Genomic DNA, 121,896 nt, shown 5'->3' with positions numbered 1-121,896 from the left:
CAGCCTGATAAAACAATAGGGTCTATAAAGGCAATGTATCTGAAAAAGGTTAGGATTTGAAAGGTAATTAATTAGCAACTATCATTAGAAGTTCTTTTTGTTTCTCTGCCCCACCTCCTACACGTCCCAAAGCAGGGGCTTGAAAAGAGCAGGTCTGGAAGGTGAAAGTGGCTGCTCAGGAGCTGGGATGCCTTGTCATGCAGGGTCTATCTACGGAGAAAGGAGTAACACATTTAAACATCATCGTCAAGCTGCATGCAATGTGGAGGAAGCAACAACAAAAAAGTGTGCCTCTAATCAGTTATACCTATCCCTACCCCAACACACAGGCTGAGAATGCATAATCCTGTCCATTTATGTCAAAACACCAAACAGGACATGAATCCCTGGGAACCAGTCCAAGTCAGAGCATTCAATTCAGGTTGAAAAAGCAAAGCCTCTATTCCCAGATCTGTCCCTTATTTGGGGCAGATTACTACTGTCACTGTCAATCAAAGGGATAAAGATATTAACATTCTCTGTGAGGTACTATGTGATCAGTTCATTGGAAGCATTTGTTTATATATCCTATATAAATATATGTATTTATAGATGTGTCATTTCTAACCACATTTAAAAAGAAAACCAGCATGGCATAAAACCAAATTTTGTTTCAGTTAAATGGCTGCTGTACAGGTAGTTTCCTTCTGACATTCTCAAAGCAAACATTCTCACATGCACACCATGAATGTGTATGGCAGAGTGCCACGGGAGGCCTCAATGGAATACTTCATTAAAAAACAAACAAACAGAAAACCGAAAGCACATTCCAAACTGAGCAAGCAACACTTCATGCAAATCATTTAAACTAAGGGGAGCCACAGAGTTTGCAACTTGACTGAAGGATTAAGACTGCATTTGACCAAGAACTTGGTGTACTACACAGTGAGTACCAACAAATTACAGGCTTGTGGGCTTCAGTGGAACGTGGGTGGGCATCTGCATTTCTGGTCATTTGAACAACCTGAATCTAGAGCAAGAAGACTTTAGGCTTCTTAGAAAAAACACTAAAATGTACAGGATTTTAAATAAATATCCTTCTCATGGAGTCATGTCACTAAATCACGTATCACTAAGATGCAGGATTCCCTCAGTTTCAAGAACAGGTCACACTTTTCTAACAAGTCCAGTGACTTCAGAGTGTATCAGATTCCTTAAGTGTGTCCACAGGGCCAACTGCTTCTTGGCAGAGCAAAACAACCCTGAGGAAAACAACTAAGCCCAGTTCTGCAGCAGCTTCACTGCTTCCAGCTGTACCTGAGCTCCTGCCTTTAAAGACAACCTGGCTGCAATTGGGTATCACATTCCCTGTGACTGACAGCATGGACTGGGTTTTCTTTCTTTCAGCTTGCTTCAGTGGGCCTTACAACAAGGCTAACAAGGATGCTCCTCTCTTTCCAGATGGTGGTATCTACTAAAAAAGCAGCTCATCTTCCACCTCATGTTCCCTGGAATAGAGTATCCATTCCACTCATGCTAGCAAAAACATTTGAGGAAGACTCAGTATTTAACAAAAAGTACCTTGGAATCATGAGTTACAGCAATTAATCTCACTTACTACAAGGCAGTGAGCAGCACAAATGTCTAGCAGGATTTCTGTTACTGAACAACTGCAAAACCATATAAGAATTACTGCCAGTTTTTGTTTTAAACACCTGACAGTGTATGATTCATTCCTGAACACTAACTACATTAAAAAAACATTCAAATAACAAACTCTCTCATTGAACTGAAATTGAACTTAAAGTGCTCTCACTGTATAAGGAAAAAGAGGTTTTAAAAAAGTGCAAGCTTGCAGAATATGAAGAGGATTTTGTGTCAGGAACTGACAGACATGCCTGATCAGAACCAGTATCCAACTGTATCAACTTTTTAATAATCATATAACAACAACAAATAGTACTTTGATCTAATTCTGAATACAGACAGAGAAATTTGAAAGCCTTTAGGAAAGAAATAAGATACTTTTTACTATGTTAAACTAAATCAACTATATGGTTTTTTTAAAAATGTGAATTAAATTGTCATGAGCTACGATGTAAATAATTTTCTGGAAGTGTTCCCATGTATCCCATTAAATGGAAAACCTGAAGCCAATTATGGGAGCTTTGACTGAAGCAAGAGAACTTAGGCATATGAAGCTCAAAAAGTAACACCTGTGAAGATTTAACTTTAAAATGCTCTGTGACCAGTCTACCAGGTTTCATAATTTTAAACATTTTTCAAAGTTAAAAAGTTAAAAATTGTTCAGCCTCTTTGTTTTATAGTCTCTAACACTCCTGATTTAGGCTGGCCAGAAGCTGCATGCCTACTTCACACAAGATAGCAAAAAAAAAAAAAAAAAAAAAGAACACTCAACACTGTTCTAAATCCTTCAGGACCAAGTACACACACTCTACATGAGTGCTGCTAAGGCTGAGAGGAGAAGCCACTCCATGGAATTTCACAGGCCCTGGAGTGAGGTGGGAGAGAAACAAGCTCCCATCACAATCAATGGAATCACAATCAACCCCACCTCCAGAGCATGGCTGCCAGGACTTCATTCAAATGCCTTTTCCTGAACACATGCTTGTTTTCCTCTAATATGGATGAATCCTTTTCTAAAAGTAACATTTTCTCCATTTGTGACATTCAAATTAAGCATACTTACAAATATTATCAGCTTTGCATGGGGTCACAAACAATGGGTGTGCTATGATCAAAATGCATGTATTTTATACTGTTATTTTCCACTGTGCTGCTAAATAAGATACCCAAGCATGTACTAAAATTTAGAAATTTTCTGTAGTAGTTCCTGCAGCATATCCATCGTCTTGCACAAATAGGCAAAAAACCCCGCAAAGCGTTCCACCCCACAAGATCTTGTAAAATGACTTTTCAAAGCCACTACAAAATGAAGTGTTCCCCTAGCCCCAATTCTACTAACACCTTATTTTAGTCAACACACACTGCAACACTGCACTACTTTTCACACAAACCCCACAAGCTAGAGCTATGAATGACCATACAGCTGCCTGCTCTGCAAGCTTGAACCCCTCCATGTTTCACCAATGCCTAACATGGAAGTAGCTGGGTTTTACAGCTACCAACCAAACTTCACCAGAAAGCAACTGAGGCAGACAACCATCAAGGACTACTCTGAGGCATCTAATAAAATCCCTGACAGATTTTTAAGTAGTTAAAGGGCAAAGAACAAAAACACCCATCCCAAATTTAAAAAAGGCATAGAACAGACCCCAAGAAATGGCCATGGTGCCTGACTCCACCCCAGTAAAACAACAGACACTGACAAAGCAATTGGTGCACAAATTTATCAGACTGTCTGTCCTTCACCCAAAAAAGAAAATATTTACATCTATATATAAAAACACACACATACATTAAAGCTAGAAGAGCACTCTGATTTTAGGAAAATTTGCCTATTCATCTGTTAAGAAAACCACCAACACACATACAAATAAATCAACACTACAGTATTTATTAATAATTCTTTGCTCATTCCTGAAAAGGAAGAAATTGAAAAAGAAAATAAATTATAAAAAAATAACTGTTTAGTCTACTTCTTTGATAAAACCTCAAGAATCTAGGATCTGCTCAAAGTTAAGGCAACAGCCACAAGCTACATCTTATCACTGAAATGTCTCCTAACCAGCAAAATCATCTAAGGAGTAACAGAAATTGGTCTTCTGCACAAGTCTCATCTGTATGATGAACTAAGTGTAGACATTTAATCCCTTGGCTAAGAATCTTCTGAATGTTCTTGTTACAGAAGTACCAGTTCAGCTTAATCCACTTACTGGATTTGGAGTGGAACACACTTGTACCCCAAGTACAGATGGAAATGTCACTGTACCCCTAGATGGAAATGATTCTCAATTCTGAAACAGCAATCCAAGGTCCAGGCACCTGGGCTTAGACTTCAGCTTGCTTCTTTGTCTAAATGTACAATTCTTTGGCTATTTGAAGATGCCTGGTCTTCCTGGTCTGAAGAATTCCAAGTCCAAGGAAACAAATCTCTTGCATTCACCAAAAGCCAAAAACCTGCCAATCCTCTGCCTAAACCCTCCAAGGTCAATCTGACATACAGACTACATCAAGAATATTACCGCGCCTGAGTGGGTGCGGCTGGTGATAGAGAGACGGTGAATCTTGTATCTTGATCAGAAGGCTGGATTTATTAAGATATTATATATAATACATTATGACTATACTAATAGAATATAGAGAGAGGTTTGCAGAGCTGCTAGCTAAGCTAAGAATAGATAGAAAAGAATCTATAACAAAGTTGTCTTCAAGACTCAGTCCCCTAGCTTGTACTGGTGATTGGCCCTTAATTATAAACATAGAAAATGAGCCAATCAAGGTGAATCCTATTGCATTCCACAGCAGCTGATAACAATTGTTTACCTTCCCTTCTGAGGCCTCTGCCTTCCAGAAGACACAGAAATCTGAAAGAAAGGATTTCTGTGGAAAAATGTCTGCGACACAAGAACACACAGAACTGGAGGTTCTTTATAAAACTCGAGCAATTCCCTGAGGATTGTTCACAGGAGAGCATCCAGGACAGGAAACAACATCCTGTGTGAGCCTGGCAGCACACTTACCCAGCAAACAGGAGGCTCAGATTGCACAGCCTCCTGCTGGAACAGAAAGAAATAAAAGACAGAAGGAGAAAACAAAACACAGATTGCCTCTTTTGCTGACCATCCGTGGGCTTAAAGGAAGGGGGAGAATGTCCAGAGTTCAGATGAAGCTCAGATGATTTCTGGAATTTGATTTATTGGGTAGCAAGAACTGTAGGCAGCAGCTCAGTAAAGTACACTTAGAGCAGACAGGAATCAGGAGAAACTCCACCTCTCTATCTACCCCCTCACGCTCCAGTCTTCCCTAACCAGGACTTCACATCCATAAATTCTCTTTATTTCCCTACCCTCAAAATCAGGGTGAACCCCCAGTGCACTCCCCTCCATTTCTGTAAGGTGATTAACAGAAACTGCATGTGGGTCGCACCTGAACAGCAGGGCAAGCACCTATGAAAAGAGACAGTAACGGGGTGTGAATGGCTGCTGGCATGAGCACTTCACCCAGTGCTTCCTATAAGCACTTCCACACAGAAAATAACTTCTATTCCAACATACCACCCACAAGCAGTTTCTTTGGTAACTGCCAAAATCTCTTCAGTTTACTTGCAGGGAGTCAACAGTCAAATGTTTTGAAAAAACTGTTGATCATTAGTGTGTGAAGTGCTGGGCACATTTTCAAGAAGCATTGCTATAAAAGCAGGGAATCATCAGATCTCTTCCAGTTATCTTCTGTTCTTTGGAAGCCAGGTAAAGTTGCCTTTACATAAATTCAGAAGTTTGGACAACTGATCCAGATGCATTTCACTAAACCTCTGAATCAGGCACAGACAGGAGTTTCAAAAACTGTCTCCTCACATACTCAATAAGATACAGAACACTCAACACAGCAGTTTAGATTAGGAACCCAATTTTTCTCAGTAAGGCTCCTAGACTGTAACCACTCCAGTAAAGCACCAGGTCAAACTCAGAGAGTCATAAAAATTCAATACAAAAATTAGGTTAGGAATAAGTATACTTTAAACTTAGGGCCTGCCTTATTCCAGGTAGAATTTCTGTTTCAGGCTATCCTTGCAGAGCTGCTGCCATCTGCAAATTATCACTTCCCTTCCAGCAATACTTTGGACCAACTAAGTCTGCATGTCTTCTGAACAAAGTGAAGTTGTTTAACAAAAGCTATTCATGTCAAGATTTCTAGTGTCTGGAAAAGCAGTGAAAAAGGCTACCACATCAATAAAAGGGCTCATTTGGGTAAATAAAGAATATAATGCTGAACACTATTTCTGAGGAGCAACTTCTCAGGTGCAGGATGACTGCCACACTAGGGAGTTACTCTAAAAATAGCAGGCCCTAGAGATCTATTATTTCTCTCCACTTTTAAATGTGAATTTAAATGGAAACTTTAGATGGGGATCACTGAATGGAATTCTAGCAACATTTCAGCTTTTTATTTGAATGTTGGGAAGCCCCCAAATGTGCATAAGTACTAGTCAACAGTTACATTTTTCCCTTAGTTTTTTTAGTAAAAAAAAATCAAGCATCTCCAGTTATTTAGTTTTGACACTGTAATAGCTACAAACTATACATAATAATGGCTGTGAAGTAGATTTCTTTAAAGTCTTTTAGGGCTTCTCTTAATGCTTCTTCAGTTTTATCAGCTTCACTAGAACAAGAAGCATTATTTATGATTACTCTAAGGCAAACAAACCTGTAATTATTGTGTGAGACCAAAACTAGAAATTAACTTTACTGTTCTCTATAAATGAGCCTTCTATGATACAAATTGCTTTTCACAATTTTGAGTTCCAGTGCAGCTAATAAGAAGCAGCAGCTTACATATGCAACTCAAAGTTCTTGCTCTTTAGGCAGCACTTTTCTTGAATCTTCCTATTTCTTATAAATCAGTTACTACTACGAGTCTAAGGGCAGACAGAATGTCATGAAATGTCCAGTCAAATAAATCACTTTTTTGCTACTAAAGAGAGCAAAATTTTCGTGTTTCCCCTCAACACAAACCAGGTGGTCCTGAGTGCTGCAGCACCACAACAGCAAAGCCCCTGAAATAATGCACTTTTATCACCTCTGCATTGCCCACCGGGAACCCCCCAGAGGGAAGCCCCAGACAAGTAAACTCTGATTAGCTCATCCCTGATGTAGCTTGGCAACCAGAAGAACATAAAATTTGCTCTCTATTATTGATGAGGAGCTATTACCAAGATTATCCACATCTCCATTCCCTCTATATGTGCACCTGACTGACATATCACTATCAAGTCAGGAGATTTCAATTGCACTTCTTTCAATTAAATTAATTGGTATTGAATGAGGATTTGACAAGACACAGTTTAAAAAGTTACTGTTGTAACACACAAATAGGTGGGACAAAATGCACGTGTATGTGCACACACTACTGAGAGAGATTTCTGCAGAACAGAGAGGTTCAGCAGACACAAAAAAACAGCATTAAATTGAAATTTATGCCATGCTGTTATGTCATCCCTGATCTCTAAACTAAGTTCTATTTTGATGTCCTCTGTAAGAATGGCTGATAGCTGTAAACCACTTCTCATTTTCTTCTTTCACCTTTCATTTGTATTTCTTTCACATCATTTCAGGGTGTTCATTATACTCCACAATCTTACTATAATTATTTAACAGATCAGTATAGAGCTAAAAGGCACTAAAAAGGCTTTCAGACATTCTATTCTAGCTTTTAGGCAGGATTATCTTCTTTGCTCTTGTATTTATCTCTGTATTTTTAACTGGACCCCAGTGTTTTTTCAGGACTTTTAGTTGCTACTGACACATTTTACCCCCAAGTGAGTTACTGCTCCAGCCTTCCTGGTGTAGCTGTCTGCACTTGCACCAAACCTGACTTTCACTGCAGCACACCTCCTTTCTAAACAAGCTTTGAAGAACAGCCTCAGAAGAGGCATGAACCACATACAGTGCTAAATTTTAAGCCTCCATGCCCTGCATTACTCCTGATTTCTCACCTTATCCCTCTATTATTGAAGTAGGCAATTATTGTAAACGGGGCTGTCTTTGTGCATGCATCAGACAGAACTCCAAGCTCCTAGAGGAAGCTGAATAGCTCATTTCTACTTGGTGCCAGCAGTAAAGCCTAAGCATTTGTAAAGTGAAAAGAAGTAGCATCTGACTGACTTGCATGCACTAGTTTTCAAAGAATCATTTACTGGGAGCCATTTGAAGTCAAGCAATAAAACATGCCTTTTTTCTAAGCCTTGAAGCACAATGATGTCAAAACTGACAGTCTCCCATCTACCTCAACTACCTATCTACCACTTTTTGAAGTCTTCAATTAATTAGATTTTTTAAAGCAAAACGGCAACTTTATTTAATCTATTTTCTAGTGCATTTGAAAATAACAAAACATACAGAAAGACTGGAAGAAAATCCCTCCCTGCTTACACTGTGGCTGTAAGGTTCTGTGGCTGACCACACTTCTCACCTAGTGGAATTTTAGCACTGCAGAGTCCAAACATTTGACTGTTTCAGGATACATTGCTTTTCAGATCTGGTGAATGCTTTATGCCTCCCACTTCCTTCTTCAGGACATTAAGTAAAGTTCTAGAGCTATCCAAAATCTTCATGTAAGCAGCTTCAGTTTCAGCAAGTATTTTATCAAGCTCATTCCGTGAAGCCACTTTTTGGGCCAGGTTTTCACATACACACTCCAGCTGTTCACCGAGGACTTGGATTTCATGCTGGAGCTTATTCTTTTCCTCTTCTGCTTGCTGGATTTGTTTGTTCAGTTCTTCTTTCTGCATACATAAATCTTCAATGCATTTCACTAGTTCATTATTGTAACCCTGAAGAACAGCTCCCTGCTGAGTCATCCTGCACTCACTCCCTCAAGTCCCTTTTCAGCAACGGCCTCCTGCACTCAAATGAAAGGAAAACAAACAAACAAAGAAACAGAAAAACAATTTGTAAGATGTTGCAATGAATAATGCTTCATTAGCATATACGGAGCCACGGGACAAGGTGCTCTATTTAAGGTTAACATGCCCATTCCCAGATGTGCCACATCTCTTCCCTTTTCAGGAGGGGAACAGGAGAAAACTTGGCAAATGCTCTTAAACCTTTACTGAAAGCTGCTGGTCCCTATGACACTGTCATGGCAAGAGTATCAAAGTATTTATGATATTTATTTATAATACCTTTATACAATCCTGACTATAGGATGCTTTGTACCACAAACTTCGAGGGCCTGGTCAGAAATAAGCAAAAATTACAGAATCACGGAATGGTGAGGGTTGGAAGGGCCTTCTGGAGACCATCCAGTCCAACTCCCTGGCAAGACAGGGTCACCTGGAGCATCCAAGTGGGTTTTGAACGTCTCCGCAGAGGGAGACTCCACGCCTTTCCTGGGCAGCCTAATTCAACACGAGAAGTCCTTTCTCACTGCGAGGTGAAACTTCTAGCGTTTTAGTTTATGGCCCTCGCTCCTCGTCCTTTCACCGGGCACCACCCCGAAGCAGCAGGCACTGACAACGCCAGGGAATCTCCCCGACACGGCGAGCACCCGGAGCTTCCAAACACTGGGTGACGCGGATCGGGGTGCCGGGCCCACGGGCGGGTGCCGGGCCCACGGGCGGGTGCCGCCACCCACACCCACACCCGCACGGACACAGCGGGGCCGAGGCCCGACCCGCGCGGCCGCCGTCGCAGGGACATTTTAACACCCTCCTCGCCGCGGAGCGCGGTCCCGCGGAACACGCGCCGCGCACAAAATGGCTCCTGTCTGCACATCGAGAGCCCGGGCGGAAGGGGAGGAGGGGGTAGGTAAGAGGAGATCGTCCCATTCCTAGCTCCCCCCCGCAATTCCCCCCGTTGCCCCCACCTGCCTGGCAGGATCGCGATTCCTCCCCACCGAGGGAGCGGCTCTGCCAGCGAGGCCGCGCTGCCCTCGGCTAATCGGCCCCGTGCGCCCGCCAACGATCGCGCCGGCCCGTGAGGGGTCACGGAAATACCCGAGCGCTTCCGAACGTGGCGCCGCCCTGACGGCCGCGCGGAAACGTCTCTCCGGAAAAACGCGATGTTTTCCGAAGACAGGTAGCGCTCGCAAGAGTGGGCCGAGGCGGGAGGGGCAGGGAGGGCCGAGCGTTACGGAAGGAGCCGATGTTTTCCGAAGGGAGGGACTGAAGGGCGTCGTGCTCGGCGGAGGCAGCCGATGTTTGCCGAAGGGAGGGACTGAGGGGCGTCGGGCTCGGCGGACGCAGCCGATGTTTACCGAAGGCAGAGTCGCCCGAGAGCAAAGGGGACAGAGGGGACGGAGCGCGTCGGAAAGAGCCGGAAAGAGCCGACGTTGACCGAGCGCGGCGTCGCCCGAGTTCCCCGGATGTAGTTGGAGCGGCGGCGGCGGGCGCGGCGGGGGGAGGCGGTGGCCGAGTCGGTGCTCCCGGTGTGTCTCAGCGCGCGCGGGGCCGAGCTGCCAGCGTCTCCCCTCTCGAGGCGATGGGCCCGTGAGCGCCGCTCCAGCCGAGCTGCCCGAGCCGCCCCCTTCCCCCGCCCCTGCCCCCGGAGCGCTGCCGCCCCCGCCTCCCCCCTCGGCGCCTGTGGCCCGGCCGCGGCCGTGCCCTCCTGGTCCCCTCACCCTCACACACACAGGCCGGGCATTGATGGTAATGTATGCGAGGAAACAGCAGAGACTCAGTGATGGGTAAATTCACCCCCCGGCCCCGCGGGGCCGCCCCCCCCACCCCCTCCGCCATGTTCGGCCCGGCCGCGGGGCCGGTAACGGGCGCTCGCTAACGCCTCTCTGTCTTTCTCTCGCTTTCTCCTCAGCTGTCACGACCGCAGGGGGGACTCGCAGCCCTACCAGGTACCGCCGGGCCGGGAGGAGGAGCAGGGGAGGCGGGGGGGTGCTACTTCAGCAGAGGCTCCGGCGGCCACTGCAGGCCGCGGTGCCGCGGCCGGCCCGGTCCGGCCCCTGGCGGCGCTCTGGGCCCGGGGCCGCGGGGCGGAGAGGCGGCGGCGGCCCTGGCGCGGGGAACGGGGCCCCGGTGCTCGGCGGAGGCCTGCGGAGCCGGGGCGAACAGGAGCGGCCTAGTGCGACCCGTGCGGGCCTCGGGCCTGGGAGTCGGGGAGGGTGCGAAGGGCGGGAGGGGGAGCCGGGGTCTGCTGCGGTGGAGTGGAGATCCAGGAGAGGTGAATGTTTTTCTTCTAAAAACAAAAGGAGTCTTACTCTTCCACCCCCCTCCCCCCCAGCCCCCTCCCCCAACCCCTCCCCAAAGCCCTTTCTTCTCCCCAAAACTACTGCTGGGGGCTGTAATCTGAGCAGGGCACGGGTTTAGACCCTGACCAACTTGGGGTTGCAAGTGAGGCTTCATTTCTGCAGTTGCCAGCTGCTGGGCATGTTCAGAAACCATCAAATCCTTGACTTACCGACAATAGCCTCAATTCCTGTAAGGTGCACACTGCGCTTTGCTGTGTGTAATGAAGAAACCCAATTGTCGAGTTTTCAGTCTGTGGAAAGACATATGTTGTGATATTGATCTCTGTAGGCCCTGAATTGAACTGTTTTAATGCATTTCTGTGTATTTCAATCACTGGAGTGCAGTACGGCAGTCCAAGGCAGCTGTCAGTGACAGTTCACATAAATGTAAACATTTGCCACTCAGGAGTTCACAGAACCAAGCAGGTTAGAATGAGGCAGAGCATGTAATTTTTGGTAAAGACTTTAGAATGAGTTATTACATGTTTTGGCCCTCTAGAATTATTTTTTTTAATTACACGTGTTACAGGGGTGTTAGTACTGAAGAAAACATCACAGAAATTCAAGGTAATGGTGAAACTGAGTGGTCTTGACTAGAGTATAGAGGGCATATTCAAAGTCTACACTGATTCAGTGTAACTGTAGGTTTGTTTTCCTAATAACAAGTGGAGACTAGTTCTTCTCCCAAAAGTGTGGAAGAACTGGCCCATTTACTGCTGAAAGTGTGTAGTCCATCAGTGAAAAGATAGAGAAACTAGGTTCTCCTTAACAAAAAGTGTTGCATTGGATGTAACAGTGGGAGAAATTATTTTAAGTTCTAATTACAGAACTTGTTGCTTTAATGTAGGTAATTAAAATTAAGGAGACTAATGCTGATTTTTTTTTTAATAGGAAATGAAAATTAATTAAGCTTTAAAAGTACTTTTGGAAGAGAAGAAAAAAACCCAAAATTTCATATCTAATGTCAGTGCCTGTTTTGTTGTGATGTGTTTCAGGCTCTTAAGTACTCATCCAAGAGTCACCCCAGTGGTGGTGATCACCGTCATGACAAGATGCGCGACACCACAGACCCCTCACCACCAAACAAAATGCTGCGGCGCTCGGACAGCCCTGAAAACAAATACGGTGACAGCACAGGGCACAGTAAAGCAAAAAGTGTGCATACTCACAGAGTTAGAGAGAGGGATGGTGGTAAGTTATCTTAACAAACTTTTACTTAAGCAATCACTGATTTCTCATTAAAATTAGCCAGTATCACTCAGGTGATGTCTTATACTAAATGTGCTTTGTACTCAGCAAGGGTGACTGCAGTGAACCCAAAATGGGAATTTATTTGGCAGCAATCATTGAGGCATTGTAACACCTCTTAATTTCCTGATTTTACAGATATGGTAGTTTTCCTTACAGCCCCAAAGATTAAATAAACCTTTTTTTTTATTATTTAACTAGTATGTCTCATTTATTTAGACATACTGCAACGTTTGATAACATTAAATAGTTTTCTGAATTTTTCATTAGCGATAAATGTTTGCCGTTTTGCATTCTTTTTAATAACTTTGTGTATTATGGTGCTGTACTGTGTAGGTACATGCTCCATAGACTAAATCCCATAGAAATGAAAAAAATCTTCTTTGTATTTAGCTACTATGTATAACTCTTGTTAGATGATCAAGGGTAGCACATACTAGAGCCTTTCTTGACAGGAGCTTGAAGAATTGTGTTCACAGTCAAGTCAGCCTCCTGTGTTTTTGCAGGTTTATAAACAGTAGTAATATCCCCAGTATTTTAACTGATCTTATTTTGTATCCCTGCTTCCTAGGAAAAGACTAGGATTTTCCAGGTAATAAACAGTGTTAGGTAACAAACAGCCAAAGTTTAGAAAATTGCAGTTGCTGTCCGAAATTGGAAAAATTCTTTTGTTTTGTTGATTGGTCTTTGTGTCAAGGTACAAGGTGAAGTATTCAAGTACAGAATTTGGAGCTTCTTTGTTCTGTATAAAGCTAACAAATTCTGATGTACATACACATTTATTGCTGCACTACTTTTACTTGATATAATAGTAAAAACTTGATATTACAGTAAAATAAAGGAAATAGCTTTCAAGTACCTTTTTAGGACATACTAGTTTAACACTACAAATGTGTTCATAGGTACCCAATTATTCTTATAAATCCTATTTGTTTTTCCTTCTTTGACTTAATGCTGAGGCTCTGTAGACCACTGTTAATGTCATGGAAGTGTGTAGATGCATTATAAGAGCATGCCTCTTTTGTTAATACACTGATTTTCATTGTACCTGATAATAATTGAAAGTGTAGTAATCTCAGAATTAAATCCATGTGCAATGCCCATATGCTGCTATTCTGTGCTACTTTACAGGATACAGAGGTGTCCTCTTTTATTTTCTGTTCACCTGTCCAAAAATTAGTCCCACATTCTCTTGCAATTCTACTTAGTTTTGCTACAGTCAGTATTTTTTTCTGCTTGAACAGAGCTGCATTTAGTGGAATCATGCATATATGAAAACATCTGGAGGATGAGGCTCTATATGGGGAGTGCTTCTGCTTATTTGTGTGTTGGAAGTGTGGCAAGATAGGAGAGATATTCTGAAGTCCAGATGGATTTAATACCTGGGGCATGGTCTGAAGCATGTATGCATGCAGTCAGGATGAAGGAAAGATGAATTGTTTGTAGTTTTGTGAATGAAAGGAAAACCATCCCCCTGTACCTTCTCCTAGTTGTTAAGACAGTGGAAAGTTTCATTTATTCTGATCTGAAAGCAAGTGTTTTCACATCATGTGTTAACAGACTGGAAGAAGGAAGTAGTCTTCAACAGTCTAAGGGAAATTACTAATTTTAAAAGTTTAACATTTGTACTGTTTAATGTAAATAAGTGATTTTTTTTGTGTGTGTCTTTAGTAAGGTTAGTTTGGCCACAGTTTCACCTCTGTAAAATGTAGTCAAAACAACCAAAATTATGTTAAATCCTGTGTACTGTATGTAGTAAACCAAAGCTGAGCAGATGTGGGCAGAAGGGTATTAATTTTTCTTTGATATACTGAATATTTCTGTCAGTATAAATTGAAGGTAGGTGTTAAAATATAGGTGAAATGCTGTAGTGTAATGAGCATTTGCATATTACTAATAGGCAAAAAACATAATAAAATATTTTACCATTTTCTGTATTGAATTACTCTGAAGGGTTGCTATTGCTGTAGTATTCCCTTAGTTTTCCAATTAGAGACATACAGTGGAAAAAAGAAAAACATTACAAAAGTGCTAACGTTTTTCATCTAAGCCTTTACAGGACTGAGAACTACTAATTTGCTATGATACTACTGTAAATGCCTGTCTTGTTCTCTTTTTGCATTCTTCATGGAGGAAGGAAGAAGCTGAGTGGTTTTTATTTTTTGTAATTGCTGTGCATTATTTTAAAATTGGTGCTGCTCAGTGTGAAACTAATACAGGTGTTACTGCCTTCCTGTGATCTAGCTGAACTTAGCAAATCTCATTGAAACATCTCTAGAATTTATTTTCCTAAACTGAATTAAAGTCCCATACAAACAATATCTTCTTCTCTCACACCTTAGGAAACAAAATACGACATAAATTTAGAATATTACTATTGAACATAAAGCCAATTTAACTTGATCTCTCCCTCTCAACTCAGTGTTTGGAAAGAACTCCTATACATCTCTTAGTAATTTTAGCTCTGAAGAGAAACAGGAAGATTCAGTGGTGTAGCACACTGATTCAGTCATGACTGGTTCATGTTTTTGTGGTAAATGCAGAATGTCATTTAAATGTCATTTCAAGATTTAAGTGTATGCATTTAAAATATAAGCAGGAATTGACTGAAAATTAATTACTCAAAAATGGTAGAACCACCTGCTATTAATATCTTTAGCATGTGTATAAAGGTATTTTTTGTAACAGCTTATTTTTGTAATATTCATGGCAGAATCTTCTGTAGAATTGTAATCCACGGGGAGAAATTCAATTAAGGTTTTACAACGTGTTATGGGTAAGCCCTCCATACTGATCCAGTGCAAACAAAGCATTTTCAGAACTGCTTACTGCATGGTTTCTGTGGAAAGGGACTGTGTACAGAGACACTCGTTCTCTGGAGAGAGACCTCCAAGTTTACCTTGGACTCAACACCGTGGTGTAATTGCAAGTTTTTGTCACATTCCTGGTTTCCTAAGAGCACTTGTACATGCAGCATATCAAAAAAGTGCCTTAACTTTGGTCTTGCTTTCAGGTCCCTGTGCATGGGGGCATTGTCTCTGTATGCAAGTGTTCAAAACATAATGAACAGCTTCCCTCCCTCAGTGCATCTCTTATTTATAGGTCAGCTGCTATAGGCAAGTGTGGGGTTTGAAGAGATTAGGGGGTCTTATGAGACCAGCTCAAGTGTGAAGTTTCTTAACAGTAACAAATAGGGACTTAGAGCCAGCATTGTTTATGGGGAATAGAACTATGAAGGGCCTTGTACATGTGGAAAAATGTTTCCATTAAAGAAAAAGGGAAATACAAAGATTTGAGGACTCTGATGCTTGAGGATGGAAGGCTGTTGTAGGTCTTTTAAAATGCATGAATGATGAGATACTGGTGTCCAGGAAAGAAAATAAAGAGGCCAGATAAGTAGGGTAACTTTGGGAATAATGAGAGGGAGATACATAACTATAAATAGATACAATTTAAAAGTAAAAATGCTGGATGCAACCCTTGTTATAAAAAGGGCAGAGGGTGTTTCTGCTTAACTGTATGGAGCAGAATGACCCACAGTAAGATACTCAGTAGAACTCTATACAAACAAGGTTTGTTCACTTGAGCCACCTGTACTCAGTTGTTTTTACTGTGAAGAAAATACTGCATGTTTCACTACATTTGCATTTAAGAGACTCTGAAACTTTGCTTCATACCATGGTCTTACTGAATTGCTTAAAATGACAACTGAAGAGTGTAAATGTACGTAGCATAAAATCTGCTGAATTGTGTGCTGTTGTGCAGTGCAGGCTCTTTTAATGAAATTTGACTGTAGCTTGTGGAATTTAAATTCCAAAGTATAATTGAAGCATTGTGACTGTTTCTTTTGCACGTGAGTTGTTTTTTTTTTTAATTGGCAATTAAGATCATTTGTCAGTGAGCGCTGTTACTGACTAATACAGTTCTAAGATTAAAAATCTTACTGCTATTAGAGGCTGAATGAAATATTTTAAACAATGAGTTCCTATTTTTATCAAAGTGGTGGTGGGAGCTTCTGTCATTCTTTGTTGACTTGCTTTGTTTCCACTGGTTGCTGAAGGAGTTCAGAGTCCTCATAGCAAGGGGATAGCAAACAGCCCTGAACTGAGAGCTGTGTTAGGTTCCTGTGTTGGCAGCCCTGGCAGCAAATGGGAACTGCTGATTAAATTAGTGTGAGCATTGGCCAGGGAAACAAACAATGAATGGGGTGTTAGGGCAGCCACAAGAGAATGGAAGATGCTCGGGCCATGGGCTTTGTAGAGAGGAAATTGCAGGGTGGATGGAAAGAGGCAAGTCTGAGAGTGATGGAACACAGTGAAGGGTTCAGGGGGAAGCTGGAGTGGATTCCATCTATGTAGTTACTATTAACTGCTGTTACTCATTACTATGAAAACCATTTTTTCATGATAAGTGTATGGTCAAAGCTGGGATGAGAAAAGTCTGATCACAAAGGAGAGTGAGTTCTTCATGAAACTGCTTTGAATATCCCCTAATATCCAAGTGTAGATTTAGTGATTCACTTCACTGTTCCTTGAATGTTGGCTTTAAAGGAGGAATGGGTTGGCTGGTTTGTTTTTTAAGAAAAATAGAATTGCTTCGAGGACCATTCACCTTTTAGAAGTTTTTCTTTGGGTTAAAAAAAATAAATTGGAAGAGTAAGTTTCTCTTTTCTGATATTTATAAAAGCTTTCTTTTAATTTTTATTAGTTCTACTGCCTTCAGAATGGGTTTTAATTTTAAATTTGCTTTCAAATTTAGAACTTTTAGATAGAAAGTAGCTTTCCATTTACTCAGTGGATTTGATAATACTTCTGAGGTGAGTTTTTGTGGGATCAGATGTATAAACAACAGATGTGTTACTCTGTTGTGAGGATCTCTAGTAGAAAAGAAATTGAAAAATATGTGCTCATAGAATCACAGTCAAAGATCTGACTTGTGTTTATACTTTTTAAATCTAGAGGCTTAGAATGTTAATATTGAAAATTGCTTTTGAAAAGTACCTGCAAAGCTTGCTTTTAACTAGCATAGAATGGAAGATGAACCCCCCTAATTTTATATTATTGATGTTAGGTAAGAATTGTGATATTAATATGATGGTATTAAATGCTAAGTCTTTATTCATGTGGGTGGATGGAATCCTCTGTTTCTCTTAATGAAGTTCAAGTATCTGGTGTAGGTTGCTAGAGTAAAGATGTATTAGTGTGAGACTTGATCTGAAATGGAGGCTCCATCAAATGTTAATAAGCAGAGCTATTTGTTTGTTACCTGTTGATGCAGCTGCTTCCCAACCTCTTGCTATTAGGACTTTGGGAATTTTCACTTACTGTTTTTACTTTCTTTTATATGTGAGAGTATAGAATTCAGATGTGTAAATAGCTCCTCTGAAGGTTTCCATTTATCATTGTTCTGTTTAAGCAAATATATCTCTTAGTTTTTAGAATTCATTGGACTGTAAATGTATTATGTTTAAGTCAGTCTGCCTGCTAGACCTGGCAAGCTTTTGTACATAAGCAGATTTTATGTTTTGGAAAAGAGAAGATAACTGACAATATACAGGATTTGGTGAATTTGGGTGGTTTTGGTATGTGAGCTAGTCAGAAGGGAATGATTTTTACTTAGCATCATGCTTTAATATATGCTTCTTCCCTCTGACCTTATAGAAATGGAATGTACAGTTTGCTAAACTACTACTTTTGGGTTGCTTTTCTGAAGATGAAAAGAAGTCATGAAAACTTTTCATTTCTGATGAGCTGCCTGCTACTTACTAGGCCATAGTAAAGATACCAGTTTGTAAATTGTGTAGCATTTTGCTCTGCATTCCCCAATGGCCCCTGATTAGAATTGTTCCTTAACCATGTTTTGGGACATGGCTGCTTTCTAAGAGAAACACTGTTTATTGACAGCTTAAATTTGTTTTCCTGGCCATTTCTACCTATTCAGTGTGAAGTGTCCAGTAAGGCAAGTATCACTGAAGCTGTGCAGAACTTGGAAGAGAGTGCTCTGCCTCTGCTTTGGCTGAGAGGGGAGGTGATGCTGTAATAACTTCTCTGTGAATAATAGTGATTTAATGGCACCCAACTTAGAGTGGTAACTGCATTTGTTTACAAAGTCAGGCTTTTATGCAATTTCATGGGTATTTTCAGGGAAAACCCTCTTGCTATACAGAGAGATCATTCCCTGTGTAGCTCTTCAGTAAGGATTCTCTCCCTTTTTCTCCCTATTTTCAAGCTTGTGAAGCAAGCTGCGTGTTCTAAGGCACAAATTGTACTGCCTGCTACCTGGAAGTGACTGATGGAATACTGCTCAAGGATAATGACAGAGTGGGTCAGATTGGAAGGGGCCACAGGGGTCCAAACTCCCTGCTCAAGCAGGGTCATCCTAGAACACATGGCACAGGATTGTGTCCAGGTGGTTCTTGAATCTCTCCTGGGAGGGAGACTCCACAACCACCCTGGGCAACCATCTCCAGTGCTTGGTCACTCAGGCAGTAAAGAAGTTCTTCCTCATATTCAGGTGGAACTTCCTGCACCACAGTTTGTGCCCATTGCTTCTTGACCTGTTGTTTGACACTGCTGAGAAGAGCTGGGATCCATCCTCTGACACCCTCTATTCAGATACTTGTAGGCAGTGATGAGGGTCCCCCTTGGTGTGTCCAGTTGAAAAGTCTGTTCTTCAGGTCACTGAAAAGGGAGATAATTTTTGAGCAGATGACTGACTCTTTTTACCAGGTTGAAATTAATGAAAAATAAGGCCTAGAGACCTGTGATTAGGCTCTGTAGTACTTTGGAATAATCACCTGTTCCTTAATGTGGCTGTTGTTACAAAGGAGAGATGCAAAGGAACAGTCTGTCAGAGTTTCTGTTGCCATGTTAAAACATAACTTGTTTTGTTTCTACAGCTGAGGTATGATAAAAAAATTATAATACCCTCCTTTTGTCATCACTCAAAAAAAAGATGTAAAACAGCTTTGAAGTGCTTCATGGCAAGGAAAAGGCAGCCAGAAATATGAACAGTGTGCTAAATGAGCTAAAATCCTTGTCTTTGAGGGGCAGCAGGAATCTTCAAAACTTCTTTTTTTGGTATAAACTTTTATCATTACTTTTCTGATACCTGTCAATATGATTTCTGTGACCTGCTACGTGTATTTACTAATGTCAGGCTTTCTGAAAATACTTTTACGAAGCAGATTTGTATTTCACAGAGTAGTTCCTCTGCAGTGGTTTCCCAGATTTCTTAAATATTGTGCTTTTTTATGTTTTCCTCATTGTTTTTCTAGGTTTGTTTCTGAGTTTGCTGGAGCAGCAGAGTTAGCAAATGTCTATCAGTTAGCAAATGTCTATCAGTAGCAAAAACAGAGAAAAGGAAATTATGTTCTGTCCTGCTCATCTCATTTTTATGTTTCAAATATACCTATTCACTCCCAAATGTGGAAAAACCCACAAAGAATGTTTTTTTATTAAGATATATAATAAGTAATTCACATTTGTGTATAAATGCCACAATACAAGTTAGGTAATGTGCTCTACCTATTTTTTTTTCTGCTGTGTTTATTTCACATAATTATGTTCTTCTGGATGGTGTGTTCGTGCCAGCTGTGCCCCTTGAATAACATAGGGAGGAGTTTAGAGCTCATCTAGTTAAGTTGTTTGAGTATATTCCTCAGACACCTGCTGCTGACAGATTAACACAGACTTCATTTTAAAAACGGTTCATTTGAAAGAATGCTGTTTCTGCTTACTTTAATACAAGAAATAATATGATCCTCTTCAAATTTAAGTAGTATAAAGTTCACCTCATACTGCCTAGACATTGTCAATAATAATGATTGCAGTTTTTGTCTAGTCCTTTTGAGAGTGTTTACTTAACTAGAGAAATAAAATTAGACACTTAGGCAATCAAATAATTGTAAAATAGATTTTGAGTTTGTAAACATAACTACAGCTTTTGTGAAGAGGATTTTTTATAGTAAGGTAGTTCCAGGAAAGACCAGTTGAATTTGATGTATTTAAGAATTACTTAATGGGAAGAGGGATGAATTGTCTTGTCACCTATTGTGCTGTAGATGCTTGAAAGCCCTGTTGCACAATACCTTTATTAAGCTGAGCTAAGCTTTGTTAAGCTGAGCTGGGCCAGCCTAAAATAAAGCTGTGAATCTGTTTTTTTTAAAACCACACCACTATATATATTAATTCTTAGGTCAATCCTTGCTTGCCATCTTTGCTTCCTCCCAGAGCTGTGGGCCAGCATTCCTTTATTAGTGAAGAATTTCTGTGTGACAGAAAGTAATAAAGTAATTTGACTTGCCTTTTTTTTTTATTTTAGTATTACCAGCATCTCTCAAAAACAATTCCCAGCTGAAAATTAAATAGGCATGAAATTAAAATTATACTTGTTGCATATCTGTACTCTAATAAATACACATGGCATAGTATGTCCAAAACAGCAAATGTATTTTTTCTAAACCTAATAATGTCTCAAGTTATATAAAAGTGTAGTGACCAATTGCTGCTTTTAATACTAAATGTTTTCAAGTTAGGTTTCTCATTTGTGGTGAAGAAATAACATGACCAGGAAAAAAGGAATAATCTTTCTGAAAACAGAAGTATTCCACAATTCTTTATAGTCAGATCAGTCAATATCTAAATTTTAGGTGAAATAAGGCTTTCTCTGTTTTACTGACACATGGACATAGCTATAGTCTTAGAAGAAAAGAAAGTTCTCTTCAAATAGCAAATATTAGTAGCACTCAAGGAATTGAAGTATTGAAGGGGATGTTGGTTCTTCTATTGTGTTTGATGTATCTTAAGAATTTGAGATAATCTGACCTACAGTTACTATTTTTAAGACGCATTTAAGAAGGTCAATATATGGTGCCTTTTTTTCCTTGCCTTATTTTAATGTGGTTAGACATTGTTTCTGCCACAGCTTTCTGATTAAGGATATAATTGTGCTATGTGTGACAATCCTTTTTGCAGGATTGCAGTAATGTTTTTTAACAGAGACTCCCTTTTTTTAGTACTTCTACAACACCCTGTACTTATTGAATTGCTGTCAATAGTGTATGCTCAGTTGAGATGGAGGAAACTTGAGATGGGATGAAGTTCACAAGTATTTGTCATTGTGTGTCACTACCTATGTGTGTAAAAACTTCTGGTTTCACCTTCCTTATTCTAAGCCTAGTAATGGAAACATTCAGTGCAGGTTCATTTGTAAGTAATATTGCCTTCACAGGGTCTTCTGTTTAAACTTTCTTGTCCTCAAGGCACTATCCTCAAAACATCAAAAGAAATTTGACAGTTGCTAAATGACCTGGCCTTGTTTTTAGTTAACCTTATTTTTGCTCAGGGGATTTTGTTAGGGAGATTAAGTTGTCATATCTTAGTTAACTGTTTGGAGCTTCTGAGTGGGTGTGTTAATTTGGTGCTGGAGACACAGAGAAAAAGGGGAAATAGTCTCAGAGCTGTGTTTGGGCAACTGCTTTTTTTTTTCCTTTATAAGCAGAAATTGTTTTGCATGACCCCTGATTTTAATCAGACTACAGTTCATGATGACTAGGTTATGGTGTGTCAGTCTTTCACAGTCTTACTCTGCTGGTGTAGTCTAAAAATACTGAAATATACAGTTTTTGTGAAGTGTCTGCATTTGAGAAATTCCCATCTGAGTTGTGTTGATAAATATCAGCGGTTCTTCCAATGTTTTGTGTTCTTTAGGAAGCTCCTTGAATGAAAAGTAAAATTTATAATGCTTGCCCCCCTCCCCCTCCTGCAATGTTAAAGGAATTGTTATTCACTTCAGTATCCCTTGGGCCTAATTTTCATGAAGCATTTGAGTATGTGCCTGTTGCCCCAGATGACTAATGTATTTTTTTTTTAATGTCTTGTCTAGTTTTTCTTGGCTTTTGAGGGGAAAAAACTTCTAAATTTGGAACTATCTACTGACAATTAATGTGAATCAAGAATACAGTCTCAGTCTTCTGCTTAATTTTAGTTGATGAGTTTTGTGGACATGTTGCTGGAGGTTGGAGAGTGTGTTGTGGTGCTGTTAGACTTCCATCACTGAGCTTGACTCTCAGTGCTGTGTTACAGTGTGCTCATGGCAGGCTCATTTGGGTTTTGTGGTGTTGCTGAGCAGCTCTTTGAAGGGGGAAGTTCAATCTGTTGTCCATTTACTGAGCTGATCCATATGGAGTTCAGATAACATGGTTATTAGTTTGTGGTAAGGATCCTAGCTGTCAGTTTAACACATCTGGTTTTGCATATAATAATTAAAAGTCTCTGTATGAACTGTTAGTTGAGGTTGGAAGAAGCTCTGTAGGGCAGTCTCTGACACTGTATTAGAGATGGAAATGTTTTGGGAGCCACAGTCCAGAGCAAAGCAGAGTTTGGCTTTATTCTAACCTGCCTCCTTTCTTTTTAGAGCAATGTCCCACTCCTTGTACAAATACAGTCATGTTAATTAGTGTTGCAGTTCAAACTTCAAACTGGCATTAGTGATATTGAACAAGGATTTTGTTTTTTTATTAAACATGCTGAAATCTTCTGGTGTCATGAGCCAGAGAGTTGGGAATATGACTGTTGCTGAAATTCATGGTACTCACTCACATTTTCCATGGGTGAAGCTGCTTAAGCTGCTTTTTTCAAGTCGATTCATCTCAAATGAAGTGAGTGTCTTAGTAGATCAGTAGTGTTGAGGATGCTGCTAGCATTTTTTATTTTATTAGGTGACCTGAATCTAAAGTTCCCTATAGGGAGGAAATCACAAATGTTAATCTGAAGAACTTGTCTACCCATAGTTTTTAATTCCACATAAATCCACTTTGCACATTATAATTTTAGTAACATTTAAGTCTTATCAGAAATGTTTAGAAGCTGGTTGGAATTTGCCTTAATTATTGAGAAACAGGCAAATTCTTTCAAGTGATACTGTTTACCCCACTTAAAAGTAAAGAATAAACATCTTTATGGGTGATGGTAAAATTATTTATCCAGTCTTTGTTTATTGTTATTTCAGTAGTTGAGATATGAAGGAAACTGTCGTATACTGATTTTCTTTGAAGAAGAAAATCAGTAGGAATTATGTCTGGAGTGTGCTGAAAATCCATTTTTCATCCCTTAGGCTTTTTTCAGCTCTATAATTTGTGACGTTTGAGTATTGGATCATACAGAAACTCACTGCATTCAGTGGACCTTGTTAATGAACCTGATAATTTTCAAAGTTGTGTCTTAAGTTGAAAAGTGATTTCTCATTGCTGCTGGGAGGTGGACTGAGGGGAGAAGGAAAACAGCCCCAAAATTATCAAAATTATTTAAATATTAAGCTGTAGCTGTAACAAGGAAAGGAGCAAATTATAGGATGGTTGTATAAAAAGAAGTTTATCTGCTCTCTCAGTGAGGAGAGCCCAAGCTGTTTTACTCATTTAGGCTGAAGTACAACCCTAGGAAAGCAGTTAGCTGCTAGAGTAGTAAATCCCTGAATTGTTATTTGAAAACAAAGTTTGAGTTTAGTTTAAGGTATTTTATTAACTTTTGCTTTACTTTTTGGTGGGCAGGCATAACTTGGTGTTCTTTCTAGAGCAGTTTGGTCTGTTTGCCCTAAAATTAAAGCTTCAATTTCTGAAATAAATTGAGTATAGCTAATTAAAATAGAAAAGTAAGCAGCAAATAGCAAAATAAAATTTACTGTACATAATGCAATGTGTAAGATTTAACTTTCTTTTTCATTTTCTAATTACTAATTACTAATTACTAATAATCAGTAATTACTAATTACTAATAATCAGTAATGCCTTTGCATTTGCTGAGTGTTGCATTAGTAAAATGGCTCCTTGACTTTCATTAGTTTACTGCTCCTCACTTTTCCTTCTCAAGGTGTCACTTTCTTACTACCATTTTAAAAAAAAAAATTCCATTATGAATAAAACTATATGTTTACAGTATCACTTTCATCCACATTTGGTCATTTGTGCCACTCCATGTATGTGTGACTCCTGGTCTGTTTATAGCAATGATTTTGGCTGATGTCTGTGAAATTCTGTGTGAGTGGTAACTTGGGGAAAAAGGAACTTCTTTACGTTGGAATGCTTGCCCTGTGAGTTGGATATTGTAAAACAGCACAGACTTTGCTGTGCTGGATTGGTACTGTGGCAGGACAGAGGGGTAGGGAATGAAATGAGGCTTTGTAAGTTTTTTTGCTCAATAGAGCTACTTCTTGACTGGTATACAACATTTATTTGTGGGGGGGCATAATGACTATGTAGTTGGGCAGTACCATGATCAGGCTAGATTTTCTTTCTTTGGCAAAGCATTGCTCATTCAACTTAGTAGGTTATGAATTTCTGGAAAATGTTACTGCACAGTTGGTGTATTCTCTGAGGCCACTTCTCTGCTAGGAAAATTGCAAGTTTTTATGCTTTTGGTTGCGTGTGGAAGGCAGCCATGTTTATTTCAATACACTAGGCCACATAAAAATGCAGTGAAGAAAAATTGTTTTGTCTTATTACTTTTACATTTGGCAAATCAAAATGACCATGATAGGCTGTTCTGTTAGTGCTGGCATGTTGGGTACTGTGTTCCTATTGTGTTGTTTTATTTCCTCCCATATGCAGTACTTTGGAAAGTGTTCTGCACAAAGATTTGCATTGAAGTAACAAAGCCAGTTAAAATACACTTTAGACATTTTAGTTTAGACTTATCCTAGATAAATTTCTATAATTTTTACCTTTGAAGAAGTCTATTTAATTAGTTATCCCCATATAATATCACCACCATAAACTAATCTTACTGTCAAGTTTTCTCTGTTAACAACTAATTGGTATCTGTCACTTGGTAGTATTTGTTCTTTTGAGGAGGTTCAGATTCTGATAGTATCTAGTTTAATGAATTTGATTGCATGTTAACTGAAAGGTGGAACATGGAGTCATAGAAAGTATGCATGGAGTTGTCACAAAGGTAATGACCTTCCTTGACCTTCCTTTTCTGCTGCCTAGTGTTTCTTTCCACATGCCCAGTATGTGGGCACAGAAACAGTGACTCTCCTAAAACCCTTCCTGACTCCCAGTTCCCTCTAGAGGGGCTGGAGGAGCAGACCAGCACTGAGTTCTAGCTGGTGAGCACTTGTAAACTTCCTTTACTTTATATCTACACTGGCACTTTTCAGTATGGACAAAATGAGAGTTAGGATATTAACAAGGTATTTTTGTGGCTATAAAGAAAACATAAATGCTCTGTCAGCAGTGAACTGTGTAAAGTTAACTGTCGTGTGGTACTACAGTATGTATACTGCAATTCTAATATCTCTCTGTTCCCATGTGTGCATTTCAGTAGAAGACTTTATGATTCTGATACTGTGTGATGTTATGAACCAAAAAAGAGTTCATTAGGCTGAGATACTTGGATGCCAGAGGATGGTGGGTAATGCACAGTCATGTATTAGATAATTCTAAACAAATGGCAAGAAAATTCATTTTAGGTGCTTTCAGGTGGATGTTGTAATTGCCAGTGTAGGTATACAGGGTTTGGAGAGGAAGGAGTTTTGGTTGGGTCTTGAAGATGGCAGGGGAGAAGGGAGGGGAAACCAGGTGCTGCTTTATTAGAGAAGTCTGATCTTTAGTTAACTCAAATTTTGAACTTCTTATACTTTCGGAATTGAAGTGGTGTTAATGGAGATGCTAATTAACTGTGATAATTGCTAAGGACAGTTGACTATATTGGAAAATGGAGTATTCTTATTTCAGCCTATTAAATCTGTTTTTGAAGTCCAGGATAGTTTTGAACTTTTGTTGCCGTTCAAAGTGTCTTGGATTCAGCAGTTGGGATATGGAAACAACTTACAAAAACATTAAAATGAGTCCCAGTCTAACAGAATCTCAAATCTGCAGTAGGCATTAAGTCAATTTTGAATTGGTTCCCAGACCTTTGCTCTTTGTGGTTTCTGGTGATTTTCATGCATTAGTAAGGAAGATGTGATTTTTGTTGGAAAGGTTAGGAGATAGCTGTGATATTTTAACCTTGACTCTGACTTGCCCTATGACTTGTTAATCACTAGGGAAGACTTGCTCACACAGTTGCACCACTACAGTTTTATATAACTGTAGGGCTGATGCCCTTGTTGGCCATCTTCCAGTTAGGAGTAGCTCTTTCCAGATTCAACTGCTTTCAAAATAATGATTAAACTGAGGAGACTCACTGTAATTGTGCAGTAAACATTTCCATGGGGAGTTCTGAAACCCAACTGGAGTATTTATAACACGATATGAATTTCCTTATGGTGCATCAAAGATATAGATCAGCAATTCCTAAATCTGAAAATACGCTAATAAGGAGTGCAAAACCAAGTCTTCATTCCTCTTTCCTGAGGAAAGTGTAGCCAGTAATGAAGGTCTAACTGTAAGAGGAGAAGGTGAGAAGTTGCCATGAGGAGCTGTCTCAAGGGACAGTAGTGTGCTCTCTCCCTTATCAGGCCTGTTTCTGGAGTCTGGACTAGTCTTGGCAATCTTGTTCTCATGATCAGCTTTGCCAGGCATGCAGCTGGGAGATGCAGAGCTGGTGGCAAGTCACAGCCACCTTGCAATTGCTTGGGGTTAGGCTTTGCAAATTATCATTCAAGTGAGGGGAACCTCCCTGTTTTTAGAGGTAGACCTCTGCTTGTGGGTTGCTTTCTGGCCTTTTAAACATCCTCAACAACTTTCCCAGACAACTTGAGCTGGCATTGCTTGGCTGGATTGTGAGATTCCTCGGTGAGAGCTGTGCATGGATTTGACCACATACTAAAACCTTGCTGTCTCAGTATAAAAAGGTAATTTGGTAATATGGTTGTCATGTGTACATACAGTGTTTAAGCCCTTGACTTGTTTGAAGTGCCTAAAATTCTTGTTCCCCAGAGTATCATCTGCTTTGGTCTTGTAAGCTTTTCAACAGCAAACAGCAGTTCAGCAGTCCTTTTGTATGCTCATTCCTGAAGTTTGAGTACACATCCAAACATAAAGTGTTATTATGTGTAAAACAGAATGGAGGTCTGGGTGGTGAGCCCACACCTGTAATTACCCTGCACCATCAGCATGCATTTGTGGCCAGCTCTGTAAAGGCCCATGTCACTTGTCCTGGTGACATGAGGCAGTTGCTGTTGCAGCCACGATGAGTTTTTGTGCAGCTGAGGCCAGCTGAGGCAGGACAGGGTTCCTGATGGATGGAGCATGTGGGTGGACACTCTGGGGGAACTGCAGCTCAGAGAGGCCCAGGGGCCCCTCCTGGAGGAGCTGCTGCCTGGTAGTGTTTGCCTATCGGGGCCAGCTGCAGGTGGGTGTGACTTGCTGCAGCTGCTCTGATACTCCTGCAGAGCCCTTGGTGTTCAGTTCTGGGGCTGGGCACTGCCTGAAATGGGGGCATGCTGCTGAGCTGATACACCATGTGGGGTTTGGAAGTCTGCACAGTGAATTTGAGGGATTTGTTGGTGGGCTGGATAGAATTGGCTTCACAATATTTTATTGATATAATAGGTATGTTGTTGGCTCTTTCTCATGTTTGGGAGATGCCTGTTAGATTTAGGTGTAAACACACCTGGCGGTGTATTTAGGCCACTACAGTGTTTTAAAACCACCATGTATGTGTTGAGCATGCTGAACAAAATGTAGTGATAATGCAACTGTGGTACAAGATTCTTTATTAATTAATTTACAGGTAAATTAAATTGCATTGGTGCTTTCTGATGTTCTGAAGGGAGTGTTCAAACAAAGCCATCTGGTAAATTTTCATCTCATTTTTTTCCTTGAAAAAGGGAGATGATTTTACCTCTTAGCAGAAATTAATTAAAATATGTCTGTGTTGAACAACCAACAAAAGCACATGAAAAAAATTTAATGATTTTTACCTCAGTAGAATGATGTAGTAAATAAATACTAAAAGAATGGTTAATACGAAAATATTAAACAGCTATTTCATTACATGATCAGTGTCTAAAAAAATAGAAGTGTTGGTGTAACTGGAGCACAGCCTCGTAATTATGATATACTGCTTGTATCTTGGAGGGGAATCAAATGCATCAGTACATGGGGTGTTGTTGTTAGGCATGTGCATCACAAGTGTGTCATGGTTGTAAGTATTGCTTTGACAAGCCTAACTTTCCCCCATGCTCAGTCATTCTGCCTGGCTCTGAACATACAAGATACTTCTGGTGCAGGATTATGATCTAGCTTTTGAAAAGCTGTATTTGAGTATGAGACTTACTCTGTTATCCTTACTTTTTTCCCCTTATATCTTTACAGAGAATAACGTACAGCTTTAGACAACATAATGTAGGGAAAGGTTTTGAGGTAGTGCTGGTTCAGGTTGCAGTAACTCGTGTTTGTGCAAATTGACCTTTAACCTTTGTAGGGTACTAAATAGTTTGGTGGTGGTGTACCTCTTTTTGCTTTTGTGATGGACTGTCTTTCTAACCTGCAGGGTTAAAGGTGGGGAGAAAGAAGTTTAAAATAGCAATTTTGTCACTGCTTGTGTAGTTAGAAGGCTAGGAAGACAGAATTTGCATTATAATGGCTCTCATTTTGCACCATACTGTGTCATTTAGTCGTGTTCAGTCTCTGTAGCTCTCGGAAGACTTGGAAACAATTATTTTTTTATGACTCCATTCACTCCTACCTATCAGTCCTTTACTGTTCTTTACTGTAATTGCCCATAAGATAAAGTCTTTGCCATTTTCAAATCACTTTGACTTCTTATTTACTCTGAATACTAGATTGCTGTGCAACTTGTGAGGCTGGTGGTACTTCATGTAGTACCTCTGGGTATTGAGAAACTTCTCAGTAGTGAAAATAAAAGCTGGGAGAGTGTTATATTTGCAATATCTTGTTTTTTCCCTGAAATGTGTAAGAAAATTACTTAGTTTGGTGTGGTTTATGTGAACATTTGGAACTCTTAGAAAATCCCATCAAGAATAATGGAAGAGTTTTTTCTTGCTTAGAAATCTTAGAGAAATGGGAGGCCTTAAGAGCAGGAAATTTAAAAGAAGGTTGCAGTGTGGAATGAGTATTCTTGTTTAAGAATACTTGTTTATTCTTGTTCAGGTGACTTGAGCTTAGGCACAAATACAGATCTAAAAGATATTGAGAATTATCTCCTTTCTCGTTTCAGCTGTTGAAGTGTTTTCACATTGAGGAAAATCAAGTTGCTTTGAGGAGTAGTTGGTAGGGAGGCCAGAAGTAGGTGGCCATTTGGGAGGTGCTGCTTTTGGTGTTCTAGATGTCAGTACCTTTATTGCAGAGACAGGTGCTGGAAAATGTAGTCTGCTCAGTATGCATAAACAGAAAGAGTAACCTAGAACTAATAACAGGTAGTCTCAAATGAAAACAACAGCTTTAAGAAAACAGCATTGCTTCAGTAAACTTAAACCTGATTTTATGCATCTAACCATGTAGGCTGTTGATAAGCCTATTTAAATTTTCTGATCTAATGTTGAGGAGAAAATGTCTGTTAATTTCTGAATTGGTATGTTAGGACTCTTAAAAGCATCAAAATTATAAAGGCTGTTTGTTTGCTAGTAATGAAATCAAGTTTGAGAGTTAGACCAGTGAAGGGACCTACTGCATTACTCTAATTATAAAATCCAAGTGAGTTTTATGCTATGTGGAAAAGAAATGTGCATGTGATCTGTTGAAATACTTCTGCATCTGAACTATGGTTCACCTGGCTGTGATCCAGGTTTGGGACAACTTTCCTTCTCCCTTTCCCACTTCTTTGCCCTTCCACCTCCTCAGAATGCAGATGGTTGATTACTGTGAAATCAGACATGGTGAATAGTCTTTCTCTTTTCTTTCAGGGACCAGTTACTCTCCACAAGAAAATTCACACAACCACAGTGCTCTTCATAGTTCAAATTCCCATTCTTCTAATCCCAGCAATAATCCAAGCAAAACTTCTGATGCAGTGAGTATTTGTGATTGATTTTTATCAGTGTGTTGCCCTGTTCATACACACCATATTTTCATAATTTTGTCTAAGACAGGCAACATATACATGTACTTGAGTTTTCCAACATCAGTCTTTATTTTATAAACACTCTGTAAACTCAACCTGCAGTTATGTGTTTTAAAACTATTCTAATTGGTAATCATTAGAGCTTTGATTTGCCTGCTATTCATTTTAAAATATTAGATTGTTTAAATGACATAGAAACAGAAGTATTTTCCATGAACTTTGTGGTAAACTTAGAGTAGACAGTGTGATTTAACTTATTTGAAATGCATTACATATTGTGAATTTTAGTCACTTCAGTATCAAAATTTTAGTAGTTACAGTGATGGTATTAAAAAATTGCCCAAAACCAAAATTGCTAAATTTGTGATCGGTGGAAAAATGTTGGAAAGATAATAATTCTGAGGATGTTGTAAGGTGAAGGAAACTAATGTTATCAGTATTGACCTTACTGTATCCCACTAAAAGTACTACTAGATTTTGTTAAGGGGTGTGATGGGAATAAACCAGAGGAAACTCTTGGAGAATGCAGCAGGAGCATATTGGTCTTGTGTTCAAGCTGTTATTTAGGGGTGGTGGAAAGCAGTGATAAGGGTACATAAAAGGTGCCATGTATTTTTTAAAGCAGTGAAAGCTATTAAATTTGTATATGAAAATTCTCAAGTAGTCTTTTGTCCAACCCTGTTTTGTTTTAAAGGCTTATGACTCTGCGGATGACTGGTCTGAGCACATCAGCTCTTCAGGCAAAAAGTACTACTACAACTGCCGGACAGAAGTTTCACAGTGGGAGAAACCAAAAGAGTGGCTGGAAAGGTATATGTTTGTATTTGTTTTAATTGTATAAAGAACAAATACTCTTAAGCACATTTCAGAGCACTTGAGTTTATCTAATAGATTACTGCCATAAAAGATTGGGCTCTAAGTCTGCTGTGTTCCTACCCTTACCATGACCTCTGGCACCTCTTTTATCCCTTGACAATCCAGAGCCTGAGAGGGAAGCATGGTTGGTTTGTGTGGAGATGATTTGTTGGGGGAGTTTTGTTGTTTGGTTGGTTGGTTTTTGTTTTGTTCTGGGCTTTATTTGTTTGTTTTCGTTGGATTTTTGTTTTAGTTTTCTGGGTGAGTGTTGTTTTTAATGTTTTGTTTCAGGGTGGGTTTTTTGGGTGGTTTTTTATTTTGGACAAGATTAATGAGCTGAACTGGTACATTGTGGGCTTCAACAAGCACACATGTAAGGAGGCAGTGGCTGGAGTTTGCTAACCCCACCTGTAGCAGCAAGCTCTTACCAGTTTAATTCATCTCATGTAATTTATGGAAACTGTTTTATTATTAGATAATGTATGTTTTTACCTAACTTTTGTTTTCTTTTCTTCAGAGAGCAGAGACAAAAAGAAGCAAGCAAAATGTCAGTTAACAGTTTTCCAAAAGATAGGGATTACAGAAGAGAGGTGATGCAGGCGACAGCTGCCAGTGGGTTTGCCAGTGGAAGTATGTGGTTTTTTTACAGCAATATATTCTTGCCTTGTTTGCATGACTGTTTTCTTTTCAAACTTCAAAAACAATGAAAAATCCCTTTCCTTAGCTCTTTCTCTTGCCTTTTCATATATAAAAGCCAAATGGGTAGCACAGTTAACTCTCCCAAATGTGGTTTATTTAAATAACTTCATTAGTGCAACATATGCTTAATGCTTTTCATGGTTCTCCTCTTTTTTGTGGCTTTTACTGTCGAGTTTAATTATCTTCATGGGTAGTTACTTAAACAAGTTGCATCATCTGTAATTTAGTTGGACTGTTGTGATCATTGAGACCTGCTAATGTCATATTCTGACCTTAAAAATAAAGATTTCACATCTAAAAATAATAACCTATTTCAATGGATTTTGATATCAGGGTTTTCAGAGGTTTGTGTGTGTTATTGAGAGCATATTTTTGCCTCACCAATACTCTTGGCAAAATCTTCCCTGGACTGTAAATTTCTGTAACTTGCAGATTTTTATTCTGATAGCTAGCTTTAATCTCTGTCAGTTTTCTTCTGGTAGATAGTTGTACTGTGAGATCCTGTCTGTATCCTGATGTAGTTTGGATAAATTTGTAGTGTAGTTCTCAGGGTAGTTTAAAAGCAGAAGCCAAAGCATTATTCTTCACCCACGCTCTTGGGATTTGACAAGGTGATGTGTGAAGGGGTATTTTTCTGTGTACACTGAAACTTACTGTGCGTGCTAAAATATACTGGATGCTGCAAAAAGATAGCAGTCATGCATAATGCAGTGAGTATTTGTTTTGTGACAGGTGAAAATGTAAGAATCTATAAAAGAATTACTCTCTGTTTACTTGGTATGTTCCCTGAGTAGCATATTTCAGTCTATGATCATGTGACCAGTGCAGATGAGTCATTCATTTAATATATATAAATGCCTTGAATTAACTGTAAGTAAGCTTGTTGTAGTACTCAAGTGACATGAAGAGGAATTCTTTGAAGGCTAGAATGTGAAACTAATAAATGATACTTGATGTTCAGGGATTTTAATGAACAAAAGAAAAATGGCATAAATTACCTCTTCACACTAAATACAAGATGGAAATAATAGATCTTGATTTAGATCTTTTTAGAAGACTTCAAAAGTTAACTTGACTGTAACACTCGTTATAAAGCAGCCTTTCATCAAAATACAGTGCTTAACTGGAGCTCTAAATCAAGCAAAGGTCAGAGAAAATGCATTTTATCAGTGAGTAGAATTAGATCAGCATCAAAAAAGGCAAAATTTACTTGAAGCTTTTTTTAATCATAAGTTCAATCAGCTCTAGTTGTTGGTGTGCAGCTGTATTAATCAGTTACTGCAATCTTAGACTCGTTTCTAATTTAATCTCTTTTTTTTTTGTTGTTTTTGTTTTATTGCAATGTTACTTGGGGAATCCTGAAAAAAGTGGAAGACAAGCATTCCAGTGACACCAGCAGTATGCTCCCACAGAATATTTTATCTCAAACGAGCAGGCACAATGACAGAGACTACAGACTGCCAAGAGCAGAGACTCACAGTAGTTCTACTCCAGTACAGCATCCCATCAAAACAGTGGTTCATCCAACTGCTACCCCAAGCACTGTTCCTCCTAGTCCATTTTCTCTACAATCTGATCACCAGCCAAAGAAATCCTTTGATGCTAATGGAGCATCTACTTTATCAAAACTGTCTACATCCGCATCTTCCATCCCTGCACAGAAAACAGAGAGAAAAGGTATGTCTAATGGAATTCCCTCTAGTATTGAAATGATGCATTGCATTACATTGCTTCTTCAAAGTATGTTAGTACGAGAATTTAATGATTTTTTCCTTTTTGATCGTGTGTGCTTTTAGAACCTGATTACTGTTTTGATGTGTTTACTTTCCCCCAAACCCAACTTGCTGTGTCTTATACAACTTCAAATTTACACTGTGCTATTTACTATTTATGGCCTTATTCTGCAAATTAACATTTCAAATGAATTTTTGTAGAACATATTTTAATTCTTGTTTTCTCTCTTGTTGTTTTGGATCTTTGCCATTTATTTGAGTTGTCATGTAGTTACACAATTTGAAAGTCATTTTGGACCATTATGTTTTATGAACTGCTGTTATTGTTTGGAATGCCTGTGTCAAACCTTTCAATCAGCACAAGCACAGTTCTTACAGAAAGCAAGAGTTTTCTACATTTTTATAGGAGCTAATCTGTTTTGATCTGTATCTTGAGAAATAATTCTAAATCTCACAGTATGTGTTTCTGTTACCTGATAATACCTGGTAGATCCAGTTACAGTCGAGTGAAGATCAGGGCTCCACTGTGCATTGTTTATGACCTCTCAGATCTCTGTCTTTTAGTTAGATTTACTTCATTATTTGGGATGAAGAGCTCAAGAAGATTGTGAGAATGAGATGTGTGTCATTAATGATAGTGGGTTACTTTGGTGTAGTAGAGTTTTCAGAGTGCTACTGTGTAAGAAAATTCTATTTTGAGGGCTTTGGGAGGGAGAAAATGATTTTTGGTAATCATGTTGTGTTTTAATTTAAAATATTGTGTGCTTAATGTGTAATTGAATTCTCTTTTTTAAAGATGGCTTGTTGCCCTGTCCATACTTGCAAGTTGGCCTAGTTAAATAGTTTTAAAAAGAAGGCCAAAACAGACTCTGGTCTGACACTAGTCTTGTGCTCTGTGTTTGCTTTTGACTCTTCCACTTTTGTCTATTGAAGAGTTCCAACTTCTACACAGACTTAAGAACAGGTGGCCACACAAAATATTCGAACAATAGCATACACTGACAAATACTGTAGGGTAATTGTGCATGTAAAGAAATTTTTTAATGTTTTTTCTTGACACTTCGTGCATTTTCACATAACCTGTGTCATTAATACTGACAGTAAACTACAGAGGAACAGGTGATTTTCAGCAAGCCTTTTCCTGTTCAGCACAGTGAGGGACAGAGTAAGGTGTACTAGTTCAAGCATGGTTCTTGTACTGAGTGCAGTTACCTGCTTCAGTTAAGCCTCCATTTTCTGACTGCAGTTTGATGCACTTGTGCACGTCACAGTGAGAACATCCGTGTCAGGTGTTCTTTCCTTTAGTGTATCTACTTCATTTCCATTTCTATATTTAAAATACACTTAAACTCCCTCTTATTATTACTCAGTTCTGGCATGTTCTTGATTCCCATTTGGTGAGTGATCAGATTTCATACTGGGTATTCTTTTGCTGCTTTACTGCACATCTTCATTAATTGAAGAGATGACTCTTACAGAAATTGAAGGAACTTCCCATCCTGACAACTGCTATAGATGTTGGCAGAGAGTTCAAATATTTCTTACATACAACATTAATTTGAGGACATACAGCTGGGAATACTATTGAAAACAATCCCACAGGACAGTCTTGTAAATCTAGATGTTAGAATCCATGGATGGTTCCATATTAAATAATTTACTGAATTTCTGTATTCTTAGATAGGTATTTTTTAAATTTTATATGGGTTAAATGAATAGATTCTCTGTAATAATCATGCCTCGTTGATCTGTTTCATGGCTTGATTGTGAGCAAATACTGTACTGAGTTTCAGAAAAGGGTTAATTACAGAAAGTTAGTAAATAATTGAAGAATTAGAGTAGGTAAATGCTGGGCTTGAAATTCTTACTGTAGAAAATGTGAGTTTTCACTCATTGCTTTACCTCTTGTACAAAAACAGAAGACTTCAGTGTGGGTGTTGTCATGATAAAAGCTCATCAAACAGTACATTCAGTTGACTTTCCTTTTTCTGGTGAATGTTGGACTGTCTTTTTAAGAAATTAAACCAGTAAATTTTCCATATCATTTTACATATCTAAATTTTAAAAAGGGAAGCAGCAGTGCTTTGGATGATTTACTGTTACTCATTCTCTCAGGTGTGACTGAACCTGTAGTACTGGAAGTATGCAGTTTATAAAATATTTTTTGTAGCTGTTATACAAATTGAAAGTACAGTAATTATCCTGAGACACTTGGTTCAAACAATCTTCTAAAAGTCTTTGCAGAACTGAAAAATAGTTTGAGAGGTTTATGTTTACAGTAGTAAAGCAAATAGCATTTGATCTTCTTTTTCTGTTCACTGACTATGCCATCCCTCTCTCTTTCTAAAAAGTGGTAAAACTATTTTTTTGCCTAAAAAAATAGGTTGGTCCAAATGACTGAATAATATGTACAGTAGTCCTTCCTTAAATGAATTCTTGCTTGTGAATGTGTTGCTGGCTGCCTTATGCCAGCATATATGTACCACTATTTTAATAGTTCTGATTTCAATGTGTATTTTTTTAAGCAGTAATAGTTTTGAACAGAAGAACAACAGAAAAACACAAAACCCAACGACAATGCTTTTTTCAGCTCAATCTCTTTTGCTGCAGGGGTATGTTGTAGTCCCACAAGGAGATTGAATAAAATCCCTGGCTGAACTATAGCTCAGCTGTTAGCAGTAGTCCTCTGCCCTCAATGGCTGGCAGTAGTGGAGAGTTCCTGGGGAACTATTTGACCTCTACCCTTTGGTTTGAATGTTCCAGTCAGAATCTGCTGCTTCTGTTTGTGCTCACTGTGAGTGCTTTATGCAGGTAAAGTGTGGGGTTGCTTTTCCTACTTTTTGGCTGCTTTATCTGTAGGGCACATCACATTTTCCTATTTCTAATTCAGAATGAAATGTTGTATTGTCCATATCTTAACAGTGTGTCTTTCTGTAGGATGCTGCTTCTCACACCTTTCCTCCAAGTCCCATCAAGGCAGCACTTCTGTTTCTGGTGCAGCAGTCCTCTAAAACTTTTATGAGAGCACAGCAAGCTGACCAGTGCAATGCTGGGTGGGCTGTGACTCCAGTGCTTCTTTTCCTTTTCTCACCCTTGTGGTTTTCTTGTAACACTTGCTAGCTTTAGTGGTCAGTTATTAACATTGCTTCTGGTATTGTTGCATCTTCTTTGGCTGAGTTTTGCAGTTCCAAGTGTATTACTCAATTCCTATGTCGGTTAGAAAAAGTTACATGTGAGAATATAAGTTTCTTCCAATACTTTCTACTTGTTTGATGAACATTGCTGTTAAATTTATTTTGATAGCAGAGATAAAATACAGAAAAAAAAACAGTTTTAAGACTGGAGTAATCCAAATGTGAGAAATAGGGATTTTTTTTTTTGTATTTTAGGTAATTTGAGTATTTTTGAGACTCTATTTGCTATTGTTACTATAGTTTCATTTGGCCAAATGTGTTTACAGAATGCATTGCTTTTAAATATTTATGTATTTTGCCTGTGGCTTACAGTCCTTAGTAGATCAGAACTGAACTGTAAAACAGATAAATGTGATGTCAGTGCTCAGAGAGCTTAGTTGGTGGTCTGTACACTCCAGGTGCTTCAGCACAGAAAATGTGTTATGATTCTTAAACATGAGCAGAAAATGAGGCAGTTCTGTTAGCTGTTCTGGGTAGTAGTTTTTAATCAGTAAAGCAGAGATGAGGTTTAGAGGGCGACAGGATACAAATTTCTGAGAATTTTGTGCTGTAGTTTTTCTCCTACTGAGAGCGCACTGTGAGAGCACTAGTTCCTAATAGTTGCTAGCAGTGCAAAGATAACAGCTCAAGCTCACAAGAGAGTGAGGTAATGTTTCCAAAGGACTTTGGATGCATTTGTTTTGTTTTAAATGGGATAAAAATTACATCAGTAGTAAGAGCTATAGGAACACTCAAAGGGTCATTTTAATAATTTAGGAATCATCCAGTCAGCAGTAGTTGGTAATTTCCATGTCATTAAAAGTAAGTCTTTGTTGCTATAAATCAGAGTAAGAACAAGCTAATATATAGCATTAATTTAAAGCTAGTCATGCAGGGAGTGCAAGCATGTTAGCTGTCAGAAAGAGGGCTGTAAAGTCAACTCCTTTCTTCACAAAAACGTCATTTCCCAGTTTTGTTCTTTTTTCCCCATCCACTTCACTGTCACGCTCATGTGCCTGATGAGCTCTGCACACCCTGGTCAGGAGGGAGAGTGAGCAAGTTCCAGGTGCTCACAGGGCTCCACAGACACAGCAGAGGTGTGGGACTGGCAGTGTCAAACCTCTGCACTCAAGCAGAGTAGCTGAACAGTCAGAAGGCTTCAGTTTCCACCCCCTTGCATTCAAGTCTTGTAGGCTCAGGGTTGCCTTTCACCATGTCAGTCCTGGCAGATCAGCTGTTTGCTTAGGTGCAAAAATTCTTGTCATGATGGGCAGAGATTGGTGATGGCAAGATTCTGTAGTGTGTTTATGTACTGACTCAAACTGAGAAGTTAAGGGTGCTTAGAAAAAAAACTGAGGATCATTTTGGCACAACTGCTGAAAATGATCTGTTTTGTGTTTTTTTTTCTGAAAGGATTGTTAGGCCATTATTTAATAACAATTTAATAACCATTTATTTGGCCATTATTTAATAACCCATTATGGGTTGTTAAAAAATTCCCACTGCTTGGAAGAATCACACCAGAATGTTCCCATTGTGTCTTGACTTGGTGTTTCTACTTCAGCAAAAACTTTGGCAAACCTCTTCACAAAACTTAAAACAGAATCTTGTGTCATACAGGTTCTTGTCATGTGAAATTCTGACTGATGACTTGGATTTTTTTTTTTGTCCAAAAGATGTGATTGTGGGTCACACTCGTAGCAGAGAGGGTTATGAATAGAAAGCTCTTCCCTAATCATTGTGGTTTTCAAAAATAATTTTTATTATAAAAAGGTTTTTTGCTGCTCCATTTTAATGTTGAATGAATTAATAGTTCTTCCCATTAAGGTAATGTCTATATCTAATGGTGTTTCTTTTTGCCATTCACTTACTTTGTTTTCCTCTGTGGGTTTATTTTGGTCATTTTTTTTTCCACGTGAATGAAGTTGATGGTCCAGAAAGTTGTTTAGTTCTATAATACAGGTCTGTGTGTAGGCTGCATCTAATAAACTGACTTGCAGAATTGTCAGAAAGCAAACTGTGTTTTCACGTTATTGCTACAAAGGGAATGGATTTTTAAAGTTTTTTTAAAAGTTCCAGATGTTGAGACTTTATTGTGCATAGCTTATAATGGAAAAATTGGTGCAAAGTCATGTTTTTAAAATCACAAAATCTTATTTTAAAAATTATCTAATTTTCTTTTTTTTTTCTTTAGTTATCCAGAGGAAGAGATAAAACAAATTTTATTTAATGAAGTTCTTACAACTTGAAGAGATTGCATATGCTGTATTCTAGTTTTAGTTTTAGGTTTTGTTTTTTATTATTTAAAAAACTTTCCTTGGAACTTGCATGATAAAAGATGAAGTTTTAGATGAGGTTAGAGTCATTTGCACAGCATTTGTTTTGAAATTGATGTTGACAGTGAAGAGGCTGCAGCCTTGCCCTGTTCCACTTCTTCAGCCATAGTCTGTGCTGTAAAGCCTGCAAAAGTCTCAAATTGTTATAAAGAATTTTTTTATAAGATGTGAATTAATTTTGCATTTTGTGTTGGTAGAATTCCAGTTGTCATTTCAAAATTAGTTTGATGCTTAATGATTCAGGTTAGGTTTATGAATGAGTGCCATGTAATACAAATTCTTATTTTGCAATACTAGTGTAGATTGCTTGTCAAGGACTTTGAATTGATGTTGACACAGGTGTATCAGAATTGTAAAACTACAGGATCTGAATTTGTGGAGATGTTTAACTTTTCTCAGCACACTGTGTTCATCTTGACTGTGTTTCGTGATGTTTGAGGGCTTCAAGTGCACTTAAGAACCACAGGATTGTATTATTAACAGGCATTTTTAAAAACTCTAATAAACTAAAAAATAGTGTTTAAATGTTGGAAAGTAAACTTAATTCTCTGGCAAAATAAACAATGAAACAGTCTGTCAGAAAAAGGGAATTAGGGAGGAAAAGAAAGGGAGTTAGGAGTTTCTGCTTCTATTTGTGGAAAAAGCAGGAGAAATGTATACACCCCAGTGAGTGATATCTGAGGGTTTTTGTCAGACAAATATTTAATCTTGAGGAGTTTTGGCTAGGTAAATTAACTTCAAAAGGCAAAACTTGTAGGCTCTGTACAGCATCATAAATTAAACCAGGTTTTAAACTTTGTAGTTACATTACTCCAAAATGGATGTGGAAATATTTAGAGGCTTTGTTTTGTTGGCAGTGTTCTAGGATTTAGTATCCTGTCTGAGCTGTGAAGTAAGATAGATGGGTTTAAATTAAGCTTAAGAAAGTACAACTAATTTGTAGTCTGTATTTTTAACATGTGAGTTTCCATCACAGAGAGGTTTCTCTTTGTGAAGAAGCTGTAAAGATCACGGGTTGAGATGAGAACAATTTACTGGAAACAGCAATGAAATAAGAAATGAACAGTTAAAGCAGCAATATTATTAGAAGGGTGTACAAGAGAGGTGAAAAATTCACCTGTGAACAAAAGCTCACCACGGGGGAGCTGCAGTATGGGAGCTGCTGCCACCTTCTCCCACTGGAGAAAGGCTCCCTTCCCCAGCCCTGGCAGTGAAGTGAGGTGGTACAAAATAACTGCCCTTCCTGGCTGCTGCAGAAATGAACCCTGTGCTGGCCAGATCCAGGACATTATCCACCCCTTATTCTACACCACCTACATCATGCCCAGATCCTGCACCTTCCATCTGGTGTTCTCCTGGCTAATTGCAAGATGTATCAGAATCTCCTGATTGGTATATCTGAAGCAGTCCCTACTCACTGTCCACAGTAGTTAATAGCATACAGTGACAGTGTCATTCAGCAGCCAGTGTTTTAAAATTCAGCATTACAGACTGTTCTCACAATAGAATCAAATCCCCTTGAGGTACTCATATAGTATTTCCTTATCCCTCTGCATTACCCACCAAGTGCACCCAGGCTCTTGAGCAAAAACTTGGATGGGTTTGCCTACCCTGTGTATGGGTTTTGCCTTTGCTTGAGGAAGGACTAATCCAAACTGTCTTTCCTACCACATTTTTCATGTGCACCACAGGGACTTAATCCCTTTCTGTGGTACATGAAAGTTTTGTTTGGACAGGGCTTTCTTGCTTAGTGGAGCCTCCAGTGTTAATTAACTAGGTGGCTTTGGCTAGATTTATCTCCCAGTGGTTTGAAGGCCCTACCACTTACTGCTTTCAGTGTGGTTTTTAACAGTCTGTTGTACAGATCAGTTTTCCCAGAGGCTGATGTCTGATAGTGAGTATTATGTACCCACTCAGTACTGTGGCCCAGGTGTCTCTGAGGCTGTATTCAAAATGAGTCCCATTGGCTGCTTCAGTTCTTTCAGGGTACCATGCTGCTACAGGACTTGCTTTTCAAGGCCTGAGGTGGTGTTCCAGGCAGTGGCTGAGGCACAGGGTATGTCTCCAGCCATCCAGTGATTGTTCCTGTCATTGTAAGCATGTAGAGCTTGCTGTGGTGGATTTGTGGAAGTGTGATATAATCAATCTGCCAGGCTTCCCTGTGCCTCTCACCATCGTACAGCAGGGGCTTCACCCCCTTGGTCTGCTTGATTGCAGTGCTTGGTTTGCAGTTGTGGGTAACCTGTGAGATACTGTCCATGGTTAAACCCAGACCTCAGTTGTGAGCCTGTCAGTGTGTTGCATCTCTTTCCTGATGATGTGAGGTGCCATGAGCCCACTGAACAGAAATAAATAATTCACCCTTACGTTGCCAGTCCAGATGCACCTGAGACACTTTAAGCTTGGCATCTTGGTCCACCCCTCTGTTGTTGGGGTGTTCCTTAGTAGCCCAACTCTCAGGTACAGAGAGCATCTGCATGACAGACTTTCACAGTCAATTCCCTACCCAAGCAATTATGTCTTGCCACTGTACAGCAGCCCAGATGGTTTTCCCTCTCCAGTGCCAACTCGTCTTTTTCCATCAGTCCAGCCACCTTCACAGAGCATTTGCAACTGTCTGTGACTCATTGTATAGGTAGAGTGTTGGCCATGTTGTCTCATTCAGTGATTCCTAAAGCCAGCTGGATGGCTTTCAGCTGTACAACCTGACTTGATCCACCTTGTCCCTCAATAGCTTCTGTGGCTTGCCTCATAGGAGTCCAGCAGCTTTCCATTTTCAGTGTGTCCCTACAATACAACAGGAGCCATCAGTGAAGAGACTATCACTTTTCATTTGGTAGTAGCTGATTATATGGTAAGGTCTCCTCAGCACATGTCACCTTCTCCTCCTCCTCTGATGATGATGATAGTTTAAATTTTCATCTTTGGGCCAGTTAGTGATGACTTCCAAGATCCAAGGGCGATTGAGGTTTCCTGTTTGAGTTTGCAGCGTAACCAGCATGACCCAATTGCTCCACATGGCATCAGTGGCATCAGGTGTGGAAGGGATTTCTCCCTCGCACATCCAGCCCAGCAGTGGCAGTCAGGATGTCAGGAGTAGCTGTACTTAGGTGCCAATCACTTCTGAAGCAGCTTGAAGCCCCTCATAAGTTGCCAGTATCTTTTTTTCAGTTGGGATGTAGCAGGCCTCAAATCTTTTGTACCTCAATTCCAGAACTCCAGGGGTTATCCTTGTGTCTCCCCAGGTGCTTTTACCAGACACTCCAGGAAGGACCATTCTCCCTGATTGCAGTGTAGAGCATGTTTCACATCTTCTGTCTTGATTGGCCCAAGGAAATTCCAGAATTCTCAAAAGCTGGTTTAATAGGCCTGAAAGTGACAAAGGGCATAAAAATCTGGGGAAAATTACCTGCCCCCGTTCCCCCACAGACTAGGTAAATTTAATGGACTCCCAGAGGTAGGCCCCAAAGGAAGGGTAAAAGAGCATTACTGAGCACACATCCCCAATGACCCTCATTGCCCACCACATGCCATAAACTGGTCTCCCACAGTGCAGCAACACAGCAATCCTGATCCCTCTCTCTCCCTGCTATGAAGAGGTACCGTGGTGGGCACACAGGGTGTATACAGGAATTTATACAGGGTTGTGTGCCACAGCCATGTGAACAGACCAAACAACATTGTGGCTGTTGACTCCCTGCCCAGTACAACAAATGCTTAAATCAAATTTGTTTCAAACCACTCTGGTCAGATCTGATTATCTCAACCCTTTGGGTGCCAAATGAAGCTCTCGAGGTTTATGAGTGGTGTTGCCCATGCACTATTCATTCACTGCTTCCTCCCTCTCTCCTGTGACAGGCTAGAGAGAATTGGAGGCGCAAAAGGAAAAGATTGCAGCTTGAGATAGGAAAAATTTACTGGAATCAGCAATAAGAAATGGACACTAACAGCAACAATATTAATAAAAGGGTGTACAACAGAAACAATTCACACTACACTGACTGGAAAAACTCCCTTACCCCTGCCCCTGGTAGTGAAGAGAGGTGATATAGAATAACCCATCTCCTCTGGCTACTCCAAAAATTAACCTTGTCCTGGCCAGAACTAGCACAGTTACTTAATACAGACAAGAAATACTTGAATTTCTACAGATATTTTTACAGATTTGTTTTGGTTTTGTTTGGTTTTTTTTGGTTTTTTTTTTTTAGAAACAGGTTTATAGCTTAAATTTCATTAATTATAAATTAATTTATGTAATGCAGTGATGCTCTGAACAGTCATTTTATTCTGCATCCTCTGTGATGTTAAGTAGCAATTCTGATGTGACGTACATGTAGGTAATCATAATCATAGAGGTGTATTCTTTTATAACATTTAGTGATTTGATTTTGAGTTGCTAAACATCTCAGAATATCGGAATGTTAGCATTAGGTGTTACCCTTGCTTTGTGTCTTTTCTCTACTTTTGATAGGGTGATTGTACAAAAATACCTTTCACAGTTACATTTTAACTTCTACTTAAAATACTTGAAGTTATACAGCTATGTGAAATAATGTCTCCATATTGTCTGAAAGAAATAAGTTGACTCTATTGTGTTGATGCAATTCAGTGTGCATTTTTAGAGCATAAAAACTCAAACTAAAGTAGTTTTACAGACCTCAGTGGTTTTGAGTGACATGTTTTGAGTTCTGTTATTCAAGAAATAAGTGAATACCCAGGACTGGGTGGGTATAAGGTTTATTTTAACTGCATTGTTAGCTTGAGTTTGCCTTTGCTTCAGTGTATTTTCTGTTCAGAACTGCATGGGTGAAAAGCACTTCCAGCTGTTTGGTATGGTGGTGTGGTTTGAGGATCAGGTATTTGCTTACATGAATAAATAATACAGTAGTGAGCTGATTCTTTACTTAAAATAATATTTAACTCTGAAGACAAGCCTAAATGCATTAAATATGTTTTAAAATTAGTGCTGGCAGTTGCAGTATTTTTTCATTTTGAAATGAAGGTGTTTTAATGGTTGTTTTTCTGGTAAGGTTTTCAAAACTGTAGGTAGCAGGCTTGTACATGTAAGTACTAATGAGCTCCATTGTGCTTATTTCTCTTGCTTTTGTGTGCCAGTGTATCTTGATCTTATTTGGACTGTGACAAATCGAAGTTCAATTTCAAGTTCACATGTTTTTGTTTAGTATAATAAGATTCTTGTTTGTTGGATATGTCTTGACCTGAAGTTGTCTTAATGTTTACTTTGAACGCTGTAACATAGGATGCAATACTTTATAACAAAAACTTTTACTAATGACTTAGTGTTTTATGGTAACTAATACCTCATCAGCTGTCCTAGTTCACATGTTACTGAAAACCCTACAGAAACTTTATTCTTTTTTTCCCATCTTCAATCTTTGTAACCTCTTTGTCCCTTTGTAAGTTGTTCTTACCAAAGCTCCTGGCCAAATGACCGTGTCCCTTCACAGATATATTGCTACCAACCCTGAGGAGATTGTAACTAGATAGGGGCACATCTTTTTCAGAAGTTTGCCTGAAACTCCAAAATATGTCTGTGTCCTGGCTGTTGCATCCTTGCAGGCTTTCAAATTCTTCAGCAGTTTTTTTTTCTGGTTCAGATTTCTCTGCTGCTTGTCTGGAAAAAGTTTTCTGGAGTATTTGTGACCTTTATAAGCTATTTATACTATAACAGCATAGAAGCAGAAATCCTCTTCCCAGTGAGATTAGAAAACTTAGTGAAAAGATTTGCACATTGTTACTTCTGTAATTTTTTGTTTGTTTTTTTAGGGTTCTCCTCCAAATTAGTCTTGGAAGTTGGAGTTAAGGTTATTGGAATACAAAAGCTGTTAGAAATTCTGTGACATTTTATTCTTCTGTAGTAAAACAAACCAGACCATGTCACTTCTTTACTAATAAAGTCAGCATCATCTTACTTTGACCGTTTCTCCAAATAAAAAAACCAAGCACATCCCTAAAGTAAAAGAACTTCCCAGCCAGTTTTTCCCTACTTTTGGGAAAAACTTCTAGAATTTTGCCCGAAATGTAGAATATCCAGGTTGACCTTCTCTGCCCGTTTTGAGGTGGGTTTAAAATCTGGATCTTCATTACTGTGGGCAAACATCCTGCATGACATCTTGGATCCATTGCTTTATGCTCTGCATCCAACTTCTTTGGTGCTATAGATGCATTAGTCTTGACTGATTGTATGGGCAGGGGTCTCTGAGGGTTTAATGAGGATGAGAGAAGGAGGAGCTCAGATTGAAATATGGTGGTCCAGGTTTCTTAAAGGAAGGATATTTGAAGTGACTGATGGTACACCTATAGTAAGTTGAAATACTTCCATTGCAGAGATTTCTCACCGTATTGGAATGGAGGAGCAACTTTCTGTTAAGTAGAAGTCATATTTAAAATTAATTAACTCATATTAATCAGAACAAATTGCCAAATAGTATCTTTGTATTTAAGTAGTATTTGTTTCTCTGGAGAATAAGTGGTAATATTTCCTAAAATCGTATTAATGAAATAAAGGATATCGGTCTTTAAGCTTCAGAAGAAGCTGACAAGTTAAAAATTAATTATGGGCAGACACATTTTAGATATTTTTCCACTCTGCTGTGGGGATGTTAACAGCACTGTTTTACATTTCTTGTACAGCTCATTGTCCTTTCTAAATCCTCAGCAATGTAGCTGGATTTTGTACAATAGACTTGTATTTGTGGCTTCTTGCACTGGTCTCTTCATAAATGAATCATGGCTTATACCCTCCTGTCAAATTTGACACAGTAGCCTATATGCAAAATCCATGGGCTATAAGGTTTTTCTTCATAGTATATTTTCCAAAGAAAGATAGAGATCATAAGAGAAAGTATAGAATATGAGTGTAGGTGATCAGTAAGGAATTTTTGGCCCACATTTGACATAAAAGTTAAGGAAGATAATGTCCCATTTTTAATACTGGCTGCTTTTCATCCAGTATCTTGAAGTGGAAAAGTTGAATTTGTGTGCTCATAATAAATATTAGGTTCAATAGTGTAAACTGCATTAGAAATCAGCTGTCTTCAATTTTTGTTCTATTAATGTTGTGAGTTTTTTTCTTAAAATGGTAGTTAGGCATTTGATCTTCTGAATTTGAGTGTTGTACTAGTGAGTTGTCAGGTTGTATTGGGGAAAATGAAAAATACTGTCTGTCTTCTGTTCAGAGTCTGCATCTGTGGACAAGTCTGTATCCCATTCTTGCACAACTCCTTCTACATCTTCTGCTTCTGGACTGAATCCAACTTCTGCGCCTGCTTCATCTGCTCCTACAGTTCCTGTTTCACCTATCCCACAATCACCAATTCCTCCATTACTTCAGGACCCAAATCTCCTTCGACAGCTGCTGCCTGCTCTGCAAGCCACCTTGCAGCTTAATAATTCTAGCGTAGATATATCCAAAATCAATGAAGGTAAGGATTCTTCAACGTTCATGTAATCTCTCATTTACATACATTAGTGTATTATTGCATACCAGGCTGTAGTAAATGAAAGCCTTATTTTTATTGAGAAGTGAATAAATTAATCCCTAGGTAAAGTGGAGTTTTTTGTGGGTTTTTTTTTTGTGTTAAACCTTCTCAACATTTAAGGTTTTCAAATTAATGAATGTTGATGTACATGAGCAGTGTAATTGAAACTGGTGACTTAATCACTATATCAGCATTTGTCTGTTGCGCAAAATTTCGTTAGAGCTCTTTGTTCTTTTGTTTCGTGCACTGTTCTTTGTTTTCTGTAGTTTGTGCTGCTGTTCTGTTAATGTGTGTTGCAAACAGTGAAACTTCTAGGGGTTCTTAAATCTTGTTGCCTAACAACGTTTTTCTTTAGCATAACAAAGAAAGCTGCTCTGAATACAGGTAGCGTATCAGTAACTTTGCTAGCCAGTGAAATGTTGTACATTTAATCAGTGTGTCCCTTAGATTTTTGTTACATTGGCTTAGGTTGTTAGTAGTCAGTTTATCACTTAGTTATAGTGCCTTTTGCTGCAAGAGCAGGTAGAGAGTTGATGCATTTTGAATGCAGTTTTATCTAATGTGTCTGCATGTGACAAGTTACTGATAAAGTGGTGTAGGATTTTTTGTTTGCTTCTTGTGCAAGGATCACTGATTTAAATAGGAAGTAAAACATTTACATGAAGTGCTGAGAGTTAATTGTCTCTAACTTTCTGAAAGTGCAAATCAAGTAAGGGAAAATGCTTACAAAGTATTCTATACCTTGCAATTATTCATCAGAAAAAGTGGTCAGTTGCTTCCTTTTAATCAGCAAATATTCTGTCTTCATTCAGTAAGTGAGTAGGTCACTGTTTTCTTTTTCCTGTGCAGGGAAAGTCTTTGAAACTGTAATCTGCTAGGTTGGACTAAAAAAAGAAGTGTTATGGCTGTGTTGAAAAATGAAAGGTCCACTCAACTCCAGTTGTATTTTATTAAAAAGCTGCCCAGTGAAATTTCTAGTAATTTTCTCTTGCTATATGAGCAGCAGCTGTGTATGTCTTGGAACAAGAGTGTTCAGAATTGTTCTGATGGCATGAGGGCTGTGTCCACATGGGCAGAGTGATTTCACCTTGCACAGCAGGGCTGCCTTTACTGTGCACACGATTCAGTTACTCTGTGCTTTGCTGGTGAGTCAGTTTTTGCAGGAGTGTGCTGGAAGGTATGTCCAGGAAGTCTCCCACAGAGCCTGTAGACCTTTTTGGAAAGGTTAGTTCAGAAGCTCAGAGTTCAGGGTCTTTGTCATCTCATACTGCAAGATGCTCTTCCTGTATTGTGCTGTTTTAAAATGGTTTAAAGTGATTATTTTTTTTATTGGTGGGGGGGTGACATGGGACAGCTAAACCCAGAAGAGATAAGGGCTTTTTATTAGTAAGAAGAAACATGGATTTTTAACCTGGAAGACATTTGTCTGCCTCTTGAACATTAAGTCTGGCCCTTATCTCTTTCAGTGAGTTGAAGTGATTCTGCTTTTTTGCTTTTTTAAAAAATTATTGTAGTATAAAAAAATCTTCACACACGTTCTGCTTACTACAGCAGCAAATTGAACAAATTTTCTCTTGCTGTTTACAAGAATTATTACTAATCTGTACGGTCAACTGGAAGATTAGACTTTATTTTTTTAAAGAATTTTTGTTAAATGTATGTCTTAAAACTGCTAAAGAAAGGACTTGGTAGACATTCCAAGTCAACTTGAAATCAAGTAACTGAAGAACAGCTGAGGTGCATCTTTGGTCATGGTAGATATGGGAAATAAATCTGGAAGAAAACGTACCTTAAATGTAATTAGCCAGTTTCAACAGTTTAAAGTGGTGTTCTAGAATTGTCAGTAAAACAGAATGTTTGTTTTCAGTTCTAACAGCAGCTGTGACACAAGCCTCTCTGCAGTCTATACTCCATAAAATTCTTACTGCTGGACCATCTGCTTTCAATATCACCTCCCTAATTTCTCAAGCTGCACAACTGTCTACGCAAGGTATTCGGAGTTTTTTTTTTTTCACTTATGTAAATTTGTTACACGACGTTTTCAAAAGGCTGATACAGTTGTGGAATCTGTCTCATGTCATATCTTCGGCCACACGATGTGGAGAATGTGAAATGACTTCTTTTTCCAAAGATAGGATAAAAAATTGTTATTGAAGGCCAGGAACCTGACACACTACTAGTAAACAAGCCTTTCTGTCTCACCTTTTGGGATTTTCTTTGTATGTTAAGAAATTCTACATGAGTAATGTGAAACTTCTGGAATTAGGTGTAAGTTAACAGTATAAAACACAACTCTTCCTTACTTCAACACTCATCTTGTAGTACTGTGCAACTGTGACTCTTGGGGGAGGCTTTAAATTCTTAAAAGAAAGTTGCCTCTCTCTGGTGGGGGCTTTTTTTTTCATCTTCTAGGCAAGATACTCTTTCAGATATTTCCAATATGTTCTGGCTTGTAACTTAATAAAGAACTTTAAAACTTAAGTTTAGAAACTTAAACCAAAACAATAAATGCAGTCATCTTACTGAGTAGGTAAGCAGTGCTAATGGTAATTTTTAACCATGAGTGGGGAGCTGTTGGTATATGCCTAGAATGGATTAATAGGTTTCTGTATAAAGTGTTATGCTTTCTTTTGGTTAAATCAAATTGAGCACTCTAAAATAGGAGTTGCATATTACTTAGTCACTTTATCTGTAAAAAACATTTCCTAATAGCTTCTTCTCTTTCCCCTCCCCTGAAATTTTAGAAGTGGGGAGTTTGGGGGAAATACAATTCCTTAGCTAGGATTGTTGTTGAGTGTTAGATTGTTCTAGTTGTTCACAGTGAGCATGTTTGTATATCATCTAATATAGCATACTCCAGAGTACCCAGAGAAAATCTAATTTGCATTTATGATAGGATATGGTTTTATTAAAAGCGTTTTTCTTGTCTTTACAGCTCAGCCATCCAATCAGTCTCCAATGTCTTTAACATCTGATGCCTCATCACCGAGATCATACGTGTCTCCAAGGATAAGCACGCCGCAGACTAACACTGTTCCACTGAAACCTTTGATGACTACGCCACCAGTATCATCCCAGCAGAAGGTGAGCTCCTTTTGCCTTATGCCATATTGCAGTAAGAAATCATTATACGTAATATTAAATATCGTTCCTATAGATCCATGTGCTCACAGTTGTGTGGAGGATAATAAAATATGTATGTTATCTTTCCCAATAGAAACAAACAACTGGAAGCAACTACTTGACTGTATTTTAGCAGTTCAGCTCCAGCATGAAATCTAGTTTACTTTTCTTGAGGAAATTCTTAATGCTGGCCTCAGATGCTGTCTGGAGATTTTACCAAGGCATTGGTATTCTAGCATATTTAAATAGCAACAAAAGCATGCCTCAGTGGCAACAACTGATACAATTATTTAGACTTACCCAATAAAAGATGTTTAGAATGGGAGAGAACTTCTTGGGGAAATTAACTTGAAGTAGTCTCGGATTTTGTGTAGAAATGTTCCAGGTGTTTACAGATCAATAACATAATGTCCCTTTCCCTTCCTGCCCCCTCACCTCTCTTCATTCAGAATTCCTTCATTGGATCAGTGACTGGGAAATGTAAATTGAAGCTAACATACAAGTTCCTGATGTTCTTCCTGAGAAACCCCCACCTTCCTAAAATCTGTCTTCTCTATCAACACTTCTGCTTAGCTGAGGTGTCTTTTTCTCAGTTTTCTGCTCACAAGTGAACCTCTAATGTCTTGGATGCCTTTGAGGAATACTTTTCAGGAGAACACATTGCATTCCTCATTATATTCAAAATACCTTATTTTCTCTCATCATATTTTTTTCATGGGTACAAAGAAAATCAAGTGATTCTCCCAGTTTCTTTTGATTGACAGTGATACAATGAATTGCAATGCTTCATGTGTGTACCAGTACTGATTGTTACTTTTCCTCTTAGACATTTAAGAGCTTGAATTTACATTAAGACCCCCCCACTGCATATTTAAATGAATCAAGTTATGTCTTGAGTTTATTTTACCATCTGTGGTTTGCTTCATAGAAGTCATAGTTTCTGAAGTAGAGAATTTCTGGAGGTTCAGGAGACCACTAGTTAGTAATCTACACTAATGTGAAGTCAGCAAATGCCAGAGAGGCTGGACAATTTGGCTTTTTTGTCTTTATGGATCACTAGAAGCCATTTTTTCTTTGCTCTCTCCCTTTTCTCTCAATATTGTTAGCTTAACTTTGGGAAGTAGAGGATAAATTTTGAAGCTCAGCCTATCTTGTACGTATTTCAAAATTGGTATGCAAAGCATTGGGCGAGATGAAATATATCTTGGACTTTGTTTGCTGTAAATTAGACATTACTAGATTCCCAAACTTCTCATCCTGATGTAGTTGAGAAATTCATAGAAAAGACTTTATCTTACTGCTGGTATCTTAATACCTTGCTCTGAATGTGTACTACAATGGAAAAGCAAGAAAGTACTGATGACTATTTTTGTAGTCACCTGTGAGTTTAGAACTTAGAGAATACGCTTTAGGTTTTCTTTCCATTTTTGATAGAGATGTTTTTAATATGCTTGTGATGTAGTTATGTTCTTGACACTGTGTAATGTATTTTCAAGTAGGGAACTCTTAAATTTATACATGAAGATTTTATTTGGGTGATGAACAACTCTTCTGAGGTTGAAAATGAGCTCAGTGCTCAGATGGAATTTACAGTCAAAGATAATACAAGCTTGCAATATTTTGACAAGTCACGTGGGTCTAAATTTGCTTCTGTTACGTCTGTTAATAACTCCTTCTTAGTAAAAAAAAAATCTTTCTGCACAGCTGGGGAACTAGAATTTTTTTTTTAAATAACACCTTCTGAAGATAATAAAAATTGTGTCAGCAAAAGGCCTTGTAACAAAAAACCCTACAGGTGTTGAAACTGTAATTTCCTTATTTTTTTCTGTTTGCTCTTTACTGTGCAGGAATTCTAATGAAGTTTTGAACTTTGCAGGTTGCTACTCCAGGTGTTAAACAAGGACCAGCTTCCCAGGCAGCACCTCAGCAGCCAGTAATAGCTGACAAGCAGGCGGGTCACGAACCTGCCTCTCCACGAAGTCTTCAGCGTTCGAGGTACATTGAAATGCTTCTCTGTTCTGTCATTAGATTTTATCTGCATTCAGTGTGTGTTGTGTATGTTGCAGTTAGTGGACTCTCTTTGGCCAGTTTATTGAACTGCTGCTACTGAGATGATGCATATTTAATGTGGTAGATTCACCATTTTTGGGATAGTCATTAGACCATTCTCACAGAAGCAAAATGGAACTCATGGTTGTGTACTGGCACTCTGGTGTCAGTTTTATAAGTGATTCCTTGGATTGTGATTTCAGAGTTTGAAGTTTCTGTCTCTGTACAGTTAGAGAATCTGTGATGCTTAGTGTTAGATGTTTATAGTGTCTTGCTGTAGTGTAATTTGATCCTGAAATTAGCATGATTTTTTGGTTTGTCAGGTGATTTTGCTGCTCTAATGAAAAACATTAAAATTAAGTAAGTTTCACAAATACCTTTCTTTGGCCAGACTTTTTTGTCAACATTGCAATTTATTAAGATGTTGCATGATATCAACATTTAACCATTGATTTACAAGGTGGATTTAGAATCTGTCTCTTTGAAATTTTTCTTGTGGGAAGATGGAGTCTTCATAGTGTCAGATGATCTGCATTTGGTCATATTGGTGTCAGGGGCTGTAACCAAAGATGTATCATGGGTCAGGTCAGATATGTGATGGAGTCATGGTAGGAAGAAGTTGACATTTTAGAGGTTCTGTAAATCTGCAGTTCATTGTAGCTGGATTTTTAGAGTGATTGAATAAGGTGTGGGGTGTGTAGCAGTGTTAAAACAACAAGCAAAAAACCAAAACCCAACACTCTGGCATTGTCAGCATACCTGAAGCTACATATGGTGGTGGTGGTGTTTTCCAGATCATAAAATAGTGAGATCCTTTTATCTGCCCTTCTGGGACTAATAGCAAAGGGGACTTCTGTTTGGTGGTGGGTTGGTGTTTTTTTGAGGTGTTTGTTTGTTTTGTTGCTGTTGTTGGTTTTGGGTTTTTGGGGTTTTTTTTTTTTTGCTTTTGTTTGTTTTTGGGGGTTTTTTTGGTGGTTTTGGCTGTTTTTGTGGGGAGAAGAGATGTGTATTTGAGGTTTTTTGGGGAACTGGGTTATCTGTTGTGTGCTTGGCAGTCCTGTCCCAGAAGATGGCTTTATTGGCTTTATTGGAGACCCTGGAGTTTGAGCAGTTTGAGGGTACAGACACAAGCAAGTCAGAAGTTTTGAGATTTTAATGTAGGCTATTTTACAGACAATTGATTCTAAGCTTTGTTGGATTACAAGTCTATAACTCTTTATCTCTTTTAGGAGAATAAAGGCAAAGTGTCCAGCTCCAGTCCCTAGTAATTATGAATGGTGCTATTTAAATCTTTCTGAATTACAGTACCAAAGATAAAGTTACACTTTGCAGCAAGCTGAATTTTTTTTATGAGGAGTGGTGAGGTTTTGGGAGGATAGCTCTCAGTCACAGACCCTTTTATTCTTTGCTTGTCACCCTCTCTGCACAGGAAATCTTAAGAAAGATGGTCTTATTCTTGAAACCACCATGCCTTAGAGTCTCTGCCCACACTGGTGGGCATTTGGCTTGCTAGTCCATGCCTCACCCTTCCTTTGGGTTACATGGCTTTGTACTCCAGCATGACCTTTACCTGCAGTGAGTTTAGGGATCTGCTGTCCCTCTGCAAACCCTTGCTCCATTTGGCATCAGCGTTTTGCTGGAGGAAGCTGAGTTTGCCCCAGCCCTGCTGAAGCAGGGGCATTGTGCAGGCAGCACACTCCATGGCTGAGGGCAGGAGGCAGTGTGCAGCCAGGGTGAAGGTACTGAGACAGTGTTAATATTGTTCAGTGTCCTGTGTCTCTGAAATTAATACATGTTTGTGACTCTGCTGTATTGTGCATCGTGAGTTCATGTGATTTCAGTTTGCTTTGGAAGTGTCTCGTTTGCAGCACGTGGGAGATTAAGGAATAGGTGACTTGGAAAAACCTGTGTGACTGGTATTTTCTTCTGTTGAGTGCAGTGCAGTTGAACGAAAGTGGAGCAGTTCAGATACTGATTTACTTACCTGCAAAGGATTTGCTGTGTCCAGGCAGTATGTCTAAACTGACATGGAACAGATGATTCCTTTGTAAGTGAAAGTACTTGGTTGGATTGGGAATTGCTCTTGGGAGCAATTTTTACTTTTATAGGAGTGAACAACAATTTAGCAAACTGAACTGCGGACAGATGGTCCAAAATCTTTTTACTCTGTGAATTAAGGTTGCATTTTTCTCCAGCTTAAATGCTGAATAATTGAGCAGAAGTTCATCACAGCTGCATTTCCTTGGCTCATTAAAAGTTTTAAGTTAATGGAGATAAAATTATTTTTGACTTGTTGGGGTGGAAACACAGTGTGAGAAAACCTGAGTAGCTAATGTTAACTTTCAAGAAGCAAACATTTCAGCCATTTAAGTTGGGAACTTAACACAATGCAGACATACAGTGAATCTGTGTGTTAGAGATTATTCCAAAGACACACAATCAATTATGGCTGCTTTAAATTATTGCTTCCATAACTGATAGTTTCATCAGGTTGGTAGTTTCTCTCTGTTTTCAGAAAGGATTGAGAAAAATTTTCCTTTACCTTGGGAAGTGCTGTGAAGGGAGGTATTTCATTGCATTTTTTTGTAGGTAGTAAAATTTTGACGTTTGTAGTAACATATTTCAGAACCATCATGTTTTAATACCCTTGATACAGATATTTTTGCCTCTCTGGAGGCATTCTGTTACTTGTGGCATAGTCAGTCTTTAACTCAGCTAAGGCAAGTATTTCCCTTCAGTGAAGCATTTAAAAATGCTGTGTAGTTTGGAACAGTCATTGCTGCATTCATAGCTCCCCCTGCTGCTAACACAGCAGTGCCTGGGATATTTTGTGACAGTATGTTTTTGTCATAATTAAGGTACAGCTGCATTTTTGAGAAGCCCACAGATTTTATTTATTTATTTTATTGAAATATTTCTGGTGTGTTCGAGTGAGTTTTATTAATGAAGTAGGAGTGGGAGAAACAGGCTGATAAATTAAGAGGAGGCGAGTCATAGAGGGAAATTTAATTCTAGTAGAACTAAGGAGTAAATAAGGTTATGCCTGAATTCTGCTTAATTACTAAAAATAGCCTGACTCTGCACCATTACTATGCTGATGCTAAATGAATACATTGAAACTTAGAATAATTTACTTTTGAATGGAATTCTAGCTAATGTCTACTTTGGTCCCAACTTAGAGTAGGGCTGGCAAGTTTGAATTGCTAAGGGCATTAGTTAGGTGACTTTTTTTTTTAATATCTCAGAATATCTTCTTCTGATGTTTGACTGACCTTATGGTGATTCTTTTTTTCTCATGTCTAATTAGAATTTCCCTTGTTGCAGCTTGTCTCTGCCTCTTGTGCTGTCACTGTGCATCTCTGGAAAGAGTCTGTTCTCCCCAAAAGTAGTAAAAATCTGCAAAAAGATCCCTCAATCCCCTTTCCCTCAATCTTCTGTTTTCCAGACTGAATAAACTTTAAGCTTCTTCTGATACAGCATGTGCTTCAGCCCCTTGTCTTCTGCACATTCCTTTGCTATAGCAGTTTAATTCTTGTCATATTTTAGGCTTCCCACTGCATAGTGCTCCAGATACTGTGGATCTCAAAAGCTCTGAAAAGAGGGGAGGAATTGCCTTTTTTACAGAAGTGCTTTATCCCTCTTGTCTGCTTGGTGACTCTCTGGCTTTGTTCCAGCAGGTCCAGTCAGACATCCAATTTTTTGGCTGTAATTCTTAATGCTGTAGTTCTTTGCAGGTGTGAGTTGATTAGGGTAAATGTCTGGGCATTGGACTAGAGAGATAGTTGCCTTATGTAAGGATGCTTTCAGTCTTCAAAGGGACCAACAGGTTAGGTGATGAATCACAAGTCCTTTAAAATTTAGTTCTCCCTTATAATATTTTCTTCTTGCCTGCAAGTTATATGAAGTTTTAAGAAGTAGACTGAAATTATGGCCTGTGTTGAAAAGCTTCTGCCAGTGGGAGAGTTGCACTTACACAATTAGTGCTACTATTTCTCAGTACGTGTAGTGCCAAAGAACATTTGACTGAGGTACCATCACTGTTATGCTATGTTCCAGTGAAGCAGTCAGGTTTGGTGGCTGCAAGCACACTGCTCCTGTGATACTTCTGTTATCCTGAGTGCATTCAGTAAAGATGTGCAGTGTCACAAAACCATGTAGATTGTGTTTTGACGTGAGTAGTAAACTCCTCAAATCCCATATGGATGTATTTTCAGATCAGGACATCAGACATTGTTCTTAATGATTATTCTGGCAAACCTCTTTTGAATAAATGTGTTTGCCTTCCATCTGATACATCATTACTGAAAATCTTAGGTTGGCAGCTGTTGGAAGGAAGAACATAAATATATGTATGTTTTCTATCCAGCACCATTTAGGCACGGCTTACATATCTTGAATAGCTCTCAGAGTTAAAAACCAGACAAACACAAAACCCTACCAAAAAACAGAATCTTGTGTTACATTGTAGCACTCAGTTCCAATTAAATTTAGAGGTTTGTAGAAAGGTGCCCCGGGTTTGGTCTACCAGGAGTATTTACTTGTGATTTGAACGCTTTATGTATTTTTGTGTCTGGAGGCAATGAATTTTCAGTGTTCATTTCTCTATAGGTTCACATATGTTTTTAAATGCTCACTTGCTTTTTTTTATTCTTTCTTCTAGTAGTCAAAGAAGTCCATCACCAGGTCCAAATCATACCTCTAGCAGTAGTGCATCCAACTCAACACCTGCACCACAGAATCCATCTGTACGACCCACGTGTTCATTAACACCTACGCTAGCAGCACACTTCAATGAGAACCTTATAAAGCATGTTCAGGGCTGGCCTGCAGATCATGCAGAAAAGCAGGTGAGTGCTCCTTTGCTTTGGTACCTGGGAGAGGGCATCATATGTAGCTTCAAATTTGGGTTGCTTTTTCTAGAAATTAAAAGTATTAAAATCCTTGTTCTTGTCCTCAGCCAGAAGAGAGGAAAGAGAGATTAGGCCAGACCTGCAGGTTTTATGTTTGCCTTTCAGTGGTTGGGTATTTTCAGTCTCACTTGAAGTGTCAGTGCTTTTGATGTTCCCTCAGATGAATAGCTGTCCTCATAACTGTTTTCTTACTGCTAAAGTTCTGTTGAAATTTACAGAGAACATAGAGTTCAACATATTTTTTCATAATTATATTTTGGTTATGTGGAAAACATTATAAATTAGGTACAGAGTTAAACTATTTGAGAATACTGCACGATTTTAGTTACTGGCGTGTTAGTTATACGCAGTGTAGAAGAAACTCTACCTTGTTTGTGAATTGACGAGTACTCAGACTGAATTTGGGCTATTTTTACATAATGGGAAATCCAGTCAAACTGCCGTCCATGTATTATAGCTAATTGCATGAAACCTGTTCTGTTGTAGTAATACAAGGAAACTGGATGCATGTCAGCTGCTTGGAATGTATTACTCAAAGGAACCATACTGGTTATTGAATCTAGTTAAGTTATGTCCACAGGCAGCCATATCTGATGCACTCTGTTTGGGGTAATAATCTTACCTAGCCCAGTTTACTTTGGTCTTTTAGAGAAGTGATGCATGCTGGCACAATTCTACACTGGAGGCTTTTGGGTAGTAACTTGCAAGATGACTCTCACAAGCACAGCCTAAACAGAACCTGTCAGGATTCCTGCTTCTTTTCACTGATTTGTTAAAGTCTGTTTTAAGAAATTACCTACCTGTACTTAGTCAAACACTGAGGCATTGCTGTGGGGTGTCTTGAAGGAAATGGTGTAGCACAGGCACTTACCTATGGCCTTGGTCCGTAGTTTTGAAAGTATTATTTTCACGGTGTACTGAATTCATAAGTATCTTAATATAGAAAGCAGATTTGTGCAGTGCATAGGTTTTGGGGTCTTTTTCCCTTGTTGTTAATAAAGAGATCAGAAAACTCAGCTAATGCTAGGCAGTCATGTACTCAGTTGGGTCCTTCTCCCTTTTTGCTGCATGCTGCATTGTCCTGTCTGCTATTTCTGATGACTTCACATGGTGGTGTTGTTTATAGACCAGTTTTGAATAGTAGCACTTGAGGCACTTGAGTGAGATATTTGATACAAAAGTGAATGAAAGTATCAGTGCAGTACATAGTGAAGAAGATAAGGTAGATCAAAGTGGAGAGAGTAAAAATCCAGTGCCTTGGTTTCTTCAGATAGCTGCCAGATATATAGTGTAATTTGAACTTAAGGCAGAAGAACACATGCCAGAATAAACTGAAAAATAAATAAGTAAATAAATTAGAAGAGTCAGGACAGGTATGTGCTAAAGCAGTTGAACTTGAAGAAATGTGCTGTGCAGTAGTTAATAGCTAAAACATTCTTGAATTATAGCAATTACCTCACAGAACTCATAAAAAGCACTTAACATGGGAAACTGAAAAACAATTCAGTAACTGGAGTTGTGCAGAGAAGACATGGGCAGTTATATCCTACTGGACACCAGGGTACTCCTGGATGTTAATAAACTCCAGAAATGAAAACTTTTAATGTAGGGAATTAGAACACAAAATGCTGCTTTGAGCTGGAAAAATGCCAAAAGTTTGATGAAGACCTGTGCTAAATAACATTATTTTTGGGAAGGAAAATTAAATGTACAAGTACCTGAGCAGATGTGGATGAATCCCAGTAGGCAGCTAAGCACCACACAGCCACTTGCTCACTCTGCCCCAGTTGGATAGGGGAAACAATTAGGCAAAAGTGGGAAAACTTGGGAGTTGAGGTAAAAGCAGGTCAAAGAGTAAAAGAGGGTGGGGGAAAGCGTTGCAGAAGCAGTCACTAGCAGGCAGCCAGTGCACTGCCAGTCCCCGAGCCATGGCAGCCCTAGAACACTGTCCCCCAGTTTTACTGCTGAGCATGGCACATGTGTGGTGTGGAATATCCCTGAGGTCAGTTCGGGGCAGCTGTCCCAGTTTTGTTCCCTCCCTGCCTGTTTTCCACCCACAATGTATTTGCTGTGTGGAGAGCAGGTCAGAGAGGGAAAGGGAGAAACCCTTGATGCTGTGTAGGGTCTGCTTAGAAATAGCTAAAACTTTATTATGTTGTCAGCACTGGCTTGATCACAGCTTCAGACCACGTAGCACCATTCTCTTCTCTATGAAGAGAATTAATTCCATCCCAGCCAGACCCAGTGTAGCAGAGGATAACGTTGCTAAACAGCAGTGCTGCAGGGAAGGCTGTATTTTGAAACAATTTCTCCATGTGCCCCTTGAAAGAAGTCCTGTTCCCTATTGCAGTGTAATACACAGGGCCTCAGATAATTATACTGGTCTCCTTGGTGCTGTTGAGGAGTTCTCTGCAGGCATATCCAGTACAGTGATGACACTTCAAGAAATGCACAAATTGGGAATTGGATAGGTTGTGCTTTTTAAATTTACACTTCTGCTTATCTCCAGCTGACTCAGTGGGAATATTAAAGTAATGGAGTTGATCTGTTAGAAGACACCTGAAGAGGGTTGCAAAGTTTTTTTCTGTTAGGTAGAAGGTAGCTGGGAAGATATGGCATTCAGTTATTTTTGTCACTACGGCTTAATTAGATGGGAAATTTAAGTCTGCCATTGGAATAATGGTTGGAGACTTTGAACTGCTTGAAAAGGTTATTTTAGAAACTCCAGGCCCTGTCACATACTGTCTTTCAAGATAGCTGGGTAAACATTTCAGGTCAAGAAGGTCTAAACTAGCCCTGCCTTAGCATAAGTGTAGGTTAGACAGTTTCTGGGCAGCAATGTTGTTTATTTGTGATTCAGAATGGGCTTTTGTAGACAACTTAATGTGCTTCTGATTTAATACTGCCTTTTGAAATTAGAGTGCTTTGCTGTTTCAAGAGACACTGATCCAGCAATTCTCTGGGTATTGCCAGTTGTTTCAAATGCATGATTCAAAATCCTAACATTTGTTTAACTCCTACAGGCATCAAGATTACGTGAGGAAGCCCATAACATGGGAAGTGTGCATATGTCAGAAATTTGTACTGAATTAAAGAATTTAAGGTCTTTAGTTCGAGTATGTGAAATTCAAGCAACTTTGCGTGAGCAAAGGTAAGTGTGTGCTCTGTGCTTGTTTCAGTTTTTAGGGTGTTATTAGAACTGCATTCTTGCATTATTTTGCATGAGTTCTGTTTACTGATGATTGTAAGTACACCAGTACTTGCCATGTTTGCAAGCTGTCTTCCCTGTGTACATTCTGCCTGTTTCTGTCCACTAAGCAGAACCAGATATGCAATTTCTGTATCTACATTAACTGAGATGGAAAAGAAATCTCCTTGCAGAAACCTTAGTGCATTACAAAGAACTGATGAACTCACAGTATTTCAGCATGCTTCTAGAGTATCAGCCCATACATAATGCATAGATTGCATAGGGACACGTCTGCACAGTTTATCCTGATCTGAAACACTACAGTTTATGAGAGATTCAATAGGTCTAAAGCCAGAGCAAGTTTGAACAGGTGTAATTTACATTACAAGTGGAGGAGAAATTAATGTTTGCTTATAGCAAAGTAGATGTGCTCTAAGTCAATGATAGCAGGTGTCTTGTGTATCACTTTAGTGAATCACAGCCAGGCTTTTGAATACTTTTGTGCAAGATTGGAAACTGTAATCATAAAATACATGCTCAAAATATTCACCAGTGGTCCTGATTTTGTATCTGCTTTCATACTCAGTTTCCTCTTTCAATGGTATTATCCCAACTATTAAATCACACTATAATTTGAATACAGTGCTTCTGACTTACTGTTTGAAGCCACCTTAATTGTGTTGCATGCTGCTAAAGTAGCTGCATTTATTCTAGAAGCTCTTGCATTTTGGCAGATAGTGAAACAATCCGTTAGAATCAGGCTATAATATATTTGTAAACCTTTCCTGATAAATAACTGAAAACACCCCTTTTTTCTGAAGCTTTATTTCATAACTTCACTACATGAATTATAACTTCTATATAACATTTAATGAATGGCTTGGTTTCTTACAGTTTTAATTTCCTAAGGTGTCATTTGTCTCTGCACATCTGATCTTAAATAACATGTCAAATGTTATTGTTCAGCTCATTAAATAGCACCTTCTTTCTTGTACACTTTGTATCCTTAAACTATCAATGGTTAATTATTATTATGACTTTGAGCCTGTAGTAACATGTATCTTTTATTTTTGCTGCAATCCCAAAGATGTGGAATACAAGGCATAAGTAACCAAGTTGATGGGGAAGGTTTTGGCAAAGGATGGGATTATCAAAATCAGTACATTTAAATGATGGTACTCTTTGTGTACTTCTGCACACAAGAGTGCTACTTAAATGTCTTCCAAGAAGGAACTTCATCTCTAGATAAAGCACATACATTGTTTGCATCATAACTGACAGCATGTAAAAAGGCACTTTTCATTGACTGATATATTTTACATGCCCATGCCTTGAAGCTAAATGTTATCTTTTCAGTTTCTCTATATATTAGTATATTATTTTCCACCTACTTTTCAGTAGAAAAATCATTTTATGAAGTCGGCACATATTTGTAAAGTGTTCCACAAAAGTGCTGAAGTGTTCCTTTTTCTGCATTTATTAAAGTTGCTTCAGCCTTCATAGAATATTTATATAAAACCTAAATTCTCCCTGAGTATTTTATTTCACTGACATGTTTGCATTACACTTCAGCATCATGAAAAGTGGTTCAAATTGTTCATTAAAAATTCCTGTGAACCAGATGTTTGTTAGTCATGGTAATTGATTATGTCACTTCAGAAGAAGAGAAAAAAAGGTATAAGAAGTTGTGAGCAATATAATTTATTTTTAAGCAAGGTGTAGTTATAACTTTTTATCTTAGATGCCCTTTAATAATGCTTCAAATGTTTTTGAAATTGGAGCTTACCATAAGTAGAGACTGCCATTAGCCACAGAGCCAAATACTTTCAAAAAAGCAAGTAAGAAGACTTGCTTTTTTTTTAATAAAAGGAGCACTTGAGCCTGTTTTGCAATCTGGAAAACTGCATGACAAAGGTATAATGCTGTTGTCCAGATTATTCAGTTACCTGGCTTATTTGCCAGTGTCCTGCTTTTTCTGGGAGCTACATTCAAGTGGAGAGCAGACCTAAACACAAATGTGTATCAGTCACAATAGAAATGCAGCAACTTAGTTTTTGAACTAAAGTGTCAAACACACCAAGCCTTTGTGCATCTGCACATGGCTGTAGTTTATTGAACAGATTGGGAATTAACTTGATATATGAATTTTTTAATGGGGCTAAGGAAGTTGGTATCTCTCACTGAAATTGTAGAAGTGCTTGTGTATACGCCTATTTAATACATCTGTATAGTGGAAATGTTTATACTAATTTATTTCTTTTTCTCTTGCAGGATACTATTTTTGAGGCAACAAATTAAAGAACTTGAAAAGCTAAAGAATCAGAATTCCTTCATGGTGTGAAAAATTGTAAACAATTGCACATGGTTTTGAGTACAGGAACTATTAACTGATGCCCAGTCTTAACACTTTTGAGCTGCATTTGAGTAGACTTTGGACCGTTGAGCTGGGCAGAAAAAAAAAGTTGACATGGGGAAGGGGACAGGAGGGAGTCAAATTCAGGGGAAAGATACAAGAATGATTTGTAAAACCCTTGAAATGTAGATTTCTTGTAGATGTATTCTTCACGTTGTAAATATATTTTGTAGAGTGAAGCCATGGGAAGCCATGTGTATCAGAGCTTAGACATCCAAAACTAATCAATGCTGAGGTGGCTAAATACCTAGCCTCTTACATGTAAACCTGTCTGCAAAATTAGCTTTCTTTTTTTTTTTTTTTTTCCTTTCTTTTTTTTTTTTTTCTTTTTTTTCTTTTTTTTTTTTTTTAGTTAATTTATCATTCAGAAATTTTTCATTTCCTAAAATTCAATGCAAGCGCCAGGCGATTTGTGTCTAAGGCTGCAACAGTTTGGGCAATGTACAAAATACCACGAAACAACTGTTTCCACACTTGCACCGAGTCGAGAGCAGTGCTTCTCCATTTCTGTTTTACAGAGAAATGTTTTTCATCTTCTGTGTTCCATTTCCCCGTGAAATCCTAAATCTGATTTTATCAGCTTTTTAATGCTTCTAATTTTCTCTTTTCTTAAGGCACTGTTGCTATGGCACTTTTTCTATAATCTTTTCATTCCTGTGTACAGTAGCTTAAAATTGCAGTGATTGAGCATAACCCACTTGTTTGTATAAATTATTGAAACGTATTTCCATTTGCACCCTGTAAGAATGGACTTAGAGTACTGCTGGGCATGTGTGCTGAAAGTACATTACTTGCTCAAATATAAGGAAATAGCCCAATGAACATGTTAACATGGTTGTGGGAGGGGAAAGAGGAAAAAAAAAGCTAGTCAGATGTGAATTGTATCTGTTGTAATAAACATGTTAAAGCAAAGAAACACTGGTTTTCATTTCCTTTGGTCAACACATTGAAATTTGGTCTTTTTGGGGATTCTTTATTAGAACTGTTCTTGTTGAACATTTTTGTACTTAAATAATTCCTCAAGGGAGGTTTTGTTTAAAACTTGTAAACAGGAAAATATGTATAAAATATTTAAGGAAATATAAAATTCAACAAGGATGATTTAAGACACCTCCCCAACAGTTGTCATATGTTAACTCCTGGTTTACCTGTCTTGATATTATGACATTTCATTTCGAAGGATGTTTGTGTTGTAGCTAACTGTTTAAGTCTGGTGCTGACTGCTGTTCTTAACCATCACAAAACGCTGAATTTGTGTAATTGGAGCAACTCACCGTTTGAAAATGGTGGAAAAGCTCAGCTTTGTATATTGTTTCCTAAAGTATATTAAAAATAAAAAAGAAACTATTGCTACTACAAAATAAACGTGACTTTTTCTTTGCTTAAAAACAACAGAAATCGTGATGGCAGTACTAGTTTATTATTTGTAGAGGTGTATATGTCACAGCAGTCTGTTCTGTAGGAAAGATATAGGAGATGGATTAAAAAAAGAAAGAAAAAGAAAGAATTTAATGATACAGATGTTGACATGTGAACATGTGATATTTTGTGGTTTGTTCCTAAAAAATAATCTCAGCACCGGAAATGGTACTCGATTTTTGTGTCGAGTGGGCTTGGACTGATTTTTAAAATCAGGTTTTCATCAGTGGAAGCTGAATGCTCTGATTTATCAAAACATGCAAATGGAGCAAGTTGAAGTACCTAACTAACAGCAACAATGGGAAGTTGGGACAGATGAACTTGTAATTTTTCCTCACTTTGTAACCCAGTATGTTCTGTTGTGTTTAAACATGCAAATGTTTGATTTTTCTCAGAAGATGGGAGTAATCTTGAATGAATTGGAACATACATTGTTTCTGTGTTTTTAGAGACCCAAGGCTGAGTGACAGAATTCTTCCTGAGACTTTCGTATTTGCCTTGCATCCTGTTTTTGGAAGTTGCTTAAGTGTAGGGCAATAGCATGTGAATTGCATGGAAGTGTGCAAGGGATCTCTCATCAGTGGCTGTCCTTAGTTTAGGTATTTTGCTGTTTGGTTACTTGCTGAGACAGAGGTCGTTCCTGTCTTAATAGATATGCTGGGTCTATTTTCCATGAGCTTATTTTGTTTCCTTTTGCTTGTTATATTGCCCTCTGTAGCTTCCTGTATCAATAAGCCTCAGAAGTTAATTTTAGTTTTAGAAAATTACTTTGGATAATTTTTTTTAAACCTCTTGTTTTGAATTAATTTTCTTATGTTTAACTACTGCCTGTTGATCTTGCAGTTTTGCAGAAGAGTGTCCTTTCCAGCCTAAAAAAATGCTAGTCTATCACCTGAAAACTTCCATAAAGTGTGAATGGTCACAGATAATTTGGGAGTCACAAGGATTAATGTGCCACTTTAACCCCCTCAAACCACCTGCATAAATAAGTACCCATCACACAGAGACATGCTCTTTCGTCAGGGGATGCCCTCCCTAACTCTGCACTAAAGGTGGCATCTGGTGACATGTCCACACCTGGTTGGGTTCTGTATTTGCTCCCCATGCAATAGCTTTCCTCCCCATTCCCCCCACCCTTCCAACACCTGGAGCATTGTTAGCTGAGGAGGGACAGCCTGCCAGACTTTGTCTAGTGTTAGACAAGTTAGGGAAGAGGATTGCAGGCACTGCTTTGAAGTCAGCATTAATCAAAGAGATTAGGTTAAGGTCCTTCAAAACGGCTTCAGTAAGATGCAAATACAATCCTGGCCTGTGTGATCCGGAGATCCTCTTTGGCTTCTGTAGTGTACCAAAGCCAGCATTCTGTAAACTCCTTGGGGAAAAACCACGGATTGTTCTCCTCCTTAACAAAGCTTGTATCTGAAGCTGGACAAAAATGGGCAGGTGTGCTGAGACCTATTACTAGATTACTAGATTAGCAGCTTTTCATTAATTATCCACCCTGAAGCTGATGCTATCCCTCATGTTGGTTAATTAAAGGGGCTTTATTGAATTGCTCTGCACCTGTAAGTCCAATCAAGTGAAATTCCCCTGGATCAAACCTTGTATTATTCCTAGGCAGGTGTTCAGAAGGTGTTGATTGGAGCTGTGGGGATGTGTTTTCTGTATTAATTACTTCATAGAGCTGGTTAAGGAGAAGTGATGACAAACTGGGGAAAGAACTGTTGTTGTCTATGTTGCTCTTGATTTTCTTGTTATGTATTTGCTAAGCACGTATTTAGTAGAATAGAAAAACAGCCTTCAGAATGACTGAGGAGATTGAGCTGGTGCAGTCATACTGCAAGGAGTGCCATTGGGCTAGTGCTTTATCAGATGTTGTGGCATGCTCAAGGACTACAGCAGGAGCAGCTTAATATGATTATAAAATGACATGACTGATCCAAGGAATTCCTTTTTTTACTTTATTGTTAAGGCACTCTAATTCTTCTGCAGGTGAATGTATTCTTTTCAGTGACCCTGATCTGAAGGTGCTGTGGTCACCTGCTCAATTTGCATCAACTTTCCCTGCCTACACTGATCTTCTGTGGCAATGCAGTTTTGTTTTCAGACACGTTTCATTAATTGCATCTCTTTTGGCAGGAGCATCTTTTGGTGGATACTGGTTGTATTTACTGTTGTACTGGCTGTCTTTACTGTTGCAATTGAAAATATATTCAGAAAGAGTTGTATAATTGAGGCCAGGAAGAATTTTTAACATAGCCATTCTTTTCTGGAGCAACCTCATTGCAGGACTATCCCCAAAGATACATGAGAAAGTACTGGGTAGTTGTGCCATGCCTCCTAAGTCAGTGGGTCAAAGAAGGCCATGTCTTACTGTCACCCTTTCATTCCAGTGTCACCTTGCCTGTGGTGACAACCTGAGGACTTAGCAGAGTCCTTTGTGGCTGTGAGTTTGGCTGCCATGGCCAGTACCATATATTCTGCTGCAAGAAGGAGTGATGTGCCCTGAGCATCACTGCCATGGTGCCTCAGGGACTCGAGAGGCCACTGGGTGTAAGGGGCAAGAACTTCACCTCTGTATCAGCACACAGCTGTTCTGTAGATAGTTAAATATCAAGTCCATTCTTGGAATTAGCTGGATGTTTCTGTGAATATGTCATCCTTACTGCTGATCCTGGAATAATTTCTCCTCACCAAATCAATCTCATTTATGGTTACAGGATTATAAAGAGGCAAATCTGGATGGTTTAAAAATAATGCCTTGACTTCTGGAAGTTTCTAGCAGAGGAATGTACTGAGCTAGAGTGCCATCACATTGACATCAGCAGTACTCTTCTGCCCATCTGCCATTGCTGATTAATGATATGTGGAGGTTTCTTTTGTTTTGGTTTTCTTGTTTGTTTTATTTTGTTTCTTAGGAATTGGAGCTTTTGATGTGGAAGGAATCTGTTTTGTTGCCTAGCAAAAGGAGAAAAAATCCCTTTTTTTGACAGTTGTTTTCCTGTAGTCAGTCAAGCAAAAGCTTTTACTTGCAACTGAGATCCATATAGATGTTGACTGCTGCAAAAAAATACTTTCAGCATGGTTAGTTTTGGATTCCAGTTACACATCACTCTTCTTAGATATCTGCTAAGTTTATCTTCCGTCTCTGGTCTACAACAGGTGCTTGAAAATATTCAGTCTTTCATAGCTGTAGGCATCAGCTTTATCCTCCTAACCTCCATGCATGCCTGTGGTGCTGCTGCTGTGCTAACCCATCTGGAACTGTTTCCTAGATGTTCCTTGATACAGATTTCTGTATTTTCCAACTATGGCTTCTTTGTTTGGGGAGCCTGTCTGAGGGAAAGGACTGATGTAGACTCTCTAGCACTCAGGGCTCCAGGTAGCTGAGAATCTGAAAGTCACAAAGCACTTTTCTCCTCCCTAATAAAGGCACTAACTCACCTGAACTAGGACTTTCTGGAGAATGAACTCCCATGGGAAGTAGGAACATTCTAGGAGGTCTTGTTGCAGTCTCCTGGACAGTCCTGCCTGGAGCTGATGGGCCATGTGCAGCTGTACTACACAGCTCCACTTAGCAGAGTGAGCTCGGCAGGTTTGCAAGCACAGCTTGAACAACCTGATCTTTCCAGCAGTTACTCAGTATGTGTGACAGTATTTTGTCATTCTCTGTTAGTCACACGTGCCAGAGAGCTTTTGCAAAGGGATGTTACCTACTCCTGCATGCAGTGTTATGCTCAAAGACTAATCCCTGTGCTCCAGTTTGGAATCTCAGAATCTGGGCTGTGTAAAATTGTGTTAATACAGTGATGCTCAGAATGTTAATTTAGGCTCATCTTCCTTTTCACTGTATATTACAAGAAAATCACTCATGGAGAATACCGTCACAGTCCTCTGTATCAGCAGCTACAATTTAAGTGCAAGTCACAAATTGATTCTCTTCATTCTCCCAAATCTAAAGTTGGCCCATGGAGGTCAGTTAGTGTGTTGCCTCTGAGTTCTAAACAGACTGGACAGTTCTATTGCCTGGCCAGGCAGATTTGCTGACAAGGTCTTACATTACTTCTCTGGGTAAAAATCTGTGGTTGGATCTTTTTTCAGTGTAATTGGGATGCTGTCAGAATTTGATTGGAGTTCCTGTTCTGCTGGATGCATCCTCGTTAGTAGCAGAAAATTTACCCTGGGAAGGGTTATTTGGTAAAATGACCAAGGCCCATGGCAGATGGTGCTACAGAAGGTGAATGTGTTGTCAGCAAGTCTGGACTATGTGATGGTGCCAAGGAGCTCTGATGTCCCTCTGCATCCTCAGAGTAAAGGCTTTTCCTTTCTTCCACATTTTGGAAGGTTTATTAAACTTGTTCCTGTTTGAGATTCAATTTCACAGTAAGTCTTCTATCTTTTTTTAAGTGGAAAAGCTATTAAACCACTGACAGCATGTCCCTGTCTTCACTTGCTAAATAAAACTGCCTTTCTGCTTGCAATAACATTGCCAGTGGAATCATGGATAACTGAACCTCCCCATACTGCTCTGGTTTTAGGGTAAAAACTCCCAGAGTTCACTTTTACCTAGGGTGGTATCTGAATTTCATTTAATTTAAAGAAGAGGATTAATTTGTTGTGTATGTTATTCTCATATCCCCTGGCACCTCCTCACCTGAACACTTAGAGATGGGGGTGTGGGTGTGTGTAGAGTGGAATACATGTATCATATTGATAAGAAAAGATCTTTCAGGACTCTGGTTTGCCTCACAGGTTGTTTCACTGATAGTATTGCTCATTGAGGGTGAGACTTCACTCAGTTTATCTGACACCCAGCTCTCTGCAGAAAGAACAGACTTCCCTGCTCCTGCTGAGGCCTTTTTGCCAGCCCTGAAGTGTTCCAGGGAGTAAAGCCCCAGCAGAAACCTGCCTGATAAATATGTCACTGACTTCAGAGGCTGACAGGCTTCACACCAAGGAGCCAAGCAAGGGCAGGGCTGACACCTGACATTGAAGGGCAGGTCAGAGTAACACCTGGGCTAGCTGTGAGCTCAAATGGCAAATGCTCCTAAAACTCTGAGCTGCATAGGCAGAGAGCAAGGACTTGAGATGTGGAGACTGCTCCAAGTTAAGCCTGTTTTTCTGGGGTTTGGATGCATGTATGCTTTCATCTGAAAATTTCATCTCTGAATTTGTACCTGCTGTGCATCTGAACAAAATTCCCACAATCGAACTGCTCTATTAACATGAGCTTTCAGGTAAACATAAAGTCTAAATATCAAACATGTTCTTAATATATTTTAAACAAAGCACCCATCCCAAAATAAACTCTGCATCTTTGATAGGTGTGATATGTAAAGGAAGCAGTGTCTCCAAGGAAATCCTATTTCTCTTCAACTACTACTCCTTGTTAAACTAACACTGAACTACTATTCTTGCCCTGGATTGTCTCATCAGATACCAAACCTCTCTCAAGAGAGAAAAAATCTGCTTGGCTGTGCTCATCTGCCATCTGATGAGTTTGGAGCATTTCCTGAACTCCTTGGTTGTGGTGTGAGGATCTTGCAGAGTCCCCAGTGGGAGCCTTGTGAGCCAGCACGTGCCCTGGCTGCAGGTGCTGAGCAGGCAGCCAGGTTGGGGATGTGCCACAGCTCCTGGGCCAGCTCGGGGGCTCAGCAGAGCTCTGCCCTTGTGCTGCTACGCAGAGACACTGGCTCTGGCTCTGCTCGTGTTTTCTGTCCCTCTCCAGACAATCTGCCTCACTCCTGTGGCAGCTGAAACTCTTTGGTGCCAGATTGGGGTGGGAGGGGGTGTGCAGAACTTGGTGTCTGAGCTGATCCAGTGCTGCCCCTGACTCAGCAGACACAGACCAAGTGCATGGCCTGATAAAAAGCCTCTGCTTCAGCTGCCACTTCTTCACCCAGTTGGAGTTTTTAGTGCAGTAGTAGCTGAGGAAGCTCCAAAGTGCAAGAATCTCTCTGGAACATGCAAGGCATCCAATTCTGGAGGGTCAGAGCAAGGGAACCACCAAAAGGAGGGTTCAGAAAACCACATCAGGATCAGCACTCACCAAAACTGCATTGAGCACTGCTGTTATGGCCAACTCAGATCTAATTTTGGTAATGCTAGGCCAGACCCTTGTTCCTCTGGCAATTGGCTTCCTTCTGCTTAGAAAGCAATGTCACCAATTTTGGGGCTCTGATACCCCACCTAGAATCATCTTTGGTATAAGCCTCTAAATCTTTGTATTTGTTTCCTAGACAACATCTGTGGCTTTCTGTCCTAATTGTTAATATATTTGAATTTGTTTACATTCTCTAGTACCCAGAGTCAGTCCTTGGTCAGTATAAGGTTAAGTGGAGTTTATATGTTAGGTGTAGTTTTGTGACTGACTTTAATCTGAATTGTCAGCAATTGTTTCAAGCTACTTGAGATTAAAGGTTCAATTAAGAATAGTTTGTTGATCAGAAGACAACATTATGATAGGTGGTTCATGGGAGTTTGTTCCATGCTTTTGCATTTTCACATGACTGCCCTTCATGGCATTGGTAAAATGTAATGGTGGTCTGAGTTTCACAAGAATCTGCTTTTTGCAGTTGGGAGTGGCACACATCATCCCTGGATAGTACTTAGTAAGAGACTTTACTTCAGGCATGCTATGGATTGATTACTCAGCATTTAGTAGTCTGGAAATGAATTTTCATTATCATGCATTGACCCAAAAAGCTGGTACTATTTTTAGGTAAGCTACTCATATCACAAGATTAACTTCTGCTCACATCCTCTGTGCTGACCCATGGGCATGAGATTTTGTAAGATCTGGTGCGAAAACATTGATATACCTCAGGCTTTTGTGGGGATATATAGTTTTAGAGCTGGAATGATCAATTCACTTACACAGAGTTATTCAAGAGACAGAATTTCTGCCTGGGAATCTAGCACAGTTGTGATGCTTTTGATGTGCTTTTATAATACCTTCATTTTTTTTTTTCCAAGCAAATTGTACATAAATGAGAAGTGTTGTCAGAAACAGTGTACCCTAAAACCCCCGAATTCAAAAAAAGCTGTGGGAGTCTAGTAGTTTGCTGAGGGAAGGAAAAAGGGAAAAGTTATATCAAATTTGCCTGTTTAATTTGTTACACACTTGAGGTCTGCACAGACTGGAAATTTTGGAGTGAATTTGTATTCAGTATCATTAAATGCTGTCTTTTCTGTGTGCTTTTACATTTTGTGGAATTTCCTGGGATGAGTGACAGGACTTTCATGAACTACAGGAAATACTTTTAACTGAATCTGCTTTTCAATATTAATCTAAAACTCAGAGATTATTAGTCCATTTTAATCAATGCAGAGGTAGGCTATAGTGGCTTTAGAGACTTCACTGAACTGAGAAATCAACCAGATTGTTTTTTCCATTTTGAGCCATTGAGGTCATTTTATTTGAAATGTTGCTCTTCCTTTTAATTATTTAAGCCTTGTTTTTCTTCTCATCACACTTTTATATCTCTTAAATTGCTTGCTACATCCTGTTAGTGATCTTAATTTTTGGTCAGGGTTTGTGTTCCCTCTTCATGCACCAAAGTGTCTTGCTGGGATAGTTGGCATGCAATTTCTCTTTTTCTAGGTGGGATTTTATCATCCATTACATTTTTATCATCTTGGTGCTGAAGTTTTGACTATCATGGCCTCATCTTCCTCTGCATAGTTTTGTCTTCCTGCTGCTCTCTACCTCCTTTTGTCAGTCTCCTTCTGCTGTAAAAGGGCAGTTCCCTTATCCCTCCCACAGAGTTTTCAGTGGACAGCACATGTAGAAATACAGAATCATAAGGAAAAAGACTTCCAAGATCACTGCATCCAGGTGTTAACTCAGCACTGCCATATTCACCACTAAACCATGTCCCCAAGTGCCCCACCTCCACACCTTTTGAACACTTTCAGGATGGTGATTTCACTGGCCAGTCTGTTCCAGTACTTGACCAGCCTTTTCATGGAGAAATTTTTCATTATATCCAGTCTAAACCTCTTCTGGTGCATCTTGAGATGATTTCCTCTTATCCTGTCACTGCCTATGTGTGAGAAGAGACTGACCGCCACCTTGCTGCAGTGGTCTCCAATCAGGCAGTGGTAGAGAGTGGCAAGGTCTCCCCTGAGCCTACTTTGCTCCAGGCTGAGCAACCGCAGCTCCTTCAGCCATTTCTCACCAGGCTTGTGCTCCGGGCCCTTCCCCAGCTTCATTGTCCTTCTCGGGACATGTTCCAGCCCTGCCGTTCTTGTGCTGAGGAGCCCAAAACTGAGCCCAGTACTCGAGGTGCAGCCTCACGGATGCTGAGTGCGGGGGGACAATCACTGCCCTGTCCCTGCTGGTCACACTATTGCTGGTGCAAGCCAAAATGCCATTGAGCCTTCTTGGCCAAACAGCGTATCAGGTCGCTGGCCATTTCCATTGGATTGTGAGGGTTTCATTCTGCTCCCCATCCTCATCTTCCACCTTAGGGGCTGAGTACCCAGAGAACAACTGCTCTGTGGGAACCTACGCCAGTACGGCACTAGGTACCTCAGCCCTTTGCTCATCCCTTGTGTTTCTCCCCGCACCTAGCGGAGGTCGGGGAACTCCTTTTGTCGCTGATGTGAGCCGGTGTCCCAGGAGCGATCCCGATCTCGATCCCGCTCCCCATCCCGCTCCCCATCCCGCTCCCCATCCCGATCCCGATCCCGATCCCGCTCCCCATCCCGATCCCGCTCCCGCTCCCGCTCCCGCTGCCGCCGGGACACCCTCGTTCAGCGGGAGCCGCCGGCCGCCGCTAGGTGGCGCTGTGCGCGCGGGCTCTGTCCGCGCCCGCCTGGGGCAGCGCCGGCTCCGCCGCATCCATCGTGTCCACTGCACCCATCGTACCCATCGTATCCATCGTATCCATCGTATCCATGGTATCCACCGCATCCATCGTATCCATTGTACCCACCGCATCCATTGTATCCATCATATCCACTGTACCCACTGCATCCATCGTATTCCTCTGCCTCTACGGCATCCACCGCATCCACCACATCCATTGTATCCATCATATCCACTGCATCCATCACTTCCCTCTGCCTCCACTGCATCCACCGCATCCATTGCTTCCCTCTGCATCCCCCACATCCACCACATCCACTGCATCCATTGTATCCACCACATCCACTGCATCCACCACATCCACCGTATCCACCTCAGCCATCGCTTCCCTCTGCCTCCACCTCCTTCCACTGCATCCATCACCTCCATTGCCCCTGCTGCCCCCACCTCTGTCCATCCCCAGCTGCCCTAGCACGGTGAGCTCAGGCTGCAGGGATCTCTCCGGGCTCAGGACAAAATTCACCTCATCCGGCTGTTTTCCCCAAAGTGGCAGCATCAGCAGCATGGAGGGGAGGCTCACACTGGAGGATGAAGGTGACAGGATGCCAGTGACAGGATGCCAGCCTTATGTGACACATCCCAGGGCTGTTTTCCATACTCATGTGCTGTTTCCCCAGCTCTTGACCACCCACACCTTTCCTGTACCTCCACGGTGTTTCCCAGGAGTGGGTGCAGGACAGAGCTCAATTCGAGGCCAGTTTGAAGTTTTGTAGGAGTCACCAGGCACAAATACCACCAGCTCCCTCTGGAAAGGCTCTGTCTTCTCCCAGCACTACAGCTGGTTTCCTGTAAACAAACCCCCAAGGGACCCAGATTTTTCCCTGATTATAGATGGACTGAAGACACAAGGGTGGGTGAAAAGCTGAATGTGTTTCATCATTATTTTGGTGCATCTTGCTGTTACCTAAGCTGCCGTTGCGTGCTTCTGCAAATAGTGTTATGGCAAATGGAATTTCTAAAGGGCACTTCTTAAAAAAAAATTAAAAACTTAAAAGTTTGGCACTTGATCTGTGTGAGTGTTGCAGATCTGTCTAAACCTTGGCATCTCCTTTGTTCACATGGGCTTGCAGCACCTGGGGGAGAGGGCAAAACTCAGCCTGCTGATGGTGCTCAGCCTCACCTTTCCTCCTCCCTCACAGTGCTCATCCAAATCTGCCCCTGAAGGCCCTGGCCTCAGCTACTATAAAATAATGGTGAGCAAAAGCTTGTTAGGAAGAGCAAGGTTTTGAGTATTCCTATGTCATGCTGGAAAAAACGCTTGATTTCAAAGCCTGTGTTTGAACTGGTTTTGCAGGTCAGTGCATTTCTTTGTTTTTCCCTTTTGAATCCCTCCTTTCTTAGCTGAAATAATCAGAGTTTAAATGTAAAATATAATAACATAACATTTGCTAAAGCAATAAAAGGATCCAGCCATGAAGGCTTTGCTCTCTCAGCTGGTAATTAACTGGAGCGGATTATGCCATTTTGCAACCACTGCAGCTTTCACCAGAGCTGCTCCAGTGGTGTGGCTCAGCCCTGTCTGGCCTGTCTGCATGTTCTTTCTTTCAAGAATTTCTTTTTTACTTGGGAACACAACTGGGAAATTACTGGGGAAAACATTGCTTTCATACTGGTTGTTTTTACTGTTAGTGCTGGCACATTCTGTCCCTCCAAATCTCAGTGATTACGTGAGGAGGCTTTTGACCCTGGAGATGACAAGTAAATTCACTTGATTTGCCAAACTAGAAATGAAGTGTCTTGTGATGTGGGAGTGGTGATGATTTTTTTCTGCCTCTATTACCCTTGTTCTTCCTCTTTGCACCCATCCTGCTTCCCCACTCTCATATGAGGCAGAGCTGCTCCAGCCCCCTGATGGGTGACCCTAAATTCCAACACACATGACTGCAGGAGCTCTCTGTTTGGGTGTGCATACCTAGCCCCAAACCTCAGCCAGCCTGGAGGTCACCAGCTGATTTTAAGGCTTGCTCATTCCTAGAGGGACAGGGTTTGATATTGCTGCTCTTTTCACTCCACAGTCCTGAGTGTCTGCAGTGTCAATCCGGGGAAGGGGAAATATCAGCCAAGATGTTCACTCAGCATCACTGCTGATGGAAGGCAGAGCTGAGCTGCCCTGGCATGGGCAAGGTCCTTTGGTTCCTGCTCCCTTGTGCTCTGTTTGCTCCCCTGTGGTGGGAATCAGGCAGGAGAGCCCTCCAGGCACAGCGCTTGCCCTCCAGGAACCCCGCAGGAGGAGGCAAAGGGACAGGAACCGGTCACTGGGATTGGCCTGCCCTTTTCCCAAAGAAATGTAGCTTGACTTCCAGCTGACCTTCAGGCTTTTACAAGCTAAAAGAGGGAGAGTTACAGAATTGTTAACAGCTATTTTATTGCACTTACAGATTGTGTGAGTTGCATTTTATTGGAACGCAGCACTTGGCAGGTTCTGAGTTTGGCTGCAAGGGGAAGTTGGAGGGCTGTGGTTACTCCAACATGTTTAACCCCCTGCTTCCAGCATCTCCTGCTGTGCTGAGCTAAGCCAAATGCTGGGCTACAGCTGCAACCTGTTTCTTTACAGAGGTGCCATGCCAAAAAGCTGTGATGTGAAGGTAATAGTTTCTAACCATGAGAGAATATACCAGGGGGCTGAGGGTGTCTAGAGACAGAGGAATAGTTTTTGATCAAAGTTCCATTTACTAAGGCTATGGTGTGACAAAAGTCCTGCGTCAGAAACTTTCTGTGCATTGAGAACTTGGATTCTGAGGTGCTTAGAACCTCGAACCTGGAGGCAGAGTGTGGCAGGGCTCAGCCTCTGCTGGGAGGCCCTGGCTCCTGCTGGCGCTGGCTGGAGCTGCATTCCCAGTGCAGAGCTGGTGAGAGGGGGGAACTGCAGGCTGTGACTCCCAGAGACATTTTCACAAGGTGCTTCTATTCGTGGAGGAGAGCAGGGATGTGGGGAATCCTTGTTTTTTGAAGGAAGGTTAATGTGTGCTTTTGAAAGTGCTTTTGATTAACATCCATACTGGTGCAAAGCAAGAAAACCCCCTTGGATCAGCTTTGTTTTCCTGGATGCATCTTCTCTTTTAGCACAATTTGTTGCTGCATGAGACCAGCTCTCCTTTGCATTTCTGCCTCAGTGTCTCTTGCTTCTTACAGGGCTGCATAATTTCCTTTTATTTCTGGCTTTTGCACTTTGGGAGGCAGAGCATTTGGACGAGAGACTGGGAATGCTGTGACTGCCCATTCCCTTTGCTCTGCTCTCTGCCCTGATTTGTCATCCTTCTGCCTTCACAAAGGCAGAGGCCCTGGCAGCTCCCACAAGATGTGGCATTTTCTAGCCTCTTGTGCTCATCCTGGGGTATACTGGAGACAAATTCTGTTGGCCATCCCAGCTTGGCAGCATAAACAGAGTGTTGCAACCTAACTCATTGATTTTAATGTGGGAACTGAGATTGGCTCCTGTGTATTTGACTTCCCAAATATGCTTGGACACAGGCTGGTTTCTCAGCCAAAATACCTCCTCTGTGCCACAATCCCATATCTCAAATTAAGAATACATTTCCCTGGGAGTGACCTGGGTGGAGATCCTGTGCCTTACTTGCTCATTCATGGGTCAAATGTAGTCCTGCTGCTGAGAGGTCACAGTGTGACCCTTCTGTGGGTTTGGGTTGTGCCAGCAGTAGATCAGTGCTCAGGCTGAGTGAAAACTTGCCTAGATTTGGGAGTAATTGCAGAAATGGCCCTCATAATTTTAGCTGAGGATAGGAAAATAATTGCTTCTCAGTCCCAAAAAGGATTTGGAACATTTCAGAAACTAGGAAATATCCCTCACACTGCACAGCCAGTATGTTTCAAAACAAGATGCAATGACAACCACTAAAAGTACTGAGAAAAGAAAGAGGAAACTGGGTATTTTGGCTTGATTATTAATCAGTTTAAACCCCTATCAGCAACAATTTGGTATATTAGGTGAATTAGCTTGTCTAAAATTCCCTCTAATATTCGCATGCTTTTGAAGTAATGAATTTTGAGATAGATTTTCTAACCTAGGCATGATTATTCCCCCATGCCTACACTGCTTTTTCCAAGTTACCCATCAGTGACAACTCTACGAGCTTGTTACCCTTTCCTATCACACCCCCAGTCCCAGCAGTCCCTGCCTCTGTGAGCTCAGCCTTTCCCAGGTCCTGTAGTTGAGGTACCATGGTGCAGGTGCCCACTTCAAAGTGTTGCCAGTTTAAAAAAAAAAAAACCAAAATCCAAACCCTTGAGTGTTTCTGGAGATGTCAGAAATATGTAGGCTTGCAGAAATCTCTTGACTTAAATACATAGAAACACTTCTTTCAACATTGAGAGGAGACACAAACTTGTGTTATTTATTTCTGATTCTTTGGAAAAGAATTTAAGGCATCAGCTCATAAACAGTTGGAAATGGCTCTGTTTTAGTAGCCACCTGCCCACATTTAGGCTAGGAATGAATAACCTTGATCTTCACCCAGTCCTTCTGAGACTGGAGAAATTTGGTGACCTGTACTAGGTTAAAACTTTACCTGTATGGAGAATAGACTGTAAAAACGTAGGGTTACCATCTCTTTCATAATGTTCAACACAAAAAGAGCCAACCTCATAATGTTTTCAGAGATATTGAACATAAATGGTGAGAAAAATAGCTAAAATAACACAGCTGAAAACTTTTTCGTGACTCCTTTAGAATATTAGGGGTTTGAATGCCTGATACACATGGTAACTGCTAACAAAGCCAATGGTACCTGTGCACACTGAGGAAAAAACAGATCTCCCAAATGTTGGGCTTCTCTTACACAATGCAAGTGCCTACTTGGAGGAGACACCAGCTCACCTAGGTGAATCTTGGCTCTCCTTCTGACAAGGGAATCTTGTAATGAAAAGAGCTGATGTCTAGAATTGGCGCAGCCTGCCCCATTTTTGCTGTTGTGAGACAAGCTGCACTGGCAGACAGAAGAAATACCCCTGTTCAGAAACTAATGAAGGGGATTTGTTGTGGCTCTAATGCTGCTCCTGCTCCTCAGCTGCTTTAAGAGACTTTCTCATTTATCCTTTTCAGATTATGAGAAAACTGGTTCTGTCTGAGATGAATTTATGGGGAATCCCAGCACAGCCCCATAATCCCTCCAGCCAGAGCCATCTGCTGCAGCTTCCCCAGCTACATCAGTTTAATGAGAAGTAGCATCTCTGCCCTCTTTTTGCTACCTAATGAGAGAGCAGGAGGCAGCTGGGCTGGGAGAGAGCCTGTGAACCCCAGCCCAGCATCTGTGAGTGAATGGGGTAACCAAGAGAATTTCACATGGCTGGCAGGTGGGCTGGGACACAGCCTGAGAGGCAGAAATGGTGGAGCACGGTGCTGCAGAGCCCAGACCTGCCTTGCCCTGGCCCATGGTCACCACAAACACTCTGTGCTTCAGCCTGGCTCCTGGGCTGGGGTACCAAGGACTGAACTCCACGTTTTTCTCCTGGTGAGGGTGAGGAGATCAGCATGCTCCAGTGTGGAGAACAGTCATGGGGAAACTTCTGGGGAAGCAGACTGCAAGAGCTGGGTGGGGAAAAGTCAGGTAGAGAAAGGATCATCATTCCACAGGCCCAGATAGAGTGGATGCTGAAAATGCAAAAGCTGGGAAGCTGAGGGTTTGCAGCTGCACTGCTAATGACAGACGGAATGCTGCAAAGGGAAGTTGGAACCTGCTCCTTAGCAGGAAAGATTGACCAGGTCCTTGCCCAAACATGAAGTGGGGACTGAACCTCGTTGGTGCAGAAGGAAACACCTCAGCTGTTGGGGAAGATGAAACAGGAATGCCTTATCAATATGATTGTCTGGCAAAAGATTTTGAGAACATGGAAACTATAAGCGAGATTGAAATGAAAGCAAGCTTTGAGATACCTTAGCTACTGAACAATGGGAAAACAACGGTGTGGCCAGACTGAAGGCAATCCCCTTCTGATGAAACAAGACTCTCTGCTTGCACACAGGTCCAAGGGTCAGAGCAGACCCTACGAGCTTAGCAGAAGGGATCCAAAGAGGAGTTTTTAGGGTTTAAAATGTAACACAGGGTGGTAATGTAATGATTCTTATAGGCTGCATGTAAATGCTGTAGGATTTGTATATTGTACTAGATTGGTTAGTGAGAATCAGAATATTCAACACAGAAGATTTATTGTATTGTGACGGGAACCTCACTCTCTTAGCTCTTGCTTTTTACTCTCTTATGCTTTTACTCTCTTATGCTCTTACGCTTTTTGGTTGTCATCCTCTCTCCCCCTCTCTTCTCTGGGGCCTGCTCTGAGCTGTGGCTGGCTGCTCCCAGCAGGGCCCTGCACCCAGGCCCTCTGCAATAAACCCCAAGTTCCCCAACCTGGCTGCAGAGATCTCTCGTCTCTATCTGTCCGACCGTCCTACCCCTGATGCTCTGACACTCAGCCCCAAAGGCTGCGGCTGCTCACACAAGAGGAGGGGAAGGCTTTCACAGGAGACACTGGGAAGGGAAGGGAAGGGAAGGGAAGGGAAGGGAAGGGAAGGGAAGGGAAGGGAAGGGAAGGGAAGGGAAGGGAAGGGAAGGGAAGGGAAGGGAAGGGAAGGGAAGGGAAGGGAAGGGAAGGGAAGGGAAGGGAAGGGAAGGGAAGGGAAGGGAAGGGAAGGGAAGGGAAGGGAAGGGAAGGGAAGGGAAGGGAAGGGAAGGGAAGGGAAGGGAAGGGAAGGGAAGGGAAGGGAAGGGAAGGGAAGGGAAGGGAAGGGAAGGGAAGGGAAGGGAAGGGAAGGGAAGGGAAGGGAAGGGAAGGGAAGGGAAGGGAAGGGAAGGGAAGGGAAGGGAAGGGAAGGGAAGGGAAGGGAAGGGAAGGGAAGGGAAGGGAAGGGAAGGGAAGGGAAGGGAAGGGAAGGGAAGGGAAGGGAAGGGAAGGGAAGGGAAGGGAAGGGAAGGGAAGGGAAGGGAAGGGAAGGGAAGGGAAGGGAAGGGAAGGGAAGGGAAGGGAAGGGAAGGGAAGGGAAGGGAAGGGAAGGGAAGGAGGGAGGGAGGGAGGGAGGGAGGGAGGGAGGGAGGGAGGGAGGAAGGAAGGAAGGAAGGAAGGAAGGAAGGAAGGAAGGAAGGAAGGAAGGAAGGAAGGAAGGAAGGAAGGAAGGAAGGAAGGAAGGAAGGAAGGAAGGAAGGAAGGAAGGAAGGAAGGAAGGAAGGAAGGAAGGAAGGAAGGAAGGAAGGAAGGAAGGAAGGAAGGAAGGAAGGAAGGAAGGAAGGAGCCCTGTGGCTGCACATGCTCCTGCAGGCTCCTGGAGCAGGACAATGGGGAGGACCAGGCTGCCTCTCAGTGTCACCCAAAGCACAGAGCGTGGCAGGCGGTCACTGAGGCTGTGATCATCTGCACAGCTGCTGGGAAAGGATGAGTGGGATGCAGACTGGCCAGAAATTCCAGCACTTGTTTCCATAATGTGTTTCATGACTATATGGGCCTATTCCTACTTGTATGAATGACATGGAAAATTTTTTTCACTTTCTTTATATATATAAAATGTAATTTAAAAAAGTAAAAAGGTAAAATCTAGGTTTGAGTCTAACCAGTAAAACAAAACAGGTTGACTATGAAGATAAAAGGTAATGTATTTGCTGCTCAGGAATACAAAGTGATAGAAGAGCAAACTATAGACAAAAGTCTGGAGTAAAATCAGAATTAGTAGGTAATTTCAGGGAGGAAGCCTGAAGGAAAAAGGAGTTTAGCAGAACTGGCAATTCCTTTAAATGATAATTAAAATATGAGTCCCAAGAATGCCAAAAGAAGTTGTTCCAGCATGGACCAAGGAGAGCAAAAGCAGTAAGAGGTGATATTGGCTACACTGTGATCTCTTCTTTCACAAGGTAGGGGTGTACAGTAAATAAAAAGTATTTTTTCTGAAAAAACATGGGATGAAACTCCTTGGTGGAAAGACCAACTGTGCACAGAGGAGAGCCCATTGCAGGAACACAGTGGGGAGCAGAGCTTTGGAAGGTGTCTGAGAGCCCACGTGTGTCTCACAAGCTGGATGTGGCACTGGCTGTGCATCTGTCAGACACACCTTGCCTGGTGCCAGCTTTCCCAAACCCCCTTCCCAGCCAGCAGTGACCTGGAATTTGCACTGCCTCAGCTGGACAACTCCTCAAGAGTATCCTCTGGAGTAGCCTTAAAATTTGCAACAGGGAGATTAACTTCTTCCTTTCGGAGATCAGTTCAGGATATGTCTCAGTGTGTTGATGTCGCAGAAGAGCAGCACATTCAGAGATTTTGCTTTGTTCCTGTCTGCAGAATCAGGCAAGGGGAGCTGAGGTGTAGGGTGGAGTCTGAATTTGTAGACTGCACTTTGGAAAGAGTCTGGATGAGAATGAGGACAATGATCTCCAAAACATGATGTGACAGAGGGGGCTGAAAACCAGGGGGAGTTTAGCCTGGGGCAGCCTATGAAAGAGGGGAACATGTGATATTCAAATCTTCAAATAGACAGAGGGTTGTTGCAAGAAGCCTAAGTTTTTCTGTGTCCTTGGCAGGTAGGACAAAGAATAAGCAGCTCTGACTGCACTATGTTGGGGTTTTTTTAGACAACTGTTACTTTTATTTTTCTTTGGTTCTGAAGTGATTATGGATGCCATGATAGTTTATAGCTGCCTGCAGCTCTTTTCTTGTCATTTCGGGATGACTGTAGATGAACTTTCAACATCTGTAGAACTTGATGACTTCAACTTTGGATGCTGAACAAGTCTCACACATTATTTTATGTACTGGAGCAAGAGTCTAGCGTGGGGTAGGGCAGCACTTTGAATAATTGAATTATTTCTGCAGAACTATTGAGAAATGTGGTTCATTTCTGTTCCTTTCATCTGTTCTTAAAGGGTCAAGCAGGATAGTCTCTGATGATTTCTGCAGGATATGTCTAGTATCCTGCAGTGGAGCACTGTCCTCAGGACATTGCCTCTGCTCAGGGAAAACCACCTGCTGGAGTAAACGGGATGTTTTCCAGTGGGGATGCTTGAATGGGTGTTACTGCTGGGTGTGCAAATTCACCAGCCCATCCTGGCTGTACGTGCTGCACGGCTCTTGCTGACACCTTGCTCTCCTTTCCATGTCCACCACGTTCAGCCCTGGTTTGTGCCCGTCACCCTTTGGAAATGCAGGAGAGTTTCTGTGGCAAATGGGAACTTAGCACCCCTGAATTCCCCTGAAGGATCCCACTCTAAATCACTGAGTCTGGAGGAAATTAGAAGCTCAGGAATGAGTTATTGTGCTTTCTGAACCAGCTGTAGGATTGTTTTTGGTCATGGTCCAGTGAAGTTTGATATTGTGATAAGAGCCATGAGGGCTGGTGACAGAATTACGTGTTTCCAATTTATAGAGAATCAATTAACATTTATTTCTCCTGCTTCAGAATTTACATGTGCATTTTTATTTAGGATCATCACCTGTACCATAGTTGAGAAAATGCAGGTCTTTTAAACAAATATAATGAGAATTAATAATTTTTGCTGACTGATTTTAATACTGGGCTTTAGGGACGTTGTAGAAGAAACATGCTTTATAAGCTGAAGGTATCTCCTGACACACTATCTGCCATTCCCTGCTGGTTGGTGATGGTAAGTCATTGCATACCACCACATTTTTAAGCAATCTGTGCAAGGGACTCTGAGGCAGCTGTGTAGTTTTAAGGATTAAGGTAGGACCCTGGCTCAGTTTCCATTTTCAGATTTCTGACAACCCCTTCTTTCAACAAAAATGAAGTAAATCTATGACACAAATGTGAGAAGGACTGCTACAGATGTGCCAGCAAAGAGGAAAGGAGCATGCCTTCCCAAAAAGCCTCATCATTTGTGCTTTCCTAAAATTATGTCACTGAAATCAGAAAGGAAAAACTCAGTCAGCCACAGTGAGATATTCCTCACCCAAGTGTTCCTGCAGGGATGGAGTAGACCACGGGGAGGCTTGTTTTCTGGGCACAGTGAAAAACTCCGAGCTTGGCATGCTGGAAATCATGATCTGTTTCTGGAGCATGGTACCAGATTTTAGGAATGAAAGTGTGAGCACTGCTGCAGATTTGCCAGGATGGATATAGAGGGGCCCTCTCAGCTGAGAGAGGGGTCCTGACAGCGCTGTCCCACACAGTGTCCCTGAATGCTTCTGTCCTCCTGCCAAGTATCTGCTCCTCACATTTCAGGTGCACCTCATCTTTGTGCTCTCCCTGTACCTCCTCCTTGCTCCCAGTTCTTCCAAGCACCTCCTCAGAGCCAGCTGGGCTCCTAGGTTTGTCAAGCTGCAAACCAGTAGAGGGGATGGTGAGGACAATTTTTCACGTGTCGGTGTTTGGCAGTGCCAGTGCCTGTCAGTCACTCTGTCCTCAGCCTTCATTACCACATCTCTTTTTCCTGGCACATCACCCCTTGTTCCCTCAGCAGAGTGCCAGGACCAGCTTTTCTCACTCTGGGGTTTGTGCTCAGATCTGCTCACTGCTTTTCACTTGGGTGGCTCATTCCTCGTCCTTCTTCCCTGCTAGCTTTTTGGACTCCTCTCCATTTTGGCCAGTTTTCTCTTTTTTCAGCAGCTCGGTTCTACTTGCTGTTGCTACTTTCTAGCTTCATGTGTAAACACAGTGAAAAAAGTGTGAGCAAGAGGGGTGAAGGGAAGTTCAGGTTTTTGGGGAGAGGCTTGAATAGCATGTCAGTGGGGATGATCTTGAGCAGCCTTGCTTCTGACCACATATGAAGATCAGGGATGTACTTGGGTGCCCAGCAGCCCAACAAAGCTGGTGGGTTATTCTCTGAGTTATTCTCAGCTCCTCTCCATTTGGACAGGCACAGAAACCCTGCACAGCCTCCTCAGAGCTGAATCAAGTGTTACCTCCTGCTACTGGAAATAGATGTGTTTCAGTTGGCATTTGTGTCATGAATTAGCCAATGCTGTTTTAACCTGAGGGTTTCGGGAAAGGCAAAGAGGTTTGGTTAAATGAAATGGTCCTGGCTGGACACACACAGGGGCAGAGTTGCTGCCTGTGCCCCCCTCTGCCAGCCCTGCTCTGAAAACAGCAACCCACAGGGTCCTCCTTCCTTTGGCACAGAGCTTGAGTCCAGCTTTACTCATGGGAATGCAATTCAGATGAATATTACATGTATTTATTTAGAAATGCATGTATCTAGTGTTAACAACAGGGATACTAATTAATGCAGATCGTTGTGTCTGATTTCTATCATGCTAATAGCCATTCAGTTGCTAAGTGCTCAGCAGCAGTTTCCCTTAATGGGGCTCCTAATATCAGCCCTTATGTTACTCCCATGGTTAAAACAAGATGAGTTTAAAATCTGCCCTTAGGAGGGAAAAGGACATTCTGTGCTTTATCAACCTTCCTGCCAGGCTCTCCACGGGGACCTAAAGAGACACACTCAATATCAGTCTGAATGTGTCTTTAGAGAGATTGATAGAATTTTGTTTCATTAGGACTCGATAGTGAAGGTGAAAGTGAAAACTAAGTTATTGTTGAATTGATTAAAATAGAAGGTGGTCGTGGATGGGCTGCTGGGAGAGGGGGGTGTGCCAGACAGGGCTGCAGCAGCCACAGGCTGCACGGTGCTGCCATGAGCATCAAAGGCAGCAAAGAAGACAGAGCAGTTGGCCAGCCTGTCCACAGTCTATGGCAGACTGGTGATTTGCTGAGGGCCATAATTTAGTCTCTTCATTACTTTTGGTACATTGGAACTCCATCTCTGAAGCTCCCTTTGGGTCTCAGATGGCAACACTCACTGTCTCCTTTTTTAACTTCTTTCTGTCAAAATGAAGGAAAAATATTTGTCCATAAAGATGTAACAGTATTGAACACACCAAAGTAGAAGAGCAGCATGTCGGAGGTTTGGCTGAGGAAGAGGATGGCAGCCTGGAGGAGGCAGGACCAGTGCAGTTCTGCAGTGCAGAGATGTGGATCTGGGGGCTGGGGCAGCTGGGGGGGCTGCCCAGCAGCTCTGGCTCTGGGGCTCTGGGCAGCTCTCTCCTGCTCCCCACCCCCAGTGTGCCCAACTCTCATGTTTCACTACTGCCTTGCAACCTGGGGAGAGGACCTTGGTTTAATATCCTACTCTGCTATATAACACTCTTTGTTATAATAGGTGCTTTGAGAATAATCAGGGCTGCTTTCTCTCTGAGGCTTCTTAATTTTGTTTTAGTCCTGTGTAACTTTAATGTCTTGCACTCATGGCTATGAAAACATTGGGGCCACACTGCTCCCCCCTCCCAGGACTCTCAGCTCTGTGAACTCAGCCCCCTTGGCTCCTCACTGCCTCTGAGGCCTGCACTGTGAGGAATCAGAATTTCTGTTGCACTTGGTATCGCTTTCTGCCAACACTGCTCTCTCCACCCATCCTTTCCTCTGTCTGATCTGCCTTTGATCTCACAGTGCTCCTGCAGATGAACCCTTGTGGCTTCTCGAGGTGTTCCTGGCAGCAAGCTGTGGATCCTCCTCCTCTGCCTGCGATTATCCTCTCAGTCAGAGGGTGCTCAAACCTGTTCCCTGGGTGCTTCTGTGCCAGGCTGCAGGTGATAGGGATGGGTGATCCCACCTGCAGTCCCTGTCACAGGGGTGGGGGTTCCTCAAGGAGGGCTAGCAGAAAGCTCAGGGTATCATTACCTTCACCCTCCCTGGTTAACCCACCAGAGGTGGTGGGCTCGGGTCTCCAGATGCTGCCCTGCCTGGGATCCCAGATATTGAATGCCTTCAGCTTCTTACATATTTGCCAAAGCTCACTGCAGCTCCCCTGGCCCTGTTATTTGTTCTTTTTACAATTATTTTGACTCAGAGGTATCAGAATCACAAGCTGTCTCTGATGTACTTCTGATCCTGCCCTAGAGCCAGGGCAGGGAATTGTCCACACTGTCCCTTTGGAGCACATAGGCTGCTAGAATTTAAGTGTGTCCACAGCCTTTACTGACTTCACTCCTCATGTCTCCTCTCACAAATATTTTTTTCCCTTCTCCTTTTCATGATAAATTAAGAATTAAGCTCGGAGGATTAAGGTTTTGTTTTAATTGCACATCTATGCTTAGATGTCCTGCTGCCTTCTTTTTCAAACAGCAGCTTTGTGGGACTGAACTATTAAAATCTTATTAAATACAATTAAGATAGACATTCATCTTCTTGAAACTCCTGGTCCTTGCTCTGAGGTCTAGCTCTGCCTTCATTTTTTTCTACTGTATTTACAAATGCCTGTCAGACCTGGAGCTCAGTGTAATGTGGCAGAGTGCTGCCTATTTAAATAGCTGAGGCTCCAGTCTGTTACAGTGTGTATAGGCTTTCCTGCCTTGAATTGACTGCCTTGGCTCTGGCATTTGGCTCTGAAATATGCGACTCAGAAAACAGAGCTGGAGCAATAAATATTGACTAATACAAAGTAATGTATCTCTGGAGAGTTTCTTTATCTGAATCAAAAGCTTTTAGGGCTGCTGTTGTGAAGGGGCTGCTGACAATAGATTTGCAAGAATGTAGAGCAGTCTCACATGGCCCTGCCGAGCACGCAGGGTTTGACTGCTGGGTGAAAGTCTTCCAAGGGTTAGGATAAGTCCTCCAAGGAGCTGGTGTTTGTGTTCAGATTCATGGACAGCCTGTCTTGCGTGTGCAAATACAAGACTGAGACTCTTGCTTAGCCAATAAGCTCTTATTCAAAAGCTCTTATTCAAAAGGTTTCACTGGCAAACATGACTGTTTCTCTCCATGTCCTGTATCCAAACTATAGCTTTCTGTAAGAAATGTTACTTGAACTGTATGCTCTGTCCTGCTACAATGATGCTCGAGTTCTAGCATGGCCATGTCCAGTGTCTGCTCTCCTCCCCCACACACACATTATGCTATGACAGGACGTAACTAATGGTTTCTCACGCTTGGGATCTAAAGCAAATTCCTAACATTTGCCATTCCTTATCTCTAGACACCTGGTAACTCTGATCTGATAGGTGATGCTTGACTTTTTAGGTACCGTTTATAAATCCTGACATGTAACACCTTTCCATGGATCTTTCAGAAGGTGATGGCTGAATACTGGATGCTAACTCCTGTGCGCAGGATGTTCCTGGGGGTGGATGCTGATGTGAGCCCCGGTGTACCCACACTGCTCCTGCTCCTGTAGCAGCTGCTTCCTCCTGTACCTCCACCCGTTGCTCTTTCTCCCTGGCCTGGCAGGGGTCCGAGAGGTTCCTCGCTGTCCCTGCTAGGGCTGGCTCTGCCGGCAGAGGGCAAGAGGTGCCCGCGCTGAGCCGGGAGCGCCGCCCGCCCCGCCGGGCTCCGGCCGCCTCGGCCGCTCTCAGCCCCCCGGCCCCGGCTGCCTCCATCTGCAGGAGGGTTCGATAGACCTGCCCCTATTGGTGTGGGTACGCTTATTGAACCCTCCCTGGCCCCTATTGGTGTGGGTACGCTTATTGAACCCTCCCTGACCCCTATTGGTGTGGGTACGCTTATTGAACCCTCCCTGGCCCCTATTGGTGTGGGTACGCTTACTGAACCCTCCCTGGCCCCTATTGGTGTGGGTACGCTTATTGAACCCTCCCTGGCCCCTATCGGTGTGGGTACGCTTATTGAACCCTCCCTGGCCCCTATTGGTGTGGGTACGCTTATTGAACCCTCCCTGGCCCCTATTGGTGTGGGTACGCTTATTGAACCCTCCCTGGCCCCCCGGCTCTGTGCCGAGGCTCTGTGCCCGAGGAGCCCAAGGCGAGGGCGCAGCCGAACGCGTCCAGTGCGGACCCCTCGCCCAAAGCCGGTGTGAGCTCCGCTCCGAGAGCAGCGACCGTGCCGGCCGGACACAGGGACAGAGACACCGAAACACCCGCACCGTGCCCCGGCAGAGCCCAGGGCAGGTGGAGCTGCTCTCCAGCATCCTCTCCCTCCTCCCGGGAGTCGCACCCCACACCGGGTGCGGTGGCAGAGGGGGAATCTGCAGGGAAGGGCTTGTTAAAAATATGTTAGAAACTGTTGTAAAATAGTTGATAGATCGAAGGTTAAGGGGCTGGGGCTGAGCCTGTCCTGCCTCGGCACAGGACGGCGTTTGGCGTGACTTTCACCGCACAGCGGCAATAAACACACCGAGAACTTCACAGACACGGGAGTGAAAAGGAGGGAAAGGGGACCCTGGGACCCTGGCAGCAGGCATGTCCGGAGTGACTGTCCCAAAAGCAGCAGCACGGGAGACAGGCCTGTCCCGGGAGCAGCGGGAGCCGGCCGGGCTGGAGCGGAGCTGCGGGGCTGGAGCGGGGCTGGAGCGGGGCAGGAGCGGGGCAGGAGCGGGGCAGGAGCGGGGCTGGAGCGGGGCAGGAGCGGGGCTGGAGCGGGGCTGGAGCGGGGCAGGAGCGGGGCTGGAGTGGGGCTGGAGCGGGGAATGGAGCGGGGCCGGAGCGGGGCTGGAGCGGGGCAGGAGCGGGGCTGGAGTGGGGCTGGAGCGGGGCTGGAGCGGGGCTGGAGCGGGGCTGGAGCGGGGCAGGAGCGGGGCTGGAGCGGGGCAGGAGCGGGGCCGGTGCGGGGCTGGAGCGGGGCTGGAGCGGGGCTGGAGCGGGGCTGCGGGGCTGGAGCGGGGCTGCGGGGCTGGAGCGGGGCTGGAGCGGGGCAGGAGCGGGGCTGGAGCGGAGCTGCGGGGCTGGAGCGGGACTGGAGCGGGGCTGGAGCGGGGCTGGAGCGGGGCTGGAGCGGGGCAGGAGCGGGGCTGGAGCGGGGCTGCGGGGCTGGAGTGGGGCTGGTGCGGGGCTGGAGCAGGGCTGCGGGGCTGGAGCGGGGCTGGAGCGGGGCTGGAGCGGGGCTGGAGTGGGGCTGCGGGGCCGGGCTGGGCCGCCCGGGGCCGGCCGGGCTGGGCCGTCTCCTTCATGTGCGTCTCACTTTGTATTGAGTGATGTTAAGCAGGGCTGGAGCTGGCGCCTCGGCCTCATTACCTTCAATTACAATAATTGTTGCCTCTCTCCAGTGTTTTGCATTTCTCCCTGGGGGAAATCTCTCTGCTGCTTCTTTTCCAGTCTTGCTCCAGCTTTCTCCTATCGATTGGATCGCTCTGGCCCCGATTCTAGGAGCCATGCCTCCAGGAGGATAAATGCAAATCGCCCTATTGATTGGGAGGAGTTGGAGTGCAGCTCGCTTGGGGGAGGGAGGATTAGTTTTAAATGAAAAAAAAAAAAAAAAAAAAAAAGTAAAGTGATGAGCATGGCAGGAAATGCTTCACTTTCTGGGCCTCTTAAGTAGTGTCCCTTTATCATGTCCTGTGTCTGAGGGGGATGCAGATTGGTGCCATCTGGATAATATTTCACGTGCATGGAGAGGTGGATCCTGCGACATAGACACTAGTCTGGTTTCTGACTTATTTTAGGTGAACGTGTATCACTGATAATCTCTGGAACGCAGCTCCCCTCCTCCAGTTTGGAGGTAACTGGGTTTCACTGGGACACGCTAATTGCTGCTGGAAATGAGCAGGGAGTAATGTGCAGGCTCTACCCACCTCCTTGGACTGCCCCAGTTACAGGGATAAAGCTCCCTGGGAGTTATTAACCTTGAGGGAACCTGCTCAGCAGCCTGTTTGTCACAGGGGAGCGGCTGGAGGAGCCAGCCTTTGGGATCTGCATAGCCTTAGATCCTGAAATGGCTACTTGCTCCAGGAAATCCATGGCCAGACCCTGAAGTGGGAAGCCAAAAAAATTGCACAGTCACATTATGTTCCCTGCCCCCTGGCCTTTATGCCAAGCTAAGCTAGCTTAAGCTTTAATTATTTTTTTAAAGGCAATAATCAGCATAAATAAATGTAATTCAGTAGAATTAGCTTTTGTGTATAATATCCCAAATGCTAGCAAAGCAACTCAAAAAACAATGGTTGTTTGTTGGCTAGTGTTTAGCATTTAACAAAAAACCCCAAACTACTCTGATTAATGCTTCTCCAAAGATGCTTTAAACAGTCCCAATGCTTTTAACTTCACATCATTTCCAAATGAGAAGCTCCCAGCTGAATCATAATTGCAAGGTGCAAAAGGGAATGGATATGGTGTGCAAATGTTGCTTTTGACACCAATTTGAAATGACTCCAAAGCAGCAGTACTAACCTTCCCTTGCTAGTGCAGCGAGGCACTGATGTGGCAGTACTGACAAGTGCTGGTGTGGGCATGCAGATCCAGCAGTATGCAAATCCTCATCTCCCTGAGGAATGTGGGTCTCCCCAGGACAGGGCTGCAGCCATGTCTTGACTAGAGAGGTGATGGTAGAAACAATTTACAAATTGCAGCTCTAACAAATTTTCATTTTTTCCTAATTTTTTTCTTTTTTTGGGGGAGGGGGGGTGCATGCATTGTTTAAAGGTTCAAACAAGTATATAACAAACAAACAATAATACTGTGAAAACACGGGGGTTTTGCTAGAAATGGACAGAAAGGTTACATCCAATCATTTCGGGGAAATGGTGGTGAGCTGCCAGCATGCCATGAAAGTTTATGGAGAGGTGAGGAATTAATGATAATATTCAAAGCTGTCAGATGAAAGAAATATCTTTGATTCCAAACTGTTACCTATATCAGGGGCACCTGCAGGCTGAAGCTGTAGCTTTGTTTTGCAGACAGGCCGCTGTGGTGCCACATAAATAGTAGGCAGTAGCAGCAGGGACAGGCATTAATGCCAATTCATGTGAAAAAGAGAAAGAGACTATATGAAGGAAGCAAAACAATGGGAGGAAGTTGAATTTTCTAAAGCTCAGTTCCCATAGCCAGAGAAGAGCTTTTCTCTTGTTCAGAGTTCTGTACTTAGAAAATGCTGCCAGGCTGACCTCTGTCTTGGCTTGTTTTATTTTCCTCCTTGATGCAGGAAAGGCCCAAACCCCTCATGGCAGCCATCCTCTCATGCCTGTGCTGGGACTCCCAGGCATATGGAGATTCTGGAGCAGGTAATGGATGTGATTTGGCATTTCGCTGGAGGGACTGCACCCTGACATTTGGAAGGAGACTCTTGCATGGTGGGGAATAGTGAGTCTGTTCTGGAATGAGATTGTAGAGGAGAGCAGGTGCTGTCCTGAGCTGTTACTTGCCTGATAGGAGAAATCCTGGTGTGGAATAGATCACGAATTGGTTTAGAAGGACTTGTCAGTTCTAAAGTCCTCCTCCCAGAAACTTGGCTCTGCAGCTATTGCCTTGTGAAAGAATTGAACCAGCATTAGTGTGGCCTGCAAAGACTGATTGGATGGATCTCTTATTTTAGCTGGCAATTTCTTCTTAAAGACAAAATTCTGCATCTGTGACAGAGCTTTGAGCTGATGCAGAGAACGTGCTCCTGTGAGATGCTGCCCAAAGCAGTCCCTTTCCCTGAGGTGCCCAGAGGCTGATTTTGCAACCAGGTCCTTCTGTTCGAGTTGGCTTCAAAGGTACCTGGTGGGAGGGAGCAGCCCTGTGCTCTGCAGGCTCTGCAGTCCGCTCCAGTGGAGGCTCCAGGCTGCTCTCCCATGGCTGCTGCAGACACGTAATGCAGCCTCGGGCTCCTGACGCTTTTCTTGATGGTTCCTTGTAGTCATTATCCCACATTCCTTCTGGTTGCAGAACATGTTGTTATTATTGCTTTCTGCTGGGTCTGTCTCCTGTCCCTTTTTTACAGGCCAATCTGGCCCTGTTAGCTCTTGTCTCTAAAACAAAAGCAAATTAGCACTGCAGAAGCTGAATTATCTTGTTTATGTTGTAGTCTGTCAGAGGACCCCACACAAACCTTGCATGTCTCTCTGAGCAGTGTACCAGAGAGTGAAGAGACACAGTAAATCGGTAAAACACTGACACTCTGACTCGATCCACAGGTTTACAAAAGGCTCTTTAATTGGTTTGAAGGCTGGGTAGTGATCCCTGCTGTCCCTCCCTCACTTTTGGTACTTCATGCACACTTGTAGCATACAGAATTAGAAAATTTTTTACAGTAAATTGTACTTCACAATTCAAACTTGACAGCTGTCAATGAAATTTGCTGTTCAAAACTGATCTCAAGCACATTGCCCTCTGGTTAGTCTGTCTGTGCTGCCTTGGCCAGGATGTTTATAATATTCAGGGAGTCTCTCATGTTACTTAGAGCAGTAATGTGGCTCCATGAATAAAAGCCATTTCCAGTCTGTCGGTACTGCATGTAACAAATGAGATCTGTTAAATGCGCTTGTCACCGTTGATAGGAGCAGGAGAAGCAGAACTGCACATGCTGCTGTAATGATTCTAGGTTATAATGAATGATATTTCGTATGTTTGCAAATGAGTGTCTGATAGCCGGTGCCAGACTGGGAGATATGAGTTGGCTGTTCTTGCTGTTTTTGTAATTTCTAAACAGAAACAAGAATTAGCAAATTACTTTGTGGTGGGGTGCAAATATGTCTTAACATAAGTGTAAAGACTGTGCAGCACACGTGTATCTATCTTATACATATGCAAATCACAAAACTCACAGTAAAACCATTATACCGTGTGATGGCATCAGCAGTAATTAGCCAGAGATCCAGTCTGTTCTCCTCTGCCAAAGTAAACTGGAGTTATCTCAATCTCAGATTTCATATTTCCTCCTTTCTCTTTCAGGGAGGAATGTCTCCGACATGAGGTATTATGTCCCCTATTGAAAATGTCTTTAAAGACTCACAAAAAATTTAAAATGAAAGTTCTCAAGTATTTTTTTTTATTATTGTCTACACATTATCCAGCAGCTTTAATACTACTAGTGGACCCAAATATGTAAAGCATTTTGCCCATAAATGGGAAACAGCCTGTACTGTAGAAATCAAGGCTTATAAAACGTAATGAACAAAGAAAGAAGAAAACTAAGTTAGCAAAGAAATTTTAATTAAGGGGCAAATTTTTTCAGGACCAGCACGTGAAGGAAAATTGTCCAAGTTAAACAGGACCCACAGGAGCTGTATCGGAGCTCAGTGGTAGAACACCAGCTCAGCTCGTGCTTCCATCCCCACCAGCTGTTCTTGGAAACGAAACACTGGAAGGAGAATAGTTACAGCAGGGTATATTCGCTAGCAGCTCTGTGCCACGGGCCTGCCCTTGCTGCGCGGATGTGACAGCAGCGGGTGAGGCCGTGCGGGGCTGAGTGCGAGGTGAGGTGCGGGAGCCCCCGAGCCGCGGGGTGAGCCCCGGGCCGGGACACCGGGATGGACAGCCCGGCTGCACCGCGCTTCCAGCCGGCGGCTGCGGCTCCGCGCTGCGCCAAGCCCGGCCGCAGGGTTCCCAAAACCTTGGGGAAAAAGCCCCGGCTGCAGTGGAACCGCCCCTGTTCCCGCTCGGGAAACAACTCCGCACCCTCGTGCGGGACAGGCAGGGCTGGGGCAGCGCCGGGACAGCGGCCGCGGGCGGGAGGGCTCGGACACCGCGAGCTCCGCTCCGGCGCTGCCGGTCACCGGGCTGAGGACAGTCCGTCCGTCCGTCTTTCCGTCCGTCCATCCATCCATCCATCCATCCATCCATCCATCCATCCATCCATCCATCCATCGCGGCTCCGCCGAGCTCGCAGTCTCATCACAATGTTTTTTAGTGGAATCCCGCGCTGCTGCCTCCGTAGGGAATTATCTCGGGGACCCGGCGGCGCCCGTTCCCTGGCCCCCGGAGAGCCCCGAACCTAAGGCAGCGAGCGAGGGCGCTCGGTGCCGCCAGCGGCCGCTCTCCCGGCAGGTCTCCGGGACTCCCGGCGCTCAGAGCCCATCGCCGAGCGCAGAGCCCGGCCCGCGCCCGGCCCGCTCCCGGCCCCGCTCCCGGCCCCGCTCCCGGCCCCGCTCCCGGCCCCGCTCCCGGGCCCGCTCCCGGCCCCGCTCCCGGCCCCGCTCCCGGCCCCGCTCCCGGGCCCGCCCGGTGCCGGTGCCGCCGCCCGGGGGCGCCGCGGGAGGGGCTCGAGCCGCGCCGCAGGGCTGGGGGGCGGGGCGGAGAGAGTCACCGCCCACTCCAGGCAGGCGCAGCCAATGGGGAGGCGGGGCGGGGCAGGGGGAGAGGCGGGGCGCGGCTCAGTGGCGCCCGGCGCCGGCCGTATTTACGGGGCGGGCGCCGCCGCCGCCTCCGTGTCAGTGAGACAGCGCCCGCCGGGCACCGCCAGCGCGCCGCCGCCGCTCCTGCTGCTGCTCCTGCGGCCGCGGCGAAACTGCGAGGGAAAGGCGGAGAGCCGCGGCCGTCCCCCTGGCCCGCCGCTGCCGCAGCAGCGGTGGCCGCACCACGGCTCTGCCCGCGGACGAGCGGCTCTTCGGCGCTCCGGCGGGGCAGGGGCGGGCGACGGCGGCTCGGCCGTGCCTGCGCTGTGGGCTGTGGCGAACGGCGCCGGGTAAATGGATCGCCATTCCAGCTACATCTTCATCTGGCTGCAACTGGAGCTGTGCGCCATGGCCGTCCTGCTCACCAAAGGTGAGGGCTGCGGCGGGGCGCCTGCGGGGGCTGTGCCGGAGGGAGCGGAGTGCCCGGGGACTGCTGCCCGAGAACCGCCGGGTCCGGCGCTGTGTCGGGAGCCGGCGCCGAGCAGTGCTGGCGAAGGAGCCGCCGGGCCGGTGCCTCCTGTCTCTGTGTCCCTCCCCGCCCACCTGGCCGCCGGTGCCGGGCAGTCACGGCCCCGCCGTGTCCCGGCGAGGCAGCCGCGCCCGGTGCTGTCCCCGCCCGCGGGGAGCTGAGGGCTGTGGGCTCTGTGGGGGCTCTGTGCTCTTTGGGGACTGTGAACTCTGGGGGCTCTGTGGGGGCTCTGTGCTCTGAGGGGACTGTGAACTCTGGGGGCTCTGTGGGGGCACTGGGGGCTGTGAGCTCTGGGGCTCTGTGGGGGCACTGGGGGCTGTGCTCTGTGGTCTGGCCGCCCGGGGAGCGCCCTCGGGGGCAGAGGCGACCCGCTGGCTGCCGGTAATCGTCGTGCTCCGGGGAGGAGGGTAAAGGATAAGTTAGCGTGGTGGTGATGTGCGACGGTATTTATTTATTTTGGAAGGAAGGCTGTAATTAACCCTAAATAACAGCCTTGCAGCGTGCAGGGGGGAGCCTGCTGGCCCCATCAAAGCGGGCAGAACAGGGAGTGACTGAGTGATGTGAAGTCGCAGATACTGAAACTATGTGCCTGATAATGATATAATTAGGGGATCACAGACTTCTGGCTGCTGTTGACTTCAAAAGCTTTAAGAGAAGCCTGCAGTCTCTCCTGTAGCCATCTTGACTAAAAGCAGACATTTTTCTTTAATAGCTACATACAGTAACAAGAAAGAGGAGGGAACAGAAGGGCATTGTTCACTGTTTCAAAATACTAAATACCCTTTCTGGCCTTTTGCATAGCACAGGAAGAAACTTTATGAATTGACAGAAATACAGTAATACAAAGTCCATTTTGTTTCACTGAAAACGTGGCTTTAATTAAAAAGCAGTTGAATTAACCTGATGACTAGCCTGTCAGATTTTGTTTGTAAGATTGTCTTGAGGCAATAAAATATAGATTTTTGAACATGATTGTATAAGCAGTTGAAATGAAAGTATGTGTATTGTTTCTCTTTATTTCCGTACCGTGCTGAGACTCATGAAAGAACTGTCAGCTCTGGTACTGTGCCATGTTTGCATCTTAAATTTAACAGTGCAGAAATTATGAGAACTATTTTTTTCAGAGGGGTAGGGGGGAGACCTCATATAGAATGCTTAGAAAATGATCGAGTCTTTTTTTTCTGTAACATGCTGGATGAGAGTGAGTGTGAATTCATGAAAAATTAGGTTAGTTGGTCTGAAACCCCAAGGGAATTGGACTGGAGACAGTGAGACACTCCATCATTTGGCTTCTATTAAGCAGAGTTATTAACGAGCAGCGGGAACTTCAAGGCCTGGAGGCTGCAGTAGCATTTTGGGGAAACTATTAAGGTAGCCTGACGAGAGGAAGGTAACTTGTTTGGGATGATTTTTTTAACGTCTTGCAGAACAGTTGGGGTTTTGTTTTTTTTTAGATATAGGTAGTAGGTAACATCATAAGAAGGGGTGACAGCAGAAAAGCCTGTCGATTGATTTTTTTTGCAGTGTAGACTGTAGGAGGAAGACATCTGACTGTTCAGTCAGCTTTGAAAGCCTCGGTGCTACTGTGGTGGCAAGTTCAGTAGGCACACCAGAAGTAGTTTTAAGTCCATTTTGGAGACCTCTTCCAAGGATGTCTCCAGAATCTGGCTTCCTCTTAAACCTTGGCTCGATGGCACACTGAATTATGTTTGAGTTGCAACTTGCCTGGAAAGAGTAAGTTTTTGCTTCAGCACTGGACATGTTTAATTCATACCAGAGCAGTTCGGAGAGCACAACATGAAGAATTTTATGAAGGGAACTTTTTTTATCGCTTCCTTCAGAAATTTTTGAGGTTTCCTGATATTTTTTGTAGAGCCGGTAGAGGATTTTCAGTCTTAAGTGTTTCCTCTTTTCTACTGCATATTGGATTGCATGTGAAAGTGGGGAGAGGCAACCGGGAGCCTTTAGCGTTGCAGTTTCACTCCATTAAAAACCTTCACATTTGAGCTGAGACTCGTTGTCTCTGGTGAGCAGAATCATTATAAACTGGAACTTTTTTGTTCTATAATATTAAAAAGTCATTTTTCATGAAGATCTAGTTAAAGATTGTCTCTTTCTCTAGAAATTTAGAAATAGTTGCGCAGTTTCACACAGTAAAACCTTCCTGACAGAGAGACTTAGATGGTAATGGTTCTAGCTAATAGCTTTATAAGGTGTTAGTTAAAGCCTTTTAAATTTTGGGGCAGTATTGAGAGGTAATAAACAATTCAGCAGTTCCGAGTTTGTCTTTTTCATTTGTCACGTAAATATTTAAGCTTGGTATTTTTGTTATGTGCTTATGTGCAATTAAAAGAAACGTTATTTTATAAAACTAGAATACTGTTCCTGGAGTAATGGTTAAAAACATAGATGTGACTTTCTTCCAGGACTGAAAGTGTGTGTTGCTTTTAGAACTGGTATTTCACTTTAAATGTGGTTAAAGGCAACTGCTGACAGCGAGTGGAAGTAGCTATAAAATGGTCTTGTTAGTTATTTACCTTGGAAAAAAAAGCAAGCCACTGTGATCTTCCCCCCCTCCACCCAAGCCCTCCCCAGTCCCTGTTTCAGTGAAATGCTCTCCCTTTAATTCAAAGGACTGTAGTACTAGTCATTAAAGCAAGTGCCCCAAGGCGTTTACAAGGATCAAGGTTTCAACCTGTACAGTGATGGGAAGGGAGCAACCCCAGCTCTTGTGGCTCTACAGCCTAAAGAAGCACCTCAAAACTGGCACTGAGTTTGTGTGATGCATGTGGCTAATAAGCATATATGGTGAGTTGTCCTTAGAGGACCAAATTCTTACCTTTCTTGCCCAATTTTTGTTTTTTAGGTGAAATCAGATGCTACTGTGATGCTGCACACTGTGTTGCAACTGGCTATATGTGCAAATCTGAGCTTAGTGCCTGCTTCTCCAGACTGCTTGATCCTCAGAATACACATTCCCCACTTACTCATGGCTGCTTGGACTCTATTGCAAGCACTGCTGAGATCTGCCAAGCCAAACAAGCACAAAACCACTCTGGCACCACCACCACGTCCACGTTGGAATGCTGCCATGAAGATATGTGCAATTACAGAGGACTGCATGATGTTTTGTCTCCTTCCAGGGGCGATGCTTCAGGTAGGGCAATAAAGCTTTAGTGAAACCCCTCTTCTGGCCATCAGGCCAGCTACAGTCAAAACCTTGTGCATCTGCTGTTATTGATGTAGTTGTTGATTTAAGTAGAGACACCAGAGGGAGAAGCAGGTGGCTGGATGCAGGAGAATATCTCAGCCAGTTAGGTTTTTTTGTCTGTATTAATATTGGAAGATTCTCTTGCCATCTTGAAATTATGTCTAAGAGTGGCAGTGGTGTTCCTAGTTAAACTGGCTATTGGGGTAAGAAATTCTATGTTATAAGCAGACTTAGAAACGAATTTTTTTCTTTACAGGAGTATTTTCTGTAGATATTGCAGTGTGTAGCAGTTGCTCCTTAAACTTGTCAGTGTGTGATTTAAGGGAGGTGCTTATAAATAAATCAGTGTATATATAAATCCTGAAATAAGCTTCCCATCTTTCCCCTTTGCAGGACAAGGGAGCAGATATCAACACGACAGCAGCAGGAATCTCATCACCAAGGTGCAGGAATTGACTTCTTCAAAAGAGTTATGGTTCAGGGCAGCTGTAATTGCTGTTCCAATAGCTGGTGGGCTCATCTTGGTGCTCCTCATCATGCTGGCCTTGAGGATGCTCAGGAGTGAAAACAAGAGACTGCAAGATCAGCGACAGCAAATGCTCTCTCGTTTGCACTACAGTTTTCATGGACATCATTCGAAAAAAGGGCAGGTGGCAAAATTGGACTTGGAATGCATGGTGCCTGTGACTGGTCACGAGAACTGCTGCATGACCTGTGATAAAATGAGACATTCAGACCTCAGCAATGATAAAATTCTTTCACTAGTCCACTGGGGAATGTACAGCGGACATGGGAAGCTGGAATTTGTATGACCAATTATTTTTTAATCTGAGCTAAACTTACTCTCTGGACTCTTGAAGGCCTTTGGGTTCTGCTGGACAGGAGCACTTTATCTTAAAACAAAAACTCTCATAAATCATCTTTGAGAAACAAAGGACCTCTGCAAACAGAATCTTGGATATTTCTTCTGAAGGATTCCAAAAGTTGTCTTATTTGCACAGAGTAAAATACACTCAAATGTATTGTTTGCTTCAGAATTGTGAAAGCAAAAGTTAGAAGTTGTAAACACTGTCACCAGGGTTATCTGAACTGTAGGGAGCTGAGAACTGAGTTATTATAATAAACTGTATGCAAGCTCCTATGTTTCCTGACTTATTGTAAAGATTTTTTAAAATATATATATTTTCTCTGAAACTTGCTTGTGATTTCTGTTTTGGAAAATGGGTTTTCTTGTGGATGACAGTAGAAAACAAATCAAGGTATGTGTGGTAATGCCATGCATAACAGTTAGATTCTGAAAGCACATTCTTTTCCTACTCTGCGAAGGACTTTAGGTGGTTATTTGAGAATGAAGGTGGCAGCTTTGTTTTATACTTCAAGTAGCAGTGAACCCACATCCTTGGTTCTTGGCTGTTGCATTTTGTTCATAACCTCAGTGAATTCTTTCAGGGCTTTGGGTGATAACTTTCTTCCTCTGTTAATGAAGAAAGACTTCCTCTGTGCAAAATGTGTGAGAAAGATATGAAGAATTAGGAGTCACTGGTTTTCCTCCCTTGTCTCACAGTTCTTGTTTCTATGATCTGTTTTCCTTTTGTACCTTTTACACCCAAACTTTTCTTTGGGGAGGAGAGGGAAACCCCAAAACCGCACTGTCTATTAGGTTTGGTGGTTTGATTTTTTTCTGTTTATAACCCCTCTGGGCACAATGGGAAGCATCTGCCTTGCTCTTCTATCATGTAACTAAGTATCATATGCTCCTAGTTTTGTGTGGGACTGAAGAAACAACATTGTACTTTAATCTTTGGTTCCTCCTTTATGATGTTATTGCATAGGTGGCTTTTCTTCCTGGCCAATATTTGCGTACTTAGTTGCTTCTTACTCCTTCTGCTAGTTGGCAGCACTTTATCATTCATTTATTCAATGCTTAGTTGCTGAAAACACACAACCTCTGGATTATTCAAGGAATTTATTGTATTTATTTTTCTTGCTATATTAGACTTCGCAATAATTAAAGTATACTTGCTTAAAAGGCTGAAGCCACATCACGGTGAAAGAAGCATCCAAAATGCTGCTTCAGAAGACAAAACCTGGCACCAGTCTAGTATTCATCTATGTTTTAAGAAGCCCTGGAAGTGCTTCTGTCTCCGGTTCTGACTGTGAAGTTGAGGTGCCCCTGTTGCCTGCAGTGAGAAGGGGATGGCACACACGGGGCTACATCAGCCTTGCAGCAGTGCTCTGATCCTGTGCTGTGGTAGATTGCTTTGGGGTGTGCAGGCTGAAATGCAGAGGGATGTGAGCAAGGAAAGCTGCCCCTCTAAAGTCACAGGCTCAGGTTCCTGAAAGCACACTTAAACGATGTGGTAGGGTTCTTGATGGAGATAAGGTGGGCATTTGGCTATGCAAAGGGAGGTACTGAAATTGCAAATTTACCTCTACAGTTGAACACTCACGTGGGGCAAGTGCAGTGAGAGCCTTGGGAATGCCAGGGTCCCACTGTGCCCATGTTTGTAATATTAAAGTGCATTTTAGAAGGATTAGTTTCATCTGCGTACCTCAAGCTGCTGACCCTTCTTAGTACTACTTCAGTGTGCCTGGAGAGTTGCTTTTAAGGCAGAGAATCAGATCTGATTTTTACCTCTTTGTGCTGCTGAAGTTTAAGAAATTACGTGGCCACAACTTCTCTTGGAATCTGGCCTGTGGTCTTCTGGCTGACCTTTCCAAGTGCTGCTTTCCTATAAGAGCTCTGCCCTTCCTTTGCACTGATCTGAAAATCTAGGGCAGTTGTCTGCTCTGCCAAGTGTATTTTTTTTTGGGAATGGCTGACTGGGAACTTGATGCTGGAAGAGACAAACCTGAAATACCGTCTGTGGCTGCACCAGTAGTTACGGTGACTAGACAAGTTAGAAAATCTAATGGCTAAACCTTTTAAGTGCCTTCTCCAGCAATCAGAGGGAGCATATTGTATAGTCATTTAAGCATCCTGTGACCTTCACTACTCATTTGCTGCTGATTTGAATACATAAGGGCCTATTTATGCTTGCCATTAAAAGGCTAGTAAGACCAGGATGCTCTAATTGGCCCCTTGCTGTGGAGATGTTTTAAAGAAGAGCTTGTTTGCCATCCCCTGCAGTCATGGCAGCAGGGCCACAGAGCGCTGGGGCTGGGGTTAGCAGCTGCCGTCTCCTGGGGCTCTGTTACCTGCTGTGGCACTTGGAGTTTACGTGGTAGCTGATATGGCTTAGGAGTTCCTGGGCTATGAGTTTTCTAAGCTTTCTTCTAAGAAGAAAATTAACTCTATCCCAACCAAAACCAGGACAGTATGAAATCTGGATTTCCAATTTATTTTTAAGCCTTTATTCTCAGGAAGTTGTGTTATGAGCTCTGGTAGTCTGTGTGGCAGCAGCTATGTGAGTTATGGAATGAGCCCCAAATCTTTTCACTGAAACCACTGCCTGCAGAGTCCAAAGGGCGTTGGAGGCAGCAGTACCAAGCTTCATCGCCGGTATTTCTGCAGTGCCTGCGAATATGGCCTGCAGGCCCCAGCACTATTTAGAAATTCCTGTGACAAGGAGGGTCCTTAGTGATGTTCCCTGGGCTTCCCGGCTGCGGGGTGCTGTACCAGCATGAAGCAAAGCAGTCCTGGACCATCACTTCAACCTAGTGAGGCAGGCAACAAGTATTAATAGCTGAAGAGCCTGGCCAGGGGCTGGAGGCTGACGAGGTGAGACAGTAATCGAAGGCTATCCATTTAAAAGCATCTGAGTTAAGAGCCTGGATTTGCCATTGTGCTAAGCACTCTCAGGTTTCCCCTGCAGACAATAACAAGCACTCCTTTCTTTGAAACCCCTGCAAGCCTGGGAGCGAAAGGACAGCCCTCTATTTCCAGCTGAGAAAGTCTCTCAGACTGGAATAAATGAAATCAAATGTCCAAGATTTAGTTTGGCATACCCCGTGCCTCTCTTTTTCTCTGGTTCTTTCCTCACAACAATAATGGCTGTAGCTTTTCTCGTGTCTCCGCCGCTCCTGGCTTTGCGAGCCGCTGGGTTGGTATGTCTCCTCTTAACTCCTGCTGAACTGATTCTATTAAAAACCCCTTACTCCACAGGGGGCTTGACCTTTCTCTGAAATACCAAATGCGTCTGCTTTGGAAATCACAAACTTCTCCTCTAAAGAGCTTGTAAATCTGGTTTCAATATTGAGTGATTACAGGCTGCGCGGAGAGCTTGAAAGCAAGCAGCCACTCCTGGTAGCGGAGCGCCGGGGCTGCGCTGCCGGCGCTGAGCGCCGCTCTCATTTTTCACCCCGGTGTGTGTTAAGCATAAAACCCCTGACGTCAGCTGATTCAACCAGATTAGCCCTGGGGTGACTGGTCAGGCTCTGCTCGCAGGACGCTTGTCTTCCCTTATCGGGACCCCGGAATCCAGTTTTTGTTGTACAACCACTTGCTCTGTTGTAAATCCCGGGATCTCATTGCAAATGGATGATGCCCTAGAGGCCAAACACCAAAAAAAGCCTGGGAAAAGAGCAAGATTTTTTTTCTTAGGTGTAATGGATGCATTTGCACCGTCTATTGCTGCTCTTGTGATAATTAAAACAAGGTATGAAGAAGGGAAAATATATCACCAGGCTGCCTGAGTGAGATGGGATGTGCCTTAGCTACCAGTCAGTGGGGTTCCACAGTGAATAAATGAAAGCAAAATTTGGCCTTCTCATGAAAAAAGGGGAGTGATAAGAAGGCGATCTGCCAAGAAAAAAGCATGAGGCGCAAGTTGAGTGAATAAAAAAATAAAGTCTCGGAAGGAGGCAAAGTTGCTTTTATTTCTTTTTTTTCAGGTACTTTCCCACATGGAGATCACTGGAAGTATATTTGTATTGTTCCAGTGTCTGGTCACTGCAGAAAAAAACTTCTTCCTTGTTTTGGTTCTAGGAGCTACTTAGGGAAGTAGTATTTTGGATCTGTCACTGTGTTTTATTTCTGGGGAAAACAAGTGGTGGAGAGGCGCTGGTAAATTACGATTATCTCTTGGGAGGGGCCCAGTGTCTCCAACATTATGAATTCTGTCTCCCTCTAAATAAACACGCAACCTCATTTTCTTTGTTTCACCTCTAACCCTCATCTGCAGCCTTTACAATCCCAGGGGGTGAATCCTGAAGTAAAACAAACTGCAAGGGAAGGAAGCCAGGAGGGAGCCACAGTGCCTGCAGATTAACAGAGCCTTCTGCTCTCCAGCCAACCTTGACAAAAGGATTCAATCCTGAGCTGACCTTCAGGGGGAAAAGCAAAACAAAAACCACCTTGACTTGAACTTTCAAGACCGCAGGAGTTTAATGCTTGGTTTTATGTCTCCTAAAGGGAGCCGGGAGTTAGAAATGCCAAACACCTGTATTGCAAACCCAAATCCTAACAATTTATCATAAAATCTGAGCCACAAATCACACGGATTTGAAAAATTTAGGATTTGCTCATCACTGTTTCTAAATCATTCAGTGTTGCTAAAAGGGCCTAAAAATTCCTCATTGTGATTGTCTAGGCAAATCTATAACATTTGGTTAAGCAAATATTAAGTTCTGTTCAAACATCAATATTTAAATGCAAGTTTTCACTGAATAAATATTTCTGCCTTGGAAGCAGGTCCTGCCTCCCAGCCGAGCCCTGCTCTTTTCCCTGTAGGCAGAAAGGAAGAGAACAAGTCAGCCCTGACTTCATAAAAACTCCCACTGGCATGAATATGGGGTGACTCAATTTTTAAAGAAGATTTTTATTAAAACTGAAATGTTAGAGTAGTATCCTCTTTCTAGTTATCACGCTACTTAAACAGATCAACGGCTGTGCAGTTGGGAAAATGTATTGTTTGAGTGAAATGTATTATTTGAGTGAAATGTATTGTTTCAGTGAAATGTATTGTTTCACTGCCCTTGGCTATAGGCTGTGTTTAAAAAATACTGAGTTGTGACAGCATGTTAAGAATGGAGCCTCTCCTGCAATTGCTTTTTTACCCATTAGCAGGACAGTGTCTGTGGAGTAGCAAGGTTGCCTTTCTCTGAACATTAATTTTTACCTGTTTTCCAAGCAAAAAAAAATAAAAGGTGGACACTATGATGAACTGAAGTAGGCACTATGATGAACTAGCATCTGTCTGGGAGAGACTCTGGTGGGGCAGGGGACTGTCATCCTGGCAATGGCAGTGGTGTAGCCTGTGTGCCTGCTTAGTGCCAGACTAGTCTCTGCTTTTGGGACATTTTCACTCCAAAGGTCTGAGGGCTGCAGATGTAAATCCCCTTCTTATCACTCGGGAGGAAAATATTGATGCACTAAATCTCCTCCTGGCACTTGGCTGTGACAATAGGGAGGGAGGAACAGAACAGGCTCAGGGTCCTGCCCAGGCTGGGGATGCTTGTATTGGTGTGCAAATCAGGACTTGTGTCAAGCAGGTTGCTTTGAAATGCTCAATTTGTTGAGTTCTGGCTGTGAAGTAGCTATTTCATCAGTGGAAGAAGATTTATTAACCAATTTTTTATGGCTATCGACAATGGCTTAGCTCCAGCAGGGTCCCAGGCATTTTTATGAAGTGCAGTGGGTTCCAGAAGTAGAAGTGTTTTATATTGCTCTGGTATTTTAACCCAGTGAGCTAAGGCCTCTATCCTGCAAATACTTTAGGTTGTGCATAATTCATTCCGGTCCCAGGGGCTGTTTTGTCCCTGCTGCTGGCAGGGTTTTGTTGAGCTCTAGGCTGGGTACCTGCTCTTGCAGTAGCCTCATTGTTGAGGAGCTGCAGCAGGCTCTGGGAGAGTCCCTCCTGGCCATGGCATTTGCTTGGCTAAAGCGTGGAGGGGAATTGAGTGTTAATGCCAGCGCTCAGTCACAGTCACATTGAGCGTTAATGCCAGCGCTCAGTCACAGTCACACTGCTGGTGGTGGCTGTTCAATCGGTGACCCGGCTGGCCTGGCTGTGGCTGGTGATGGGGGAGCAAAAGCCCACGCTGGCCAAATTAGTGTGGATGTGTGTTTGTCAGGGCAGCATCTCACCTGGCTCCGGAGCCATCTCCTAGGCTGCAGCTGCCCCTTTCTGCAGACAGTGTAGGGAGGTTCCCATCACCTAAAACCTTTTATGCTTTTGCACACAAGAAATGATGAGTGCTAAGCCTGCAGCAGTCCAGCTCTCTAAGCCTACCCAGTGCCCAAAGCTCTCAGCCATGATCCCCCTCTGTTCCACTCAGTGCGTGATGGTCAGGGTTTTAATTACATGAATGCATGCAAAGGTTTTTTTCACAAAACCTCCTTATCTCCCCCTCAACTATCTGGGTCCCTGTCTGGCTGGCTGCAATCTCTCTGCAGCTCTTCATCTCGTGTCCTTGCTCTGGCTCTCCCTCCCCTGGATGCCTTTCTCTGCTCTGTTCACACGGCTGGAGGTGCAGGGCGCCCTGCCTGTGCTGGAGCAAACTCTCCCTGGCAACAGGTTCGTTCCCAGCCTCCCTAGCTGTTATCAGTCCACAATAACCTTTCCCTTATTTGATTTTTTTTCCCCTGGGGGACTCTAGGGGACAGCCACAATTATGTTTCTTCCAACCCAATTCCACCCGGCTGTTTGGTAGTGGGAGAGCAGACAGCAGAGTGGTTCCCTCACTATGGACTCCCAGGTGGGTGGGCAGAGCCAGGCTCTGCCAGCCCCCACTGACCAGCAGTCTGCTCTCAGGATGGGACAGGCCCAAACATGGGGGTCTTCCTCTTCAGAAATAAAAAGTACTAAACACTCTCTTGTGATTTTTTTGGTGAAGCATTTATATCAGAAGCTGGAAACACAGAAATAAGGTTTTTTGTTGTTTGTAAAAAATGCACCGAATTCGGGACCTGCTCAGACATTCATTTATCACAATGCAAAAGAAACTTGCCATATGTTTTTGTTTTAAAAAACATCTTGTACCAAAGCATAATGTTTCTAATTGTGTTTATAGGCTGGGTTAAAATTGCTTTACAGCAGCTTTTTGCTATGGGATGGACTGGTTGTGGAGTTTTGTAATCTCTGCCTTCATTACTCGCTCTGTTATCTGTCCTGATTGCTGCTGTGCCTTACTGACTGCAGGATAATTTTGTCTGTAGAAAGGTTGTCACCCTTTACCTCTTTGAACTGAACTTTGTCTCCTTATATCTGCTGGTGGCAAGTGGTGCTCCTGCCTTTCTCCTGCAAGGGAGAGGAACCCCCACGGCCCCAGGGACCTGTGCAGCCTTCTGGGTCTCTGACCCATTCTTCAGTGCCCCCCTTGCTGCCCCCACTGTGTGACACAAAACCCTGGTGGTTCTGTGGGCATCTCACAGCTTCCAGGAGAGCTGCAGGCTCCAGGAGGAATTTTATGGCGAGCACCTTATCATAGATTATGGCTGAACATACACAAGCACTCCCAGTGACCAGTGTAATCCACTCTTTACTGACATGATTTGACTTTATTTTTTATTTGCACAGGGAGGCTTGGGTGGAGTGTTGTGTACATGGTATCAGAAAAACAGTCTGCTCCACCTCGGGGCTGCACACGTGCTGGAGCCAGCGCAGCGCTGCCCCAGGGCTCCAGCAGCCCTTTGTACAGAGCCCTGCACACGTGGGGAGCCTCCACTTTCCCTGGGAGTGTCTGAGCAAGCAGGTTATAGTGCCCCAGCCATCTCCAATGCACGGCATTCAGTGACATTCCCTGTTTCACAGTGGCAATGGGTGAGTACAGCAGTGGTGCCTGCTGAGCACGGCTAATCCTTATCAAAGCAGTGCATCCCTTCTGGGCTGCACCCTAGCTACACATTAATATCTGATCATTCATGAGCAATTGGCAAATTTGTAATGAGTAATGATATATCCTGCAAGCTGTTTGCTCACAAATAGTTTCCAGAGTATTTCATTACATAGGAGAAATTTGTAAGTATGTAGTTGCTGGAATTGGGGTTTGTGAGTTGTCTCTTCCTGAGGAAAGTGCTGCTGCAGGACAGATGGACTGGTATCTTCTTGATCACAGCTGGGGATGCTGTCAGTGGTTTTTTGTCACAATGCATAAAAACATCCAACAGCAAGATTACAGGGGTCTGCTACAGATATTATTGAGTGAAAATGAATCGGAAATACAATGTACAGGGGTAATTTCCAGTCTTCACTTGAGTATATTATCTCACTGGTTTCTTCCACAGCCAGACATTTTTCCTCAGTTGCCCACCTGGATTCATAGATACTAAATCCATTTTTCCTTGATTTTTGCTAGTGTTTTGCCAACAGCTTTCTAAAAGTCTGGTACAGTTGAACAGCAGTGAAATATGGGGTTTCCGAACAGGACAGTGGAGTACAGACAGCAAAAGTCACTGGTAGTTTTTTCCCAGACCAAGGCAGAAGAATTTGGCACAAAGGGAAGATCAGAGCATGAAAAACCTATTTTCTCACCTGAAAATATCCATGTATGCTATACAAAATCAGCAGAAATAGCAACACATGAACTTATCCCAGCAGTGGAATACAACATGGACGAGCTGGCTTTTAGCCTTCAGTGCTCACACGGCATATGGAGGCTTTTGCTGTAGCCTGTGGATGACTGTGCTGGGCAAAGATCTGACGGGATGGCTGCAGCCAGCATGAGGAAGAGCATGGGGTTGGACTCAATTGTGCACAGCTCTTTGCTGATGCCGTATTACACAGCATGTGCACCAGGTGTGTTTCATGGGCACTGCAGCAGGCATCACCCCCAAAGCTCCCAGCTCCCAGAGAGGGGCAAATCCTCCAGTGGTGTTGGCTTCTGCTCGTCCATGTCATCAGCTGATTAGTAGGAAGGACATTATTCCAACTCCTTCTCAGCCAATGAATAGGACAAATAAGTTGTTGGCCATGATTAGGATGAGTATAGTGATTAGGAAGAATAGTAGGTAGGTGAAAAATTTTGTGATATAGGGGTCTGACGCTATATATCATGTTGCAAATTGTAGGATAGATCATGATACGAACAGTGCAATTGGAAAGAAGGTTAGGGAGTAGAAGTCTATTTTTAGATTGCACACAGCTCTTTGCTGATGCTGTATTACACAGCATGTGCATCAGGGGAGTTTGGGCCTCATGGTGCTGTGTTTCATGGGCGCTGCACCAGGCATCACCCCCAAAGCCCACAGCTCCCAGAGGGGGCAAATCCTCCCCAGAGCCAGCAGCGGTGGGAGCCGCTGGGTGCACAGCAGAGGCAGGTGTCTGGAGCAAGAGATCTGCTCCTCCAACAGGCCAGCCTGCAGAGAGAGCACAGACACAACCCCACACCTTGAATTTAACACCAGGCTGCAGGCTGCAAAGGCTGGCAGTGTGTGCTTGGGGCCAGCCTGGGTCACATTGCCTTGCAGGGGCACTGTCACTGTCATTGCTGTCACCAAACAATCCTCTGGGCATTGCATAAGTGAGAGCTGGACCAAAGGTCTCCTGTATCTCATTAAAGCATCTAATTTGGTGAGCTTTGGGTTAAACATAATTTAAAGTACAGAAAAATATGTGGTTATAAAATTGATAAATAAAATCATCTTAGTCTTCTGGCTGAGGGTGAGGATTTTGTAATTAATTTTTATATTGGTAGTAAATATTTTATAATTGTAAATATAATTGTAAATATTTTTGTATAATTAGCAATATATCCAATAGACCCTGAGTGAATACCCTGTCCAGCTGACCACACACTCATTCTTTGCTCTTCTCCCTGTTTTCTCTGGCCAATCTATATGTTCTCCAGCTAGGAATAAGAAGCTCCTGAGGACTTTTCAGGTCCATTCCAGATATGAGCTGCAGATTACCACCAAATATGGGGTGTGGGAATGGGATCCCAAATGTAGGATGACTATATGCAGTGATACCTGTATTTGCACAAGCACGTGTGAGAAGCCCCAGGTCTTTAGGAGTGTACTGCCCAGGCAGCAGCCACAGTTCTCCAGATCAGCCTTTGAGATGATCGATGGAGATCGTCTCAGGAGAGGTCATCAAACAGGAGACCTGTTTCCAGGGGCACCACCTTTCTGGGCCATGTCCTTAGAGAAGTCATCCTTACAACTGATCTTTCCAGGGCTGATGTGGACTCCTCCAGGGTGCTGGTAAGCAATCTGCTTTGCGTTGTGACAAAATTCTCTGCCCAGAGCAGACCAGCCCTCTTCTGCAGACAAGTTAGAAAAACATTTCCCCCAGACACTGCACAAAATCAGAAATTATTCTTTGAAGTTTCCTTCCTTCTTTTCCAACCAGTCAAAAAATTTTCACACTATTTCTTAAAAACACGAAAAAGTATTTAAAATGCTGCTCTAAAATTATGAGTGTGTGGGAAAACCCCTACTCGGCCAGAGGAGGAAACAGTAGAGACATAGCAACAATTACTGCTGAGTCTGTTTATGTTTGTTCTCCCCAAAACAAGAAGGAAGAAAGGGACTAAATACAATTAGTCACCAGCCACTGGTGAGGGAGAGGAGGCTGCTGAGTCACAGCCATCTCCAGCTTTGTCCCCAGAAGGGCCAGAGCCAGCCCAGGGTGGGGGAGCCGGACTGCCATGGCCCCTGCACCCCCTCTCCTTGGGCAGGGACCCCAGGACTGGGTGCTGCAGGGACAGGTGCTGGTCCCACCACCCACTGCTCTGTGCCAGGGGTGATCACCCCTACAAAGGGACAGGATTGCTCCTCTGGGGGATTTCTCTGCTCCCTCTGGGTGCAGCCACACTGGTGTTTCTGTTCCAGCCTCAGCAGAGCGCAGGATCCAGTCACTTCCTCCTCCCTGCTGTCCGAAAAATTGCAGCTGCAGATGGCACAGGTCTGGAGAGGCAATCACACACTCTGGAGGAAGGGACCTGAAGGAATCTTTCTAGTCTGTGAATTTTTAAGAACCCGTTGCAGTTGGTTGTCCCAAGCAAACACATCTTACCTGAGACTCCCCTGCCTGGTGAGTGTGCAATGTTATCACACAAGCATCTCTTGAAACCTCTCTCTGATTTCTCTGCTTTGCCCCCTCAAGGCAAACAGATGGAAGTTTAATCCTCTCCCCTTAGTGTCTCCGCATTGCAAAGCCTTTGTCAAAAGGGAGCCTGAGATCTTAAAACCTAATGCTTTTTCCTAGATATTGAGATAATTGCTACGGGCTAGACACAAGGAGAATAAAGAAGCCAGGCTAGGCAAACGGGAAATGGCAGGAAGTGAGAACTAGATAATGGAAAAAGTAGTTCAAAATTATTTTCTTCATGTCTCCATATACTGATTTGTTGCTAGAACAAATGGAAATGAGCTTAATGGATTCTTCTCTGCTCTGAAGGTTTGAGAATAGGTGCATTGAATTTATGCCAAATTAGGGAAGAGTCTGGGCATTTTCCAGCCAACAAGATGAGAGAAAAGCAAATCAAAAGAAATAAGAAGTTTTTCCATTCCAGATTTCTGATAGGTTAGGAAGCAATGCAGGTCGATGTAACAGAAATTGGGGTGACCCTCTTCCAGCAGCCCACATGTGAGGCACATACAGCCAGGCACAGAGGGGGAGCAGAACTTGGTGGCTTTGGGATGGACTGTCCTTCATTAGGAGATGCTGTGACTGCCTTGGCTGGACTCTAACAATGGCCCTGTCTGCAGGGGGATGTTGAGGAAGCTGACACCCCTTCCAGCCACAATTCCAGGGTATTGGGGTTCTGCAATGGCTCTCATGCCTGGAATGGCCTTTCTCCTCAGAGACTTTGGAAAGCGGACTTTCTTCACAGTGTGCCTCTCAGTGTGTGCTCACACTTAGGTGAGTATTTGGAAGTCAGAAAAAAACAAAAGCTGGGCTGAAGATTTTGCTTTCCAAGCCAATTTACTGCACAAATTTCATTATTATTAATCTATTATTTGTGTAGCTCTTGCTGTCTGAATAAAACTAATGACCATAGATGGCTGTCAACTGATGCTTTCTCCTGAGCAGGAAGAACAGCAGCCCTGGAGATGCTTGGGCAGATATCTGCTGCTGCAAACCATCTTTGTGGCATTGACCAGCAAGACAGCATCCATTACTGCATCTCAGGCTCTGTTAGAGAGCCTGTCCTTGTACATCATGGCTGTGGCTTTATTTAATCCTCACGGCATGCAGGCAACTACAGGAAAACTCTTGACTATTTCAATTGTCAGATGGGGATCACATTCTTGCAGAAATTGTCCTGTCTGAAGCAACCTCTTGAGAATGGTGCCTGTGCAGAGAGAGTGAGGGGAAGGTCCTTTCACCTCTGAGACCCCAGCCCTATTTGCATGCCGTGTGCCGTATGGTTTGGTGATAGAAACTTGCTCCAAGAAGAACCTCAGAGTCTGGCTTCTATCCCCATCAAGAAGTGATGAGCAAAGTGGAAGCAACTAATTCAAGTGTTTGGTGATAGTGTTATGAGCAAAGGTACTTTTGTTGCATGGAAAATATATGGTTGTCCCTTTTAAATTGGAGGTACTGTGTAAAATACTGTGGTGTGTCACAGGAACAGTGCAGCTCCCAGGCAGATGAGACCAGTGTAAAGGCAGAGATCAAACATTACTTTTCCTGTATTGACATAATGCACACTGCAGTTTCAGTCCACCATAGCACACACACAAAAAAAAAAAAGATTAGAAGGCAAACTACACAAATGATCAATGATGTTAATTACAGTTCTCAATGAGGGAGATAATAGCAATGCAAGGGAAAGTAGATACTTATTAGCTCTAAGGAGCATCCTGTTATCTGTATGAAAAATAAACACATTTGTCTAGGCACCACCTTAATGGCTCTGGCTGTGAGGAGGCAGTGTGCTTACTTCACCCACATGTTGGCATCATCACCATGTCTGGTGGAAAAGAGAAGAAGCTTCACTGATGCTAATGGGTGTAAAACTGGTCTGAATGGCCAACTGGACCTTAAAATTCACCTCATTTGGTGCCAGAACACCAGCCTGTCACCTAACAGCTAGGGCAGGTGTTAAGTACCACTTAGCAATATGCTGTGTATTATATGTGTAATATAGTACATTGTACAGCCCCCTCTCCCTCCTGGCCTTCTGAAATCCTTTTGAAGATCTCATTAGCCCTATTGCAAAGACAATGGGGGCTTAGATTACAGGTAGGTGGGATGTACTGAAGGCCTCTGGAGCAAAGATGGAAAATTATTTTAGTCTTTTCTTTAAGATCCAGATGACAGTTTTGCTGAAAGCTGTTGTGGTTTCATGTTTGGAGGTGCTAAAAATCCCAGTGGTTACAGGGTGGGTGGCAAGAGCTGAACATTTCTGGATGTCAGGCCAGGCGTGTCTTCACTGGCCACCTCTCTTCAACCACCTCCAAATGAGTCCTCAATTTATTGCCACTAAAGCTTCAGCCCTGTCTCAAAGGTTCTCCATTAGTGGTATAATGAACTGATACAATGCTAAGTCAAAGGATTCAGAGCTGGTGTGCAGTAAACATAAACATATGTTTAGTGTTGGGTTATAAACTACTGTAGCCAAAGTGGGCAAGTGTTACAAACTTCAAACACGAAACAGATGCAAGTTAATTCGAGGCATGAAAGTGATGACAATAGAAGTGAGTTGTAGCGAGGAAATGAAATGTTAGTTTAGGCAGAAGTTGCTGCAGCTCTGCTGTGCACTGGAAATGGGAAATGCCTGCAGTTTCTGCTGAAGATGGGAAGGCTTCATTGGGATAGCCAAACATGTTGTCCATATGTCAGAAATGTAAGTCACTGCTGAGTGAATGTGTGAAGGAAATGCAGTCTGACAGGCTTTTGAAAGCTGGGAATTGGCTTGCCATGATGTCACAGAATTACAGAATCACAGAATAAGCTGAGTTATAAGGGACCCACAATGAGTCCAGCTCCTGGCCCTGCACAGGACAGCCCCAAGAGTCACACCTTGTGCCTGAGAGCATTGTTCAAAAGCTTCTTAAACTCTGTCAGGTTTGGTACTGTGAACACTGCCCTGGAGAGCCTGTCCCAGTGCCCAACCACCCTCTGAGTGAAGAACCTTTTCCAGATATCCAACCTAAATCTCCACAACTTCAGGCCATTCCCTCGTATCCTGTCACTGGTCACCAGAGAAGAGTTCAGTGCCTGTCCCTCTTCTTCTCCTCACAAAGAAATTGAAACTGCAATGAGGTCTCTGCTCAGTATTCTCCAAACTGAGCAAACCAAGTGACCTCAGGCTCTCCTTACACAGCTTCTCCTCAAGGCCCTTCATCGTCCTCGTTGCCCTCCTTTGGACACTCTCTAAGTGCTTAATGTGTCTGAGGCTGGGCTGCAACAGAATTGTAGAATGGTTTGGGAAGGAACTTAAAGGATCATCTGGTTCCAGCCCCCCTGCCATGTGTGCCAGGGCTTACAGTGCCCAGTGTGCCAGGAGAAAGCAGATGTCCCACAGCACCCTGGGCATCTCCTGGGACAGGGCTCCTGGGCTCCTCAGGCAGTGCTGTGGCACAGCAGCCATCCAGCACTCAAGGGCTCAGTTCTGCCCTTCCCCTCAAACTCCCCAGTCCTTGTTCCCTGCCATGAGAGACTCCCAGGCCCTGGCCGGGGGCTGGTAGGTGCCCATCTGGTGACATGAGTCCCACCAAGGAGGCAGAGGGGCTCCAACAAGTTTAGGCAACCCTTGTGACCACAGGGCTGCCTGCAGTTCCAGGGCCTGTCCCTGCCTTGTTCTTGGCTTTCCTCTTCCCCATCTATGTAGACAAAAGATTTAGTGACTCTTCCTGCCAATAAATCTTTGCCCTAGTTGCTTATACTCTGCCTGTCATCTGAGTAGTCCTAAGAGCAGTTTTTGTTTTATTAGGTCCTTGTGAGCTGATGTCCTCCCGTGCCATGTGTGTTTCCATGGTTCACACGGAGATTGTGGAACAAGATGGGTATTTGGTGTTGGAAGGAGAAGAAAAACTCCAAACAAATGCCTTAAAAACAGTAGATCTCAGGTAACTACAGAAGCATTTGGTATGTTTGTTCCCTTAGTCCCAGATGAGCAAGTGTGTGTGTGCCTCTCAGTCCTGTGCAAGCCTGTGCTTCAGCAGACAGACTGTCTTTGTCCCCCTGTAGTGCTGCTCTGATGTTCTGCCTCCCAACATGTTCTACACCTCTGCCTCAGACAGACCTGGGAGCCAAAAGGGCTACCCACAAAGCAGAGGGTTTAAAATAGCTCTCCTGACAAAAACAGCATTGCTCTTCAGCTGCTGCTTCTTTCCTGCCGTGGGCACCAGTGCTGCCGGTCGTGGAGCTGCCGTGCCCATATCAGCACTGACCAGCAGCAGCCTTCTGTGGTGCCAGCAGCCTGCTCAGCCCATATCCAACACTGGCCAGCAGCCTGCTCAGCCCATATCCAACACTGACCAGCAGCCTTCTGTGGTGCCAGCAACCTGCTCAGCCCATATCCAACACTGACCAGCAGCAACCTTCAGGCTTCCAGGGCCAGCAGGCTGCCCAGACCTCTGCTGCTGGGCCCTGCAGCCCCTGCCCTGCCTGCTCAGCCCAGCAGCATCCCCGTGTCCCTCCATGCCCTGTCCTGCCATCACACAGCACAGAGCAGATGCTCACCCTGCCCTTTGCCAGCCCTGCCCAGTCCAGCCCCACGCCCCAGCACCTCCGTGCAATTTAGGGCCTTGGTGAGGTACTTGAGGGATTAGCTGCAGTAAAAGTCCTCCTCTAAATGAGAATTTCAGGTTGGGACCTGAAAGTGCAGCAGTTTGGAAAGCACCCAGTGGCTGTGCTGTCAGGGAGTGTTCACAGGCAGTAAAATAAAAACGTTGCCTAATTACAGTTTCACCAAGGGGCACTGTAATGCTGGGGTATTAACTCCCTGCACACAAACAGCGATGGGCAGGGGCTTGCCAGCACTGCTTCTCCCTCCAGGACACAAACAGGGAACGGTATCACCACGGTGCCGCCATCCAGACGGGAGACAGCTGCTCTCTGAAATTACAGGAACATTTACTCACTCATTTACTCATTCAGTACCAAATTACACATGACAGGGGCAGGAATTACACTGAAGTGTTATCCAGCCCTCCCTTCACCGGGAGCAGGGGAAAAATCTGGGATTGGGAGCACACAGACCACAGCAGAGTAAGGCAGGAACAAAAAAGGGACTTCCCACCATTTGTGGAAGTTGAAATTGAAACAAACAGAAAAAATCATCAGCCCAGGGAAGGTTGTAATTACTCTATAATCAGCTACTCAGGGAACGAAATCACTGGCACAGTGCTAATAGGAGGGTTTCAGCTGTCAGAGGAGCACAGATTAAAGTGGGGAAGCTCAGATGTTGATATTTTTATTTGGGAAATGCTTTTCCCCTTTAATTATTTTAGTCAAGATGAATAAATAAGTAAAAAGAAGAAAAAAAAAAGGCCAGATTGCTGGAAGTTATTGTATGAGGAGGAAGGCTGGGGGAGATGGGCTGGTGGGGATTTCTATCCACACTGAGCTGTTCCTCAGGGCTGGGTACTTGGTCCCAGTTCTGCCCTGGCAGGGGACAGGCAGGAACAGGCTGCATTGATGGGGGGACTCTGCACGGGCACGGGCTGGCTGCGGTGACGCCCTTCTCCAGATTCTCCACGCTGGCTCTGGGAGGACAGGCCATGCAGGAGGGGCTGCAAAGCACTCGTGTGAGCAGGGAGAGGGGGCAGAGCCTTGTCTCAAAACTCTGACTTACATTGAATTTCTAATGCCATGAGCAAGTGCTATAAATTAGTTACATCCTTCAAATCTTAGGGAAAAATGAGTAGTTTGGTTAGAGCTCCCAGGTGGTGTGTGCCAGGTAAAAGAGTGCAGCAATGTCACCTGTGGTGAAGCACTGCCATGCAGGTAACCGTTAAATGCAACTCCTTACACAAGGAAGGGTTACTCACATCGGCAAGGGAAATGCTCTACCACAAGGATGCAAGGTCACATTTCATTTCTGTAGTGTTTTCCCTCCTCAGGGGGCAGCCAGCAACTGAAGCAAAGCTCTAGTCTCTGAAGAATTCCCTTATTAATGTTTGCCCAACTCCTTTGCTGCTCCAAGATGTCTCTTAGGAACTGCTCAATTCATACAGAAGGTGTTTTGCTTTGTGTATATGAATCTTTTTTATTATTATTTTTAATTGAAAAATTTCCCTTCCCACCATCCCTTCAGGTCAGGATATATATTGTTTGACATAGAAAGGGTTTTTTGGCACATTGAATTAAACCTTCCTGACTTTGGCAAAGAATGACTGCAGGGCCAAGATAATTAACAGAGGCTGATTTGGTGACTTATCTCCCCAGCCCAGTCCCAGCAGCACTGCCTGCTACAGAGCTTTGATAACTGCTGCTGGACACCCCACCAAGCAAGAGTTTAATTGTCTTTCAGGAAGTTTTTCTATCAACCACTTCTCTGCAGTTTGATAAGTTCTGTTGCCTTGGAAAGTCTTCAGACTTCCTGACAGGTCTGAATTTGGTCTATGAGAAGCGTGGGTGGCCCTGAGGCCCCTCATCCCTCAGCTGCCCCACAAGTGCTGTTAATGCCCCAGTTGCTTGCTCATCACATCCATGGCTTTCTATGGAGTGGGAAAAACTAACAAGTTTATACAAGAGTGCCCAAATTCAGAGAGGGAGGCTGTGGGGGATGCTGTGGGACTGAGCTTGAGAAAGTGTATTGGGAAAGAAAATAGCAATACCTCCCCATGACACAGTAAAATTACTTGGCCTAAATATTAGAGAATTTACCTTAGCAGTGACTAAATGACATGCTTTGAAAGATCTTTTTTATTTTTTTTTTCACTCAGAGAAATACAAAAAGAGCAATTTAAAATCGCTTCTCTTTCTTTGTATGGTGATCTGAAAACACCAGTGTTCAAACTCACCATGACTGGATTTAAAGGCAGCCTGAGTAGTAAGAAGCCATTTTACCTCCATCTCTTTTTTAGTGGGGGTCTGTGGTGGTGAAACCCTCTGCTGTGCAGCCTCCCTCCCCTTGGGTACCTCTGGAGCCCCCATGTTTCCAGGTGAAGGCTGCCCAGAGTGCTTAGGGCTCTTTCCCAGCCTGGTCAAGTTTATAGATGCAAGGACCCAGCAAGGGGATGAGGTGACACACTGTTTAACTTTCAGCCACTTGTTCAAAGCAAAAAAGCCTTTAAAAGGTCATTAGTATGTATCACTGCAGAAGGAATGCCTGCATTTGCTGTATTTTATGCTCTGCATCTCCTCAGCAAGATGACCAGGTGAACATTTCTGAGCAGTGTCTGCCTCCAAGAGCTCTGCCTCTGCAGAGGAAGCACAACAGGCTTTGGGTGGCATCACCTCTCACCAGCCAGGGAGGGTGCAGGTCTCACCTGAGCAGAGCTGCTTCCAGGACTGCAGGACTTGGATTATCACAGGTTTGTGTTCCTCACCCATCTCTCCTCCCCTCTGAGGGACAAGAAGGGTATTGGTTTTAGCATTATCATGGCTTTAGTCCCTTGGATGCTCTTGCTCTTTAGGCATCACACTTCTCCATGGCTACTTTGAGGCTGTCATCTAAGGGGTCACAGCCACTTCTGAGCCAGACTGGGTTTATGCAGGGGAAGAGGAGAAGCTCCACAGCTCAGTGCCATTTCTACTCAGACCTGCACAAAGTTTAGCTGAACATGAACGCCAAGAGCTAAATTTGGATCTGCTGTCCAAGGCTTTGATGTATATAATCTTTGCTCTGATATAAACTGAGTGAAAATATCCTGTCTGGCTGAGTATAACTGGACACATTCTCTGTACAAGCTGTGTTAAGCTCTGACTTAGACTCTACCAGCTCTTAATGTCTCTCCTAAGCTTTCCTGTTGAATGCTTGCACCATTTCAGGAGAAACAGGGATTATTTAACTGAAAGAGCTTTGATAGATTTGAAGGCTCTGAAGATCAGCTGACTTGCAAAGGGAAAGGAGAGTATTTAAAACCAAAGCAAGGGTTATTCTGAGGGCTCATTCTTTACTTGAAGACAGCTTAGGAATGATTTAACAGGGTTAACTTCAGAGAGAAATATCCTGAAGTCCTCTAGGAGACATATTCTTGCAAGGTTGCCAGCTAGTTTATAACTGAGATTCCTCATTCTCCGTGGGGGTAATTACTGCAGCTGGGTTGGAAAGGCTTCAGTATTAAAACAGCAGTCAATGAGCTACTGAACACAGGCTCAAATCCACCAGGAGATTCCCAAAGCCTGAGCTGATTAGAGCAGAATAAATCTTGGACTGGATTGCCTGTCCCTGCCTTAATGTCTTGCACTAAGGGGGTTATGGTATGAAATGGGGTAGGCTGGTGTGAGTGTGTCATGCATGTTATCTGAGAAATGAGCTTTCCTTTTTCTGGGAGGTTGCCTGAAAGAGCCACTGAGAGTGAAAGCCTGAGGTAAGGAGTTCAAGACCAAGACATGTAATATCCAATAGCAATATATTAAAAAAAACTCAAAAAACTTCCAAACCTCCTAACATTTTTTTCTCCATCAGCCATGAATATCCTGAGTTGAAAAGGACTCACAAGACCCACCAAGCCCAGCTCCTGGCCTGGCACAGGACAACCCCAAGAGTCACCTCATTTGCCTGAGAGCACGGTCCAAAGACTTCTTGGAAGCTGCCAGGCTTGGTGCTGTCACCACTTCCCTGGGGAGCCTGTTCCAGCATTCGGCCACTCTGTGGCTGAAGAACCTGGCTGAGGGGCCAAGTGACATGTTTTGATCAATGCTTTCTGGGCAGTTGCTTGTCTTCAGTAAATCCAGAATAAAATCCACGTACTTTAAGGCCTGTCAGTGCTTCTGCAGTCTGAATGGGTGCGCGAGAGGCTCTCACTCCTCTGCAGGGTTTTGCCCAGTTCTGTCTTTCCTGCCCTTGGGATGAGGGTCTGGAGGGTGCTCCAGGTTCCTGGGCTGCTGGGTCAGCCATGATGGCTTCACAAGGAGCTGCTGCATCGCTCTGCTCCTGCTCTCAGTCACATCCTCTTGCTGTGACTTTCCCAGCCCATCACCTCTCTTGCTGACAGCAGGACCAGGAGTCCCTGGTCCAGGCAAAGAAGATTTTTCTCCTTCCTTTGGCTTCGGTGGAGCTGGGAGTGGGTGAAAAGGAAAGGGAGGGAGCACCTGTGAGTTACTGTCAAATCCCACTGCATGTTGGGATTTGAACTCAGAACACTCCAAACACAGAGATATAAGTCACATTTTTTCCAAACCCTACTGCAGTGCTGGGTGCCGATATGTGTGCATTTCAAGAGCGCTTGCTTAGGGAACTCTGAAAGAACACACACCTCAGCTTCTACTTCCCATTTCAGTCTGCTTATGTTCATTGGTTCACCTGAGCATGTTTGGTTTATCTGCACAGAAACCCCAAAAGAGTATTTTTTCACAGTACATTGGCCAATGTATTTTACCAATCATATTCTGAAAGAAACAGTTAAATAAATAATTTTCACTTTTTTGTTTTAACTTGGAGACAACTGGAAAATGATCATTAGGGAGGAAAGATTAAATGCCATCAAACTGGAGACATATGAACAGTTTATCTGGATGTGGGCATGGTCTTTTTGAAGCCTATTTGGAGATTTTTTTCTCAGTAACACGGGTGACTTTTGCCATTTCCAGCTCTCCCTGGCAGTTTCCAAAGTGCCCTGTGGCTGCAGGACATGTGCTCTGCCAAGGAGCCCTTTCCTTAGGGACTACTTGAATTTCAAAAACATTGTTCTTCTAACAACAAGAAACAGAAGTCCAGTGTGAAGCAATGAATGTTTCTGACAGAAGCAGCATGGTGACCAGCAGGGAGTTTGGAGGGCACTTGTCTGTGCTCCTCCCATTGCAGGCCTGTTGAAGCAGGAAGGATTTACATCTGGCCTGGTGTGTTCTAAGAGCCTGATTCAGGATCCTCACTTGAATTTCCCATCTCTGGCCCAAAGAAAAGGCACTTTCTGGGTCTGAGGTTGTTGGCTGCATTTCCAGCAAAGCCCTCTGCAGGCCCTGGCCCTGGAGCCAGGCCAGCAGTGGTACCAACAGCAGGGCTCTGGCAGGGTTAAGAGGCTTTCTGGAGCTTTTGGCTGCTGAACAGCTCCTTCCCTTGCTCGACCTGTGGGATCAGGAAGCAAGTCATAACAAATACCTGTGTTTGAACAACAACTTGTTTTCAAAAACTGGAGCAATTGTGATGATTTTAAATTGTTGACTAGTGGATCCCAGGGCAATCATTGTAGAAAGGAAAGGGATTTTTTTCCCTCTTAGGCTTCTGGAAAAGCTGGCAGTGCAGTGTGTGTCAGGATAGCTGCCATTTTTATTCTCCTGTTATAAGGTTTGGTGAGGTTTTGCAGGGTTAAGTCAGGTTTAGGACCTTAGAGCTGGTGAGGTTTTGGTCCTTCCCTTGACCTGCAAATGGAGCTGTCAGGGAACATTGGACAGAAGAGCCTTTTTATTCCTTTTTATCAGAGACTTTTGGATGCCAAAAGTCATGCTGCAGAAACGCTGCTGATGGGATGGCTCTGATGGCTTCCTGCTGGCACAGGGCTGCAGCCCTGCTCCTTCTTGCCAGGGCTGCTGGGGGTGCCTTTCCACGGCTCTGCTATTGAGGCTGTTCTTCCTTTGGTATGCAATAAAAGTCTTCCAGAAAAGGAAATTTGCTCATATCACATCTCAGAGCTTATCACGGCTCTGGAGAAATATCCCAATCACCACAGTCCTCATTGCTCTGGGCCAATTTCTATGAGCATCTTTTTTACAGGCATGGGTAGAAGTCTGGTTTCTGGTTTTTTTTTTTTTTTTGGTTTTTTTTTTTTTTTTTGGTTTGGTTTGGTTTTTTCCCTTAAAAAATTCCCAAGGTCTCAGCTATGCTCTGATGCTCCATGAGAACATTTTTGAACTCTTAGAATTGTTTACTGAACAGGAAAACCATTTCTTACCCAGTTCCAACTCTGCCTGGAGCTCTGTGGAGGCATTGCCTATGCTCCTGGAACAACTTCACCTACTGGAAACAGTGCCTGTGGAATCCTCTTTTTTTTCCTTTTCTTTCTTTCTTTTTTTTTTTTTTAATCTTCAGCCCTGTCATCCAGCTTTGTGAACTGCAGGCATGATGTTTCCTATCGTTTTAAAAGAGGCTGTTCATTGAAAGATATAAAAGCATAAACAAAAAGTTCATGTTTGTTGGCACAGTTTTTAAATGCAGACATCTGGGTTAGAGATGTGAGAAAATTGTAAAGAATTTGAAAGGTTCAAAGGCTCATGTTATTAAAGTTTTAATAATCTCCTTTTCTGCCTAGCTCCAGCCCCCTGCTAGCCTTTGAATCTTGAAGGAAAATGCCGTCTGAACAAGATTACAGTTAATTAGGGTAGGATCTTCTCTTTGAAAGCCTGTAGGAAGCTGTCCTGCCTTTTTATTTTTCAGACTAGAATGAGCCGTGTGTAGGAGGAGATACATGGCAAAAAAAAGCACTTGAGTGCAATGTTTTAATTTAAAGACTCCAGGGGCTCTGTTAAGTTTCTATAACACAGATGATGGTATTTTCACAATCACTTTGTTATGTAATCCCCAGAGAAATAATTCACCTGAGGTGAAATTCACACCTTGTAGAGGGGGCCAGGGAGGGCTGGCAATAAACACATGTGCCTATACACAGACAGACAGACAGACACACACATACACACCTCTATAGACACAGGAGATATACACACACCCCTATAGACACAGGAGCTACACACACTCACCTACAGACACAGGAGCTACACACACACACACCTATAGACACAGGAGCTACACACACACACACCTATAGACACAGGAGCTATACAAACACACCTTTAGACACAGGAGCTATACACACACACACCTATACAGATAGGAGCTATACAAACACACCTTTAGACACAGGAGCTACACACATGCACCTATAGACACACAACCCCCCAGACACACGTGCACAGAGCCCAGTGTGCAGCAGCTTTGGGAAGTCTGGGGTGAAAGGATAAGACTGGGTGAGACCCAGCTCCTGCTGCCCTCCTGGTGCTGGGTGATGAGCCACTGAAGGGAGTGGGTGAGGCCTTTGCTTTGTTGGCCATGCATGGCTTGCTCTCTTGCAGGGCTGGAGACTGTGGACTCCCCATCCCTGCAGGTGTTCAAAGCTGGATGGGGCTATGAGCAGCTTTGTATAGTGGAAGGTTCTTTGCTCATGGCAGGGGATTTGGAACTAGATGATCTTTGAGGTCCCTTCCAATCCAAATCATCCTAGGATTCTGTGACCACAGCTCCAGGCGTGCATGGGCAAAGGGATTTGGTGGCTCTGCCTGCTGGCCCTGCAGCGCTGTGGGGCTGGGTGTGCTTCTTGTGCCATGAACCAGCCTGTTATCTCTTCATGCTCCTGAAGCTTTACCTGTGTCCTGTCCCCAGCAGTGCCAGTGCAGAGCCCACAGCACCTGCTCATGGCTGATGCACTTCGTATGCAGGGCTTTAGGCAGCTTGCAAAGGCAGATCTGCACCCATCTCAGCATCCCCTGCCCTGCAGGCTCCCTTCTCCACACAGCTCAACCCTCTGCTGCTGCCACGGAGGGACATGCAGGTGCTGCTGTCCCCCTGGGTGACATGGAGGGACACGGCTGCTCAGTTAGAGAAGCCACTGAGTCTCAGAAATACAAAAAGAACAGGCTGGCCCCCACACCGTGTGCTCATCCTGCACTCACACAGGCGGGAGAGACAGAGCACGGTGCTGGTGCTGTTCTGTGAGGGCTCCTCTGGTTCCCAGCTCACCCACACCGGGTGCTCTCAGTGGTTCTCCACAGCCTCAGCCGTGGCCATGGACAGGGAGGGTTGGGGCTGACAATTTATTTTAGAAAAAGGAAATGTATCTTTTTTTTCCCCTGAGTTTGCTATAAAAAATAAAGCCAGTTATATTTCTGGTCTATTTTGTTTTTAGTGCTCGCAAGATGTCCTGAGGGAGCTATTTTTTTTGAAAAATAGGG

The 121,896-nt window shown here is 42.9% G+C and overlaps 3 protein-coding genes across 4 annotated transcripts; 2 read left to right on the top strand and 1 right to left on the bottom strand.

The window, feature by feature from the left end:
- Positions 1 to 2,669: 2,669 nt before the first annotated feature.
- On the bottom strand, positions 2,670 to 9,640 carry LOC131081453 (microtubule nucleation factor SSNA1-like). 2 transcript variants are annotated; one of them, XM_058020604.1, is made up of 2 exons: positions 9,491 to 9,640; positions 2,670 to 8,520 (listed from the first exon to the last, which is right to left on the bottom strand). In XM_058020604.1, the coding sequence occupies exon 2, from the start codon at positions 8,477 to 8,479 to the stop codon at positions 8,135 to 8,137; it is 345 nt and encodes a 114-aa protein (XP_057876587.1). In that variant the 5' UTR covers positions 8,480 to 8,520; positions 9,491 to 9,640; the 3' UTR covers positions 2,670 to 8,134. The 2 variants fall into 2 exon arrangements, with proteins under 2 accessions (XP_057876587.1, XP_057876579.1); XM_058020596.1 differs by having other exon boundaries at positions 9,487 to 9,635.
- A 530-nt stretch (positions 9,641 to 10,170) lies between these two features.
- Positions 10,171 to 62,973, top strand: WAC (WW domain containing adaptor with coiled-coil). The gene is made up of 14 exons (XM_058020585.1): positions 10,171 to 10,305; positions 10,431 to 10,467; positions 11,856 to 12,051; positions 29,917 to 30,023; positions 30,769 to 30,884; positions 31,447 to 31,559; positions 32,997 to 33,305; positions 46,070 to 46,315; positions 48,240 to 48,362; positions 49,308 to 49,456; positions 51,372 to 51,490; positions 56,205 to 56,391; positions 59,478 to 59,605; positions 61,916 to 62,973. The coding sequence occupies exons 1-14, from the start codon at positions 10,265 to 10,267 to the stop codon at positions 61,983 to 61,985; spliced, it is 1,941 nt and encodes a 646-aa protein (XP_057876568.1). The 5' UTR covers positions 10,171 to 10,264; the 3' UTR covers positions 61,986 to 62,973.
- Positions 62,974 to 93,575: 30,602 nt separating this feature from the next.
- On the top strand, positions 93,576 to 98,206 carry BAMBI (BMP and activin membrane bound inhibitor). Its single transcript, XM_058031602.1, has 3 exons — positions 93,576 to 93,702; positions 96,668 to 96,958; positions 97,406 to 98,206. The coding sequence occupies exons 1-3, from the start codon at positions 93,627 to 93,629 to the stop codon at positions 97,822 to 97,824; spliced, it is 786 nt and encodes a 261-aa protein (XP_057887585.1). The 5' UTR covers positions 93,576 to 93,626; the 3' UTR covers positions 97,825 to 98,206.
- The last annotated feature ends 23,690 nt before the right edge of the window (positions 98,207 to 121,896 follow it).

Source organism: Melospiza georgiana, chromosome 1 (assembly GCF_028018845.1).
Source record: "Melospiza georgiana isolate bMelGeo1 chromosome 1, bMelGeo1.pri, whole genome shotgun sequence".
NCBI classification, from domain to species: domain Eukaryota; kingdom Metazoa; phylum Chordata; class Aves; order Passeriformes; family Passerellidae; genus Melospiza; species Melospiza georgiana.
This window is presented reverse-complemented; position numbering and strand designations above follow the sequence as displayed.

Coding starts and splice junctions, on each gene's coding strand:
- LOC131081453 (XM_058020604.1), bottom strand. CDS start 8,479: ATGACTCAGCAGGGAGCTGTTCTTCAGGGTTACAATAATGAACTAGTG.
- WAC (XM_058020585.1), top strand. CDS start 10,265: ATGGTAATGTATGCGAGGAAACAGCAGAGACTCAGTGATGG. Junction 12,052..29,916: donor AGTTAGAGAGAGGGATGGTG/GTAAGTTATCTT, acceptor CTTTTCTTTCAG/GGACCAGTTACTCTCCACAA. Junction 33,306..46,069: donor ACAGAAAACAGAGAGAAAAG/GTATGTCTAATG, acceptor TCTTCTGTTCAG/AGTCTGCATCTGTGGACAAG.
- BAMBI (XM_058031602.1), top strand. CDS start 93,627: ATGGATCGCCATTCCAGCTACATCTTCATCTGGCTGCAACTGGAGCTG. Junction 93,703..96,667: donor GGCCGTCCTGCTCACCAAAG/GTGAGGGCTGCG, acceptor TTTGTTTTTTAG/GTGAAATCAGATGCTACTGT. Junction 96,959..97,405: donor TTCCAGGGGCGATGCTTCAG/GTAGGGCAATAA, acceptor TCCCCTTTGCAG/GACAAGGGAGCAGATATCAA.